This window comes from Tetrao urogallus (genome assembly GCF_951394365.1).
Source record: "Tetrao urogallus genome assembly, chromosome: 21".
Lineage (NCBI taxonomy): Eukaryota > Metazoa > Chordata > Aves > Galliformes > Phasianidae > Tetrao > Tetrao urogallus.
Window position 1 is genome coordinate 4,413,429 of NC_136834.1, and position 138,378 is coordinate 4,551,806.

Sequence of the window (138,378 nt, forward strand, 5' to 3'; positions counted from 1 at the left end):
GGCCCCCGGGGGAGGACTGTGTCTGATGCAGGGGAGGATCTGATCCCAAAGAACTCAGTGCTGGAGGAGAACGCTGCAGACCAGAGGGGAAAGTGCAAGGGACAGGGCAGCAAATGGTTTCCTCTTGCTCTGTCCCCTCTGTGCATTCCGTGGGTTAATCACCAGCCTCTCTGTCTCCACACACAGTCCCCTCTCAGCCTCTTCCTCACCTTTTTTTGCAGCTCCTGGCTTTGTACCTACTCTGCATGCAGTCTCCTGCCCGGTGTGGCTCAATGCAGCTTTATCTAGCATGCGGTAAACAATTTATTATTCATTCAAGAAAGGTGTAGATGTGGTATTTAGGACTTGGTCAGAGGGCAACGCTGGCTATAGGTGGACAGTTGTACTAGATAAGCTCAGAGATCTTTCCCACTTTAAAATTCCGTTTGGAATGAGGTGGTTCCATCCCGCTTCCCACCAGCATCATGAAACTCCATACAACTCCAGATGCATCTCATGGGCAACCATGACCCTCCCAAACCCCGCCAGCCAAACGCAGAGCACTTCACCCATCTCCTTGCAAACCCCATTGCCCCATCCCTGCTTCTCTCTGCCTAGCTACATCCTGCTTTTTTTAATCTCCCTAATTCTCCACGCTGCTCCGCGACGCATTAAAAGCCATCACTCGGGGCTGTGTCTGCTTAAAGCAAAACAAAGCACAGAAACATTGCTCCCAGCTAAAAGAAACATTCTTCCAATGTTATGTCACCATTCCTTTCCACCACATCTCACATTACCACCCCAAAAGGAGAGCGTGTTTCACCTGTGAGCAGCAGGTGGGTTTGCCTGATTCCCCATAGCAGCAATGGGGCAGAACGTCCATCAAGAGGTGGAGAATGAGCTCAAGTGGGAATGCAGAGCAGCTCCAAGGCTGAGGAATTGCAAGAGATTTGGGGATGCAAGGGCAGAGCAACCCTTGCAAGTTCTGCAGTGCCCAGGATGGAGGATGCCAGATGCAAGATACCTCCCTCTTGTTTAAGCTTCCTTTTCACAGCTTTATTTGCAAAGACACTTGAAGGGGCATCTTCAGCATGGACAGACCAGCCTTTCCCTTGAAATACTGTCAATTACTGTCACCTTGAGTTAATTAAAACAATCAGCCTGTGTTAGTGCAGCAAGGTCAGAGCCTGAGTAGCAGCCAGGTTTTTCTGAACCACCAGGAGGCTGTTTAACTGTTGCTACTTAATCATATCTTCCAGCAAGGAATTTTGTGCAATCTTCCCACGGGAGGCTGCTGTCAAATCTGACCCTGGAAGGGCAGGGGAGAGGGCAGATCCTCATCCCATCATGAAAACAATTGATGGTCAGCTGCTAACAGTTCAGGGCAGGGCAGGAGCACACTCCTTTCCATGGGAATCTGAGAGAAAGTCCTTCTCCACCTTGCCAAGCCTGGGTGCAGCTTGGAGCACTGAGTGATTCAACCTTGGTGAATCCTACTGATCCCATCCCACCCAGACCTTCCCACTCAACATGTCAAATCTGACCTAGATGGACGGAAAGATGCTAAGATTCTTATCATCCATATCAGCACTGAGATTCTCCTGCCCTTCCCTTGGCTGTGGTTGATGTTCCAAACTGCTCTGCTCCGACATCTGTCCTTTTTTTCCCTACAACAAACCCAAGTACATAAGAAGGTTTGTCTGCTTCACTCAGCTCCTGCTCACTGTGATGGGTGAGGACTGAGGTACCAGCCTGCTGCCTAAAGGAGGATGGCATGCTTCTACAGAGGAGCATCCTAACCTGCACCCTACAGCCACCTGCTGTGTGGGTGCCAGACAGAGATGATATTGAATAAAACTCAGGCACCAAAATTAACATACTTCTGCTAAGCCAATTTACATTCCTGGCTCTGGGCTTCTGGAGCCAAAATAAAAGGATTTTATTTATTTTTTTATTTTTTTATTTTTTTAAACAAAACGTACTTTGGATCCAGACTTGACTCCGTGGCTCCAGTTTGCCTAGCATCGCTCCCCAGAACGACATTCTGGCTCTCAGCATCGTGTCCCAGAAGTGTCCCCACTGGGCATTGCACAGTCTGTCACAAGAGCAGACTGGGAACAAGACAGCAGTTATGAGATCGTGATGAAAAATGATCCATTTGTTGCGTTGCCCAACTCTGTTCCCATCCTTGTCCTCCAGGGCTTCTTTGTAGACACTGATTTGCTTTTTACTTTTTTTTTTTTTTTTTTTTTAAATTACTTTTTTTCCCCCCTCCACTTTCCTGACGCACCCCATGGGATCCCTCCTGCACTGCACCCCTCCTTTAGCATCATTCTCAATGGCAGAGCACCCCAAACCCATTCCTTCCCCCTACCCATAGCAGCCTGGCAGCCCATTGCACCCAGTATAAAGCAGAGCTCCACAACCCAGCATCAGGTTACTCTGATACTGAACATTACCTTGATGTAACAATATCAAGTAACACATGACACCACCAATGTGTACTATAATACATGATATATCCATTCACCCACTTGTTTTGTCTCTTGCAGCAGTTTCAGGAAGGCACCACCTTTCTGTAATGCTATATTAACACTGAAGTTACTTAACAATGTAAATATTTCTCAGCGTTTAGACTTCTCACCGAGACCTGGCACGGCCCCCATTGGCCTCCGCAGCTTCTAACCCAAAGCAAAGGGTAAAGGCTGAGCTGAAATGAAGGCATGAGAGCGTAAAGGCTTCAACTTCACAAGCAGAAAAACGGCAGGAATGACCACAGGGCTGGAAGGGAATTACTTTTATGCTTGTGCTCTCTAGCATGGCTCCATGCAGCCCATGGAGGAAGCAGGAACTCCTGCTGCTCAGGCAGAGCTGACCACAGCCCCATGGGCAAGCACTGCTAGAAAGCTACTCTGGCACGTGGCTTGCTTCAGTTACAAGTACAGACAAGCAAAGGAGCTCTCCCAGCCTTTCATTATCAGCTTTCCCCTCCTGCCATACCAGACAGACATGAGAAGTGCCCAGCAGGAGAGATGCGGGCTCCTTACTGCCGCCTCACACCCCAGCACCCACCATCCAGAGCAGATGCAACATCTCAGCTCATGCCTTCGTCCTTACCAGTGCAGGAGAGGAGCTGTCAATCTCTGCAGGCTCACTGACACTTGTGCTAGCAAGTTCAAAGATCACAGCAGGTGCAATAATCCCCTGGGCTTTGAGCTGGTTGAATAATATTCGTGTTCAGACACAGTGATAAGAGAGGACTGAGAGCTTTCCAAAGAGCGACTTCCTGATGGAGACCTTTGCCATTCTCATGCAACACGCACTTACTATGCTGAGCAGCAAGGTGAAGGCCTCAGACATCAGCTTTTACAGATTCCTTCCCTAGCACAGCCCTTGCAGGCTGAGGCTCAGCCCCCAGCTGATAAGAGGTGGACATCAGGACACAATTCTTCCTCTCCCCCCCCACCCAGCCCTGTTATCAGATCCTGTCCATTGCGAGGGTTAAGCTAACAGCTTCCTCACACACAGCCCAGAGCACTGTTATCAGCCAAGATCCCTATTGCTCTCTAACACACCTTAAGGCTCCAGCTCCTATTTGCTTAAATTGAGGAGAAAAAAAAGAAGAATGTAACCCACTGAGCCTGGAGATGCAGCGCTGAGGTGTCTAGTGCCACTGTCCAACATCCTCACCCTCTTTTTGTGTCACTTTGCTTCACAGGAAAGAATAAATACATCAGCACAGCCCAACTCCATAAATATCAGGCTGCAGGGATGCTTTCCATGCAAATAATCAGCACTGCTTTGGGCTCCTGAATCCCACCAACATCTGATTCAACAGAGAAGAGCACCCCCAGAAGTATGAGGTTTGCTATCAAACAACGCACATCCTGTCCATCTTTCTTTCCCCCAGCTAAGCAACATTATATATTCTATTACAAAATGGGGTTTTCGTGTGCTGGATTTGGATGCCACACATACTTTTGCTTCTTTTCTTTGGATCTTTTTTTGTTAATTGATTTAAACGTTCCTTTTAACGCAGCAGAGAATTTAACCCCTTTCCCTCCCCAGGCACTCAGAAGCTCTGGCAAAGCAAAGTGGAAAATAAACTCTACCCCAGTCACTCTGCAGGTCTGCAGGGGGAGGAAATAAGGAACCCTGCACACCCCTCTGACTGCGTTAGTCAGACACCACAGCATTTTTCAAACAGTCTGTCATTAATCACAACAACACAAGGGAGTGAGAAAGAGATCAAAGAGGTAGGAGCCTGAAATTCCAGTTACAGATTCTCTGAATTAAGGTAACGACAAGGCTAGGAGCCAGCAATAAGCTATCCCAATCCAGCACTTCTGTATGGCCCCTGCTCTTAGTGGAACACTACTGGTGTAGCCCAGGTGAGGATCCATCCACACTGATTGATCCAAACCACAGAAAACAGCAAAGCAGGACTGGAATCTTCAGAGAGATGACATTTCCAGTAGCTCCTGCCTGTGGTTGAAACTGGAAATACCATCCTCTGAGGTCACCTTCGATGGAGGAGCACCTCTGGCAGCACAAAGGCAGCAAGAAAATGCAGGGGGGAAAAAAACACCCAGACAATGGAAGTTATCCAGATAGCACCCAGAAAGGCTTAGAACAGACATCCCACCACCACCGGGGGAGATTTTCAGCTGATTTTCATCAATCAAGTTTCAGGAAGGCTGATGACCCCTTCTCTGAGAAGAGGGAGCCGAGATCCTTCAGTGCCAATACCCAAGTCCTGAGATCCTCTAATTCCTTCAAAGCCACGTCCTTCTTGGCAGCAGGAAGAAACCAACGCTCTCACACTCTTTTAGCAGGAGATAACCAAGCTTATAATTGAGTTCTTCACAAAGATAACGTTCCTATTAGTGTACAAGGATACTAAGTGATACCCAAAGGGAACCAGGGTGAGCTCCAGCACTCATTAACCTTGTGTTAGCCCAGCAAATGAGGTGCTGGAGCCTACCAAAGACCCTCAATCATCTTCTCTCAGGGCTACCAAGAAACCCATAATATTATTTTAAATCAGACGGGCTTGCCACAGAGAAAATAAGAACACAATACCACTTCCAAGAGATAGAGGCCATCTGAGCAGTAACCAAGAGCTTTGCTGTCCAGGCAACAAACACACAAACAATAAAATGACCACTAACCTGCAGATGCAAACCCTCCATCCTATAGGACGTCAGATCTGAATGCCTGGTTTTCAACTACTGAGTCCTAGAAAACAGCAGGAAATTGGCTCTTCTGCACAAAATTTGGTGCACCTGAAGTCCTCAAGTCATGGCCTTTAGTCTGCATTGATACCAGCCTGGCTTAACCATTAGGAACAATTACTGAACCAGAATCAGCTGTGTAATTAGTGAGCTCTATTTTGACAATCACCACCCCCCTGGCTTTCTATGGAACCACAACAGAGGCTGTTACAGCTTTCTCTGTCACCCTAGTAACAAAGCTGAAGTACCTGGTGTTAATTTTAATACTTCAAATGGTATGAATAGCTGTATGGAGCTATTTTATTTTATTTTTGCTACCGTCATCCATTCAGAATGGCTTTCAAATTGCCTTTGAGCATTCCTCCAGCACTCGCCCCTAGGTGCAGGCTCTCTCTTTCTGTTGCTGATTTATAACCTGCACTTATTTATAACGGGAGTTTTATATGGCAAACGAATCGTTTTGCTCCAGCATTAATAGGCTTCCATTCAGGGGGAGTTTACATCTGCTGGGCCCTCTTCTACTGTGTGAGGAAAAGCAGGCAATCCATTGCTAATCCGACATAAATACCCCTGGAGTCAGTCTGGAGCGGAGCATCAAAATCATTTACAAAAGTGGAAATTTGAATAGAGCTTAAAACCTCATAACCTGTCAGCTCCCAGCCAGGGAAAATCATCACAGGCTGGGTCTCCTTGCTTTTATTTGTCTGCAGCAAGCAGAGCGGGGCTTTGCTCAGCTCCCCCCCCCCCCCATCCCAGCCTGCCCAAGGGCTGCTTTGTGTGAGTTAATCAGAGAGGTTGAATTCCTGCAGGTTCCAGGTGTGAAGGGCTGATGCAGCACAGTGCATCGGAGTGAATGCAGGAGCCATGAAAACAGCAGGGTTGGGGAGGGCAGCCAACACAAAAAGGAGCTAAAGAAGCCTGCTAGCAACCCTGCCTAACCTTCACCCTTAAGCCAAAGGCAGAGGCATGTCCCAGAAGCACGAGGCTGTGATATTTACCATAAAATCACTAAGATTGGAAAAGATCATCCAGTCCAACCATCCACCTACCCACTAAACCGCCTTGCTAAGTAACTTTAGCCTGAAGCTGGAAACTTTTAGCTAGACTCTGTTTAAAATAAGGAATTATGAGTGGAAATAATCACTTTTATAGACGTCAAAATTAGCAGTCGATGCTTCTCCTAAGATGGCTTGGTTTATTGTTCCGAAATATAAGTAAGCAAGCTTCTTCTCTGAGAGACTCTTCATGGGTCCCACACAAAGGCCAGGCTGAAGATGTCAACATCTCAGTGGCCATATTCATTACGTGACTTTTTAGAATTTAATTTGTCTCTCTCAGATTTCTCCCTGTGCCTGCCACAAACTGCCATTCCCATTGGGTGAGATTAGCTCACTTGGCCATTAAACCACAGTCTCAAGCGCACGGGTTTTATTTTGTTACAAACAACTTGCTCATACTGAACTCAGTCCCTTCTGAGTCGTCGTATTTTCTTGGACTATAAATTTTATGGCTACAAACAGAGGAGCACTGAAACCTCACTTCTCACATCATTAATCAATCTCCTCCGCCTCCAAACAGCACAAAAACCTTGCAGAGCATTGGTGTCACCCACAGCTCAGCCAGGAACCTTGTGCCCAGCTGAGTTCTGAGTTTGCTACACTTGCACCTGAACAGTGGAGGTCAGGCCCAGCTTATTCCTGGCTGTTTCAACCCATCCTGCCCATCGTGCTGCTGGAGGAACAGCCTCACGCTTGCACCGATGGCTGCATCTCCATGAGTCAAGAGAACTGCAGCCTATATGGAATCACAAAGGTTGGAAAAGGATCCCCATGTCCAACATCTACCCATCCCCACCATGCCCACTGGGCACCTCCCTCCATGCCTGGTAGCATCCAGAGCTAAAAACATTCTTAACAAGGCGATGTTTTCCAACTAATAAGGTTGAAAAAGACTTCTAATATCACAAAGTCCAACCATCAACTCATCAACCAGAGGCAGAACAGGTAGAAATAAAGACACAACAATTCATCTGCTATTGAGATCACAGGAATAAAACACAACAAACAGAAAAAAAAAAAAAAAAAAAAGTCGCAAATCCCAAAGCAAAATCTTACAATTTTTTTTTTTTTTTTTTTTTTTTAGTTCTACAACAAAATAAATATTTTACCTCTGATTTACCAACAGTGAGACTTGGTTCAAAAAACCCATAGGTAACGACATAAAACTGAATGTAACAACACCTGGAGATTCTGCTGCTGCAAGTCGTGCACAAAATAGCCCAATTTATTACAAATATTCACGCAGTAGAAGTACAGTATAGTAATACATACTGGGATACAGGCCATGTGCCCTGACTACACCTACCCCACCAAAACCCAACGTCAACAGCCAATCCTCGCTGGTAGGGTTTAATGATCTTCATGTGAGTTACACACTGTGAAGCCCCAACATTCACTGCTGGGGTGAACTGCTGGCTCATTTTTTCACGCCTTCTGCTGTCCCCAGCAGTCTTGGTTCTCATTTTATGAAGGTGTTGTAATGGATCATGGAAAAATTGAAACATCAAACAAGGTATATCTTCCATTCAAGAAAAGTATCTGGGCTCCACGTGGGGCCCCGCTGCCATCTATTTATGAAACTGCTGATCAGCCATTTCCTTAATTAAGTTGCATCATTACAAGGCCAAGTGTCTGTTGAAGGGAAAAACCCAATGAAATGACAACACCCACAACCAGCAAAACACATCAGACAGATCTACAAACGGATAAATGACACCTGAGAGGATGCTGTGTAAGTGATGCAGTCCAGAGCCAAATATATATCTTACTAAAACATAAGAACATAACTGAGGGAGTTCGTGCCAGAACTGGTGCCGTTGGCCTCACGTTTTCACAAAAATAAAACTGTGCAGGCAGCGAGGTATTTGGCTTCCTCAGTAAGAGCAGAGAAACATACTTAGATTTAGGGAACCACCGTTAAATGGTTCAACCCTTGGATTCCCATCTTTGAAAGCAGGCATTGCTTGAGAATTCGACACGCTGCTTGTCAAACGTATCTAAGTTTGAGTACGAGAGAGGGCCCTGCACCATTGACAACTGTGTGAAAAACAGTTTTGCTGACAAATTCTTGTCTCCTTCCTCCACAACACATGGAACGCAGTCACTACTTTACTTCCCCTCTCAATCCTTCATTTACAAACTTAAAACACCCCGCAGTCAGTCCCAAAGACATGCTGATTACAGGTGTAATCGTGTGAAATAAAGTTACAACAAATGCCAGATCTCAGTGTGCTGTTCGGTGCACATCTGGTGAAGCACATATTAAATATTACAGAGTCTGTTTCTGAGTTATAAAAGTGTATTTCTTTTTTTTATAAGGTGAATGAACTGGTGTGGACCTTGAGAAGCAGTAGCCTCTGAAAGAAAGCCTCTGAAAGCAAGCTGAAGAATCTGCAAAAGGAAAGGCTCTTTGCTTGTTTAAAAAGACGCCAGCAGTTACATGAAGCAGTCGTCAAGAGACAAAGTAAAGGCTTCTTCAGTCAAATATATGCTGTAAGGCTGTGATTCGTGTTCTTCCCTGCTGCAGTGCTGCAGACGATGCTACGCGCCCATTAACATGCCCATGAAATCGGATCCATTCTGAATGGTGATGGGAGCTCCAGCACTGTTGTCCACAAAGATGGAGGTGTACTGGCCAGCCTGCAGAGTGAGCAAGAAGGAAAGGAAAAGTCATAGAATCGTAAAGGTCAGAAAAGACTGCTGAGATCATCCAGTCCAACCCCAGCCCACCCCCGCCATGCCCACTGACCGTGTCCCTCAATGCCACCAATAGCCACCACTTCCCTGCCACCAATTCTCTACAGCCACCCTGGGGATGTCATTTAGCTTCAATTAACCTCATTGAGAAGGTTAATAACTTTCCCACCTCCTGGTGAGAATTCAGCCTTAGCAGTAAATAACTCCAGACCGACCATAAATGATTCCCAGCCTGCAGAGCCCTACCTGCAGCTGCAGCAAGCCATGCACGTAGACAGTGAAGATCTTGCTGTTACTTTCCAAACCAGCAATGACTTCCAAAGACCTAAACAGTAGCAAAAGAACAATAAACCTTGAGGCAATCACAACAACTGGCCATCGCAAGTAATTTATACTGTTGATATTCTGCAAAGAGCTCACTGTATGCACTCTGCCAATAACAGGGCATTTTCAAGGTATGAAAGGCCAATTCTGCCATAAAAATACATGCAGACAGCCTACACAAGAACGAACATACTCTGCAGCTGAAAGCTGTTTTGGGAGGTCATCTGGATCAGGCATCATATAAAATTAAAAATAAAAAACAAAGGTCTTCAAATTAAGCCTTGAGGTAGAGCTCCAGATCCCCCCCTCGGTCCCTTCTGTAGTACCAGTCCCTTTCTAGTGCCATGATGCCCAAATAGCCATCACGTTCCTCACAGCAGCAAGATGTAGGACAGCTGCTCCTCATGTCATCCTCAGTGAATGAAGAACCACTCCTTGTGCGGGACTCAGGATGGAAGGACGTGCCTGAGACAGTAACTCATCCATGCGAGCTGAGTTCCAAAGCAATGGGAAAGCACAGAGCTCCATGACTGGCTGGCTTTTCTGAAATCTACCTAGCCACTGCGAGCAGATCCAGTTGTTTTTCCAAGCCAACCAACCCCTTCCCTCCCTTTTTTTCCATGAAGGGGTGGAGACGAAACCTAGCAAGTGCAAACGTGCTGCTTCCATCCCCCTTGCAAGGAAATAATGTGCACAAAAGGTAAGGGCAATTTGGCCCAGAGAGAGCAAGCCACTTGGCACCACCTTGATTGAAGAGCTCAGTCTGTGTGTCATATCCTGCCAAAGCCTCACTTGGGTGGGAACTTCCCACCATTAATCTCTTCTACTCCAACTGTCTCTGTGCTTTTCAGTTTCCATTTCTCTCAGCCGAAAGCCCTCAAGGCTCTTTCAGCTCCCTAAAATGAATGACTGCATACGTAGACATCCCCAGGAAATTCCACAAGCATGGGTAGCAGCTCGGCTCATGCCAGCACAATGTCTGTCCAGACAGGTTCCCATCCCTCCACCCATCTTCCTTCCATCCCACCGACCAGTCGCACTCTCACCCACTGCAGAAGAGAAATGTCTTTCACAGAGCCAGTGCTCATCTCACTTTATAGACTCACAGAATGACAAAGGTTAGAAAAGATCTCTAAGATCCCCAAGCCCAACCCACCCCCACCATGCCCACTGCCCACGTCCCTCATTGCCACATCTCCACACTGAACACCTCTGGGGCTGGGGACCCCCCCCCACCTCCCTGGGCAGCTGTGCCAAAGCATCACTGCTCTTTCTGATCCATACAGGAGCTTCCTATTCATTAATTCTTGTGCCTGCATTTACCACAAAAAGGAAGCTTTCCCAGAATCACTGAGTGCCAACAGGCAGCCTGGATTGCAAGCTCAGACCAAGGTCCGTTCTTAACACGATCTGAAGGGCTTCTCACGAGTGCAAGACTGCAACCAGTCTGACACCGCTTCAACTAAGTGCTGCAACCATAAAAGACTGTTACAGAGCAGTCTACAAGGCTAAAGAGGTGCCAGTTGCTTCAGTCAACAAGCTCCTTTACTTCCCACCAGGTCAATGGGCACACAGCTAGCTATCCCAGTTACTAATGAGTACTCCAACACCAATCAAGTCTTTTCCACAGGCGAATGAAACCTAAGAGAGCTGGTATTTATTTTCTGAGGCTTCATGTCAAATTAATGCTCCCATTGAGGCTCTAAAACTGATAGGGCTGTGGAGGGTCAGCCCTATTTACTGCACTCCAAGTCACAGAGGAAAGGTGAGGCTGAAGCAGCCAGCCCAGCAGCAAATTTATAGTTTAGTTGGCTTCAAGCTGTACCATAAGTCATTTTACGGATATATTTTGGTGGTGCTGGTACAAGGGCTGCACTTGCAGAGCTGCAGGCAGGGCAGAGCAGATCCGCACAGCCCTATAAGGGCCATTTTCCCCAAACCCAGCCACAACCAGAGACAGTGGCCACTCAACCCAAGCAGCACTGCCCTCTGCTGGGTGCATTTCAGCCCAGCCCATGGGTTCTCAGCCTCCTCTCTCGAAGCAACACATGCCGAACTCATCCTGAGCAAGCTGACCTTCCAATACAGGGCATTTACGTGCTACAGCTGAAAGGATGATATGTTCTGTCAACACACACAGTATTTATTCATCTATTTAGAGTACTTGACACCATCCACTGAAACATTACAAATCAGGAGGGGAAAAAAAAGCACAAAGCCCAAGGGCCAGCTGGAATCCATCTATTCAGAAAAGTTCTATGCGTATTTATGGTTTAAAATTGCAGTCACTCACGTGTATCGGTGGCACAGAGATTCAATGCAGATCAACACTCGCACGTTATCTCTGGCCCGGAGCTGGACTTTGCTCTTCAACTCACTGTGATCTGTGGAAAGCAGTGAAATAAACACAACCATCCATAATACTTGCTGGCGTTTGGTTCAAAAGGCACAGCAATATTGTGGCTCCTTAGCAAATCCCAAACAATTTAGGAGATGGTACCAAAAGGAGAGCTCGCTGCAAAGGGCTGCCATCAGACGTTCTTCACATCAGACAGGACGAACCAGAGACCCAGAGGCCACCAGGTCCCCTTCCAGCACCTCTCAGTTTTTAGCACTCACCGATGTGGACGTTGGCTGAGAACTGGTAGATGCCAGACACGGGTGCTGTGAAACGTCCCGTTGCCAGGTTCAGCCCCGTCCCCCGGAGAAAAGCTCCTTTGGCCAAAGGCTGCAAAATAAGCAAAGCAGATCTTGAACAAGTCCCCGTGGGCCGCAGCGATTTCGTCTACCCATGAAAAAGGAGCATTTGACACGCATGAGAACAGGGCTCAAAAATTTGCCAGGCTGCTGCCATTTTTCCCCTGATTTTCCCTTCCAGATGAGCTGCCTCTCAGCACTGGATGCCCACCAAAGGCAAAACGATCAGTATGAGATCTGAAGGTACCTTTTTCTCACTGCCCAACTCTTCTAACTTAACGCAGCACAGTGGTTGGAATTAAACCTTTGAGGCTCCATCCAACCCAGCCATTCTACGACTCCAGGGACTTTGCCCAAAACTTAGGCCTTTAACAGCAGTTCTATTTGTATATCTCAGACCATGCTCACTGCATCTGTATGCTCTGCTGGTCCTGCTGTCTCCACTGAACCACACCACTCTCCATTATGAGTCATGAGATCCCTTCTAGTACTACCCAAAAACTCTTAGATGGGGCCAAGCAGCCCCCCCAAGCCTAAAAATCTGGAATCTCATACACAGTTTGTGCGATGCAAGTGCAGAGGAAACAATCATATGGGTCTCCAGAGGTCTTCAACACCATTTCATGTAGAAGTCAGACAGCTCTGATGCTATTAAGGACAACTGTTTGGATTCTTACAGATTCCACATTTAATTTCCAGCCTCAGATTCCACAGGATAGGCAAAAGCCTAGGGAAACAGCATGCAGATTCTCCTCTCGCAAGGGAGCAGTCTTAAGTCAAACTCACAGCAGATTATCCGACTTAGACTAAAATAAACTCCACAAGAAATGTTTATTGTTAGTTTTGGCCTGTCCAGTGTGAGTTCGGTTAGAGCTGGGGAGAAGCAGGAGGGGCTTCTATGGGCCAAGAAAGCACATTAGCCAGACTCTGCTTCCACCACAAGGGCATTCTGTGCAGTGTAAATGCAATCCCATGAATGCTGCCTGGAGGGATTTGCCCTGCATTGGCCCCGAGGAACAGAAGAACACAAAAAAGGAACTCATTTTCCCTCTGCATATACATAGACAATCTAACAGCTAACCTCACAGCAAAGACTACGTGATGAGATCGCTGCCATTCTTATGCTATCACTATGCTGTCATTTTTGGTAATGCTATGTTTGATTTACAGCAAGATCCAAGCCCCCTGTGTGCAAAACTGCATTGTTAATTCATTCCTTTCCTGTTACAGCTATTAGAGGAATCAGCAACCAAATTCCAAAACCACTGGATGGGCATGGAAGGCAATTGTAGGCACCAGTAAATTATCACTGATAAAACATTCCTGTTTCTTCACGCCTTCTGTGGCTTTGTTATTCTTCTGCTCATAGAAATAGACAGTGCAAAGGGCTGGTTCTGAGAAGGGAGAGGTTTCTCTGGGCAAAAATATTCCATTAAACTCCATGCCAATTAGAGTTCCCTGTTGTATATGCTGAGAAACTACTTGTGCACCAGTTATTTCAATAAGCAAACCCAAACAAAGTTACAAACTTTGTTACAAACCCAAACAAACAAGTTACATCCAGTCATGCTCTACAGACCAAGACCAGCTTCTCTTCCTCAGTCCATCTCTTTTCCCCATGTCTCTCTCATATACTCCACATCTTATTTCCTAGTTGAAGACAGGAACCACACACAAGGAACTGAGATGTGAGCTTAGCTTATCAGTGATAAAGGCTGTGAAAAGTAATGCACTGACTTTTGTTATTATGGTTAACCCAGCTGGTACAGCAACCACAGGTAGGTAGAGATGTGCAGGAAGGCTGTATCACTTTTAATTCCAAATGTGAAGGAAATAATGAGACTGAGGGGAAGAGAGGGATGAGAAAAGGGTGAGAAAAATGCCGTGCTATCTGAATAACCCAAGGTCAGAGCAACACAACACCCAAATGACAAAGAATAGGAGTGCAAAGAGCAGGACTGCTGGTCCCTCTCTCAGTGTTCGTTCCCACTTAACTCAGAATGCCTTGGGTAAGTTCCAAAGAGTTAGATTGAGTCTCTATCATCTCACTGGGAAGTATCACACCGTTGGCTTCTTCGCACTATTAAACCAACAGGGTGGAGGGAGGGGAATTCTCTCCTCTTGGACTGTCGAAAGACAGTGTTTTCATCTTTGCAGGAGCAACCACCGTCTCCCTCCCCGTTGAATTCCCCTATATCAGAACACAAGCTAAAACCAGATACTTCTTGTCCCAGAGCTGAAATGAAAGGCTGGCATCCAGAGCCCTGCCAGCCCTCCCACATCAGCTTCAGGGCCAGAAGCAATTAGAAAGGAGCTAGGCATACGATAACAAAGCATGGGAAGTGTCAGCCTACGCACTGATTGCTGAGATGTCTTTATTCACATTTTCCCTCCTAATTAATGAGGCAGCAGATCTCTCTAGCCCTGCCCACACTTCAAGTACAATCTTGCCTCTGTGCCAGCACCCACAGTGCTGTCAAACCAGGCTTCCACAAGAGTATTTGGGAAAGATCCAGGAAAGCACCCTGAGCAAAAACCTCTGCCTTCAGTCCTGCTGCTGTCCCAGCAGCAAAACCACTCCATAGGAAAGGATCTGCTGGACAGGATTCTTCAGAGATGAGGCAGTGCAGTGGGGAAGTAAGCTTACTTAGTACAAAGACAGGTTTTAGCTATTACTTTGACATTTGTTAGTCTTTTGTAAAACAATATGTAAAGAATTTTAGCACTGAGACTGAATCATGTGACAACAGGATGCCTCTTACTTCGGGCTCACATATCTATCACCAGTGACTGCTCTGTGCTTCTGACTCTCCTCTACGTCTGAAGGCTACTCTGGAGTAAAACAAGGTTTGCAATGAAAAAAAAACAAACAGATCCCTCAGATCAATGTCAGATGTGGACAAGTCTTTATCATTAACCAAAATAGAAGCTGACTGTTGTTTAGAGCTGCAGGACAGCCATCTCCTGCACAGACTGCTAGGACTTCAGTAGGAACTGTCATGAGATACAGCTGGGCTACAAGAGAAGAAGAAAGCCTTGAGTTTGTTTGCACTTAAAGCTAACTGTCCATCCTACTGCAGTTGAGCTTTAGGGCTGTAATCACCACATGAGATCCAACTTCTCAGTTACAAACAAGGCAATGCTAATGGTCGTGGCATCCAGTCTTCCCCTTTCAGGAAACACCTGGCAGCCCTGCAGACCAGCTCATCTACACACAGCGGCTGTTGTGTTGCACAGGTTCAGTCTGATATCTCTTCTCACCGACTGGAAGTTCTGAAGCTCAACCAGGGTCTTTTTATCTACGACAACTTGTCCTTTTAGCTTGCAGTGGAACGCCTCCTCTACACGTCGGTAGGGTGAAACTTCCTCCAAGGAGAGCAGGAGTGGAGGCAGCTGGCTGGGATGTGCTGAAATTGCCAAGGATGCCCGACGCTCAATGGCTTCTGAGGAGACAGAAAGTACAGGAAAAAGAAAAAAGGCTTCGTTTAAGAGCTTGGCCTATGAAGCCATCAGCTGCGTGGTCAGACTTGTCCACACTCAACTCTTCAAACTGAACTGAACCATAGAATCATCCAGGTTGGAAAAGACCTCTAAGATCCCCAAGTCCAACCCCAACCCAGCCCCATCGTTCCCACTGACCATGTCCCACAGTGCCACATCTGCACAGTTCTGTAACACCCCCATGGATGGGGACTTGACCACTTCCCTGGGCAAACTGAGCAGCGCTGAGGAAATATTTTCCCAAATTTCTGATCATTAGCTAGAGCTAAACATTTGCAAAACTAATTCTTTGTTTGCCACGGTGCTTACCAAAAGAAACAAATCACAAAAGCTCAAACCAAAAGTCTTTACCTTTTAATATCTCCTTAAACTCCTGCAGCAAGACTTCCCGGGTGACTTCAGCACCAGGTGCTCCTGGGGGACCCTGGGGACCAGGCGGCCCTGGAGGCCCAACAAGACCACGCTAAGGAAGGAACCAAAGGAAAACACAAAAATTAGCATCAGGCCATTGCATATGACCAGAGTTCTCCCAGCCATGAGCCAAGAAAGCTACACAGAGCTAGAAGCTGGTAATAGGAACACAAATCAGTGCTGTTTCCATGTGTATCATTCCCTTGGAGTTTCATCAGTGCATGAAAGCACTCCTGCTATCAGGCCATTGAAAGGTAAAAGGAAGGCATTAAAAACATATTCAGTATTTGACTCAGCAGGAGATGAAAAGTACACACAGATGAGCAGTAATTCATTAAATTGCAATAAATTATTTTTTTGGTTAGCATATCCTTGGTTAGTATATCCTTTAAGACATTTGCACTTCATCTAGTGGAAGAAAAATGCTAATTTTATTTCTACTGAGCAGAAAATAAAAGAGAAAGGCTCAGCCCAAGAAACAGCTGGTTCAAACCAAAGTGAGCACTGACAGCAGAGTTCACACACACTCATCTGACAAAGCATAGAGCACTTACCGCCTCAAGCTTCTCCAAAATACCATGGGAAAACTTAAAAGAGGAAAACAAAACCAAAAAAAAAAGGAAACACAGCACTCTGAGGAAGAGCAAAAGCTGGAGCACACAGAACACCTTGAGTAACAGCAGTGGGAAGGGAAGACACGGTTTGTTAGCTGATGGCAGTGCAGGGACCTACTAATTTCTTGTCTTTGCCTTTGCATTTCCTTTTAGAGGTGTTGCCATCATCTGGGCGGTGGACAAAGGAGATCCAGGTCCGCCGTGGGTCTGTGATACGAGGGTCTGGAGATTCGAGGATCTGGAGAGAAACGAGAGCAAACACAAATGCAATTGGGCCTAATTGGGTCTTTTGGCCAATTCAGGAACTCTGAGAATGGGAAGTATCCAGACCAGACAGATATCTGCCACCTAAGCAAACCTCTGATCCAAACATACTGCATTTGAGAGGACATCAGGTTCAGGGTCTACTGTAAAATTCCATTTTATCCCACTTCTGGAGCAAATAATTCCATCTGGATTCTCCATTACCGCGTCACTTTTTGTCATCGCTTACAGAAGCATCACAAACAATTTTGCAAAATTTAGGATAGAAACACCAAGGGAAGCTCGCTTTGAGGAGAAAAGACCACGATTTGTGTGATCTGCCTCCAAAAATCCATGCAGAGTAAGTAGTGTTGGAGTTAAATCTGAGCAGCCTGCTGGAGCTCCAGTGGGAGGATATACAGAATGCTGGTGCTTCAGAGCTGAGCCAGGAGAGCTCCCTCCCGGCTCTAGGCCAAGGCAAGGAGATTCCCATTCTGCCACATTGATTCCCAACCATTCTGCCATATTGATCATGCATTCCCCACTGTAATTAATCAGAGTTATGGTTAAACAGTCTCCCTCGCACGCTTAAATTTAGCGTGCATCTCAAGCAAGCAGAACGAGCTATTGATACCCATCTAGTTCATTATTTCTGCACCCAAATTAGTCCCCAACAGACTTTCTATGTTTGTAACAACATTTATAGCCAGCTGGTGATTGCACATTTTGTTAAGGGTACCAGCGAGTTCTTCCACCTGAATTATTTATCCTTTGCCATTTGCACTTACAGCACACATGGCTTTTTCAATTATTTTCCAAATTTCCATTTGAAATTAATGTTTGGGGTTTTTTTTTGTTTTGTTTTGTTTTCTTCCCAGTGCCTGGGACTGCTGGGTGTGTGGTAACACTGCAGTGCAGCTCACACAGGAGAAGGAAGCAGCTCATTAGTAACATCGCCCATCTCAGCCAGGATGCAGTGTACATTCCTACAGAGCCCTAACAGCCAGGAATGGAACAGCTGCCTTGCAAAGAGAAGGAAAATCAAATCAGTTCACTCATCCTAAAGGGCTGGCTCAGAAGCACAACCTTCAGAACAAAGCAAACCAGAGTTTTAGGAACAGAGATGCAGCTTCTGACAGCAGATGTCTATGGGTATATCCATATATCTCAGGTTTTCTCCAGGCTACAACCCAGGCACCAACCCCCTGCCTGCTGCAAATGGGGAAACGTGCCAGCTAGAAGGCAGCAGCCCTGAGCAGCCTCTGACCATCAGCTGTGAGGACAGACTGATGTCCTCAGCCTTGCTGAAGCTCCAGCCGTGAAGAAACAGCCCGAAGCAGACATCTTCTTTTGGAGGAAAAAAGAAAGGCAGAAAAAATAAAGGGAAAACATCTGAAATCTGTTTGGGGGGTGGGGGGAGAGGAGAAGAAAAATCAGGGGAAAAAAGAAGAAGGGGAAAAAAAAGAAGGGGGGAAAACGGAGGGGAGAAAGGGAAGAAATCAGCACACTGCCAGTGGCCCCCTAAATTGCAAACCCCTCCAGAAGACAGCCACGGCACTCCCCAGTTTCTCCTTCACAAGGATGACTGACAGTTAAAATCAATGTTCCATCCTTGTGGTATTATTATTTAATTACTACGGCATGCATGAGCAATCCCAGCAATAAGCATGCAAGCCTCTATTTTTCTTGGCAGCGGCCTACTGCAGCAGCCAGAGACCTCGCAGCCAACTCAGGTATCAGTCAGGGCTGGGAACAGCCCTGGAATCCCAGCAGAGGGAACCTGTCCCTCCTGGGCTGCTGTTTGCAGAGCAAAGCTTGCAGGAGTCCAGAGGAATTCTCCTGGTAATGCAGCGGAATCAGCTTAGCCCTTATCGCTTCAAGCAGCGCCTCTAAAAACAACTGAAGCGCTGCCAGCGATTTTTAATCAACTTTCAATCAGCCCTTTTAACATAGCTTTGGAATACAACAGCAGTGATCGTTTTGGAGCAATCGTGTGACCCAGCAGGAGCTCAGCAGCCTCACTTGTAACAGAAGAGCAGCTGAGCTTCACTGGGGCTGCGATGCACAGCCACAACCTGTGGTTCTTTCTGGCTCTGACTCCCAGGACAGCATGCACTGCCACAGCATGGAAGGCTGAACCTACAGCCCAGGAGTGGAGATCCTGAGAAATGTTTGACCTATGTCTGAACTTTCCTAAAATTCAGGGATGGTGGGATCCGGTCTGCATCTCTGCTGAAGACCAAAGTGAAATGGGCTGAAGTCATTTTTAGGATGAATAAAAGGAAACACTACGAGCAAGACGTACATCCATCCTTATGTCCATACATCCGAGAGCATCTCCAAGAGTTCTCAGGCACACCTCGGCATTTCTCAGGGTGGAAAAGGATGGAAAAGAAGCAAGGGAAGGTTGCAGCTCTGTGAGGACAGCACTCTTCCCATTGTAGTGAGTCAGAGGTGGTCTCCAAGGATATACACCCAACCATTCTGGCCTATGGTCTCCACACCTGAAGTCACTGGAAGTTTTGCTCGAAGAGTTGCCAATATATTTGCCCATCTGGGATGGAATTCCAGTTAGCAATTCTTTGCTAATTAAGCAGCTGCCAGAAATACAGTGACCTGACTTGGCATTTCAGTTGTGCTAATCCACAAATGTACAAGTTGTTACGTCCAATAGACACCAACAAGAGCATCGTCAGCTTCAATACGGAACGGTCAGCCAACGATTGCCTCCGCAAGTCTGTTTTATTTGGACCTGGTTAAAAGTGACAAATCCCACTTTTAAGCACGAAAAACCCCGTGTTGGCCACTGCTAAGTCACGGCTGTGCACACCCCTGGTTATTAATGAGATGTAAAACCAAGGTCCTCACCACTTGTGGTTTTCACAGATCTCCCAAGAACTTTCCAGAGAGCAGAAGCGTTAGGATTGATACCTCAACCAAATCCCAATTGGGATTGGGCTATCTACATTCCCACTGTGTTCTGTGATTAAAACAAAAGTTTCATCTTTATTTCTCTCAATGGCCATCTCACAAAGCTCCTCCTCTCCCCTTAAACACATCACGTTGAATGTAATGAATCCAATGGAGCAGCTCTTGGGAGCGTGTTGGAATTACTACAGGTGGTAGAGAACTCTTCCCTTTGCTTTGGAGTGCCTCAGAATGGTGCTTTCAGAGGAAATAATATCTTTGTCCACATAGTGGGTGACTAAGCTAAAAAACATCCCATCATCAGAAATCCCATTGAAGGTAAAACCCCGTTGACCTCAAATCATCCCTGTAATTTCATGGGGTTGGCTGCTTTGCACATCCCCAAGCATGGAGATCCAACAGCCTTTCTGTTCACCCTTTTCCAGAGTTCGATCGCTCTCACGGTAAAGATGGATATTTTTTCTTACATTTAAGTGGAATTTCTGTATTTCAGTTTGTACTCAATGGCTCTCCTCCTTCCAGTGAGCTCTCACTCCGTCTCCTTTATCCCCTCTACTCAGGCACGGATGCACTCAGCTCTGTTCACAGCCAGCACATTACCTGGATGCTCCTCCAGGCAACGCTTAGCCCAGCACCACAAACCAAACCCCAACTGTGAAAACTGTCCAGACAGCTCTGGGTGCTCCTGATAAAATCCTGTGACAGTTGGACACACACCAGGCAGCTTGCAAAAGGCTGCCTCTGTCCTCAGAGGGCACTTAATAACGCATAGTTTGGGCATGCAACTGAGCACTTTGACCTTGTGAAGGACCACTTTCAAAGCACACGAGATGGGTACCAAACAACGCAGCCTGATATCCCCCACTGGCCCAATATCCCCCAATGGGTGAGATCCATACCTGGGAAAGGGAAGACAAGCCTGGCAAGTGGCAGCTGTGCTCAGCCACTCCCAGCCAAGCTGTGATGATACAGCAGAAGAAAACCTCTGTATCCATCCATCACACTGCGCTCTCTGTCCATCTGTGCCAGAGAGAAAACTCTCCCGTGCTCTGCGAGCACATCACACTGACAGCTATGCAAAGATTCAAGCTGGATACATATATTTTCAACATTCTTATTATTTCCCCTTGAATTATCAGTTTATCAGAGAACTGAGATTCCTGCCTGCCTCCTTCAGCACAGGTCTCACCGCATGGCTCATGCACTGATGGCGTTCAAGAGAATTTTCTCAGCTCTGTGTTTGAAAAGAATTCCCAAGATAAACCTGTTCCCAAACTGCTTAATTAGAAGGAAAACAAATCTACCTTTTTAACAGCACGAATGAAAATCGCCACTCATCTAATATTTCACTTCTGCTCCTGCTCTGACAAACCTACCAGTTGGCCACAGAGCCTTCCAAGGTAAACACAGCCTTAATTTTTACAGTTCACAGCCCAGAAAAAAGAAGGTCTGTCTTTCCTGTTATGTAGCGCGGGGGAACAGGACAGTGCTGTTGTTCCTGTGCATCCCTTCACCAAGCAGAACTCACAGCAGCGCTGCCAGGGCTCAGGGACGCAGTCACCCACAACGTTCAGAAGCAATACTTGAGCTCTGGAGAGATTCCAAGCAGAAAACCACATTGCAGAAACGGGGAGTGTGTATCAAGCAGAGTTCACAGGCATTTACAGCAGAGATTTGGGTTAGTCCCGTCCTTACGAAACAAAACCTGCCCGCGCCAAGCTCTGCAGCTCTCACAGTGCCAAACCTTTGCCATGGATATTTTAAAGCACAGCATTTCAACACAGAAACTGCAGCTTCCAACCGATGTCTGTGTTAATGAACGCCCCTGAGTGGGTGCTGTGTTTCTTCCAGCAGTAACGTGTGACTCTGTCAGCATAAACCAGGACCGGTTCCTGCTTCTGCCATCAGAATATATTCTGCTTCTGGTCCAGTGTATTTCACCAGAAACAAAATTAATTCCAAAACAGGCTGGAATGTATTCGTGTCAGATAGATATCTGCCTCCTATGCAGAAGGAGAATGAAGCAGTTATAGAGAAAGTGGAAGAAAGCAATCGAATGTAAGCACCTTCAGAACACAGCACTTACACGAGCTGTCCCGACAAAGCCCTGCAACAGACAACAAAAACGAGCACTGCCTTCAGTACCCTAATGATCACTCCAAGTGCAGCAGCCAGCTTTTCTTACACGGAGGACCGTTCCCAGACTTGCCCAACCTTAACCAATTACTTTCACAATAGCACTGAATGGGACGTTTAGAATGCCAGACCAATTGTTCCAACGTGCCCCCTCCTCCCTGCCCCAATTTTTGACAGGTTGTTCTTCAATCGCTATAGTGACTGCCATCCCTAATGCCTGTGATCAAAGTCGTGTTCTAGAGGTCACCAGGGACGTTTTTGTACGAGCATAGGGTGGTCAGGGGCAGCGTGACAGGAGACACTCCCTCCCGTCTCAGTGTTGCAGCCTCCCATTCCACCCCACTCCTAACCCTAGGACCTGAACTCCCCTCCTACTCCCATGCATTCTGTGCAGACTTTCATCCTGAAGGATTCAGATGTCTCCGATTGACTCAGTGGAAACGGCATCCTGCAGCCTGGGCTGATCCCCCCAGCACTGAACTGCCACATCCTGCCCATCAGAAGCCACTGCCCCTCACGAAGCACACTCAGCATTACATTTCTCACTCGGGCACGAATCCTGAATCCCTTCCTGCCAGAGCCACAATCACCCCCAACACACACCAACGTGTTTCCCACCTGTAATTTTCAACCACGACTCCCCCCTGTGCAAAAGGGCAGTGCTGAGAAAGCTCAGGCATGCTCAGGTGTTGGAACTGCTAGGAAACAAATCATGCAAAGGGGAGCAAATTCTCTTTAAAAATCAAAGAGATTGGCAAGGCTGCTCCAGTGGAAGAGGAACCAGCATCACATTGCTGCCAAAATGAGTTCAACCAAGGACTGATAACATACCACCTACCTTGGGATGCCCATGCAGCTCTTCGCTGTTGGATAGGGTGGCATTGAAAGGCTCTGTGTACTGATTGGGCTCTTTCTTCATCTTTCTCTCTTTCTTTGCTGCCATGACTCTGAAGAGGCAGAACTGGTGGCAAAGCAAAGTGGCCACAAACACCCAGGTGCAGCCCTTCATTTTGCAAAGGGAGTGGCCAAGTCAGGAAGGGCACTCTCCGAGCACAAAAACCTTCACCACCAATAAGAGGAATAGACACAGACTTCTCTCTAGAAAAATAATAATAATAATAATAATAATAAACACAGAGGTTAGAACTATTAAAGACAGTCCTCTGGGCTATGCGGTGCCAAACGAGCAGCATGCATGGACGTGCTGGTTGCTGGAGAGAGCTGCGTTCAAGCAGGACACATGGAAACGGTACGGATAAACTTGTCTGAAAATCTGGCTTCACTCGAAGGCAGAGGTAAGTCCATTCAGGCTCCTGAAGCTTACATAAATACGAGGGGCCCTGGGAAGCCCTGCCACCCACCTTGCAGTGTTGCTCCCCCCTCTTGGCCCCCCCCCTCCACACACACACACACACACACACAATAAGTCTTCAGCCTCGATTAAAACGCACTTAGCTATGAAACCCAGAGAAGTCAGATTGCTCAGGGCAACGGTTGCTCAGGTCGGGGCTGCTGACACAAACTCATTAGGGGAGGCTGTTTGGTTGTTCCTCTTCAGGAGAAGATTTCACTTGCTGTCATTTAAGGCGCTGTGTTCATTGCAAAGCAGGCGTGAAGAGGTCCCATCCATCCTCACTCCAAGGACACCTCAGTGACAAGTCCTCATCCTGTCCTGGCAGGGAATTTGCCACTCAAGGTTGTTACGATCACCGCTCTTCTGCAGAGGCTGAGAGCATCCCTGCCAAGTGCTCAGCCTTCTAGGGACAAAGTCAGTTCCTCACAGATCATTCAGTCAAACCAGGGATAAATAAAGAAGCTGAGGGTGTACCTCGGTCCATGAGGAGCAGATAAAGTTTTTCCCAGGTTTAGCTTCTCTCTTCAGCTGGGTTTGTCTTCACTTTAATGAGATGATGAGCAGTGAGTCCTGATGGCAGCTTCAGGATGCAGAAACGTGTGCCTGGTGTCACACCCAGGAGGATTTCGGGTATCTCCAAGTGTTGATCACTGATGTTCCTCGCTGCTCCTTTCCCAGGCTGGAAACTGGCAAAGCCCTCCTCGGCTCTTGCTCTACCTCAGCAAATAAGCACTTCTTTCCTGAACGAGTTTCCATCAACTTGAAGGGGAAAAAAAAAAAAAAGAAAGAAAAAGGAGGAGGGATCACATTCTAATGAGCTGTCAAGCCTATTCTCTTCACATTCCTATTAGACTCACTGATAAGTGGAGCTGGCCTGTGTGCCAGGCAGATTCAAATCAGTGCCCACTCCCTGCTCCCTCCCCTCAGCCCTTCTCTGTTCCTCCCCTTCATTATCTCTGAGAAATCACCATTTTTCTGGGAAGCCTGGGGAGCTGCACATGGGTTTGTGGCAGTGCTCAAAAGCTGTGGCTTGGAATAGGCACTGAGCATCGCAGCATCAGATGCTCTGCCCTGTGCTGGGTGAGCTGCGCTCCACACACGTCCCCCCAAATCCCATGGGAGGATGGCTCAGTGAGGGCTTCCTGCTGTATCTACAGAACTGGGGGATGGGCATCTCATTAAAATGAACAGAAAACCAAAACCAAAACACATCTACAAACGTCTCATAAGGAAGGTATCTGGCCAAGCTGCTAAGCTTCACTAGTTGCTCGCCACTGAGAACAGCCTGATGCTCTCTGTAACACAAGGATGCACAAATTCATCTGAGCTTGTGTTTGTGTCATCCAAGAGCGACAAAATGCGATGTCAGGAAGCAGCAGGCTGGCTTTAAAACCTCCCTACCGTGCCTCCTGTCACCCAGGAGTACAGTAATCCAACAGTACAGCTCCTCGTTGGATTTTAAGAGCCTCCCATCAGCTCTTCTGCCTCAGAGAAACTGAGGCATCAGCAATCTGAGTGCAAAAACCAAGAACTCTTCAGAAGAAAGAGGGGAGGGAAATGAAGCTTGGGACAGAGTGAGAGCCAGAACGGGTGCTGGAGAGAAGCTAAATAGTTAACAGCATCTCACCCCTCCCCCAAGCAGCTCACATTCCATCAAAACTACGTGGCAGACTTTATTTGTTAATAATATTTAACTTTCTTTGGCGCCTTCTCATACTTAAGCCTCTTTTTTCAGGTTAGTTGTAGACAAGCCATGAATTTGTAAAAGTGCACTTGATGACACATTAATAGGACAATCTGTCATATCGCAGCTAAACAGCCTGACAGATCCACACACCACGGCAAGAAATGACATTCAGAGCAGGAATGGGGTAATCGCTTCTTGGTCTGCTGGTGCTGTCTGTCTGCAACGTCCCCATTCTCATCCCAACAGCTCAGTGCCAAGGCTGTAGGCTCAGATTTGGGACAGGAACAGGTCCTCAGTCCACTACAGCAAACTGCCCCCGTGGTTTTTTAGGGCTGCAACAAGTGTTGGTGCAGCCATTACCTCCCCTCCAACCTTATGTTCATTGCACTGTTTGTACAACTGCACACCTTGCTGTGCTCAGAGCCCAGCAGCAACAGTTCCAAAGCACCTGAGCTTTGCCAGTGCCTGAACACCTAGAAGGGTGTGCAACCTCTGCTTGCAAAAAATAATAGGAACGAGCTGCTTAAAAGTGCACCATTGAACTACTCCAATGACTGTTGCAAAGTACACTAACAGTTCTGTATGAGGGGGGAATTCAAGCAGGGAAAACAGTGTAAGGAGCCACACATCAAGCCAAGTGTCATCTGTAAATGCTGCATGAACTGTGCATAAAGCTGGAAACTGAAAAGTCAGACAAGACACTTGTGACTACACCCCTCCATCCCCACTTACACAATCTGCCTTTTACTCACAGTAATCCCACATTTCCTAATTATGACAATACCCAAAAGGCAAAAAGCTGGGATTTTCTGTGTTGTCCAGTGTAGACGTAAGGAATAACATCCAAGCCTTGGTGCGGAGATGAGGAGTTTTGAAGCCAACACAGAAAGCACATACCATTCACTGACACCCACAACTGCTCCAGAGGCAGATAATAACCTGGAGTAGATCCCTCAGGTGTGAATCTGAAGCTTCCCAGTGCCAACCTGCTATAAACTCCAGCTGAATGGGGCAACGTACAAGAGCTGTTAGAACAAACCTAAACGCAACAGCAAACACAAGAGCAGCTTCGGAATGAAAGCACGCGATCTCTGACTTGTTTCCTTCCCCAAAACACCGCAGCCGAGCTGCCTGCGCCGCGTTCCACAGCACCTCTTTGCTAAGATCCCTGCGTGCCTCCCACCACCACGTGCAGTCTCAGCCATCAGCTGCCTTTCGCCCAAAAGCAGATGGAATTACCACCCCACCTGGTGGCAAGCCCATAGAAACGACGAGTTACTACAACAGCGAAAAGGAACCAGGCTGCTGCTTCCCTTCTGGGCTTTTCAGAGTGTTCAAGGTGTGAAATAAGGCTGTTGTGCAAAGTGCTTTCCACTAATAAAAGGTTCCTAGTGAATCCCAACCTGTTTTTGCTTCCAGATTCCTTCCCAGGGATCCCTTTGTCAGAAACAGTCCCACAGAACATTTAAATTTTATCATGAATGTTTATTATGAACAAACAACTTTACAATGCAGCCGTTTCTACTCCTCAGTACATGCTTGAAGTGAGGTAATTCCTGTGACCTTGAAATTTCGGGGGGAGAAAAGACTACGCACAAATCCAGGATCGTTAAAAGTCATGAGATCTTTAAAGGCCATCGTTGAGATGTCTCACGATCCAAGTTGCAAAACTTCCTTACCGTCTTAGAGCCATCTATGAAATTGCAGCATGAAAGTGAAGGGGCAACCATTCGTTCCAATATCACACACTGAGGGACAGCTTTTATTACATCAAGTAATGCACTGCTTCAGGGCATGGTAACATTTTTGCACGGCAAAGAATGGTTTACTCCACCTACTGACTTTGGTAACAAAAAGATCAGATACTGCATCTTATTATAAATGCCTTAAAAAAAAAGAAAAACAACAAAATGACAAACTACACAAAAGGGAATAAGTCTTCTGTTACCAAAGGCAAGGAGCAAGGACACCTATGGACGTTTTGTAAAGCTAGAAGTGCAAGGATTCAATCAGATATTGCTCCTAGCTTTCAACAAATAGCACCCAAAACGACTGTCCAATCTCTCTGAATCCAGGATACTGAAGAGAAACTGCAAATGCAAAGTAAGGTTTGGGGTTTCTTTTGTTGTGTTTGTTTTAAATGAAGCCAATCCTCACAGAAGGTGCAGCATCTCCAGGGTTTAACAAGAGGCTGTTTTTTGTTTCCAGTTGTGGCACTTCTTAAAAACAAGGGACCCACCTGCAGATGCTCGTGCATAGCTCAGTGCCAACTGCTTGCTGATTTCTCCTAAGAGACATTTTATGATGTGCCATCTCCCAGTTTTACTCATTCTTTCACCTTGGCAAGGTACATTTCACAGGAGATGCCATCTAACCATACCCGAGGGCTCCTTGCCTTTGTCTTCAGTTACATGGACAAAAGATTTTCCATAAGATAAACACAGACAACCATTCACAAGCTTTTGTCTGCAGGCCACCTCAATGGTTAAAAACAAAAAGGCATTGTGAGAACACAAACACATCTGAATGATACGAAGAGAGGCAGAACAGCCTCAGTTAAAGGTCCATCTGCTTTGAGGAAGAAAATATAAACAAAAGTCACTGACAAGCCACCTGGAAAACCCCATCACTGCAAGGAAGACTCGACACCCCTCCTTCCTTCACAGTACCTCCACACTGACAGAACTGTTTCCAGATGCACATAAAATCGGTGTTTCTCCTTTCACAACAGCTGGTTATGCACATACAAGAGGCAAATTAGTTATAAATAAGATTTGGTAAAACCACAGAATCAAAAAAAAAAAATAATCTATAAATACATTTTAAAACCCAGCCTTCCCCACATCCCCTCCCTCCCTCATCTCAGATCTACTTGAAGATTTCTTTAGTGTAGAGCTGTCCTGCTAGCTTTGATAATTCCTACCTACTGCAGAGGATTGGTCACGTTTACTGAAGCTCTAAACTGCATGGCTCAAGGGTTTATCATTTAGTTTTGCTTACAAGACACCAAGGAGAAGCAGAGAGAGAATAAATCTGAAAGGGAAAATAAAACAGTTTAAAAAAAAAAAAAAAAAAAAAAAAGGATCTTAAGTACATGAGGTAACATTGATTGGGCTCTTCACAACAGCTAACAGACAAAGCAGCTGGAGGCGGAGCTTCTTACCCTGCTATCACCTTTTTTGTACCATTGACAGCAAGTGCACCCTCCCCAGAAGACAAGACATCACTGCCAATTCTAGAAGGCACAGTATGTTCGCCTCTGGAAAAGCATTTAGGTAAAAGTAAGCAGGAAAAAAAAAAAAAGCAGGATGAGTTGAAAAAGTCACTTCAGGCTTTCAAACTCGAGGCTTCACTGTTTTATTCACAATCCTGCAATCTCACCAACAAACAGTATTGCTATCAGCAGAAGAGGAATACAGACAAACTTGGAACTAGAAGCCAAAAGCTTCTAAAAACTTAGGGAAAAAAAAAAAAAAAAAAAAAAAATCAGTAGTTGGGGCTTTGTGGGTTTGTTTGCATTGCTCTGGGATTTTTTGGCCCATTCTCAAGTAAGCAAGCAGAGCTAATGCCAGGGGCTCACTTCCTTCGGCTTGTGGCATTTCAGGTTGATTCAGCTGACACTGAAGCAGCTCACCTGATACTCAGACAAGACTGACTTCACAAGGGTTGGGTTTACTTCAGTGTCTAAAACCCAGCAGTTCCAGAGATGTTCTCAATTGGTAATCAACTCTCCATTGGTCTGTGAACTTTTATTTTTCAACAGTGGCACCCTGTGATCACAACAAAGTATTACAGCTTTCAAAGGTAACACCTCCCCAAATGGAAATCCCTAAATGAACGAATCCAAAACAACACTGCCTAGCTGTGTTCCCACTAAAGAGCAATCCAGACACTTTTCTCAGGCTAACCATTCCTACAGGCTGACAACTGCACCCCCTGCAGCCCAAATAAAACCTCCAATTACACGGTGGCAATTGAGACAGCACATTAGACACACACAGTGTTATTCTCCCCACTCATCTAATCACTACTGACTAGATATGCAATGATGTTCATTCTATCATAAAAATGAAGACATCTATCTTCTGTAGCATCCACGTTCACATGAACCAAGTCCTCATGAAGCCAGCATTTCCTCCAATTGTGTACAGACTCTTCCCTAATGAAACTAAAACGATATGCACCACGTGTGAACCTTTAAAAACTGTTCAATGAAGTAAAAAGCTTTATTTGCTTCAGGTTTTCAAATCTCAAATAACAGATGGAGAAGTGCTATAAAAATCAAAGCACTAGAAATGTTGGTGTTTCATCAATAATGCTTTGACTTGACAACAGGATCTGCGAGCAGAACTTCGTTTAGTTTTCTGACTAACTGAACATACTCCACTTCCCAAACTCAAGACATGAGCCAACCAAGATTTCACCTGTCATTTGGTAACACAAAACGTTTATCCCAGTGTCAAAAGTCAGACGCCCAAAGAGTCCCACTCACTCAGCAACTACATCTAATTTGGTCTTGGATTTTATTCTCCTCATTCTTGCGCTATGCTTCTCAGTACATATTTGACTGTGTAGGCAAAGGCTGCAAAACCAACTATAACAAACAAGTTCGCCAGAGCTCCACCCAAGAGTCCATGGTTACGGTTGGCCTGCTGGAGGCCAGGGTGGTTGGCAGGTGCCAATGGAACGTGCCCGTTAAGAAGGGGGATTCCATTCTGACCGTAGTGTGCTTCCCCATCAGGGACAACATCTGGTAAAGGGAGGGATGGAGGTCTGCTGTTGAGCTCTTCTTGTGCTTTCTGTTTTTGTTTAATCTCCTGGAGGGGAAGAAGAAGAAGAAAAAGAAGAAAAAAAAAAAAAAAAAAAAGGGAAGCTGAAACTGAAAGCGGTGAAGCTTTTGTGTGTTTTGAACAGATTTCAGAACCTCAGTTCTTAAGGCCAGATACACAAAGCTTAGTCCTACTCCAACTCAGCAGAGTACACACAGCTGTAAAATGCTGGCATCACAGCCATGCCTGCTGCACGTGTAGCAGTCAAGGCTGTAACAACAATAGGAAATACTAACGGCTGTTTACGAGGGTGGATGGTGATAGGACAAGGGGGGGTGGTCTTAAATTGAGATAGGGGAGGTTTGGGTTGGATATTAGGGAAAGTTTTTCACCCAGAGGGCAGTGAGGCACTGGCACAGGTTGCCCAAGGAGGCTGTGGATGCCCCATCCCTGCAGGCATCCAAGGCCAGGCTGGATGTGGCTCTGGGCAGCCTGGGCTGCTGGTTGGAGACCTGCACACAGCAGGGGGTTGGAACTGGATGAGCATCGTGCTCCTTTTCAACCCAGGCCATTCTATGTTTCTAAGTGTTTTGATTCCCCTGACAGTGGATCTTTGTTTAACAGCAAAACGTTTGAATCCTGAAATTGAACTTTTTAATTCTTTCACACTGCAAAAGTGACTTTTAAAAGGCCTCTACGGTTGACAAAAGTAGATAGACCTTAGAGTCCTAAACAACTAGCTCATAGATCTACACAGAGAAGGTGAAAAGCTAAAGAAAACCAAGTTACTCCATGAATTGAATGCCCCTACCTCCACCACTTCAGGGAAGAGCTCACAGAAGACTTTATCTTTTAAATTGAATGCTAAGCTTTGTGCAGCAAGTTGTCGTTTCTGTGAAGGAAAGAAGAATTATGAGCACAGGAACAAAACAAATACAGCTCAAACACTGCACCTGGTTCCTTCCCACACAAATGGGAGAAACTAGTTAGATAGTTTATACCATTTGCAACTGCATACCCATCAATATTATCACTAGGCATTTCTAAGCTCCTGATCCTTCTTCTTATGGCCTTGGTGTGCTGCAGTGACATCCCTGCCACCACAAGCACCAAAAGTCCTAAGCATGCAGTTTAGCAAAACAGCATTTCAAATTTTACTTAGAAATCCTCCCTGTCCCCACGCTGCCTAAAACTGCTTGGATTCACCCTGCCATCACATGCAGTAGATAAGAAATCAAAACATCAGCTCTCACTGTTGTGTTAACCTAGAGGTCACATTCAGCAGTCCCCTAAACTGAAAGTAGCCCAAAAGGTACAAGGTGGAACTTACTGCAAACTCTGAAGTCTCTATGCTGCCCAAGGTGGGACCCTTTTCCACCATGAAACTAAGGAGGCCTGTCAGGATTGTTGAGACTGACCAAGCTGGATTCCACGTATCAGGGTGGAAATCAGTGATTGAAAGACATAACCTAAAAAGGTGAGACAAAAAGGCATTTTATTTTTGTTGTTAAAACCACTGCGTGCTTCACATATTGCAAAAGTGGTGCTTATTGCTTTAAGTGTTAGAAGAAAATCCTTACCTTGTATTACACTTAAACCTTCCATTAGGTGTAATCATATAAATACTAGGAGGTTTAAAAGGAAATTCTCTGGGGAATATTAGTTTCCCATGATAATAGCCACCTGCATTACACAAAGAGATGAATTACTTATTTTGCATTAAGATGAAGTCCTAAAGGTATTCAGATTGGGCTAAATAAAACCCTGTATTTGTTTCCCTCTCTTCCTCACACTACAGGGATGAAGCACATCATTTTGTGCCTCTGAAACAACCCACACCTGCAGCACATTCACTCTGGAGACAATTACATCTCTATTACAAACGCTCTTTTCTGTTTTCTAGCCTGCCATACATTCAAGGAACATCAGCCAAAGCATATTTAATACAACACCAATGCTTCAGAGTATCACAAACACAATTAATTGCAAATGGAGATCTCTGAAGAACCTGAACTTCAAAAGCATTTTGGGAAAGGCTCCAGAAGACACCCTGAACAACGAAGCACACAACATTAACACAGCTTTTTCTGGTCCTTGGATTCTCCAAGGAACTTCATAAAGACAATACAGCTCTCAGTTCAGTGAGAGATGCTCATGCAGCAAGGCATAAGCAAATCATCCTAACAAAAAAAACAACCCTAAGAGATGAAATATTAGGAAAATGAGGTTTTATGAAGTTATTTTGACTGTCCTAAAGCGAGTTCCCTAAGTTACTTAATAGAAAATGTAACAAATGTGGTTTCACTATCATACAAAGAGAAAGATTAACAGACAGTTGCACCCCTCACTACCATATCAATACCATAATTCCATACCAGTCAAACCACAATACCATACCAGTCACAGACTGCTTTGCAACTGCACTCACAGTTCTCAGGGCTATTTACCACAGCTGTGCTTTGCCCATTCAATCAGCCATGCAATTACAGAGACATGCCAACCAATGCCCACTTTTGCTTCGTGCCTTTACCTTCATAAGGAGTTGTTTCAGGTCCCCGGACAACATAGTGCCTAAGACAAAGGAGAAAACACAAACAGTGTGAGAGCCTTCACACCATCAGCCATCAACTTCTCTAGAAAGAAAGAAGACTAGCATCACTTCAAGAAGTTCCATATGCCACCTCCCAAAACCAAGGCTCCCCTACAATCCATAGGGGGTGAAGGAGTCAGACCTGATGACCAGGAAAGTCTTGTTCTCTCCACAAGTGCACAAACAGCTCGTTCTAAGTCTTACCATTCAAGGATATTAGATGGGAGGGGTTCTGCACAGATATAAGGCACTGGATCTTTCTTAATTCGAAGGTAGTCTTGTTTAAGTCTCTGTGTTGCTGTCGTTGGTGCTCTCTTATTACTGCTGCTGCTCATCTGGTTTTCAAAAGATATATACAAATACAATCTCAGCAGGTGTAGGGCTGTGATGCTTTCTTGAATACAGCTCCAACATCTACCAGACACAGCATCTTTTTAAAAAGTCACCATCACGTTTAAGAAGCAAGAATCACACGCAGTTTTAACCAACACACTCCCAAGAGAAGCTGTACATCACCCAAATGGGACAAAAACACCCCTTCCAGAATACTGCTGTGGATGTACGTGCACAGAATTGCTATCATGAAAATGAACTGCACTACAGAACCTATTTGAACTGTTAACAGCCATTCCTGGGCTTAGGCTGGGCACAAATCACAGCCATAATGTTTTAAAGGGCTTAGTCCTTTTCAATAATTCATTTCCCAAATTAGTTACAATATCCATGGTGCAAATCTGCCTGTGATTTAAATTCATTTACTCTTTTTACCACAAGCAAAAAAAAAAAATACAGTCATCGTATTACTGACTTCGGGGAGGAGGAATTTTAAGTTCAATCTGCTGCCTGCTTAGGGTTCAGTTAAGCTTATGAGATCTTCTGAGCCAGATTATTCCCTTCCAAAGGAAGAACTTCATCCAAAATGAGGCAATTTATTGTGTGAAGAATGGAAAATCCACGCTGTTTTCATGACAAAGAATGTATCAGCCCTTGCAATGCATCTACAGAGCAGACATCCATTAGCAAATGCTACTTAGCTCACCTTCCCTCACAGAAGCATAACAAGTTACTTAGCAACTCAGTTTCTTTCAGGGCTCTAGAAATTCAGGGGAAAAACTGGAAAGGTTTTATGAACTCTTTCTATAAAGATCTAAGATAATTTTTACTTGTGATAGCAGGGTTGGACACCAGAAAATGCCTTAAAGCTTTCTATTCAATTCAATACCCTCAGTGAAGTATATTTCTAGAGAATATTTATACCACTAACAACAACTACAAGAAAATCCTCCTCAAAATAAACACTCTTAACCTGGTTTTCCTTAAAAGTACTGCAAATCACTCCAATATACAGTATTGTTTCCTGAACGAAATGGCACTTTTTAAAATACATCTCTTTAAATACCCACCAAAAAAAATTCTACAGAAGTCAGCTTTGAATTTAAAGCCGAGATTAAATCACGCCTTTTAATTTAGAACAAAAAAGGGAGCTTTGTAACAGCGCCCTTCACCACAGTTAGCAAAAACAGACTGAAATCATCCAGACTAATGTACACCTATTGGGGTTCCTACACCCCTTAGAGCCTTATCCGAGAGATCCTTCGCATTTTAAACACCGAAGACAAACCAGAACGTTTACAGAAGCTACCACAGGACATCGATTTCCCCATCAATACAACACAGGCAGGGCGGACGAGGAACTAAACGAAGGCCTTTCGATCCCAGCAACCCAAGTACGGCACGGCAGCTCCCAGGAGAACGGACAAGAAGGCAAACGGCGACACGCAGGCCTGCCCTCAGCCCGGCTCCAGGTTCCTCGAGGCGGAAGATGGGAAGCCCCCGCTCCCCGAGCTCGCCCTGCAGGCCCCACTCACCTCTCCCTGCTAAAGCAAGCCCCTCCACCGCCGGGTCGCTCCACCGGCCCGCAGCCAGCGGCCAAGCAAGGGAAGCAGAAAGAGGAGGAGCGCCGAGAACGGACAGCGGGCCGGACTGAGCCGGGCAGGGCAGGGCCGAGACCCCAGCACCTCCCGCTGCGGCGCGACCGCTGCTTCCAACCAAGATGGCGGCCCGGCGAGGCGGAGCCGGCGCAGTGCTGCCGTCTGCTTCCGGAAATAGCACCTCCACTTCCGGCGTGCGTACTTCCTGGTCAGCTGACTTCCGGGTCAGCTGACTTCCGCTGTGCGCTCCGCAGTGGGCGCTTCTCCTGTGTGTCCGATGGAGGGCAGCAGGAGCTTGCGGACATATTGCAGCTTTTTGTTCTTACCGCTGCTGGAGCGGCGCAGCGCTGTCGGGTGATTTGTCAGCAGCCGGAAGGAAAAGCACTGTGCTTCTCATTTACGCTGTGTGAAATCTGCACCTGGACACATGGAGGGGTTCAGAGTTTGGGCTTCGTGCTGTTTGAGCAGCAGTGAATGTTGCTGAACTGTGTTTATTCTTGCCTTTTAAAAGTGTCTGTCTTCGTTCAGGGAAAAGCAAAACTTTTACAAGTCTTTCTCCTTCTTTTGATTTCACAAAAGAAATTTGAAAATCTGAACCCTATTAAAGGCAGGAAACTCTTTTCAATCTGAAGTGGTTTCACACTCCATCAGCTGCAGCTCCCCGTGTACACATGGGGGCTGTGATAGGAACTAAATCACTCAGGGTCGCTTTGGTTACGATACACTGATTGATCCCATTCCTCACCGTCTGAGTGTGCATTCAGACCTAGAGATATCCCTGACCGAGGTTCCTTCACAGATCCTTGTGTAAGAGTAGAGGATGTTAACACAAACTTCTTGGCCAGGTTCCGTTTGAGTAATTATATTCTGCCTTCCTGAATTCCCTGCTAATTTCAAGTGCGTGTGAGATGCCTCCCTTCCAGGCCTGCCTATGACCAATGAATACCATTTGTATCAAAACACCTTGCTGCCTTCCGTCTAAATGTGCTTCCATTTCATTGACAAGTGTTTCTTTCCCCAGCTGAGGGGTCCCATTGCTCTAACAAACACACTGGCATTTACTGAATGAAGTTGTCCTATACATTTCATCTAGAGGCAATTCCTCACTTAAAAATGAGTAACCTCCCTCTGCTGGATGTTTTGTCACCATAGCACATGTTTGCTTAACAGTGTTACAGAAGTACAGTGCATTGTTATCCAGTAGATTATGCCATTTTGAAGAAGCCAGACCCTTTTGATTTCCTAGGAAACTGCTCCCCATCATTTTGTTTTGATAGGGAACTGATAACTTGTTCCTAAACAACTTCAACCTGGATCATTATCTCAAGCTGCACATAAGGGCTGTGATGCTTCCCAAGTCTCACTGATTCGTCGTTGATCATGAAGCAATCATTCTGCTGCTTTGAAGCTCCGATTTTCTGCTCAAAGGAAGGCAAATATTATTTATCTGCCTTCAGTTGAATCATGTGTGCTTAATCATTTGGTGAGCGTCACCCATTTCGAGCTCTCTGGCTTAAAGGTTCTGCAGCAGCGCATGCCAAACATGAATCATAATCCGTGTTTTCCATAATCACTGCTGCTATGATAATGATCAATGTTGTTCATTTATAGGTCAGGTGAATATTTCCAGGCATCATACTTCTGTTGGGTTTTACTCCATTTTCTACAGACTAAATTGGAGGGGCAGCAGGCAATCGCTGGCCTCAGGTGACCCAAATAAAAGGACAGGCAATTTAGCCTGAGCACCACAGGTGGAATCCTCAATAAACCTGCTGAACCCAGAGCTTTTTTTTTTCTCTTCCTTTTTATTTCCTCTCCTGCCTGGTGAAGGACAGGATGACCTCCTTTGTGATGATTGACGTGAAGCTATTAGTACTTACAAATTAATTCCAGCCTGTTTCTGAGTCAGAAGGAGGAAAGGTCACTCCTCTTCCTGGTTTATTCCCCTGATACTAGATAACGAACTCCATCACCAGGATTCTGCTCCCATTCACCTTTCCATCCTGTGCTTCCCGAAGGATAATTGGCACACGGCTATCAGTGGCCATGAGTGGCCTAATGACATCACCAAGAGATGAGCTATGACATACCAGTTTCTCTTTGTTGTTCATCACTTTCACTCAGAGCCTTTCACTGCTTCCGCATTTGACATTTGTGTGATTGCCTTTTATATCCAAAGTGCAGCATGCCTGGTATTAGAATGTTATTAAGCTATTACTTTGCCAGATGGATGTATGCCTTCAGAAGCCATTATAAAGGCTGTGGTTTTGTTGCTGTTGAAATCCCATTAAAGAAAGGTAATCCTTACAGTTAATCATTCTTCACGGAGATCATTTGGAATTTCAAAGCACGTTTTTGCGTCTAAACATTTCTTTCTCCTTCCCTCTTTAAAATGACAATTTAGTCCTGCAGTCAGATTGAGGCTGAGTAGAGCAGCAATTTGTTTTCCTTCGGTGAGACACAAAATGAGCCTCACTGGATGGTCTGATTTGCTCATTTCTTTCAGCCAATATTCCTCTGCATGACCTACAGGTATTGCCCCCAGCACAGCTGAGCCTTTCAGTGATGAAGTGTTTCCTGCCCTATAGAGGTCACTAAGCAACACTTAGATGACTTCAGGATTTATGTCTGCCAGCACAGACCCTGAATAACTTGAAAAATAAATATATGTAAGAGATTATCAGAAATAAGACAGGAAGGCAGCATGATTTCCAACAGCATCCAGAATAACAGCACGGCATCCCATCTCTCAGTTTACACTGAATATTCATGACGTGTCCCAGAGAATCTTCCCTTGAGGGGTGCTGGGGGCGCATTCTGAAGTCTGTGACAGATTAAAGTGAGCCTGCTCTTGTTCATTACAACAGCAAGAAAATACAGTCTTACTCTATTTGTACTCCAATATTGTATTTAATGTGTAACAGACATATAGCAGATGGCATTCTTGAACAAAGAACAAAGCTAGCTGCAGGGGCAAAGCAGGGCATGGGAAGCAGAGATGTCTTGAATGGAGTTTCACAGGTAATTGTTGCTTTGACTATCAAGTCAAAGTCGATGTTCAGGCTGCTCATGTTTGCTGCCAAAACCTTCTGGAAGACTCCACTGAGAAGTGCCAGAGGTGGAGAGGAGAATCGGGGTGTTTTATGTTAAGACACTTCTCAAAATAAAGTAATAAAAAATGCATTACTTACATCATTGGCCTCACTGTGTCCTTGTGTGATGAGGGAATGAATGTGTTCTGTCAGGAGGAAGAGGGAATTTGAGGGGAAAAAAAACATTAAGTAAAGGAGAAAGCCTTTTCGGTGTACATTCACTTCTGTTCTTTATCTGTAGACCTCTGTGCTACAAATGGATCCAGAAGTGAAAATAATCTCTGGATCTTATCCTCTTATGCTGATGAAGTGGTAAGAAAGTCTGTTATGTTAAGCAGTGTGTGTTGCAAGGAGCTCGTTCTATGAGGCTGGAAGCTAAAGGCCCAAAGATGTGGGGTCTATTGCGTGGAGTTCCCATGGAAAATACCTGCAGGGTTGTTAAATGCATGAAGAATTCTGTTTGTCTAATGCAGGAGTAGTATGGACCGTGTTAAAGTATCAGATGAGATCTAGGAATATGTCTTAAAAACATGTTTAAATGCTACAGCATGACTACTACCCATCCTGTTGCAATTAACAAGCAGTATCAAAGCAACAGTCATCATCATGCTTACATGGCAGCTTACATCACCAAAGCTTTATACAAACACCAATTAACCCTCTCAATAATGCTGCCAAGTGTCATTACATCTGTTTCAGAGATGAAGCAACAGAGAGAGGCACAAAGATTTGCCCAGGATTGTACAGCAAGAGAAGAGAGAAGTTCAAGAGTTGAAGGCTTTCAGATTGGTGTTTCCTTGCAGAGCTGTGGCAGACTCTGCCCTTGTCTGTGGGTGGAACATCATCTTTGTGAACTTGTAGATGGAGCAAAAAAGGAAATCTTCACGTTGCATTTGTTTCTTGTTTTGGAAAACGTGCCACAAACAGAAAGCCTCCAGCATATGGGACTTTATCTTTGTATGTGAAAAGTTTGGAGATTTCTGCCTTTGGGTGGGTTTTATACAGTGCCAGTCCATCTCCTTTCGGTTACAGACCATTCCTGGTCTAACTTTCGGGGGCTGCTAAGGGACTTTTTATGGAGGATTTCCCTTAGAGCTGACCACACAGGTCAGACTAGGCATATTTGGGCAGTTACAGCAGACTATTCGTTCCACATTACTCATGGTTACGTGCGGGTTTTGGAAGCCACGTGGCAGCATTTCCACTCTTTAATTGGCTGATAAAGTTGTCCTGGACATGGAAAAAATGAAAAACATATGATTAAAGGCAAATCTGAGGGCTTACCATTTCAGTGCAGCGTTTGCTTTATGAATAAGCACACCCCAAACATCACAGCAAACAGACCCAGGGTGTGCAGGTAGTTATGGACCTCCCAGTATTCACGTCTGAAGAATAAAAAATAACTCATGTGCTATATTCACATTAGTTTAGCATTTTGTGTTGATTTTGACATCATTCTAAGAGTAGAACATGATCTATTTTTTAAAGCCAGGTTTTATCACAGAATCGTTAGGTTGGAAAATACTACTAAGATCCCCAGGTCCAACCCCAATCCATCCCACCCTGCCCAATGGCCACGGCCCTCAGTGCCACTTCTCCACCTTTCAGGTACACCTCCCAAGACTCCCCCACTTCCCTGAGCAGTGTTTCCATCCACAGTGTCTCCCAAGGATCAGCCTGAATTCAGAGAATTATTGCTACCCATGTAAAGGTTTTCACTGCTGTGCTGTGTGTACATTTACCATGATGGCACCAGCTCTATGGCATGGTTGGATTAGATGATCTTAGTGGTCTTTTCCAACCTCGAGGATTCCATGACATTGCAATAACTCTCAGGCACAGACAGATGTGCTCATTAGGAGGAGAAAAGCAACCTTCAGAGGCTGCGGGTGGAAAATATAGCATTGCAGCTGAATTTAACTGAAAAGCATCCAGCCACAGAGGTATGACAGCTGCCACAGCCATTTATGTAATAGCTAGTTTCAGTTACTGATTTGCTAATGACTGTTTTGCCCTTGCGCAGTTTGTTCCCGGTTTCTTCATTCCCCTCCTTCCTAGCTGCCATACTGTAGTGCCTCTTCCTCTTGTTGACATCCCTTCCGGCTCCCATAGGAAAGCCTGGAGGTGGTGGACTGAATAACCCCAGCGAACTGCTGGCCCACTCTGCCTTGCCATCTCTCTGCTGGGTACCAGAAGGAGCAGCAACCGCCGTGGGAGAAGAGAATAGAGGAGCCAGGGATACCATCTGCCACTTTCTCCAGGAGCTTGGCCAACTGCTTGGGGAGATTTGGCGTTCAAGCACGATGGAGATGTGAGATCTGTGATGCCAAGACGGCCGCATCGCACGTGTCCACAGAAGAGGTTCTTGCTGATGTTCTCCAACCTCTGTCCGTCCCGGCTGTGTTGGCAGTCCTACAGATCCTGCGTCTGAGCTGGAGGAGGGCAAAAAGCCCACTGGAAGAGGGACTTCTCCACTTTGTCAGCCTTTGAAATGGCCGAGTCTGAGCCGGTGGAGCACCTCTGAAGGCCTGTGACGGCAGAAGCACGGAGAGCAGAGAACAGGAAGAGAAAAAGGGGGAGGTGTTATCCCAAAGGGATGACAGGAGCACGACACACGTCTTGTTCAGGAAGGTGAGTGAGTGGAAATGAATGCTTGGTCATCCTGGAGCCAGCAGGATTTTGCTGCTGCAGCTGCATTTTGGCTGTAAGCGCCTCTGGTGGAGGCGTAATGAAAAGCGGGGGTTACCTGGGGCCTCTTCATAACCAGGGGTGTAATTAAGGAATATTTAAATGCCAGTGACTAGCAGAATGTGCACGTGCTCGTTGCTGTGAGTTCTGGGCTGTGTAGAGATGCTCCAGCTTCAGCCCAGCTGGGGATAAATCCAAACACTGGGGAGCTCAGTGCAGCTGTGAGCAGGTTTGGCAGCCTTGCGGTGCTCGGAGCTGCTTTGGCTAGCAGCAAGCCAGCGCAGGAAGCCAACTCAACGTTCCCCTGCTCCTGCAGGCAGTGCTCGTTGTGGTTTCTAGATACAGATCCCCTTAGCCACATCTCCCAGTGTCGCGTGGGTGCAACCATGGAGAGCAGAAAGCAGTTTTGTGCCCTGCTTTGAAGGAAGGCAAAGTGGGTCTGAGTAACAAGAGACAGAAAAGGCAGAGCCTGGCAGAGCCAGCTCGAGCCCATACAGCACAGCCAACCATGGCACGCAAGGAGAAATGCTGGGAGTTGCCTATTTCTGTACTCACCCACAGGAGTCTGTCTGCCTTTGAGTGGGAGGAGGAATAGACTGGCTTGTCCAGTGGCCATAAAGAAAGCCCTGTGAGGGAGTTCCCACCAAACAGGAGGAGGCAAATCACGCCAATGCCAGAGTGGGGAAAGCTGGGTTGGGATGCAGCATCCTCTGCATTGAGGGGTAGTGTGGGAAGATGGCTTGGGGAGTGCCTGGAGCAGTCCAGGAGAACCAGCTCCATCCACCCAGGACCAAGTGACGTGAGTAAAGCCTGATTTTCTAAGAGTCAAGATTAACATTAGACGTGTGAAGGCTGCTGGAGGAACAGGAACCTCTGGAAGATACAGGCATGGTCAGGACTAAGGATGGAAAGTAATGGGACAAGTGTGAGAGCGTGCAATAACATCAAACAAATGCAACAAGGAAGAAAGTTAATAACTGAAAGACAGTTGGTGCAGTTAGTGGGCAGCAAATTATGGTGTGATGTGCTGCAAGGAGAACTGCTAGGAGCAGGGGGTTGGGTTTCCTTCTTCAATTTGGGTTCCCCCAGATCAGCATACAGTTCAGTGTTGCATTCTATCATGGGTATCCTTGGGTGCCTAAGGGGCATCAATTCCTGGAATAACTGCCGTGTGCAATAGCTGCAGTCTCTGCTCTCTGCCTGCAGGAGGTTTTGTACCTTCTGTGTCACACTGAACTGGTGCTGATATGAGATATATGCATATACAAAGGTATACCAAGGTTTGTTCTGAGTGCTGAATCACTTTCATTCCTGTTTTCAGCAATCTATTGGGTGGAAGAGAATCGTCTTATCAACCACAGCAATGAAAGCCAGTGTAGAGTCCTTTTCTGCAGCACAAAAGGTCATTCTGTTATTTGCAGAATCTATAACACCAATCTGTAGCAAGCCAAAGAGTTTTCCTCCCTTCTCCTCCCAGCTCAGGACATGGGATGACAAATGAGCAAGGGCCAACAGAGATGGCATCTTGCTTGGGGGAAAGCACTGTCTGCATATCCAGTTCTTCTCCATTTCCCACAGGAAAATCTCCTGGCTGTCTGGCAACACATCAGAACAATGCTTTCTGAGCCAATCTCTGCACTGAGGCCCGCAGTCATAATGAAGCAACAGAATTTGCCGTGTGAGTGTTCATTGTGCAACAATTTCATTGTCAAGGCTTTATTGTTGTCATTTGCTATTGCACAATATCAAATGAAGAGAGAAAGAAGGGTGGGGGACAAATAAATGAACACGACAGAATCAGGTTTTCAGTGTTCTGAGGTTTCTAATGAGAATTTGACTGCTTTGCCCATTAGTGACAAGTGGCTCTGCTGTAGCTGTTGATTGAGGAGCCAAATGGATTTTATTTTTTAATTTAAAATTTCATAGAATCATGGAATCATCCAGGTTGGAGAAGATCTATCGTGTTGTAAGAAGGTTCTCGAGCAGTGTAACAAATGCAGGATGCCCTGGTTTAAATCATGATTGATAGCTCAGATTGAACCCATTCAAGCCCCACAATCTGATGAGCCAAATTGTTAATGGCTATGGGAAAATCCACTACAGATGAGCAATAGTTTTGGAGAAGCAGGAAGAAATCCACTGCTGTGTGTACCTTGCACTGACCAAGTAGTTGATCATTTCAGATTACAACAAAGTATGTAATTCCTGAAGCACACATGTGGAAACCTTAATGGCTTCAATTACCAGTGATCGTGCAAGTCATGGAAACCATGGAGAGAAGGCAGAAAGCTAATTCTGTGATAGGGAAGCTCAGAGCAGGAAGAAACTTCCAGGATCCGTGGCTAACTCACTAGGTATTTATGAAATACAGTTAAAAACCTGTTGAGGCCATTGAAAATAAAAAGGAACACCCCTTCCCCTCAGTCAAACCAATCTTAACCCAAGTGTAACCTTCATGTTAACTTGTTTGTCCAGTTCATTCACTTCCTATTATTCCTTGGATCATACTTTGAATAATTTCCATGATTTGTTTCTTAACAAGACCTGCCCCTTTTGATGTCATCAATTTGATCCATATAGGCTGGAGAGCTCTAGCCTATCTCCAGTAAGGACAGGCAGCCCCAAAGTGTGGCATCAAGATTTTCTTCTGTCCAGAGCTGAAGGCTGAGCTCAGTGCCTGCTCTGAACACTCAAAGTTTCTGCTAAGGTACAGTAGGGGTGGTTTGCAATTTGGTCTTTGTTGTTTTGCTGTGTCTCTGGATCTATGTACAACTGATTTGTAGCTCTAGGTCTATACACACATGCTTCAGTATTTGCCTGCATGATGTTTGTGCCCTTTCTCAGGTGTTTAACATGAGGGTGAAGTTGCTGTGATGATAGATGAGCGTACACCTGTTTGGGGACTGGAATTTGATGATCTTTGAGGTCCCTTCCAACCCAAGCCATGCTATGATTCTATGGTTCAATGATTCTATGATTCTATGGTTCTATGATTCTATGATTCTATGACTCTATGGTTCTATAACCTGCAGCCTCTCTCAAGCATCTATCGCCAACGAGATGGGCCACTGCTCACTGCTCTAAGTCTGTGATAAGTGAGTTAGGGACAGGCTGACCAGGGAGATGGATGAGAGAGGATTGCCTGTACCTGTGTTCTGAAAAGCTCCCTGCTATCCTGCGTTGCTCTACTGCCTCTTCCCATTTAGGTCTTGCAGTTTTCATTTCCAGCATTTAAGGAACTCATTCAACGTATGAGTTGAGCAACATTGCGTAAGGTGAGAGTTGAATGTAGCTTAGCATAAAATCTAACCAAAAATGTGTTATCTGGGGACTCATTTCCAGTTTGCCATGGATAATCCTTTTGACCAAAGCACTCAGTTGGAAACCTTCAGGCTGGCCAAGTGAATCCATAGCCAGTGCCTCAGAAAACTGTGGCTTTGTGTGGTCTGGAGGCTGGAACTCGGTGATTCTTGAGGTGCCTTCCAACCCAAGTCATCCAATGATTCTATGATTTATGTATGTTTAACTATTTCAGGACAATATTTCTTGTAGAGAAAGTGGAACTGCTCATCTCCTACTTCAGGTCTTTTTCACGTCACGCTTTCTATTTAATATATATTCCACTCTATTTGGACTTGCTGTACTTGTTGCAAATTAACTATTTTAAGAAAAAATATTAAAAAAGCATTTGTCATGTTTAATTATAGAAGTAAATAGGAGCTGCAGGGGGCCTTGAGTTAATTTTGTACTGCTGTTAAATGATACCTCAAAACACAAACGTGGATGTGCTATGGTCTTTGAGGAAAATAGGCAGCACCAGGCTGGGTTTCCTTGTCAGATAAAGTAGTTAATTGTCATAAAGTTGATCCAACATACGGCTTTGTGGAGCACTATGCACTCTTTAAGAATGATTCTTCATGAATGATGTGAAAAGGTACAATGAAAAAACTGTCTTAACAGCTTGCAATTCCTTAAGATCTATCAAGTTTATACTTAAGATACTCTTGAAGCATTCTGATCCTTTGAGATAAAGCCACGTTTCAGCATAGGGAGGTTGAGCTGAGGGGGAAGGCACTGGAGGACAGTTCATGGGGCAGCTGAACTGAGGTACTCTCCCTGGTTGTTCACTTGAACAATGCTTTAGTCGTTTGTGCACTCATTTCTTGGCTTCAAACACTGTTACTGTGTTATACTTGGAGTTAAGGTTGGAGTGAGGTGTTGCACTCAGCAAATTTCTCCTAATAGCGTAATAGTCACGGTGATTCACAGAGAGCTGTCATGTTGGAAACTCAGATATTGCAGGACTTGATGGCATATTTCCACTTACTGAACGTGACAGCTGATACTGAAACGTAGGAAGATGCCATCAGTCCATGCTGACTAAAGCACGAGCATAAATAATGTTCACGTTTCCATCAGCACAATTCAGGGGTAATTTAGAGCAGCAGAGCAGCCTGTTTCGTTACCATGACGAAGGAGAGGTGGATTCTGACTTCCAGTTTTGCCACCCTTGGACGATGCTCAATCTCGGTTCTTCCTTTTCGCTTCAGTAAAATAAACATTCATCAAAAGATTTGTAGGTGCTTGGAGGAAACCATTTATGTAAAAGATACGTGGTAGAATTTCTAATAGCAGCGATTCATGTAACTGTGGTCTCCAGAACCAACCCAAGGGCATTTCATTTTAAATAGGGCCTGCAGTGCTTAATCCACCTCCCAGTTTGGCTCATCCCCTCTGTGGTTTCAACTGAGGTGGTGGAATTCTCCACTTCTTTCCCCAAATTCCTAATTATGTCCCCCTGTATTTGTATGCCCGTGGTGCATTTCAGAGATGGCAGATGTGAATCTTCTGTTCTGCAGAACACGAGACCATGAGAAAGTTCAGAACCCAGTTTGTCCCTTCCATACACACTGAAGTTGGTCTCACTCGTTGATTCCCTGGCACAAGATTGGAGCCCTGCTGCTGGTTAACAGACTTTTCAGGTTTCCCAGCCCAGTGGGTTCCACCTGTAATTTGCTCACGTTAATGAACTAGTTAATGAACAGTATCGATAGACGGTGGTACAACGCTTCAGAACTAAGTGTTGGTCCTTGGGTGTTCTTAGAAAGAAGGAAGCTGCACACCCCTTGGGCTGCAGACTTCTCAGCAGCGTGAGGCTTAGTCACATTGACTTTGCATATCCACACTAACAGAGATGTCATAGGGTGAGTGATACAAACACCTGAAGTCACTCAGGCAGTGGCACGCAGAACATTCGGTTTCTTTTCTGCTCTCTGCTGTCCAAACTTTGGGTTTTTGGTGTTTTTTTTTTCCCCTTTTTGTTGAACAGAAGCAGACTTAAAGGATGGAGCAGGGAGCTGCAAGAGAGGAGGAAGAGAGAAAAGAAGGCTTGATAGAGTTCTATGATTCCTTCAAGGACATGTTTGAGTTCTTCTGTAAGAACACCACCATCCACGGCACCATCCGCCTCGTGTGCTCCAGCAGCAATAAGATGAAGACAGCTTTCTGGACGCTGCTCTTTCTTGCCAGTTTTGGCATGCTGTACTGGCAATTTGCACTCATGTTCAGCCAATACTGGGCCTACCCCGTTGTCCTGACCATGTCGATGCATTCGGAGGCCAAGATGTTTCCAGCAATTACCATCTGCAATCTGGATCCATACAGGTAACCCGAGCTTCCCCTCGGCTGCAGCCCTGTCCCTTGCTGCAAGGACCCAGAGATGGTCACAGCAGACTGAATCTGGAGAAGGTTGAAGGTTGATGTTTTGGGTGGGCAGTAGGAAGAGCTCATGAGATGGAGAAGGACTGTTGTTCGAAGCCAGGTTGGATGGGGCCCTGGGCAGCCTGATCTGCTGGTTGGCAGCCCTGCCCATGGCAGGGGGCTGAAGCTCAATGATCCCCCTCTAACTTAAGCCATTCTGGGATTCGATTCTACCATTCTATTTACAAACTGGTTTTCAGACCAGATCTTGTTTGTAATTGTGCAACAGTTTATCTCATGCACTGGTTCAGGATCGGAACTCTGCCTTGCTGCCTGCTTTGAGTGCTCCCTGATTTTGTGCTCTGATAAAAACAGCCTGTCCCCAAAACACACAGCTACTGCATGCATTTGTCCACAGCTCAAGCACAGCGCACTGGAGTGATGCATGCTAAGATTCTGCCTGCTCGTTTGTTCAGACAAATGGCTTTAAGGAAGCAATAAAACTTCCATTGAAGCCTGTGTGACTGTGCTCGCCAAACACAGCTCACACAGTTGTGGTGACTTATCAAGGGGTTTTAAATTACATGGTGAGGGAATTATGTAATTTCCTCAAAATAATTATATAATTGGCTGTCAGGAAGGCCTGCTTGTGCAGCTGGTTTGCCTAAGAGACACGTGGATATTCACGACGAGCCGATATCTCTTGCCCTTACAGATTTGATCTGGTTAGCGAGCACTTGGTTCAGTTGGATCGCATGGCAGAGAAATCTGTTAGTGTTCTGTATGGCATCAACACGTCTGCCAGCTTATTCCATGTCAACGAGAAGAGCGTCCACATGAGAGACTTGCCAAGCACAGGCAATCACAACAGATCCAGCTTCAAACTGAGCCCAAACTTCTCTCTACTGAGAACAACTGAGTTCAATAATAGGACAGGAAAGAGACAGTCTCTTGTGGGCTTCAGACTGGTAAGTGTGGGTCCTTTTGGGGATGCGAACCTGTCCCCATGGAGCTAGGGCCCCACCTGAGCAAGGAAAGAATCATAGCATCATAGGATCATGGCAGTGCTGAATGCCTTCCTCTCTTCTTCTCTCTCAGTGCAATGCCACAGGTGGGAATTGCTTCTACAAGACCTATTCATCTGGGATGGATGCAATCCTTGAGTGGTACAGGTTTCACTACATGAACATCATGTCCCAGCAGCCAGTTATAATCAACATTTCTGATCACGAGGAGAAGATAGAAGACATGGTCTACTCCTGTCAGTACGATGGGGAGCCCTGCAGGCCCAGGTACTCTGCTGCCTCAGATACTAATGAAGATCTCAGCAGAACTCAAGGGCTTGGGAGTCTGAAACTGAGCCTCCATCTGACATACTGCAAAGCTGACCGGAATCTCTCTTTGTTTCAGTGACTATGTTCACTTTCACCACCCAGTCTTTGGAAGCTGCTATACTTTTAACAGCAAAGGAACAGACTCCTTCTGGACAGCAACAAAACCAGGAATTCCTTATGGTATGTTATTTGGCAAAGGGTGGGAAGAAGACGTGCAATAGTTACCTGACCATCCCCCAGGTGTCTAAGGAACACCAGTGCCTCTTCTGTGAGCTAGGAGAGCAGTTCCATCAGTGCTGAGAATTCAAGACACGATGACATTCCTATTTTGACCCCAAATAAGTTGTGTTAAGCTTCCCTCTTCTTTGTCTTGCAGGACTTTCCCTTATCCTGAGAGCAGAGCAGAAGGATCACATCCCACTCCTGTCTACAGTAGCAGGTGTGAAAGTGATGATACACAACCACAACCAGACACCATTCCTCGAGCATGAAGGCTTTGACATCCGACCAGGCATTGCCACCACCATTGGCATCCAGCAGGTTGGCTGCTGGCTTGAGAGCTGTCTCTTCCTTCTGATGTCCTTTACGTGGTGCTCCATCCAGACAAGTTTAGATGACAATGGCTAGGGCCATCAATTAAAGCTGCTAATCACTCAGGCCTTTCTTCTGTGTCCACAGGACAAGGTGAATCGCCTGGGTGGCAATTATGGGAAATGCACAACAGACGGCAGTGATGTGAAAGTTAAACTCCTCTACAACTCCTACACCCTGCAGGTATTGTCATTGTGACTGGCCAAGGTCCCCATGTATTCAGCAAACAATTCATACCTTACTCTCCAGAGAGCTTTTACTAAAGATCTGAGCAGTGGAGAATTGACGGTTTGTCCGTTCTTTTGTGCCTTATATTTTCCAGGCTTGTCTGCATTCCTGCTTTCAGCACATAATGGTTCAAAAATGTGGCTGTGGGTATTACTACTACCCACTGCCTCCTGGGGCTGAGTACTGCAACTACAACAAGCAGCCTGCGTGGGGTAAGGGAAAACATGCTGTCCTGTCCCCCTCAGCAGGGAGCACCTTCCCAGAACAGACACTGGCTATATATGTGCCTCCTTTGATTGCTGCCCTTCTGCTTTGTGCTTCAGCCTGTTTGCTCACACCACCGAATCCATCCAGACTGGCAGATGTCTGTCTGTCTGCGTGTTTGCACTGATATCAAGTTGGAGCATGAGAAATTGTGATGCTATCAAGCATCACCATGTTCTTAAGGCAGGATCTGTCTGAGGGGATGCTGTGTGTCTGGGCTGATGAAGATTGGGCAGAGGTCTGGGGAGTGTTCCATTTGCTCACTTTCCATTCCCTGAGTGCGTTTCTCTTCCACCAGGGCACTGCTTTTACCAGCTGTACAGCAGGCTCAGGAATCACCACCTGAATTGCTTTGACCAGTGTCCCAAGCCTTGCAGGTAGGTCATGGAAGTAGGGCATGATCAATGCCAGCTTTCAAAATGGAAGGAGATGCTTTGAAAGCAAAGTATCATAGAATCATGGAGTGGCTCGAGTTGGAAAGAACCCTTGAAGGTCATCTAGTCCAACTCCCCTGCAGTGAGCAGGGATGTGTCTTGTTTCTGGACACTATGCCCAGAGTCACAGTGATTGCAGTCTCCATTTTTGTCCTAACAGGGAGTCGCTGTACAAGGTGTCTGCTGGGACAGCCAAATGGCCATCGGAGAAGTCTCAGGTAGTCCACACAGCCAACTGTGGGGTTTACAGGTGGAATTGTATCCATGTAGCTATGGGAACACTGAAAATAAAAACAAAGACTAAGGCAACAGCAATGAAAGAGGCAAATAAAGCAAATTGGTCCCAAACCTGAGCACAGGGGAAGGACTCCATAGCTGAGATGCCAGACTGAGATTCTGGAGAGGCACATTCTGTTCCAGCTCTAATCCAAACCTCCTTGTGACCCAAAACAATGCAAGCCACTGCCTGAGCTCCCACCTACAAAATGGCATTAATAACTTTCTGCTTCCAGCGGGTGCTGTGGTGCAGTAACTCACATGTCACTGTGTCTGAGGTCCTGCAATGGAAGCTCTGTGAGTCAAGAGATGGCCTTTATAAAATATTAAACGTAATGAAACCCAAAGTCAGGGTTGTCACTAACATGCATGTATGTGCTGCAGGACTGGATCCGCCAAGCTCTCAGGCATCAGAATGGATATAATTCTACGAGCAACAGGTTAGTTACCAAGAAAAAATACAGCTCTTGAACTATGGATTGACTTTGTCTTTGTAGAACTTGTAAATGTTGCACTAGGAATGGAGGGCAAGAGAAAAATATACACGGTCACGCAAAAAACACCCCATCTTTCCTCAGCACGCTGTAAGATGGGCACTTCTGCAGCCCTTTTCTGACTTAATTTTCCAAGCTCGTATTAAATGCACTCAGGAGGAAAACTTGAGTGAATGGGGGGCCCTGCTGCTGAGCAATCAGAGTGTGAAATCGAGAGAAGAAGGCCAGCAGAGCCTTCCTTGAGGTGTAGGACATGTGGGCACCTTCCTGACTGCTCCTTTTCTCCAATGCAGGAAGGACATTGCCAAGGTGACCATCTACTACAAGCAGCTGAACTACCAGTCTCTGAATGAGTCTCCTTTGCTCTCGGTAAGGTTGCTGTAGATGAGCTCTCATTAATTACAGAGTGCTGTGTGTGGTCAGAGGGAGGGCTGTCCCCCAGTGTGGGCTGGAATTATTCTTCCTTAGGGATTGGCTTCTAAATGCCATAGTTTACACAGACACACACAATTAGTTCCCAGATGACGAACAGATAACTGACCTGCTGGTAGTGTGCAATGATTTTGTGCTTGGTAAACATAGTGCTTTGATTTGTTCCACAGGATAATCTGCTTCTGTCCAGCATGGGAAGCCAATGGAGTCTGTGGTTTGGATCCTCGGTGCTGTCTGTAGTTGAAATGTTAGAGCTGCTCATAGATACATTGGTGTTGTCTCTCCTCTTCTGCTACCAAAGGTTCAGATCAAAGACACTAAAGGTAGCTCGTGCCCCCTCCATCCCTAGTGTGAGCCTGACCCTAGAAAGCTACCGTGTTGTGCAGGAGGCTGGAAAAGGCTCTGCTTCAGGAGTGCCTATGGCCACAGCCAGCAGCAGTGACCCACATCCTGCCCAGCTCTCCAGCAAGGCAGTACCAGAGCTCTGCCCAGACGTGGTGTTGAATGGCTTCAGGTACATGAAGGACAGCTGTCTGGAAGGAGAACGAAGTCTCTAAGAACGTGTGTGCGGCACAGAGCCATCAGAAGGGCTGCATCCTGAGCACAGGAATCACGCTGTGTCCCTCTGCTCCTAATGAACATCCTGGGAGGTGAGCACCGTGTGCAGTCCTCCTGACCTCCTAAAAGCCCATTCACGGCTTTTAACTTTTAAACCCTTGCAAGGAAACCACCCTGTGGTGTCGGACAGGCCCATCTGCATTTCATATACACTTGAGAGAAAAGTCAGCCTACTGTTGACGGGGGGACGTCCAACAGGGGCAAAGGAGTGCACGATCCCCATTGTCAGGGATGGCAATTTGCCGTAGGCTGCTCCGATCACAGCTCTGTCCTTTGCTTACCACCACTGCACATAGAGGACCACGCACAGAATGCTTCAGCCTGGATTATTTCAAGTGGGACTCGCTGTCTCAGAGGAGAGGAATGGGAAGAAATAGGGCTGATCAATTGTTTCTGCCACAGAAGAAGAGTCTGAGCTACCGAGATTAAAACAGCGCTGCGTTTTTAGTGCAGCCCATTTGTAGGGGTGTTTTAATGTTAATATTTGACAGTAACTTACGTGTACATAAAATAACATATTTATTTTTGATGACAGTGTCGGCGTAGGTTTTACTCCGTTACAATTGTTATGACTTTCTGCAGAAGAATTGTGAAGAAAGCGCTGAGCTTTGTTTTCTAACTTATTTTTGTAATAATAAAACGCTCTGAGCGCAGACCGTGGCTGCAAATTGAGTTTGATTTTGTTTTGCTTCAACCCTGTATTTGGGTTTATTACCATAGAGTCACTTGGAAGGGAAACAAATGCTTCCTTCTGTTTTTGGGGGCTCTGGAAAAGTCAGTTTGGGGATGAGGGAGAACAGGGCACGGGATTGCGTTGGCTGGACGTCAGCCTTGGAGCAAGAGGGATGTGGCAACAACGCAGGGCAGGGATCTGTCAGCTCGAGCTGTGCACGTGCAGTCGCAGAACAAGCGGTGTTGCAAGGCAGAAAGGAGCTGCACACGCTGCGTGAGTGGGAAGGAAGGGTGATGAGCCACAAGGCCAGCGCAGCCAAGGCTGTGGGGTTCAAGATGGCAGGCAAATCTGCTTCCCATCTGCTTAGGCTGCCTTTCATAGAATCAAACAGTGGTTTGGAGGTAGCAGAAGCAAGAGCAGCAGCCTCCAGCCCGCAGGCAGCTTGGAGCAACCTTCTCAGAGGGCGTGGGCCAGATTAGCAGCTGCCTCTGTATGACAGAACATTCCCATCGTCTGCTGCAGTTGAGCAATAATCAGCCGTGCAGATTCTTCGTTAGGGTCATACCTTGGTGCTGTGATGTCACCCCTGGGCTGCCTGCTGAAGGCAAAGGGTTCGGCCGCCGCTCTGGGACAAAACCTCCCTCAGTGCAGGAAAGGTTTCAGAATTACGCTGTAATTCCAGAGATAATTAGGCGCCCGCATCCCCTCTGTGCTGTACGTTCACTGCTCGGTGTTCCGGGACAACTTCTGCTGCAGACTGAGCTCATTTTCACCTGAAGATGAACCCACGTAGCCACCGGGGAAGAGATAAGGGAAAGATCCCAGGTATTCAGCCGCAGAGGTGCAGCTGCCTCGAGGCTCCCACGGATACCCTGAGCCCTTTACTTGTCCTGGGAAGCAACTGAGAGGGCAGACCCACAGCTGAGAGCTGCACGGCTGTGGGCACTCAGCATGAGTGCTTAATGGCACTGTGATATGGGGTGATGGAAGATATGCCTGCAGGATGCTGAGAGTTCCCGTGGAGCACAGGGGCTCCTTGCACAGGGCAGCCATCAGCAGAGAGCTTGTAACAGAGCATAATAGATCAGGGAGCTCTGAAAGGATATGAACTGAGGGGTGATGTGAGCCCGTCACCTCTATCCCATCCTGGAATCACCGTATCATGAGACAGTGGCACAGAAACCCAACAGAAAGGCACTGCAGGGTCCTAGGAGGCCACAAGGGCACTCTGGGAAGCATTTGGGGCATCCCGAAGCACACTGATGAGCTCTGGGAGCCAACTAGGATGCCCTAGAGCACACTGAGTGGTCCTTGGGGGCTTCTAGGGATCCCCAGGGCACACTGGAAAGCACTGGGAAGTCACTGGGGTGCCCTAGAGTACAATGGGGGGTGATGGAATGCCTCAAGGCCATTCTGGGAAGCCTCTGGGGCATCTTAGATCACACTGAGGAGCTCAGGGAGCGCTCTAGGGTGCTCCGTGGTACAGTGCGGGCATCCTGGGAGGGCTCGTGGGCGCCCAAGGGAGAGCAGACAAGCTCTGAGCGTACGTTGCTGTCCCCAAGACTTCATGGGCAGGCTGCGAGGATCACTGAAAGCTTTTAGGGCGTCCAAGGGCAACCTGGAGTCTAAAGGTCCGTGCGGGCGTGACCTCGGGTGCTCCCGCGCCTTCTGCTGCCCCCTGCTGGACGCCTTGCGGTACTACAGGCGCGGCCACACTGCGGTGCCACGGAGAGCCGTGCCGCAAAGCATGCTGGGAGCTCCCCCGCCGCCGGATTTCCTGGCGGCCATGTTGGGTGTGGCGGTTTGTTAGTTCCGAGTGGCTACGTTGAGTGTGGGGATCTGTTGTTTTGTAGCGGCCATGTTGGGCGTGGCTACCCCTTACTTCCGGGCGGCCATGTTGGGTGCGGCGTTATCCAGTTGAGTCAGCCATGGTGGTGAATGGAGAGAGAAGTTCGGTTTTTCAGGCTTTTTTTTTTTAGGGTTTGAAATTCTTACTCTTTTTTTTTTTAGGATTTAAGGCTTTGGGCTTTTCACACTGAGGAGCTCTGGGAGCAGAGTGAGGAGCCCTGAGGGTACAGTGGTTCATGTAGCATTTGCTTCACTGCCAACAAATCAAAGCTGTGGGTTGCAGGAAAAGTAAAACAGGTTAAAAGGGGACAGATGGCGTTTCAGATCCAGTTAATGCAGGCAACAAGGCAAGAAAACCCAGGTGAATAAATAAAGCCAGAGAAAGAGGAGGGGAGGAGTTCATCTAGGTTTTTATTAACAGTGTTTCAAGAGACAGAAGAAGAAAAAGGAGGAAAAAAAGGCAGACATCACAGCAACAGCTTTAAAATGGTACAAAGATAATAACATACAGAATATCTGGTTCCATAGTTACAGTCGGTACAGGCTGTGTGGAAGAAGAGGGGGGGGGGGGGATTAAAAAACGTGGTCCAAAGTGTCACTGGCAGCAGGCAGGTGAGGGGTTAACAAGTGATGTGTATTTACAGCAGGCGCCAGCCCTGGAGTGAAGGCTTTAGGCTCAGAAGGAGATTTGGCCACCAAGAGGCCAGCTGAGCTCGCCTGCCTTCCTCCAGGATGGGGAATCCACACCAACGCTCGTGTGCTCCTACCCCACCTCCACCCCTTGCTTGCTCTCCATAACCATTCTGTCTCCCCACTAATGCTGGCTGTACAGCTCCCAAAGGCTGCATCTCAGCCCAGCTCCCTTCCAAGGCAGAGGAACCCGCAGGCAGACTGCGATACGAATCATCATCCTATGGAAGCAGCACTCTATAGTTTGGAATCTCAAAACAAAGCGTTCTTACAACCTCCCACTCTCCTTTCTCCTGCTCGGTCCCTCCTTCCCCACCTCTTCTCCACCTAACAGCACCAAATGCTCTCTCTCTCACACACACACACACACACACACAGACGTTTGCCATCAGCAATCCTGTGGTTTAAATATCACATCGAAGCCGTTCATTCTGGTTTGTCTTTGGTTGAAAGCAATAATGCTCGGGCAGTGAGCGGGAGGTGGGACGAAGGCAGCCCAGCAGCTGATAGCTGCGTTAGGCCACTGGACAGCCACATGTCAGTGCATCACTTTAGGAGGTCCTGTTGTACTTTTGCATAATAAGAGCCCCTCGGGGCCATGCTGAGCTGTCACTGATCTGTTTTACGCTGATGGCAGTCTCAGCTTGCCAAATCTTTTTTTGCCTTTAAGAACATCAGTTCTTCCTGTTCCGTGTTTTGCCTTGAGACTGCTCGAAGGAACTGCATATTGCAGAGACCGTGATATCAAAAACACCTGAGGCAACCCCAGATGACACATGGATCACAAGGGGGATCATCTCAACTTGCCAGCAACTTGAAGTTGTCCCACGTGGAATGGGTGATATGCCAGACCCCTCAAATTGAAACCTAGGTTATGCTTCCGGACACCTGGTCCCAGGGTTTGGGTCAACTCAAAAGCTGGTACAGGTATCTAAATATTCAAAAACACAGGAGATGACAGAATCTGCAGGTTTCAGTCCATCTGTGTTTGGAGAACGCCTGGCATGTTGCTTTCTAGACAAAGGCAAAGCTTCTCATGTTAAGCGTGGGTGCAAATCACTGTCACAGAGATACTGAACGCACTCTTCGAGATTAAAGGAAGAACGAGAAGAGTCGTTTTTTGGCATGAAATATTTCAAACGTGATTGTACAACACCAATACAGCTGTACTTGAACTGAAAGAAGATGAGTGTTCATGTCTAACCTTCCCTTGAGCCTGGCTGGCCGCTCGTTTTGCTGAAAACAAACTTGTTTTGTACAACTTTCCCACTCCATGCATCTAGGCACACGCACGCACACACACACCCCAAGCCAAGAAAGCAAATAAACACAGAAAACATTGAGAAGTGCCTCCTTAACATTATTTTCCTGGAGAACCTTTTTTGTTTGTTTGTTTTAGAAACCGCAGGACGTACTGAAGTGTTTGGTTATATTACAAACTAGAGGCATCGAATGCCTCACCATCTGTGTAATGAAAATAGAAGAGAAAGGGGGGTTGGGGAGAAAGGAAAATGGTAGGGAAAATAGGCAGGATTTGAAAAATATTCCCTAACACTGCTACAAAAAAAATCCTGACGTTAAATACAGACAAACTGTATTGAATAAAAATTGCACTAGTCCTCTGGGCACATCAATAATAAATTAAATACTTAACAATTTCACTGATTAAAAAAAAGACAGCACAAAACCCATAACAAAAGAACATAAAACCCCCCCAATACTGTATGTAGGAAAAGTGCACAAAGTCGCTTTATACATTGAATCTAAATAAAGTACCAATACATGTTAAATAAATTGTCTTGCAAGACACTGCTTTTTGCATCAGTATTTACATATGCTTTAACTTCATGTACTTCAGCAGTGAGTCTGAGCTTCATTGGACCTACCTGTACATGATTTCTGTCTTGTTCTTATGAGTCACTAATGCTGACTGTGAAATAAAATGACCCAAAAATGGAAGCCACATCTCCGGTCCTCATCGGCTTACAGAAAGGTCAGTCCTATTTCTAACTTCTCATAAAAAGCTGGAAAACCGACTGGGGTGCTGTTAAGTTGTTGTGCATGTGAGTAACGTTGCTAGATGATAACCGTGCTGAAATTCACCTACAGAGCAGGACCACGGTGGTGGCGAAATGCGGATTCTGCTTTTACCATCTCTGAAGTACCCTGAAAGATGCCAGCTTTGATGCAGCGTGGTCTCCTTCTTCAAGAAAAAGAGCACAACTTGGGGAGACCACTTCAGCTCTAACATCTAAACTGATGCAGATCAGCATAAGATGGGATCGAAGAGGATTAATTAGAGGTCTTTCAATTCCTAACCCCAGCAGCAGAGGCAGTTTTTGGCTGCACGCTGGTTCCTGTCCTGCTCTGAGCATTGAAGTGCTGGTTGGGCACAGTCTTGCTGAAGGCTGGCTGCAAAACCAGCAGGCTCAGCTCACAAGAAGGATGTCCAATGGGGACCAAATCCAGCAGCAGTGAGCTGAGTACAAAGCACTCGGAACAGGTGGAGCGATGGAAGCGGATGGGGCTAAGCTCATGAATTGTGTTATTTAGGGAAGGAAGAAAAGCCCTGGGGCCAGATTCCCCCTTACTACCATTCTGCAGCAGGCTCAGTGTGTTCACTAGGTTCAGGTTCACGACACAGCTGGGGCTGTGGCACTGGGCATCTCCCAGCTCTAAAGGGAACGGGAATGAGAAAACCCCAAGATGGATTTCAAGCCACAGATTGCACAGACAGAAAACTGTGCCCTGTCTGAAGCAGAACGTGGGACAGCACCTTCCTAAGGAAGCAGGGACTCTCCCTGGAACTGAGGAGACGGCTGCCAGAGCCTGAGCTTCTTGATTTTTCCACCTTCAGACAAATGGGTGGAGTTGAGGTGCAGCTGGTTCAGTCTCTGAGGGCACCATCTCAAGTGGAGAGCTGGTTGTTCTCCTGAGGACAGACCAATGCCCTTAGAAATAAACCTGGAAGGACTGAACCCACCAAGGGCCGCAGCAAGACAGCAGCCAGTTTGCAAAGAAAGGAAAGAAGTCAAAGATATCGGATGAAAAATAGTGTGATTGTGTATCACTGCGGATGTAATGCAGGAGGATGGGGAACTCTGCCTGGTATTTTGCGTTCCTCATGAGATCCAGACCCCCTCAGGATCCCAAAAGTATCTGTAAGGCACTATGGCCCAACACCTAGCAGCCTAGGTGCCCAGGCAGGCTAAATATCAACTGTGGGTTGCCACCACGAGTCCTGAAACACACTGATGTCTACAGCAGTTTGAGGGCATGCTGAAGTGGCTCTTACAGGAGCACTTGGCTTACAGGAGCACGTCTCAGCTTGGCATCCAAATTCCCAGCCAGAGGACAATCTATCAGTGGTACACGTGTTCTGTATGTCCATTGGAGACAGCACCTCTGCGCAGCTAATGCAGAACGATCCCCAGAACACAGACCATAAACATTAGCAACAAAGTGCTCCGAGTCAAAACACATTCCCACTCCAGCAAAGAATAACACCAGAAAGGAAAGAAACCAGAAGAAGATTGTGCTGGCCACTGGATCTGGGAAACTCCAAAGTCCCTGGGCCAGCTGCTGAGATGCCCTACTCACATGCTTCAGCATGCGGGGTGAGCACAGAGGGATACACATGCAGGTAGAAGTCTCCTTCACAGAGATACAAAGTCAGAAATCCGGTGACTAGGAAACAAACCAAACCAAATGGCATCGTGCAGACAGCCGTTTTGGCACTGGGAGTTGGACTTGGCTTTTCTTCCCTGACACAAAAGCCCATCGCCAGCGACAAGCTTCTCCCAGCCTCAAAAGATTAGCATCGCTGCTTCCTACCACTGTGCAGACTGCATCTTGCTCCAGGAAGCAGGTGAGCTATGGCTTTGACCAGCTAACCACCAAGGCCAATAAAAGGGGAGCGTGGCTAGTAATAGTCCTGAGAGCAAGTAAGGTGGGCAGCCATCGCTCTCAATTCTACCCCTTCTCTTTTGCCTTCTGGAGCGAAGAATTTACCCCAAGAAACACCACGTTCCCAACTTAAGAGGTCACGTCTGAGTTTTCTAAACTGGTCCCAGCAGCTCGCAGATGCTGCAGACTCCCAGGAGAAAGCAGGCTGCTGGGCACACTGCCAGGAGAGGGCTCCCCATCAGAATCCCTTCCAAACAAATGGTTCAGACAAGAATTCAGCGCACGGTGACTGCACTGAAGGAGAGACACGACGGGTTTGTCTGACCGTATTGGTGGGCTTCTCCTGGTGATAGAGGGTTTCCTTTTCTTCTTTCCCTTTTTTTTTTTTTGTTTTGTTTTGTGTTTTTTTTTTTCTTTATTTAACGCTAAACTCATCTCCCATACTTTTCACACACTCAAATCCACACGTCATGGTCTGTGGTTATGCCCCAAGAGTCTCCTACACAAAATCAACCATCCAGTAGTCAAGTATGAGAACTTCACACTAAGAGGAAAGACCCCATTCCTTCCTGCGTGCATTTCAACCCATATGCTCAGGCATCAAAAACAGACCAATCTGCTAGAAACACCAGTATACCAAGGATGGGGCTCTTGGGGCTTCCAAAAATCCAGCCCCATTTCAAGACAGCAAAGGGGGAGGTGGGGAAGTTGTCACTAACACTCATCTATATTAAGGCTGATGAACTCCTGTATACACTTCTTGTACTGGAGCTCAGTGGGGCTGTTGCTGGGATATTGACCTGGCTGTCCAAAGGGGCCCTCTGCTTCTCGCATTTCCTCATTCATTCGAGCCAGACGCAGCCTAGAGTGAAACAGGGAAAGCAAAGGGAGAAATGTTTAGTTACTTCTTCCTCCTGGTTATCTACAAGCAGCATTTCCACCTACAGGGAAGGTCCAGGCTGCACTTACAAGGTAACAATGTCTGCGTTGGCTGCCTGGACTGCAATACTGAGCGGGTCCTGCCCGTCACTGTCCACTGCATGCTGGTTTGCCCCTCGCTTGAGGAACAAGCAGACCTGGCTGCACAAGAGAAAGGAAAGACCATCAACAGAAATCCCACCTTCACAGGGCAGATTGCCTTCTTAACCACCGTTTGGGATGAAGATCCACCCAAAGCCCAGCTCTTTTGCCCACCCCAGGGTGATGGAGCAAATCAGAGCAGCGTGCAAAGGACTCACCCAGTATGTCCCATATACGTGGCGTGATGCAAGGGAGCCCGGCCTCTGCTATCTTTTTGGTTAACATCTGCCCCATTCTGCAGCAGGAATTCACAGGCTATCAAGGAGCCCTGGCAAGGTAAAGGGGAATTTCTCAATAAATCCTGCCAGCAGTATTGAGAGGATGCACAAGCCATACACCATACTGTATGTTGTCAGCGACCTCCAAACTGGAGCCAAGACCTCCCATTCCCAACCACAGCCTCCCGACCACGAGCACAACGTACCCCCATCACAGCTTGAACCAGAGGAGTTTTGTTTTCATCTTCATCATTCACCCAGTTGACCTCAGCACCGTGTGCCAGGGCTTCTGCCATGAGCGGCAGGTTTCGGGCCTGTGCTGCCTTGTAGATCAACAAGCCAGGATGCAGCTCCCTCAGGTCCTCCAGATCCGATGCCTCCTGTTCAATCTCTGCTTCTCCACTTGACTCCTCTGACACCTCACACTCTGAGGGGCAGGAAAGAGACAGAAAGACGTGACCCAAAAGCCTGGAGTTTCCAATTTGTACGTTTTCTGCAGGTCTTGGCACCAAATAATCATAACCATCCCATCTTCCCAGCTGTTCCCTACCCTACTTCCATCACCAGCCTGTTTGTGACACCCACCTTCCTCTGTCACGCTGTCCACCACAGAGCCAAACACCAGGATATCAGTGCTGCCATCTGTGCTTCCTCCAAGTCCGCTGTCACTGCTCAGACCTGCAGGGCCAACAGAAGAAAAGCCAAGGCCATTTTAATACCCGGGCATTCCAGCACCAGTCAAAGCTGAGACCACAAGGGAAAAGGGCTGTGCAGAGCATCACAAACACATTGCACCAGGTACTGCTGGCAAGGGAGAGGGAGACTTCTACCCCATTTAGCCCCACTCAGTAAAACTGCCCAAGGAAAAACTGCAAAGCCTTATGGTGTCCATGTCCCCACGTTGCCGTTCATGCAGGGATGCTCCAACACTGCCATGGCACTCTGGACTGTCGAGGACAGCACTTGCTGCAATCCATGAGGGACGCTGTGACGTAGACTGGAGCAGAGCAGCAGCAGAGACAACTTTGCAGCAGGTTGCACAGTGTCATAAGTAAATAAAGACACCCCTTTGCCTTCGCTGTTTATAACATCAGTTTCACTCTGTGCTTTCTCCAGAGCTTTTCAGTTGTTACTGAGGCATTTGCCAATTCGTTGCTCTTGATTACTGACCACGACTGGGCCAAATAATGCCAGTAGAGTGCATCTCAAACCAATCTCTTAAGGCATTGACCATTAGCTCTTTCACCCTTCTGTCTCCTCATGGAGCTTCACGCCTTCCCTGCTTGACTGGTAAAAGCTACAAGGCAGCTGATTCCACACAATAAGTGGTGTCACAAAGAGAAGAAGCAACTTGTCCAAGGACATGCAGTGTGTCAGTGGATGAGCAACTCTGTACCTTCTTGAACTCAGATTCAAAAGCAGTCAAGAGGATGAATGAAGGGAAGGAAGAATCAACGAGGAAACTGCCTCTGCAGAACAGGGATGGGGCATCATCTTTGCCCTGCTCCTTAGAAATGCTGGCTGGGTTCTGTGTCCTGCTCCATTTAGCGTGCCAGTGACTGTCAGGGTTCAGGGCATCTATCTTTTATTCATCCCAGAACTCAAGATGTGAAGTGCCCACGATTTACATTTACCTACACTCAAATCACTGTGATTAGAAAGAAAAACAAGCCAGGCAAAATGTTTCAAAAACATGAGTTGAGCAGTCACAGCAAAGAGTAAGAAGCCTGCAAGAACTGAAGAGCCTTGAAAACCAAAGCAGAACAACAAACCTCAACCTCAGGGCTGCCCAGAGAAACCTTCAAAGCAGCTAGATCTAAGGTACTAAATCAAGAAGGCTGTCTAAATAAATGCTACTGAAATTACAGCTCACAAGTAATACCTGCACAGCCAAGGCAGATAACAAAGACAGCACAGAAGCTAACAGACCTACATGCAGACTTCCCACTGCAGTTGCTCGGTGCTGTTGCACTTGTGCCATACTGACCACCACCACTGCTGAGCTTCATTCAGTGCTCCATAGGAGCTAAAGATTAGGACAGTGATGTCCACTAACTGATCCAGACGAGAATTGCATCAACTGTGAGGACAAAGGTCAGTGGGTTTCTTTCTCCGGTAGTGACATCGCCTATGGAAGATACAGGCTCACACCAATTTCTGCGGTGCTTGCACAGTCTTGATTCTGGCATCCAGATCCACAAAAGATGGATCCATTCACTGGAATGGACTGCCCAGGGAGGTGGTGGAGTCACCGAGCCTGGGGGTGTTCAAGGAAAGACTGGATGTTGCGTTGAGGGACATGGTTTAGTGGGAGCTATTGGGAATAGGTGAACGGTTGGACTGGATGATCTCTTGGGTCTTTTCCAACCTTGGTGATTCTATGATTCTATGATTCTATGAAAAGAATCTGAACTGAGCACTTGAGACCCTTCTCAGTTTCAGCAATTGGGAAAGCAAGTCTCTGAAAGCCATCGCACAGCATCTCACTCTGAAGCTAGGCACTCCAACAGCTGTCTGCCAGTGCAGCCAGGACCAAGACACGTCCCAGTGATGCTCAGCCACCAGCCTGACTGGCATCATTCAGAAGAAAGCTGGCTCAAATGTAGTAAAGCCTGACACCCGGAGCACGGATGGGCTCCAGTTGTTTGGTTGCAAGAAAACACATAACTGCCTCTGCTGCTTGGTTTGGAACAAGTAAAATTTGGGTGTCTCTTTTGCTGCTAGCTGCCAGAGCGTCACCTTACCTCCGTCCAGGAGGAACGGCATACCGCTCCCACCGGGACCAATGCCACTGCCACTCCATGGGCCACCTGTTAGCGGATGCTGCATAGAGATGTGGCTGGCACCTAGAGGAAGGTGGACGGAATATGAGGGGAGTTTGTCACAAACACAAAAAGAAAAATTGTCCGCAGTAAGACTTGCTTTTAAAAAAACAACACACACAAAAAAAAAACCACACCACGGGAAAAATAAAAATAAAAATTAAAAGCCAAAACTAAAACCAGAAAAAAAGTTGATGGAATGCATAGCCTGGAAGTCAAAACGTGGGGGAAAAAAAACCCCACCTACCAGAATGCGAACACCAAGGACTGATTGGATGGGATATTAAAATTATAAGTGCAATAAAAAGAGCAACGGGTTGGAGTTGTTAGAAGTAATTCCCCATCACTCTTCTCATATATTTACCCAGGATGTTTGTGATTTGGCCAGCTGAATGCCTCTCCAGTGAGGCCAATACCTTGCCTTAAGTCTGGTGCAATGCACATGCCTTAGAAGAGTTGGGAGGTAAAGCTTGCCAGAAGCAGGGCTACCTTCTTTCTTTCTTTGTACTTACTGCGTGGGCCAGAGCCAGCACCAGTGTCAAAGTAGGAGAAGAGAGAGTCCAGTTCATCAGGGCAAAAGAGGGAATCTCGACGGAACTTCCTCTCCAGCGTGGCTGCTGTTTGAGAGAGATTTGGGAACGAGCAGTTAACAACATGCAGATGAATGATGCAAGAGTTCTACAGCCACAATTAAACACGCTGAGCTGTGCGTCTCATGCTCTTGGTGCCATAACTGTACCCACACACACCACCAAAACACAAGGAGCAGACCACACTGCACAGCAAGTCATTCCAAAGCACTGAGAGCAGCCAGAGCCCTTCTCCAGCAGGGAGGTTCCCACCTGATGACAACATGGCTGGTGATGCGTTGCCCGCTTCGTGGCGGTACTTCCTCCGAGCTGTGGGTGCTTTTGTGGTGCTGTTGTTCCTCTGGCACTTCTTCACACACCAACGTCGAGGTTTCCGCTCGTTCTCTGCCAGAGCCTCTCCACTTGGTAGCTTCTTCAGGAATTTCTTCTCCACGTATTTCACCTTGATCCAGGCTTCCTTGTCCTGCCTAGGAGAAGAACAGCATCAAACCCTGCACAGGGTCACACCGCTCCCCTACAGCAAACAGCTACAAGTAGATGAGGCTGCTCTGGCTCAGCTCCTCAACCCTGCTTTGAGCCCTAAAAACCACTGAGGCCTGAATGAAAAAGGCAGAGATGCTCCAACCTAAAAACATTTCAAAGCAAAAGCGAGGAGTGCTGAGAGTGGAAGGGGCTGACCCAGACCACATCATGTCTTCAGTGAGAGTTTGGGCCCTCACCAAATGCCAGCCCCGCTGTCTGGCTTCCCAGATTGCTCAGAGTAGAGCTGAGTGTCAGTGGGGTTGTATAACTTTCCCCAAAGCTGGTAGGAGCAGTACATGCACTCAAACTCACCTGGAGCTCCCTGCTGTTGGTTTCTTAAGTCCCAGTTCTTCACATTGTGCCTCATAGATCTGATTCATGGTGCTGTTCCCCAGCTCGCACATCAGCTGCAATACAACCAGGAGAGAATGAAGTACTCAGGTGAGGAGTTACTCCTGCTACCAGGCACGACTGCCCTCCCTGCCCAGCATTTTCCACATTTTGGTGTTAAAAGCCAACACTCACTTTCAGTAACTCTGGCTCCCAGGAGTCCAGGGTGAGAGATCGGACTTTGGAGCAGTGGACACCTAGACTCCTTCAAAAGGAAGAAAACTGAAATGGTTACAACACCTCAAAAACAGAAATGATTGTAGAAGCTATTGTAGAAATGCTTAAGTGATATAAATCAACCCTGTTACATTATTCACATTAAAAGCTGTTCTTCTGTACTATTTATCTTTGAATCCTTCCATTCCACTTCCCTTGTCTTTACATCCCTAGTAAGGATTCCTTACTTGAGGTGAACATCACCAGTGTTTGATGGCTCATTAGTGTGTGCTGTTGATTGGTGATGCAGCAGTTCAGTTTGCTGGCAGAGGCAATGCTCAGAAGTGCAGTTATATATGGGTGGAATATGGATAAAACAAGTCCATAAACAACAAGTGCTAAATACCATCACTGCAGCCAAAATATTACTATTCAGGCTGTTTCCTGGTGTCCTTTGTTCTGGGTTACTCTGCAGCTACTATAAGTGAACCAGCACTGCAGACACACAGATGTTCCCACACACAGATGCTGCAGCAAGCAGCTACTTTTGCATCTGTACAAACATTATACACTATACACTCATCACTCAATCTCCACCTTCTTCTAGGAGCTTGCAATCTAAGCATCTCGCTGGCAACACGCTTAGAATACCTGTGGATACCAGAGCACTCAATGCATAGCAGAATGCCCAGGTTGATGCTGGCCCACCGGGGATCTGGCTGACCACAGTCACAGCACTGGTCGTTCCCAGGGATGCTCTGCACTCTTTGCAAGATGGTCTCCCCTTTCACATTGCGGTCCCGTGAGTCGGTAGCAGAATCAATGCTGCTAGTTGATGGGGAAGCAGTTCGGTCCAGTCTCTGCAAGGTACAAAAAGGGACTTAGGATTTGCAAAGCACTGTGGAAGGACCAACATCAGACCTTTGCATTGCAGAGGCACTCACAGGAAGCAATACCTGAAGAGGAATGAGCTACTGCTAGTCCAGTAAAAGGGTAAAGTCTCATTACTTTCTGTTACTGCCACAGGACTGTGCTTCACCCCTCCCAACTCTGGGAGTGCAGCTGCAGGCACACCTTTCCCTCGCATGCAGTTCATTATCACTGTTGCCTTTGAATTAGCAAAGCCACCAGCAAAAAGGGTATTTCCAAATGGTCTACTCAGCCACACCAAACACATCACAGCTCAGAAGCCCACTGCCAAGGCTCTGAGATCCCACTAGGGATCTTCCTTGCACCCTCACTCACTTCAATATAGTAGCTGTCAGGACTCTCCCGGTATGCAGAAGCAATGCTGGCTTGAACAGCCTGAATCCAGGCCTGACGCAGCTTCTCCGAGTCAGCCTGCAGCATGCAGCTCCTGGGAGGGAAAGCAGAGAGTAGGAAAGAATGTAAGGAGAGGATGCAAGTCTTGGTCAAAACTGTCCCACTTTGTCCTCACGTAGCCTTTTCAATGGAGGTGGCACCTTGATTTGACAGGCATGGGACAGAAATGAATGCAGCTATTTTGGAAAGACGACTGCTGCCAGTTTCACAGTCTGTATGGACGTTAGGTCTGCACAGCCTAGATACCAGCTTATGCTGATAACTGATGAACTTCATGGAGACTCTGAAAGACAGGCAGAGCTATCTGCCAGTCATCACTGAACAGATCAGGGCAGCATCTGTGCTCAAATCAAATTTGTAGCATTTCTATATACAGCCTACCAACCACGAGGATGACACAGGGAAGCCTCCAAACTTACTTGGTAGGTGAGACAACCTCAAAGCAGAACCTCCTCTCTATGTCTTCACATGGCTTGACAGTACAGAGCCGCAGGTCTTCCACCACCACCGTGAGGACATCCTGAAAGAGTGAGAACAGGTGGCTCCGTCAGCTCTCTGAATCTGTCATAATCAGCTTCTCAGAAACCTCCTCCCCAAACTCTGCTGGTTACCACATGCTAGGTCAAGAAAAAAAAAAGAAAAGAGCCAGCCCATCACAGGATAACTCTAGAGCAATAGGAGGGGGCTGTATAGGACCTAACAGTGGGACAACAAACACATGATACAGCTTACTAACATCACTAACTTCCTCTGTTGAATATGAGTATTTAGATCCCCACAAACACCATTTGCTGCTGCTTAGTTCTCAGCACCACCTAACCCTGAAGCACAACAGTGCCCACAACCTCTGACCCTATCCGACCCTCCTCATCACGGTGCAGAAATCCCCAGCAAAGCAGGACATCAGGTTGGCCAATCTGCCCAGTGTCACCTGGGAAGCCTCACTGACCTTTAGTTTTTTCTGGTACACCAGCTGGCTGTTCTGTATGGAGAACCACCTCCTGGGGGAAGACAGACAGACAGAGGTCAGAACAAGTGAACAGCAGACCTCAGAGAAGCTGAAAACAAGTGTCAAACTCACGCTTCTCCAATGCCCTCGTCGGAGAATAAATAACCAAAGGATTTACAGCCTTAGGAAATGACTGTTGGCATTGAGATACTGTGAAAGCAACTGTCTGAGATACATTGACGTGTACGAAGGAGGAAGGAAGGGAAGAAATGAGTTGGGCAGTTCATATTGCTACCTAGGATTTCTGGAGCAGAAGTCTGTGTGCACACTGGCCCCCGTGCAGGTAGAAGTCAGTGGGACACACTGCACTGGTTAGGGCTGGATGGACCTACACAGCAGGTAACCTGGTGTTTACTGGGAAGGTTGGATTGCTTGCACGTGCCACAGGCAGCGTGCCTCCTGCCTCTCCAAGCTGTCATAGGGAAAGCCAGAAATTCTTTGATATAATGAAGAAACTTCCAAGTGGCAAAAAGAAAAAAATATATATATATTGGAAAAGCCTGCTAACTGGCAGTGCTACAACCAGCGTTGGAAAAAATAATACAAACAGGTTGCACACATTGTTGTTCATACAGAACAAGCTACCTACCAGGCTGAGCTCTCAGTAGCCACTACAACCAACAGGATGCCAAACAGAAAGCCAAAGCTCCTGTTTGCTGTGGCTAGAGTAAGGACATGTGCGTGGGAAGGGGATCTGCCTTCTTAGGGGACCACCAGCTGCCAGCTTCCCATTAAGATACAAGTGACAGAAGGTCCAAATGATGCTGATATTAGAGGTAATTCCCTGGTGTCTTAATCTGCAATGCTAAATCCAGCCCTCCCAAGATGCTTCCTCAGTCCAAGATACAGCCTAAGATTTAGCAACCTGATCATCTTTCTGGAAGAAAGCACGGAAATATCCGAGCATAAATAGTCAGAGGCTTGCAGCAGGCTGGCAATTGAGCATGTATCACACTTGTTTTGCAAAGGAACTCGGTTCCCTGGGAAAATGAGATGAGACAGGGCTCTCTTTCCTTCGTCACTGCTGAAAGATTAAAGAGCGAGATAAAAGACATCAGTAATAAAGGATCTGACATGTCTGTGAAGAAATGGAAAGCGCAGGTAACTGGAGGCCATCCCACCTACGTGGGAACCCCTCTTGCTGAGCTCATCTGGTTCTGCATCTCCGATCTGCTGTGACAGCCACAGTCTGTGCTCAGTGAGCTCTGCTGCTGTCAGGTTTCTCTCTCTCAGGTTCTGGTTTCCACTCCTGCTCCTTGCAGCTGCCTTCTCCTGCTCTGCCACCCCAAGGAATCCATTGCTGTCTGGTGTTGGCTCCTAGCCTGAACCAAACAGGGGATTTTGCTGCTTCTACTGCCTGAACCCCACTCACGAGGGGGAGGCACCACCAGTGAGTGGCAGGGTGACAGTAAGAGGGTGATGAGTAGGTAGGTGACAGGAGCTGGGAGCTGCTGAAATGCCAGCAGATATGGCTGAGGGTGGGTGGGACTGAAGAGACTGAGATGACTGCAGGGAGGAGAGCAAGCGTGTGACTGGGATGCAGGAGGACACGGGGGTGGGGGAACAGCTGGGATTTGGGGGATTGGGAAAACTTAGAGCCTTTGACACAAGCTTTACTTCAGACATCAGGACAATCAGAAGGTCTCAGAGGTCTGTGTTCCCTCCAAGATAAAGTGTCCTACAGAGTGCCCCTTAAATTCTCGAGGTACAGGTCTCAGCACAAACCTGCCATGCTTTGGCATGACCTTCTCCTCTGCACAGATGTGTGGTGTGCAGTGAAAGCACACATGTCTAGGGACAGGGGCCATGCTTATGAAACATCAAGCAGGAACTTCTAAAAGGCTGATAAGACTGCAGCTACAATACGTTCCAGGTGAGCACTGAAATCCAACAACTGATGCACTGGGATGTAGCTGCTGCAGTAGTTTCTGGTTCCTTCAAATGCAAACTTAGTGCTTAAATGTCAGAGGATGAGACAGCCTGAGGGGTAAAAACGCTCTGAAAACATTCCAATCCAATTTAGCAGCACTGGAGCAAGCTTCAGGAAGGATTCACTGACCCAACCAATTCCAAGATGCAGTAATTTCAGATCTTCTCTCCATGCAAACGCAGGCAATTTCTGTGCATCCTACAGACCGTTCACTGAATCACTTAGTGTTTATTTATTCCAAAGTCTAATGACAGCATATTTCAACCCTGCTGTGGCATACAGAGTGTATCCCATAGCCAAGTGCAGGATCTGATAATATTACATCATTTCCCTGTTAAGCGACAGGAGGAAACGTGGGTCAGAAAAGCATTGATCTCTTGCATTACAAACTAATTGAAAGGGTTTGAATGCTCCTGCACAACCATCAATGAAACCCATTAACAATCTCAAGGGAAGCTAAACACACAAATATCAAGCAAGGCTAGAACATGAAACCTCTGCTTCCACTTTCCCAAGGTCTCTGGCAGCTCCTGACTGGTGCAGGCGCCATATGAGACCAGCATTCCTGGTGATCTATCAGCTGAAATATTTATAAGCAATTAAGAGCAGGGTCAGTGCTCAGACAGCCACCTCTCAGCTCCCAGCAGTAGTGCTAATAGTTCCACTCCTGCCTATTCCCCCTCCCACAACAGACAGGTAAAATACTCGTGGCTCTTTAAAAGCAAGCACGTCTCGCTGCATTACATATTCCTCTTAATTGCTATTAATTTACAACTTTCCTATGGCATTAGCTGTGTTCGGAGTCTTGGCCCTGATATCAAATGAAATATGAGGTATTACTCACCGATTCCATGTTTTGAAAGCATTGCTGGCTCTCTTGAAGAGGTAGCCTTCCATCACCACTCCATTTGGGGCATCGACATTAAACTCCACCTTTGAGTCATCATAGGAGAAGTCCTGCACATGGAAAGAGACTGAGGCTCTAACACGGCTGCATTCCCCAGATGGAGATGAGCCTGTTGAAAGCATAAAGAAAGAAACCTATGCCAAGATTGTGAGGTTCAGGCAGAGCTCTCTCTCACAGCGCGCTCCTTTGCTGTAGTGGGCTGCAGCCATGAATAGCAGCCAGGAACAATCCTCATTGCAGCAAGCTTATCCATCCCTATTGGTGGAGAATGTGCTATATATGCTGCGTTTCCCACTCTGGTAGCTGATAAGGAGAAAGGCAGGTAGCTCATTATTGTGAGAATTCAAAGTTGCCAATATCTGGGGCAGTCTGCAGTGTGAAGCATAGGGACGGAGGTGCTTTTCATTGGCAAAACATAGCAGCAGTGCTGACTCTCCTGCAAAGGGCCAGGAACAAGAGCAAAGCCCATCTGTGCACGAGGAAAACAGGCATGAAGCTTTCCAGAGGGGAAGCAAGACTTATCAATTCCATTTTCATTACCTATCATCATCCCCCATCTCCAATTTGCACTCACATGATTCTCTATGCTATGCTACCCATCAGAGCTAATTTGTCAGGTTTGGCACTGATTCACCAGATAGATCTCATGGATTCTGACAGCTGCTGAGCAAGACACAGAGCAGAGAGGAATAGCAGCTGCTCCTGCAGAACATGGGATTCTTCTCCCTGGGCTACATCTGCCTCCTTGTCCAGAGAATCTAGGTCAGGAAACCTAAACAACTTCCCCCAACCTGGGAAACTGAGGCACATCTCTCCTACGTGCGCTCCATCCACACCTCCCTCTTGAGAGGGAATGTTTTCCCCTGCACACCCTGGTCCAGAGACCTGGCAGCACGGTGCAAAGCAGCCCCATTAACCTCAGTGCCTTCCCCAGCTCAGCACACGAAGGCCTTCGCGATGCTGCGTTGCCAGGCAACGTGCACTTCACTCTCATTATGATGAGTTATTTTCACGTTCAGAGATGCCAGCTTGCCTGGGAGGTGTCACAATCAGAAGAATACTGATACAGAAGGAGGAGATATAATGGGACAGGACTGAGTCATCCCTTGGAAAAACAGCATGATGCCCAATTATGCACTAGAAACTCTGCTGTAAGGCACACAATTAAAGGAGGTCTGCTCAGCCCCAAATTTTCTTGCCATAAAGGAGTAAATCCCATTGGGGGGGGGGGGGGGGGGGTCTCTTCTGCTGATGTTCTTTGTGTACATATTGCAAACAAAGGCTAGAGGAAATTTTCCTCTCTATATCATAGAATGGCCTGGACTGAAAAGGAGCACAATGCTCATCCAGTTCCAACCCCCTGCTGTGTGCAGGATCACCAACCAGCAGCCCAGGCTGCCCAGAGCCACATCCAGCCTGGCCTTGAATGCTTGCAGGGATGGGGCATCCACAGCCCCTAACTTGTAACCATCGAATGTGTGATTTTCATAGAGCTGCTCCCAAGTAAGAGCAGCTTCTATCAATGTGATGAGAATCTGCTCTATTCTATAAACCACACAAATGTCCAAAGATCTGTTGGGAAGCACTCAGTATAAGGTAAAACCCTTCCAAGGGCACCTTACAAATGACATTTTGTGGAACGGGTACAAAATAGAGGGGAGGATCTGAATTTAATCATGTGATTTCAATTGTCCTCATCTAATCACAGGGTAGGAGGGTAAGGAGGATGTACTGCTGATGAGAGCAGGAGGAACAGATGGGCCACGTGCGTCAGAGTAAATCCACTGGAAGTCAGGGGAGTGGAGCCAGGTGTGCCTTTAACTTATATTTCTGCCTGTGTAATTCCAGAGCAATGCCACTGTTGTCAACAGAGCTACTGGAGGACAGGATATGCCCAGCAGACCCTAAGCTGGATTTGTAAAGCAGGATGAAACCAGGGGAGAGCTGAGGGGTAAGGAGCTATCAGCCTCTTATCCTAGGCACCTTCCAGTCTGATCCTCAGGGGGCAGCTTGCTCCATTCCATCACACCCTGCTGGGAAATGCATCAGATCATTGCTGTAACACCACACTGAAGGACAGCCCAAATGCAGAAGGGAGGGGAAAAAAATAATCCCGAGTTTATCCCCTGATTGATGTCATTTCTCCTTTTCAAAGGCTGAAAAGAAAAGGCACAGAAATGGCTCATGGAGCCAGAAGGTAAAATCGTGGCTGGACTCAGGATGGTTTCAGGCATCCACCATTCAGACAGCTCAACCCTAACTGTCAGAGTTCCATCCAGCACATCAGAGCGAGCTTCAACTACAGGCTCCAATGACACATTCCTAGGCAGACACTTATACAGAGAGCTTTCTTACACAACCACTGAAAAGAGGAGTCACCAGAACATCTATTGATACCTCACATGCACGCATTTGGAATCCAGCTGGGAGCCAGCTTAGAAAGCTAAGATCATCCTCCCAGTGGTGTTGAAACAGCATGGTGGTGTGGCCATAGCTGAACACAGCCAGATGTGACAATGAATCCCCTTAACAGAGGGAGAGCTGCCATTAAATGGCCCAAAGTCTGTTTTATTCATTGACACAAAAAGATTTTAATCCTGTTAGTTCTGGGAAATAAGGCAGAGTCCTGGCTGAACTGATGCCAAGCACATCAGAAAGCCTGTTAGCCCTTCTTGCAAGGCACAAGCACAGCAGGGGCTGCCTGGCTGCAGGTGGAACGAAGGAATAGGAACTTTTCCCCATTACACAACACCTAGAGCAGCTTGCTTCCACTTTAAAAGACCTGACGAAGCAGAGTGAGAGCACACAGGTATGCTTTCCCTTGGGCCCTCTTTCCCATTTCCTGCTATGCATTTGGCTTTAATGCATGATTGTCATAGACAGCTTTTTCCCTGTTTCTTCCCATCATTGCTATGTATTGCTCTGTCTGCTCTGAATGACTCGGGACTGATTTATTAAGTCTGCATTGAGGACCTCACTGTCTCTGCAACATGAAAAATAGAAGCTCAGCACAGAAAAGCCATCCTAGATTGAGATCTGAATGGCTTCAGCTGCAACTGCAATGCGATCACAATTACAGACAGCAGGGACACACTGGATCACACCTTGGTAAAAGAAACCCACTGTCTTCCAAAATAAGCAGCCAGGTCTCTGCCATCATCTGCTTCCCTTTTATTTCAGCCACTTTCAATGAATCACACCGGCTCCAACATCCCCTCCCCATCCCCTCAGCCTGAGCTTACAAACAAAGCTGCTTGGGAACAGATATGCTAGAAGCCACGCTGGTTTCCATGGGAGCACACCGACTGCTGCTGAAACAGCAATGAAATAAATCCCAAGAGTCACATCCAGAGGGACGTGAAAAAGGACATTACTGGAGACACTCAAACCAGGAAAAGGTAAGCAAAAAACCCAACACATGCAAGCACAAGAAGACCAGGGAAAGAAAACAGCACTGTTTCAAGGCTGCCTCTCAGCCCTCTCCACTACCAACTCTCCCATCCTTAGCGGGGATGCATAGGGATGCTGGTGCTGCAGACCCAGCCAAGCTCTTCCGCTTTCTCCCATGAGACCAGCATTTCATGCATGGGAAATGGCTGAAATTCAACACACCTCCAGCATCACAGATTTAATGTGAAGAGTGAAGATGTCCCCCATCTCCCTGGATGCTTTTGGCAGGGGAGTGTTTTCTAAGTAAACAGCCCTGCCTACGAGCTGCTCCCTGAGATAGGAAGGTCTTGTTTCTGCCCACTTCGTGGTATCTTATATGGTATCAATTGAAATAAAATAACAGCACGTGACAAATGCTTTCCCTCATAGAAAATAAAGGCTTTATCCAAAAGTGCCCCTTATTTTTTTGTTAAGTAAGAAAGGACGCTCGCTATTTAACAACTACATTACGTACACCCATGCACAGAACAGAACTTCTGAGCTAAATGAGAAGCTGTGGGACTGCTCAGCTCTGATTCCAAGGATAGCAGAACTGAGAGGAATATTCACAGCCCCTAAGGATGCACACACCCCCTTCTACACAAAACTGGTGCATGCACATTCTGTTCTCTTCTGGTGCCCAAATATATTTCGAGCCTTTCTCTATCTGGCTATTTTTACCTTGTATATATACTGTGTACGACCCAAGGCATCCTCCAAAGCAGATGGAATTTGGAGACCTCCCCCATGTATATCCCCATTCTGCACAGTCAGTTTTCACTCATTACAGCCAAACCCCATCTACAGTCTTTTTGTTTCTTGAATTTCCTCTCACCAAACAACCCCCCCCTGCTCTGCAGCTTGCCAGCAAATGATGCTTAGAGATCTGTACCGTGTCCTAGCCTTTTCCATGCCACAGACAGAACTAAGCATATTCATTCCCCTGCAGTAATAAAGCTGTACTTAGGTCGTATCACACAGCCCTATAGGCACACCCCTTGCACCCCCCAGGGAAAAGCGCCCCCTGAACTTTCTCCCCAAGTTAAACCAAAGCTGCAGGAGTCTCCTTACCAGGAGGTATTCAAGCCTGCTGAAAATCTTCATGATGCCAGCTGTAAGGGAGGCTCTGCAGGGAGCAGCTGCGTCCTCTCTCCGTTCGCTCTCTTAGAGCAGCATCTCTGCTAAGCACCGTGGGCTGGCAGGAAAGGAGGGATTTCTTTTTCAGCCCCTTCTCCTTTACCCCTCCTACTCCTTTTTGGGAAGCAGTAAGCTCTGCCGTTGGCTCCCGTCAAAGCAAGGGGCACCAGGCGGAGGAAGCCTGCTGGCCTCTGGGGACCACCTGCCTGCCGCCTCCCCGTGCCTCCCATTCACAGTCAATCAGCTTAGAGCAAGGGCTAATTACCATACAGCTGTCAGGGAGGCACAGAAGGGAGCGGGAGAAGCCAAGCAGCACAGAGCAAGGTTGACAGAAAGATGCTCACCGAATGTCCCCTGACCTTAACAGCCTCATTTGCTCTCGGCAGGGTCTGCTTCCCCCAGCTCCAGGAGCAGGGCCACCCTACGGCCAGCAATCCCACCCCTGTTCCCAGGGCAGCCACCGAAATCTGGGTGGTGAAGCACCATATGGCCCCTGGTTTGTTATCTACCAGCTGGGCTAAATGAGGCAGAGAGCTCTGCTTTGGCACTCCTTCCCCTCCCAGGCAAACCAGCAACAGAAGCACAATTGCTTCCTCCTTTTCTCTGGACCAGGGAATTGGCACAAGCCTAAAAGGAGCTTCTGTGCAGTATCATATTCTTCTACTTCCACAGACTGGCCTGCCAGTTTTGCTGAAGTGTTGTAATTCCACCCCATTTCCCATCGGAAGAGTTTCCTAGGCTTCCGTTCCAGCTGTGAGCCCCAAATTTTCCTCCTTCAGTGGTCCTACACAAGCCCCTGTGCTTTTGTGCATCCGCCTGAAACAAGTGAGCCCACGTGCAGATTCATTCCATGTGTGGTTTCAGAGTGTTTTTATTTCAACGCTTAAGAGATAGGGGAAGCAACAAGATTCTCTCCCCAGCTTTTGCACAAATTTCTCTTTTAAGGCAGCCTTTCCACTCCTGCATCCCAAGCACACAAAAGAAGCATCCCCAGCCTTCCCATTAAAACTCATTCTCCCGTGGTACAAAGAGGAAACTTGTATTTATGGTAGCCTATAAAGACAGATCCATCCCTTCCTCTTGCTGATTTTATTGGCACCCTTTTAGCATACGTGAGCATTATTTTCATATGGTGAGGCTGCAAATGGAGCTGTAAGGGTTTAGAACTGGGAAAGCAGAGAGGGCAGCAGTTAAGATGACAGTTGGAAATGATAGCTGCTCTGGGAATCTACACAAAAGGGGACAGATGCTCATGCAGGAAAATTGGGCAAGGGGAGGCAAAAGCAAAGGCACCTGAATTCCAGTATCAAAACAAATAGTCGAGATTCATGCTGAGTTTCTTTCCTACCAAAATTATTTTAATTAGAACAGTGAAAGAAAATGACTGCTTTCTTAGCTTGGCTCTAAGGCTGCCCTCGCACAGCTGCCTAAAGATAACTCAGTGCAAAAGGCTCTGCCTTCAGAACTGCACAGCCCTCCCATCCCCAGGAACGCTCCAAAAAGCATTATTCACACTAGATTCCCTCCCTTCCTGCTGTACCTATCATGCTGCTCAGAAAGACAACGAGGAGAAAAGATGCTTCTCCCACTCCTCCCTAGTAAAGTACAACCAAGTCTCCACATTTTTGCAGAGAGCAGAGGATACCCCTGGGTTTGGCAGGGCTGAGCATGAAGGCACGCATTCAGACACGTGCTGTGCTCTCTGTGGAGGTGGTGAGATGCTCACCAGATGTGGAGTGCCATGTTCCTCTGCTGTGGGAGCAAATCAGAGCAGCCAAAAAGCAGCCCATCACACTGCCAGGCAGGAAGGTTTAAACTCTACATTGCAGCAGGGATGTTCAGTTCCCTTGCAAGCTCATGCACACGGGGAGCCACAACTCCATGCATATGCACCCTAGTGAAAAATAAGTGCTTGTTCTCCTTCTCAGAGCCTGACCCCTGCTTTATTCCCTGCTAGTCCATTCAAAGCCACGCAGTATAAAGAGATTAAACTGAAATGCATTGCACCAGAGAGACCTTCTGCAGTCCCCTGAATGAAGTCATCTCTCCAGCAGCGTCCCCAGGGGGATGATGAAGAGTTCACAGATGGGTTTTCCCCTCCCTCAGAACACTTAACCACAGGGAGCACACACACAGGATGATTCACAGGGGATGTCTGTCATTAGCTTTCAAATCCAGTTATGTTTCCATTTCATGGCTTATGACATTTTTGAGAGAGCATTAGAAGGAAAATAAAGGGCACTCCGTTTTGTCCTGTTGCAAACTATTGATCCACAAAGTGCCTGCCAGATACAGATTCCTGAACGATTCCTTCTCAGGGCTTGGTTCACAAACATTTCTCAGGGCTCTCTGAAATTCCCTAATACTGTGCATGGAGACGTTCTGTAATCACAGGAAAAGAAGAGAGCAGGGGGAGCTCCTATGTTTGGTCAACTCTTACATTCCAGAGTGCCCAAAATACAGGAGTACAACTTGCATAACACCTATGGCATGCCTTCCTGTAGCAGCCAGCAAAACCAAAAGGCTGGACAACAGCCCTAGTGATGGGCAGCTCCAAAGCTTGGATCTAATGTCCAGAAACAAGTCAGGTTTGAATTCATACTGCTAGTTATCTACAGACAGCCTTATTCTTTCTCCATTGTTACACTCCAATCTACTTGAGCTCCTATTCTACTATTAAGAGAACTGAAAACAGCTTTGAGGAGAATTAAACGAAACTCATTTGAAACTGGGCTTTAAAATTTCATCTCCTGTGTTTATGTTATAGCATTAAACCCGCTGCAAAGTTTCTTTGTTTTGCTTTCAATGAAGGATTTTGTAAATATCCAGAGCAGCAAAGTGCTAATTCAGAGAAATAGAGATGCTGACAGAAGAAAATGTGGTACTCACCTGCAGGAGGGTCTGCAGGAACATGTCAGTAACCCATGAAAGAGAAGGAAAATGAAAAAAAAATCAGTTATTTTCTACAAGGATTTTAGATTGTTGGCCAAATGAATGGTCTGGAAAATCAGAGCCTACATTAACCAAAGCTGCATCCCTACTGAAGGCTCATACTTGCTTCATAATAAACCCTAGTAGCTCCCTAATCATGGTGGTTCTTCCCAATTACAGCAGGTGGGAGCACACAGAGCGAGTTACCATGGCTCATGTCTATGGGTACCAAAAAAAGTGCATTCATGAATTCTTTTGCTGGGTGATTTAATAAAGATTCTGGCCGTCTGGGCTGGGCATTCAGACACGTTGCTACAGTGCTTCCTAACCACAGGGCACAGGGCTTTGATGGGGAACTGAACTGGACACACATGAACAGAGAAGTGTCAGAAGGGATGTGCTGGCACTGCAGTAGCTGGCATTCACAGGTCTTGCCAGACAATGCTTGCACACATCAAGCTGCAGCCCCCAGAACTCACCCTCTGCTGTATCATTGCATGCTTATGCTCCATCTCTCTCTTCTCCACTGCGGAATCAATCACCAGCTGGTCCAGCTAAAGTTGGGGAGAACACAAAGGAGAATTATGAGCTTATGAGTCTATCTCTACAATGCTGCCCTACGGCTCTACCAAGCCTTCCCAAAACTGTAAGCCCTCACAAGAGGAGAAAAGGGCCCCAGACTGCGTTTGGTTGGGCACTGGAAGTTACAGTGGCTCCTGGCTGCTACCCAACTGCACAGCAGAGTGCATCCATCAAGCAGCTCAGATGCTCTGTCCACTCCATGATTACCAACAGCTGAATGGGAACAAGGACATCCTTTCAGGACAGAAGGGTGTAAACGGGCAGATTGAATCAGATTCTCTATCCCTCACCTCTGTGGCAAGCTTCTTCATGTAGGGATCCAGCTCATGGAGAAGACTGTAGCCCTGCTGGAAGAAGGTGTACTGGGCGTGCATGAAGGACAGCATCTGGGGAGAGAAATAAAAGCAAGGTTGGAAGAGGACAGCATGAGGAGTTCTTAACCCTGACTTCCCACAGAGAACATCCCCTCAAGGCACAGCTCTAACACTTTCCTTTCCCAAACCAACTTATTCACTACGTGCCTCTCCCTCTTCTCTTCTTTCTTCCTCTCACAAATCCTTACACACTGCCAGGTAACCCCTGTCTTGAGCACAAAGCACTGAGAGCAGCATCCTTCACCCCTCAGAGCACCCTCTGGGTCAGGGCTGTGAAGTACTGCTCTGGGCCTTCAATCTCCCCTCTCGTTAGCATACCTGCAGCCCCCGAGCAGTCCCAGACAGACAGAATCTCCAGGGCAGACCGAGGAGTTGGTATGCTGACCCATGCAACCTGAAATGGAGAGGGCTGCCTTTCATTGAGTCACTGAGAGCAGCCAGAGAAAACACAGAGCCCTTACCGCATCCAGTATCTCAAACTTCTTCTTGGCCTGCAGGACATTGATCTGTGAAGGGATCAAGATAAGACTCTCAGCATCAGCAGCATTAGGCAGTCCAATATGGGGATTTAAAATGGAACAACTTGTTGCAGTGCCCCTAGCAGCAAAACAGAGACTATTCAAGGACAGTACTAGAAAGCCAGCTTCTGAAAAGCAAGCTCTGGTAAGTTCCAGATGAAATAAAAAGGATGATAGCACAGAAGTTTTCTGATCTATCGATTGAGATCTCTGCCAGATGCATGTTTGTACATAAGCTGACAACAAATAGTGACTCCGGAGTCTCATTTGGCATCACATGAAGGATGTGTTTAATCCATCAGGTCACTGGGGTGATTTCCCTTTGCAGGCTGAGAGGAACCGGCGCAGCATCACAGGCTTTTTAATAAGCATAGTGGAGCCTGTCATGAAATTGTACTGCAGTGGGCCTATGTTCTCAGTGTACAGACCCTTTGCATGCTTTTTTCAGGGAAAAGTGCCTGGCTGACAGCCCCAGAGATCCCTGCAGCCCCTCCACACTGAAGCAGCAGTGGTTCAGGATGATCTGGGCCATGGCCAATGCTCTTGGGCTCCTGGGGTGTGGAAGAAGAGGCCTGCTTCATGAAAGGAAAAACATCCTCAAGGTTTAAAAACAAGAGATAAATAAATGTGAAAGGCTGAGAACTCACCTACTTCAGCACCATTTCAAAACTGAAAAAGAAATAGCTGGTAGCTGCATAGCACCTTGCCCACAGACCCCCCCCCACAAGCGATGCTGGTAAGCTTAAAGTGCTGCAATTAGCACTGAAAAACACTGTCAGCTGTAGCAGAAGGTTTCTATGGGGTTTCAGCTGTGTCACAAACTATGCTCCCGTGACAGACAGTCAATTCTAGTGTTAATAACTCACTTACAAATGCAGTATCAGTTTGCTCGAAAGCATTAGGCTTGCAGTAAGTTCATTTTTGCTGTGAGCCAAGCCATTCCTTTTCCCACATATTTGAGCTGGGATTTGTGGCCAGCAATCTTGCTGCAATTTGGGTAATTAATTAAAAGAAATTGCCCCTCAGTTGTGCGGCCACTCAGGTTCAGGAAAAAGAACTTGACACAAATATACAAGAATACAATTAAAACTCTCTTCAGTACATCCTTAATTAAACACCAAAGAATGCCTGGGCAGCTTTGTATCTATGCTCTTCAGAACTAACAGATTTAGATTGGTACCTTGCAGTAGGCCAACAGGGAAATTTCCCCAGGTTTGGATCAGCACATTAAAGAAACTCTTCATCAGTGGGAGAAATGGCATTTGACAGAGTTTACCAGAGTGTGACCTGAACAGCAAACGCTTTCAATCATCCTAGATGCAAAGACTTGTAGTCCTAGAGGAGTGAAGACATGCATGATTTATACAGCAAGAGGAAAGCATTGCTTTTCCAGCTGCAAGCCACAGCATGTGACATCAGGGACCAACCCATGGTCAGACAGAGCATGTTGGCAGATGGTCCCCGTTTGGTGCTGCAGGAGTGACAGTGGAGCCACACGTGGATCAGTAAACACAGTTTGCTTCCTATGCCCACTGCCCAGAAGGACAGACCTGATGTGAAGCCTATGGGTGACTCAAAGAAAAATCCTTCATCGTTCTGGGTGCAGCAAATGAGTGCCCCTGCGTGAAATCTGCCACTGGGAAGAGAAATTCCATCTAAGGAAGCTTTTAATTTCTTACTGAAAAGGGATTGAGATTTTCCTTCTTATTTTTGCTGTAACATTTTTAGGAAGGAGAACATATATGCACGTAGTCGTGTCAGAGCCATGCAACGACAAATATATGTCAAAACAATGACAGTGGCTGAAGGCTTGGGGAAGAGTCTCTCTTCTAGCACTCATACCCTCATTCTGTGGCTATTTCAAGCAGACAGCCTTTCACAGAAATAGGCTGGATTATGGGTTATGACAAAAGGCAGCTCAAAGAATCCTGGAACCTACTGCAAAGTGATGGCACAGCTACGCCAGGAACTGGAGCAAACCTTGCTGCTTTCACACACCCTCACACACCAATTCCAAGGATGCCCTGAGGACAAAGGGCAAAACATTCCACGAATTGGCAAGCCAAAACACTTCTGAACCCCATTTCTTCTCACCCATCAATCTCTAGGGCAGATTTAGCAACCTGCCTGTGATGCTTCGTTCTGGGAGATGCAGCCATAGCAGGGGGAGCAGACACCAACCTGCAACACGTAGTCGAGGGCCAGATGCCGAAAACATTTTCTGGTTATGGTCAGGGTTCCTGTTGCCTCCTCCACTTCATGGGGTTTGTGCCGAGGCGCCTGGGCGTTCTTCACCAGTGAAATCTCCATGTCTTCTCTCACCTTGTCAAACTGTTTCTTGGTTTCCTTGAATTTCCGGACATCACTGAAACCCAAAGAAGTCGAGATGGTGGGAATCATTGTTACACCACAGGCAGAATATTGCTGATAACAGCCGAGCAGGGGGGGATGGAACCAGGTGCACGACGATCACTCAGATCTTGCTCCAGATGTCCCTGGCATCCTAACCCACTCCACAAAGTGTCACTGTGTCCAGCTGGACTGGCTCCAGACAAGCATTAGATTGGCTGCAGAGAAACTTGGCAAGGAAAGATGCCGGATCTTACACAGTGCCTTCAAAGCCTTAAGGAAATCCTCCCAGGACAGCATCCAAAAAGCCAAGCAAGCCCACATCCAGCCCTACGTACAGCCCACACCTGCCCTCAGAAGAAGCAGTGAGCAGAAAATGTCAGGTCCTGCCTGTAAAAACACATGCCTCCTCTTTCACTCTGTGACAAAGAACAAAACCAGCTGCTTTTCCAATTCATACAGGGCATTCTATCAGAGCAGCCAGGCCATCCAGCTGATTCTGTCCCATCTGATTCAATTCCAGGCATTTTTCCCCTTGTATACTTGGCACATTGATTTTTAATGGGAAATACCTGATTCACAATACCGACTTCCTATGCTTTATTTGTGCCTCATGAATCGTGAATGATGGTGAACAGATGCAGAGCTCACCTCTACTTTCTACCCATGGGACTTCTACTTACCTCAATGACAAATTGTTATAATAACTTAACAAAGCAGTTGAAAACTGCCAGTAAATAAGTAGCACCCACATATTCTTTGCCCTAGAGCAGATGAAGGTATGGCAACAGCCAGTGACAGCTGAATTCAGCCCCGTGGCAAACTATTTGAAACTGCATGCACTGATGTATGGATCAGCCTCTGGCCAGCTTAACCTACAGCTCCCTCACCTGTGTCTATTCCCAGTAGGAAGGAGCAGGAGTTTGGAGGCATGAGATGCTGCTGGGGAATTCTCAGCTCACCCTCCTAAACCAGGCTGCAGCAGGATGACTGAAGCCATAGCTAATAAAAGCCTCCTACTCAGCAAGGTTTGCAGCCCAGCAATGTGCTGAGGCACTCACAGAGTGTCTGGCTACTGACAGCACAATCAGGGCAAGCTGGCTTCTTCCATGTTTATCACCCAGCAGAGAACTTCAGGGCCTAAACGTGCAGAAAGCAGGCTAGGGGGTGAATACTGCCCTAATATATATGAATCACCATGCAAGGAAATAGTTTACATTTGTTCTTTATTCCCATCCTCAAAATGGTCCCAGGTGTAGGAATGACGTCCCCAGTCAAGGGCAGGAGCAATGCAAAGATCCACCCAACAGGGCCTGCACGTGCAGAGGCTGAGCAAGGTGAACGTGGAAAGCAAATTGCAAAGATGCTAAAAGGATGACAGAGCCAAAGTGAAGGTGAAATTCCCTTTCCCGCTGCCAGCTTTAAGGAGATTAAATCTCAACTCATCAGAGAAATGATTATAGAGAAAGTGGGGGTAGGGTGAGTGCCAGGCAGGAGGCTGGGGAATGTGGGGGGGGGGGGGGTCAGCTGGGGCCCCCTACACCAAACCACACAGCTGCTGAGGGATTCAGTCACCGGTTCCCATGGCAACCAGCTCATGCTTAACTGGAGGCCTGGGATGCCTCTGACCTACATTCAGCCAATTTGGGATCCCACACTGCACGTGGTACCTGCCCCGGGGAAAAGATGCTCTTGGAGGACGCTGTTAACGCAGAGATAGCAGAGAGAGATTGCTGAGACTTCGTCACAGCTACAGACTGTCCCCATCCAACTGGCTTCCTGGGCCACTTCAGCCCTGGGTGACTGAGCACACCATGCAGGGAGCCAAGAATACACTCATTTGGATGGGTCTTGAAGCGATGGGGCGTGGAAGTTCTTCCCTTCTGCAAGCATGCATCAGTTGACAGCCAGCATGCAGTGGTTTACATCAAGGAAATTCTAAATTTAACATAACACCAATGTGGAGCTGGCCCTGGCCTGCACAGGTCTGAGCACTAGAATGTGTTTGACTTTCAGACTCAGTGTGAGGGGAAGGAAGCAGAGATGGAGATTAAATCTCAACTCCATCACCCCACAACAAAGCATACCCTATAGCTCCATCACCCCACAACGAGCCAAGCCCACAATTCCATGCCTCCCATCTCCCCACAATGGCTCCATCACCCCAAAACACTCAATACCCCACAGCTCCATCCTCATGGAACGCCCCACAGCTCTGCAGAGGAAATCTGACTTTGAGATGCTGCTCTGATCTGGAATTATGCCTTGTGTCCAGCAGCAGCCATCACAAACAGATCCTTTATTCTGCCTTCAGGGTCTCTTCTGCCCCAAGCAGAGCCTTCAGTAGGTTGCAGTGCTATTTCCAGTGGAAGTTGAAGAAGCTGGAAACCAAACTGGTAAGACAAATACTCACTCTTTCACAAAATTGTGCAGCTGCTGCCGAACAGACCTCTGAGCCTGGTCAAACAGGATCTGAAAGAAAAGAAAAAGAATACCAAATATTTGGTATTTTGCAAATATTTGGTTTGCAACATGGAAGCATTTAGGAGTGAGCAAACAGATGCCATCTAGGACTTTAGCATTACTCCAGGGCTCGGTCATGCCCACTGCTCAACTGTTATGCAATGGATAATGACTTTTTTTGCCCTCTGGCTGCAGTAGTCCCTTACAAGTGCACAGTTCCTGTTCTGCAGCTCTCCAAGCATGCGAGACCTGAGCCACCAACCTACTTTCTTAAAAGAGCAACCATCTCTATAGTCAATTTTGAACCATTTCTCTCCAGAGCCTCAAATTGCTCATTCTGCCAGAGGAGGGCACTGTCACCTCAACACCACAGTGTCCTGGGAAGTAGACAGGAGCATCGTCTGAAGGTCCATCAGACCCACATGCTGATGAACAGAGGTCCAAGAAAGGTGGTATCAAGAGTTAGCTCCTACAGATCTTTCAAACATTACACTCCTGTCTGTTTCTCACAAAAAATATGGGGCCATTTCTTTACACCCTCTGCTCATCTCATCCCCAGCCCTTCCCACCTTCCCTTAAGAGATGGTACAAAGGAGCCTGCTCAGCTCCCTGCCATCCATCCCTCTCTGTTCCAGACGGGGCTTGGGATGCACAGGATCTTGGATAATTGGGACCAGATGGGGAGAGGCTCCCAGACCACACAGCTGCTGCAGCAAGGAGGGCACCTCATCCCAGGGTTACACAGAGAAGCCTTTGGTCAGGGAGCAGCTAGCAAGAGTAGCCCATGAGCAATGGACAAGGACCACGTCTCATTCCGGGAGCTCAAGACCCAGGCACTGGCCCAAGCCTTAATGAAGCCCTGAAACATCAGTGCTGGAGTCTGGCATCACTGCAGCTGTTTGGCACGTGTAGCCTTGCCTCGTTTGCTCCAACTTCACATCGTGTCCCGGGCAGCCAGTTGAATGTAGATCACACAACAGTAATTGGGCCTTTCCTCCTAAAGGAGGAACAGCATTTCCCAATCCAGCATTTGGCCTTGCTTTCTCTCCTTAAATGACCACAGCCCTTTCAGCAGAGGCTGTCTGAGCCACAGAATGAGTTTGCTCTTTTTCCTTTCTCTTTGAGGCAAGCTTAAGATTCCCAGTGGGAGGTTTTAAAGCAGGTTCTCTTGAAACCCCACCCGTCACTGGGCTTGTTGTGTGGATAAGAGCAGTCTGGGAATTCAAAGGGGCATCACTATGTTCTCAGCCCCAGACCCAATGCTCTCCATCCCTCTTTATGCACTGGAGCATGGGCCATGTTCTCAGTCTGAGCTGTGTCCACAACACTGTGATCTTGGCAGGCATTGCTCAGACCTGATACGACATGCACTCTGAGGTGTCACAAGCTTCAGCCTTCCCATGCGCCATAGCAATCTGCTAGCAAAAACACTCAGGTCCATTCCTGACATTTCTTTCCATGGCCAACAGCTTCACAGATATACAGACATCGTTAACATCTCCCATTAGGAGACAAATCACATTCTTGCTGCTACCCTAATGTACTGCTCCACTAGCAGCAGCGTTGGCTGCAGAGCCCCACATTCATTACATGCATTGCTGCAGCCAAGGACGAAGCAAGAAACCTGTCAGGAGTAGCTGAGCATAAACAGCCGTGAACGGCCTGTAAATATGAGCAAATGCAAAGCAAGAGGGAAAGAAAGAAACCCCCAGACCACCCAGTTTTGCATTTTTAACCAATGTAAATTATTCACTGCTCTTGGCATCCATTTGCCCTTCCAGAAAGCACTCCTAGAACTATTTGTCTGCAATTTTTCACATGGAGCAGCTTCCCTAAATGCTGTCTGTGCATTGGCGATGCTTCCCTCTACCCAAGATACCACGGTAGGGATATACAGATGGCAAGAAAGCCTTCTGGCATCCACCTGCACCTCCATCTGGAAAGCTTCCATCACTGGTTTCCACTGGAGTGATAGGTTCAGGGAGAGGAGGATATGAGCCTGTGGTGCAGATGAGCATTTTAAAGTAGAGCATACATTTAAATACATCTGATACATCTGTATCAGAACAGGAGAGCTATACATACAAGGAGAAAAAGACACGTACAACCATACACCGTTCTGCTCATGGTCCTCTTCCCTGCTCCTATTACTCACACCACAAGGCCCACACCACAGCCATGGTGATTGAGCTCCATCCCACCTTCCCACGGTGCAAGCTTTGGGCAGGGGCTGACAGGGGTGGTGAGAGGACACCAGGTAACAAATATGCTTCTCCTGCCAGCAGCATCTCTGCTCAGAAACACTGATATCCACATTACTCTTTATTTCCTCTTACATTTTGCCAGGTAAGATCAATACAGCATACCCAAGTAGGTCCCACCTAATTTTCAATGCATAATAAATGGAGTTTAAAGACCCAGAATTTCAACTACAAAATCATTCTTTGGCTTATTCTCTTTTCCCAGACATACTTGGAACAAATCATTTGGGATAAGATTTTCCAGACCAAATATCACCCCACCCTCTCTCAGCTTCCACCAAGACATGGGAAGTCCAGCCTGTGACTCACACACATCTGTGTTGAGGAGGGTCAGCATGAAGGAGAGGAGTTAACACAGCTTTTATTCCCATCTGGTTGGGCTGTGTGGTTTGGCCCTGCCTCTCTTAAGCGATGGCACAGCAGATAAATGCCACCCATAAACAGAGTTCCATCTGCAGTGCCTCTGGAATGCAAGCCAACACTACTTTGATTACAGCTTTGGGATGTCAACCAATCACTTCAGTTCGTGGGATGCTTGTTCCTGCCCCTCACATGTTATCGAAGCTGCTTCTCTCTTCCTGGAAAATAAAAGCAGATTTCTTAAGATATTGTAGAAATGCCCCCAAATCTGTCTTTCTGAAACCTGGCATCCAGCACTGCCATCAAACTTCAAACAGTAGCATCTCATCCAAGTCTAATGTAATGCCATTGCAGTAGGACACGATGGCAGCAACTGTGCCACCAGGAGATGAGAAAACATCCCTTGTCAGCTGGTAATTGGGTATCCTAAACTGATGCACCTCACTGGAGTAGCTGGGTGCACCTGGACCTTCCCCAGTGCTGGCAGAACATGCAGGGGGTGCACCCAGCCCTGGGGACAGCAGGCAGCTTGGAAGCACTCTGCTCTCATCCTTCCCTGAACTCCACCACTGTCCTCCACCCATGACATCTGCCATCTGCCCCACTGACTCATAGCAGCTTGGGTGGCTTTTCTTCTTGTCAGCAGGAAACGCTTCCTGGCTCACTCAGCACAGCCAAACCTCCCCTGCAAGCTGCTCCAGCTCCTGCTAGAGGATCCTTAGCAGAGCTGCAGTGACCTGTGGCAGGCAGGGAAGGCTTGGTGGAGCTCACAGTGATGCCTGGAGGCACAATGGTGAGGGCAACGTTCACGACCTGGAAAATACCTGGTGCTGCTGACTGTTCTCTAAGGGGGCTCAGACAGAGCAACCTTATCTCTGCAGCACTTTCACCCTCATCCTCTTGCTTTCCTTATCTTTCTGATTAGAGAGAGAGAAGGAACCGCATGGGAAAGAGCATAAGAAAGTGCAGATAAGGATGTCAGGAAGCAAACGTGTAGGCAGACTGGCAGATAAATTAAAGGGAGACTTTGTAGCTGGGAGCTGCTTGGGGATTTTCTCTATTTTGATTATTGATTGCTTTTATGGGTTGATCATTGTTGATTGTTTTCTCCTAATGTCTTTCCCACATAAAATTTTTTCTTTACCAGCTCTAGCAGCCCTGGATAGCTAGCCCACAGCCCCTTCCCCACACACAGACCCCATGTCCTACACTGTTAATACAGCAGTGGGCCATGTAAGTACAGCTAGTCAGATTCTCGCGTGCCTTTGGGATTAATACTGCTATGGAATGTGAAATATCAACACAAAGTGCTTTCAGATATTTCTGTGAGGTCTTGAAATGGCCCAAGATGGTTCATGGAACAAAACTGCTTTTGTGAATGAAAATGTCACCGGGACTGTCCCTTTCAGAGGGCTCTTTCCACGTTTGCTCTTGGCACTGATTCCTTCAGTAAATCCTTCTCACTGGTTCTGGTGACTCAAGCCTTTCCCCTGGGTTTGGGTTGCTGTTAGGAATTCCCTGGGTCAAGCTACGAAATCCAGAGAACATGCCCCCCCTTCTCCACAGGCTGCAGAGGGCTGCCTTGAGTACAAAGGACAAAAAAGAGAAGAAACCAATGGCATGAGTGGAAAACCCAAGCTCCTGAAATTGCAAGGAATTCTTCCAGTGTAAATATCCAGGTGACCCTCAGGAAGGAAACGTGCCCCCAAGAGGAAGGCAGAGCAATACCCAGAGAGAGCTGCCAGAGTTCCTTCCTGACCCCAAGTGCTTTCATCCCAAGCATGAGAGTAGGAAATCTTCCCATCTCTCCAGCTCACAGCTCCCTGCACCATGTAATAATGCCTATAAACACTCCAGTGCCATCCAACTTCACAGCTGATTTCACCTCCTCATGCAGTGGAAAGAAGAGCAGGCAGCACAGCAGTGAATTCCAACCTAACCTGAAGTTCTGGGAGCAAAAAGGTCCACTTGAAGTCTATGGTTTATCAGGATTATTTTTTTTTGGCAGTGGGGTGAAAACAAAATCATGAGTTTCTGCACTGCTGTAATTCCAAGCACCACTGCCTTGGCCTTATAGTATATGTCCAGTGGCAAATAATTATAAGCTAACCTTCTGGACCTGGTAGGCAACTTTGTGCTGCTTTACCTACAGGGATACCTTGTAATACTTAATTACATTCATAATGCATTGCATAAAAAGAGAGAAAAGTCATTTTCTCGTGTGCTGTCTGGCAGATTGCTGGTGCCTTTCAACTTGTTTTGTGCTTTGGGGAGGTTGAGAAGAAGGAAGGAAGGAGGTGAGCAAAAAACAAACAGGTTCTGGAGCTGATGGCAAGCATCTGTCTGTAGGCAAGCAAGGAGCTTTCCCAGTGCAGAGGAGCTTGGCAAGCACAGTCAAAATTTATTGACTGCAGTGTGGTATGCAGTGAGGAGGAGGGCTCCCAGGGCAGACCTCAGCCCCTCCAGCAAAATTCCAGCTCATGCCACTCAGCTCATGAGAAAGGAAATGAATGGTTCCCATTGGCGAGCTGTGCAGGAAAGCTGCTGCAAGGGTCTGGCATCCCTGTCTGCCACCCACTGCACAAACATCTCATGGAGGAGGCTGTGAACTGCTCCCCCATGAGTGCTGCAGGGAGCTTTCTAACTCCTGTGCATGCTTTGACAAGGAGGAAGGCAGCAGCCCAAGTGCAGGTGGCTAAGTGAACAAAAAGGCACAGAGAGCAGACTTGGCTCCTCAACTAAATTCACTTTTCTGTCATCTGTCTCCCAAAGGATGCTGTGATGATTTTTTGCTCTTGGCACATTAAGACAAAGGTGGTAATGCTCTGGAGCTCAGTGTGTTCATCTGCTAGAGTTTTACTCTTGGATTCTGCTGAACTAGAAGCTGGATATCTCCTGGCCGAGTGCTCCAGCAATAAAGTTATAGAACAAGCTTTTTCAACCAACTTTTTGGGATATTTTCCCTTCTTTTTAACTTGCTCCAGTTGTACATACTGTCCTGGCCGAAAGCCTAGATTGAGCACTGACAACTGCTTCATAGCTGAGCTCCTCAGACATGGATGAGCCAAGATACACATCCACACACACGCAAGCACACACACAAAGGAGATGGCAGAAGGCACTAAAAATAACTCCACTAATTGAACAGCCTTCGTCTGGCAGCGCAGAAGATGCAGCAGTCAATCCAAAGCCATTTCCTGGAGAGGGACTGACATTGCTGTGCAGCCAGGGGAGAAGGATGCTCTCCACAGGCCAGGGGCAGAGAGGATTTCAGCATGCTTTCCCTTATGCTTGCAGCTGCTGATAGCCCCTGCGTCACTTTCAGTGGGAACTCACCCCTGTGGACAAGGGTGGGGTGCATGGGAAGAGTTACACCGCCTCAGCTGGGAATTTGGCAGCCCTGGGAAGGGTCCTTCTGCTTATTAGTTGGCTGAGGCAAGAGCAATCCCAGAAGTGCCACTTTTGGCAGAGAGCAAGGATCCAGGGGAAGCTGCACAGCTGGCGTGGGGAGCCTACAGCCAGCAGCCAGCAGTGCAGCTGTGATCCCTGGGAACGGAGGAGTAACTCCTGGGGCTCACGTCCTCCTTGGCCACGTTGTCAGAGGGAAATTCAGCAGCATCAGAGAATCAGGATTTGATGTTCTCTCCGTGGACAAGAGCACACCTTTTTGCTGATGCTCATACTGGTTAACTCAATCTCTCCCCACCACCAGTGCCACTGTTTGTTCCCGAATACTGATGATTCCAGCAGAGCTGGAAAACCTCTTTTCCCTGTCATCTTTCACCAAACCACTCTCCTGCCTGCTTCCTGAAGTAATCACACAGATTTGATGCAGCTTCTTCTCCAGCTGTACACAGTTCACTTGTGTCCCAAATGCAAACATCATGCCTAATGCACTGCGACAGGGCCAGCGTGGTACAAAAGTGGGTCAATCCAGTGCTGACACCCCGAAGCTTCCTCCACTTTTAAAGCATTTGTGCTTTAAACTTCAACTGACTTCAAAATGGTGGTTCTGGCGTGGAGCCACCATGGATGAAGCACCTTCCTCTTCTACAAGATTTACAGATGCTGTGGCTGATGTTTGGCACTTACCATGTGATAGTTGATCATTTCCTGCAGACTGTCCCCAAATTTGTCGAGGCACTCCTGCAAAAGAAGGGAAAAGAAAAAAGAAAATTAGCAGTGAATAGAAGCAGCTGCCCTACATCCCCAGGGGCTCAAGGGTCTAAGAGGGACTCTTGTTAAGTCACTGAAGGGCCACTTGGCAAGAAGATGTTCAACAAACATCTGGCATGGAAGTCACAGGCTCCCCATCCTTTCCAGGTTAGTGCTGGAATCTCCATGCCAGCTGTTTCTTCTGCAGGCTGCTTACCCGTGCTTCCTAAATAACTGATGCTCACTGACCTAGATTGCAGTAACCTTGCCAGCACTGTGGCTTCTTAAAAGTGCAGTTCCCCCTGCAAACGATGAATCTGGCTGTGATCTTTCAACACTGCATTAACGGACAGTCTCCATATTCCTCCAAATAGAAAATCTCAGACTAAAGAGATATTTAAGCAGTAAAAAAGGACTTGGACATACAGTCCATGCACAGCATCAGGAAGCCTGCCACTCCCCAGCTCTCATCCACTTTGCAGGATGACTTACCGAAATCATTTCATCTTTCTTGCACTGTTGTGACAAATCCCTGACTCCGCTGACAAAGTGCTTGTTTGTGGTGATGTAGGCTTTGCCTGCTTCAATCATCCCGCTGCATAGCTTCACCAGCTGCACAAGGAAAGAGAAGATAGGCAGCTGATCACATTGAGCTGAAATGCAACTGGGCTGGTTTTAATGTGCATCATCATCACAGCACAAGACCTTCAGGACAGGATGCTAAATGAACAACCATAGCTGCACCGGGCAGATTCAGGGATGCACACCTCACTTCTCAGAGCATGTCACGCTGTCAGCACTTATCCCTTAGGATGAATAACTGCAGGCTCACCCCTGGGGACAGATGAACCAGGGCAGCCCATCTTCTCCTGTGAGTTTCCACTGTTCATCAGATGCTTAGGCATCAGGTCTGCACGTTCCTCACGTGCATGTTAAAACATGCCATCCCCATCAGCAGCTCTGTTGGAACTCCAGGGGAGCTCCCTGGATCCTGCAGCTTCCTAACTTGGGAACAGGTTTGCTGCAGCATGGACATACATCTTCAGAGAGCCCTTATTGACTTCTGATAACTTAACAGCTGCTGGGAACATTGCCAGACTTCCCATCCATAGCAAACTGCCTTCATGTACCTGGAATTGGCTGTGAAGACAGCAACATCCTGGCCCTAAGTACGTCTCCTTTCACCCAAGGCCCCTCGTAAAAAGCTCGAGTGAAACAACACAAATCCACAAACCAAAGACCCGAGAGATCTGCAACATTAATGGATGATCACAGAGTTTTTTGTTGTTTTTTTTTAATTTCAACAATCACTGGTTTACGCTTTTTAACAAAGCGCAACACTTCAGCTGCTGACAATGAACAAGGCTTGAAACTGAAGTTTTCCATTCTCAAAATCCAGGAGCTTTTTAGGGATATTGATCTTACTAATGATAAATGGCTTTACAAATCTACCCACCTGCCAGCCTCACCTACAGGTGATGGGGAGCTCTCAAGTCTGGCTTGCTGTCAGAGCCCCCCCAAAGCAGTGTGCACTGATCTGTGCTCTGTTTGTGCAGCCGTTGGCTCTGGGGTCAGTGCTGAGCCACGTTCTGTGCACATGTATTACAGAACAGCCTCACTTGCCTCTGTCTGCAGTATTGTAAGAATATAGCAATATATAAACACACATGCAGTCACACACAATGTATCTGTGTATACACTGTACGCACAGTCCTCACTCTTTCACACTCACCTCCTCCCCTGTCCACACAATCTAGCAGAGCAGCACTGGGAGCCAGCAGAGAAGGAGAGCAAATAGATGCAACTCCTGTCACATCTGGAGCCCAGATGGACACAAGGGTTTGGACAGATCCTCTGGAAAGGAAACTCAGCTTATTCTGCAACGTGGCGGTTTCTAGCAAACATTCCTGTGTGCAAACATTTGTGGCCAAGGCTGTCTCACTAGTAGCTGAAGGCCACTCAGCACAAGCACACTTTGAAACTGCATTTCCTACTTCTTGAAAAACATCAGAGAGCTCAGACACCATCGGTAGGAAGCGTGTCTGTGACAGCTGGAGGAAAACCTGGGGTCACACTGCACAACCAGGATATCACCGTAATTGCTGCCAATAGAACAAGATTGCTTACATCTGTTGCTTTACTGCAGTCCTCACCCAAAGGAGCTCAAATCACTTTGCAACAAAGCACTGAACAGCTCTTGCACTTGCAGCCTCCCCTGCTTGCCCTGCTGGTTCCTTGCACACCAAGCTGCCTAACTTTAGGAGCACTGAAGCAGCAGTGCTTCAGTCAGAGCAAGCTGTGCCCCAGGCTTCATCTTCAGCACCCCAAGGCTTGTCCATAGAGGAAGACAGACAATCTCAATCCCTCTGCAGCTTTCACCAGTGAGACTAGTTAGCTTCTGCAGGTGTCCATTTCTAGCAGCTTCAACACTAAACAGGTTTTGTAGGACACAGGTTTGCCTAGAGCTGACTTCAGCAAAGCCATTTTTCCATCAGACATTGGGTTTTTCTTCCTTGCTTGCTTTGCCAGCAGCTCTTCTGGCTCCTCCTCTTCTCTGTTCTCATTGAGAAACAACTTGGCCGATGCCTCAGACTTCAGGAGGAGTGGGGGTGGAGGAGGCGCCTTCGAGCATAAAGCTTCTGACTCAGACCCAAGCCACCTCAGCACTCCCACACTGCTGTCCCTCCATCCTTCACAAAGCTTCAGAGGCAATGAACACCCCTTGCCCACCTCCCCACAGCATCCAGCAGGGCAGTGAGAGAGCTCCTCATGTCACAGGTGGTAGAGAGGGGAAAAGGACAGCACTGCAATACCTCACCACAGCAAGAAGGCAGTCCTCAGAGATCCAGGAGCAGACAAGAAGACCACCGTGCAGCGTTATGAGCCCCAAGTCCTCTTGTCCCAACAATTTTGGACATTGCAAAGGAGCCCTGACAGGTGCCTGTCAGTAGAGGGAGACATGGTCCTATAGACAAGCCCAGTGCATTATTATACATCAGCTGACTGACAGCCTGTGATGGGCCCTGGTTTTACAGGAGGCTGGTAGGCCATATTCCTCAGCAGGAAGCCATCAGTCCCTCTTCCAACCAACATGCTAAGCTGCTCCATCTTACCTTGTCAAGCTTTGCCTCTATCTCCACCACATCTGTTTCCACTTCATCGATGGTTGCCCTGAAATGAGAACATTGAAGCCATAATTAATTGGCTGCTTACGATGATTGAAAAGTCACAGAAAAGATCAGAGAGATTACAGTATGTGTGCTGTTGGGGGACGGGAAGGAAGGATTCATACTTCTCCCCACGTAAGCCCAAGTCTTACCTTTAGGAATCCCACCTGATCAGGAATGAATTCCACGGGGCAGGCAAAAGGGATGGAGATTATGCTATCCTCCATCAGTGTCGTGGAGGCATTCAGCTGTACTGTGACAGTCACACAGAGCAAACTCTTGCTCTGACCCTGCAGGCTTTGCTAACGGGTGGCACCTCAGCCATCCACTCACAAACTGCGTGCTTCCCCACCACCAAAACTGACTTCCTAAGCTGTAATTGTGCCTGAAGAGCAGCCATACAATGAGCAACGTCCTCCGAGCCTCAGGAATGACACTCAAGCAGAAACACATCTCGGTCCTTCTGTCACTGAAAACCTTAATTCTCCCCCACACGTGGCCCTTTGGTTGCATACAGACAAATCTGCTCTGCAATTAATGGATCTGTTTTCTCTCCACGTCAGCAGACAGATGTGACAGTAAGAGGCCAGTGGGATCCAGCTGCAAAGGTCACCAGGCCTCCCTCACAAAGTGAAATAGCAACATGACATCAGCCATTTGCAAGAGGCATTCCCAGGCCGAACCATGAATGACCTTTTTCAAGGCCAGCATCCAGCAGCACACATTGCAAACTTGAGAGCCTCCTCCTGCAGAGCTGCTCGCTGCTATCCTCTGCTTGCACAGCTCATCCTTTAACCACACACCTGGAAATGTGGTAAGCCTCACACCATCCCTATGCACTGAGGATATACAAGCTAAATTCCACTGCAAACAGCTTCTTACATCTGCGGGCTCGTAATTTAAAATGTTGGTTCCTGGAATATTACGCTTGGGCTTTAAAAATAATCCAGCGCTGAACATTTGCCAGGTGAAAGAACAGTAGGGGAGAGATGTGATTTAGAGCCACGGGAATCAATATTCCTATCACAGCAGAAGGGAAAGATGCTCACAGACCAAAGGGAATGGCAGAAGTTCCGAAGGAACCATTTCAGCACGTAGGAATTCTATGCCTCCAAGCTCTGACCTGACTCAAGGGTTCCTGCAGTGTGAAGATGTACTGCTTAGGTGCTGTAGCTAGGGACCTTCTGAAGACCCACTGGGCTTCTGCTTTCCTGCCTGCTCCCACAAACCATCCCAGCTCCTCCCTGAGCAGCTCTCCAGAACCCAGGCAGCAATCTGAGCTCACCCTCCATCAGTAGGACTGCAGACCAAGCCCTGGTGATTCATTATGCAAGTGCAGCCTCCCTTGTGCCCTCTTTGAAAACACAGCCAAAAAAGAAGCTTCTTCCTCTCTAATAATGCAGCAGTGCTTGAGCTTTATTGCAGCACATACGGTTGCCTTTAGGAATGGCAGCCTGGCTGTGCCAGGGGCAAAGCTTTTGAAAGAAATGGAATAATTAAAGAGCTGCTTTCAGGCCGTTTTTCCCCCCCCCCCTCTTTCAGCTATTTTTGTTCTCTGGGTTTGGAAGTCGTGTGCCTTCATGCATCGCCCTCTTACTGCCAGATTCAATTTTTCCACTTGGTTTCTTCTTGCTTCTTATAGCTGGACATAATAACCAGCTAAAAAAAAAGAGAGAGAGAGAGACAGTATTTCTGGGGCTGCTTTTCTTTCCAGGAAAGCAACAGCAGCCGTTGCTTAATCTGCCGACATCAGCTAGAAGCTAATATAGCAAGGCAGTCTAGCAGTGTGTTTCCTGCCAGAAGGTGGAGAGAGCATCTATAATTTACTCCCCTTTTTTATCGTGCCCTAAGAAAAGGAGTTGATATATTTGGACTCTCTGTGGAGGAGGAAGACATTTTGGGTCTGGAATCCACTAAGGTATGAATGCAATTGGCCACGGCTGGGGCAGCGTGAAACCTGAGCTTTACATTTGCTACGCAGACTTGATATGAAGGGTCCCAAGCATTTGATTTCAAGGATGTTGTCTCAGGGACCTTTCCAGTTTCAGGACCCTGCCAGAACTCAGATACATCACAGGAAGCCAGGGTGAGCCTTCAGCCACCCTTGCCAGAGAACGAAGACCTTGGAGAGATGCACCATGAAGCAGGAAGGTGCAGTGCAGCCATGCAATCAACCCAGATATTCTGTAAGTGCAGGACAAAAGGACCTCATCCTCTGCCAAGTGCCCAATTTCTACCCCACAGTGTCTTTTCCTTTATGCCTGGTCTCCTTGGCAAGGGACCCTTCTTTGTGCAGCTCTGCCCTTTGCTCCTTGGGAAGCCATGTAAGTGCTTGCACACAAACTCACCCCAGTCCCTCTGCAGGAGCAAGTGCACCAGTGCCAGAAAACCTCATTATGATCTGTGTTGCTCCAATGCACTGCAAACAAGCTGGCAAGGAGCTAAAGCAGTGATAGCTGAAATCTTTCTGGGCAGGCCAATGCTCCAAGGAAAAAGCCCTGAGCAAGCCACAGTTCCAGCTTCTTGAACACCTCATTTCCCATCCTTCAAGGTTACAATATCCAAAAATCCACCCTTGGACTTACGGAACTCAGAATGTCCTTATCCTGCTTACAGATATGGTGCCAGAGTCCACTAGACACTCTTTCCTAGAGAAATAGTAGGTTTCAACTGGGCTCAATTCTCTGCCAATATCATTTCCGAACTCAAATTCTCCCACTTCCACCAGTGTGCCACAGATAAAAGGCTTTCCAGTTACACAAGCAAACTGACAACCTGCAATAACTCCATGGGGATGAGTAATGCCACCTCAGCATCCTCCTTCGCTGCTCCATCCCAAAGGACCACAGAAGCAAGAGAAAGCAGCACAGCAAGAGGCACTGCAGCTGCAGTGTGCACACAGGGATGGTACATCCTAAATGCTCACAGCTGGAGGCATCTGGCTAGGAAACCAAGGGATTCTAACAGAGGGAATTGAATCCCTTCACCTATACCCCAAAAAAGCAACATCCCCATTTCTGGGCAGCTAAAAGCCATGCTGTCATCTCCTGGCTGGGTGCCCTTTGTGCTTCCTGATGCTGTGTTCTTCCTGCTAATGCTTTTCCAGGCCCTGGGCTATTTCCATCATGAGGGAAGAGAAAGCAAGCCACAGCCTCATCTGCTAGATGTTCTGCACAAAGCAGAGCCCTTCCAACCAGAGCAATGAGGCTCAGGCTTCCTTCATCAGAAGAAATTCCCCACAGTCCTGAGGGGTCTGCAGTGGGAATTTTAATTTGTGCTTTAAGAAGCCATTCAGAAGCACGATTTGCGTGGGACAAAAATCTTCTCAGAAGCATTCTTACATCCCATGTGGAAAGGAGCAATAAACCTATACTGCTAGCAGATAATAGGGTCTGCAGCAAGAACACATCTGCCCATGCCCTGCAGCAGCCTGGTTCTGCCCTCTCTCAGCAGACAGCCCAAGCCCAAGCCAAGCACAGCATCCAAACACTGCTAAGATGTAATCAGAGTAGAGTCAAGGATAAAGGTGGAGGGGAAATGACATCCCAAACAAAGCTGCCACGGGCAAACCACCTTTTGAGATAGATCACCATTAGTCACCATTTGCTCCTGACTGCTGAGCAATAGGTTTACAAACGGGACAAACAGTGACCGGAGCATCCGTGGTTACCAGCTGCCACAAAAGGCATCTCTTGACTTCCCCATTCCTAAACTGATCAACATTTGGCTCACAGTGATACCGTGAGCAGCCCGTGATTAATTCATGTTTGGAAACCTCGGGGGGTTTCCCAGGTGATAAGCTGACTACAGCAATGAACAGCCGTGTATTAGATGAATAAACTTTGTGATTAAACAATAGCACGTTAATAATGAGCTTAGGCATGAAGTGATCAACACACGTTTCTCAGAGCAGCCTGGCTGCATTTTTCACATTTCTTTTCTCTATGGGGGGGATGATGGGTTTGGTTTTCTCGGCCTTCTTTGTTACCTTTGACGCAAACACACGCGTGCTTTAAGGAAGACAAGTGCAGTAGAAATCCAATACCAAACAGAGTATTAAAAAGCAATAAAACGACTTAAACACTCTCGGTTACCTCTGGCAATGATGTGAAGAACAGCTCCAAAAGGACATAAAGCGTAATTCCAAATTATTAGCTGCTATAACAGCAACACTTCCACTTGCGGCTCTCAGAGCTTCTCACAAAGCTGACATCATTACATCCCCTTCTTCCCCTTGGGAGCTGCCTTTGTTTTTCCTCACTTTTCCAGCAGGGAAACCGAGGCACAAAGGGGGAAAAAAAGTGGTGCCTGCTGCACTGAATCTGATTGCTGTGCTGAGCGGCCAAGAATGGCTCAGTAATTCCTAGGAACCCACCTTGCACCAGGAATAGCTGCATGCGTGTGTGTGCGATGCAGAGGGGACTCAATAGTGAGAAAATAGCTCATACAGCTCCAAATTAGGCTGTTGCAGGCCCTGCACTACATGCCACTGCAGTGATGTTCAACGTGAGCTTTCCAAGGGTCAGGACTGCAAATGGGAACTCCCAGTACAATTCCTGATGGCCATAGCATTGATGGGAGGAAGCTTTCCCTGACTCTGTGTCCCATTATCATGGGATAAATGCATCTTTCCCTCCTCTGCAGCAGTGTTTGGAGGATTCATTACACAGCAGTGCCAAAACGTTCAGAGCCAGGAGCTGGAGGTGTGCAAAGCACAGTTGTTATTATTTATTAAATCTGACCCGGGCTCTGCTTGAGATGGAGTGAAATTGGTACTTGCCTTGATGAGACGAGCCCTGCCTGAACACAGGCTGGCACAGACACAAACTGCTTCTCATTCGACTCCTTCCAGAACCATCAGCAGCCTGACAAGGTCAGCAGCAGCTGCCAAACCTCCTTCCAGAGGAGCACAGAGTTCTCTAGAATTTCAAACAAGCAGCGGGTGTGCCTCCAAGGAAAGGGGCCTGCAGGGGGAGGTGGGATTTCACATCTCCCTCCATGTCTTTGTCTTCTGCAAGATGCTTTATTTTTAGAGGTTAAAACTGAGATGAGGTAAAAGCCCAAGCACTTATTATTAGTGGCACTCTTTGGACTGATATATATATATACATATATATATATATATTATTTTTTTTTTGCAAGAGGAGAAAGTGCTGCATTCATTCCATGGTGAAATTCCACTGTGGGTAACCCTACAGCAAGTATATTAGTCTCACCTCCTTTTGTTGGCTGTAAGATGCAGAAAAAAAGAAAAAGAAGGAACCTGACACAGACAGGCAGCAGAACTAGCCAAGCTCTAAAGCCAAGCTATTATTAGGCTCTTTGAATACCCATCCAAAACCTTCTGTGCCCTCTGGTCTTTACTGTTCTTCAAAAAATTAAGCATACTTTGCATCTCTCCGTCAGTGTGAGCAGGCAGCACCATGGCAACAGCTCCATGGTGACAATATCCCTGACAACCAGGTCCTGCAACTGCCACTGCTTCCAGTTCTGAATGCCACGATTCGCCTGGCTTTGTGGAAACAGCCTGGAACCAGTTGTGAGATGGAAACAGCCAATGGTTCCTGAGGATAATGAGCAGGGCACACAGGATACAGGGAGATGTGAGCACTGAAACTGGGCAGTGTCGTTATATATCAACTCAGCAACCCACCTCAACTGGAGCATGGGCTGGGAAGGGGTGAGTCTGGGTGAGATGCTTCCTCTGGGTGAGATGGTCCCATCTCAAATTGGACACCTGCTAGAACATTCATCCTAGACCTGGGGAGAGCAATGGTGGGGAGAAGAGTGGAGGGAGGTGAAGCCCAGCAGGAGCCAGGTGGAACAAGCAGGAAATCTTCCCTGCCCCCTAAATCCTGTTGCTGTCAGCTAAGCGTGGTCACAGTTACATGAGCACTACCAGACAAAGGACTCTGCCCTCCCTCAATTACACACACAGCAGTGGGATGCCTGGAGCCATACAGCACTAATTTGGGATTAAGTTGCACCTGAGGCTGTAGAGGTTTGGTGGTTGATGGCCTGGCTAGAGAGCGCTGCTGCCATCTGCTTCTCCTTTGCTCTTTCCCTATTAGCTCTCCACACAAACCCTCCACCCCAGGTACCACATGCTGGCCAGGCACAGCCCCACTGTGCTGTTCATTGAAAAATTAGCAGCCACCACGGCTTTCAAGCTCTGCTGCATAACAATTTCTAATCAAACCAGCCTTTCTCGTTGCATTTCCATCAATCTTGTGCATGCCAGTACTCAGCCTTTGCTCTGCTGTACCTCCATTCAAAACACCTGGTTCTCCACATGGCTGCAGCACATGGACAGCATCATCTCTCACTGCTCCCTTTTTCCTCCAAGAGAGGAACCAGCTCAGAACCAACTCAGCAGATATTGAGCCCATTGGCCCCTATAGTCTATTATTATCATACAATCATAGAAAAGACCTCTATGATCAAGTCCAAGCCCAACCCACCCCCACCATGTCCCTCAGTGCCACACAATTCTTGAACACCTCCAGGGATGCTGCCCCACCACCTCCCTGGGCAGCCTGTGCCAGGGCATCACCACTTCTTTCAGAAAAGAAATCCTTCATCATATCCAACTGGAACCATTGGCACAGCTGTGTTCAGTAGCAGGATGAAGGCACTGCGTATCCCATCTTCTTTACTCCCAGGAGTGTTTCTGGTTTTATTGATACTGGTTTGGACCAGGAGAAAGCAACCTTAGGGAGATGCCCTTCCACTAGCCTCAGAGCCAGCTGCTACCTGCCCTCACCCACCCTTACCAAGTTTCTGAGTGGATTCGTTTGCTTCCCTGAGGGCTTCAGATAGTGTGAGCAGTGCACCTTGCACAGTGCAGCTCCTTGGTCCCCTTGTTTTTTACCTCTGTGCCTCACAGTGAGCTCGCTGCCCTCTGTGTGCAGTGGGGAGGGAGTTCCTGCAGTCCCCTCTGGCTGCAGCACTCACACAAAGGACAAGTCCATGTTTATCTGGTTCTTTGGTGCGTGCATCACCACGGCCCTTTACAGCTCAGCAGAGAAGGCTTCCTGCAGCTGGAGTTACATGCCTTGGAATATCGTAATTCAAGGGTGGGTCTGAAGAGAAGAGGCTGGGGAGAGTGCTGTCTGACTGGGAGCAGGAGCATGGGAGCTGGTGCTCCTGGGTCGTATCCTTACCCCTGGCAATGACTCAGCCCTCCCATCAGAAATTGCTCATGCTCGCTCCCTGCCTTGGCTTCCCCATCTGTAAAATGGAGCTGCTTTCACAAAGCTGCACTGCAAACTCGACTTCATGACAACTGCAACACATTCAAATATCTTCAGATCAAAGATACTGTGAACAGATTACTGGTAATACTTGCCAGAGATTTATTAGCACACTCCCAGTGATGACAAGTCAATAGCCTTCCCAAGCGTAAGTGCTCGACACAGTGCAAACACTGACCTAGATTTTGAGTAATTATGCTGGAAACAGGCACATGTGATGCTTCTGCTCTCTGGCTTTCAAGTCAGCAGCATTCAGATAAGTAGAGAGCATATAGCTACCTTTGGTTTCAGAGCTGCCCCTTTCCTTTTCCCACTCTCACAGTGTTCTCTTACATATGAACCCCTTGGGTCCTTACACAGACATACTGAGCCTTGGTCATCCTGATATCAGTGTGACACGTGCAGACCTCCAAGACAGGGCAGGGACTAACGTAAAAGGAATGGAAAGGTCAAAAAGATGGAAGCAACTCCCTCCAGACTAACTAACTAATTAAAGGCTATGCAGAAATTAATTCCTATTTTATCTTATCGTGGTTTTAGTTCTTAAAAACCTTTTTTCTTTGCTTAAAAGCCAAGAGCTGCCCTTCAGAGCAGGAATCGTGGCTTGAGGGAATCACAGCAAGTGTCAGGAAGGTGAGATGCAGTGCCTGGACTCACTGCCTGTGAATATAGGAGCCTCTCAGATATGCTTGTCCCTGTTCCCCAGCTCCTGAGAAACTAGAGTTCACAGTTCTTGCCTGCTCTACAAAGGAGTCAAAAGACTGAGCTGATGCCAGGGAGGAACTCAGAGATGCTCTGATGGGACACCTTCAGTCCAGTACCAACAAGAAACAGTAAAACTTAAAGGGTCTTGTCTACATTCATCCCATCCAGCACTGCGAGCTGGGAAAGAAGCGTGGCAACTGGAAGAACAGCACTGAACAGAGATGGATGGAGACAGAGAAAGCTGCCATTAGGTGGAGGTGTCTCTAATGACTCACTTCTGCAGTCCTGGTTTGCTGCATAGCAAGCATCCTCAACCCAGCCACATGGTGCTAGGACCTACCAAAGTAAGTGTGTGTGTGCACAAACCGCCCACCGACCTGCAGGCTGCTTTGCCTTGGCTGAATGCTGCAACATGAATCAACAGAAGCAATGCTATTTACCAAAAGCACCACCTGGCCAGGATCCTTGGCAGAGCATCACGACACAGAGAAAGCTGGCATTTGACGGTTCAGCTCCCACCACACACTGCTCCACAGCAGGGCAGCAAAGGCTGAGCAGCCTCTACTCAGCCACGTGGAGAGGAAAGCAGGGAGAATGAACAACATACGTGCTTACAAAGCAAGACAGTAAACAGCATCAGGCAGGAGCTCAGGAGCCCTACTGCTCTGAGCCCTGGTGGCAATCTCCATACAGCAAGAAAGCTACCAAGCTGCATTAACATCAACGCCTAAGCTGACAAAGGCTCAGGGGAAAGGGCCCTAGGCCAGCTAAGATTTAAAGGCCATGCATATGCAGAGACCTCAAGCAGATATGTGATTTTAAAACTCACTCCCACAAAATTCAATAGGATTTCATGAATATGCCTAGTGCTCAGAATATCCTTTACCTAACCTGCTAAGTTGGAACAGTTTGCTGAACAGGAATCAGAATGAAGAAATATCTTGGTTAAACCAGTTGCACTGGTATGGCCAGTAGGATGAACGAGATTCAGAGATAAGCCAGCAAGGAGCAAACTAGGGAATTAATGCAAAGAGCAGCTATGCTTGAACCCCTGGATGCCTTGCTGTCCCAAACACGTGTGATGAAAGACCTGGAGTGCCTCTTGTTAAGCCAGGTATGTGCAGTATGCACAGTTTTTGTAGGCTGGCTCCATCTGCATTGCTTAGCAAAGAGCACTTGGTGCAGGGCACAGGAGGTGTGCACATCAACAAACCAAAGCCCAACAGAAACACCAGGCACTAAGCAAGTGTCTCCATCACAGCTGAGCATCCCAGGCCTGGACAAAGTGAGGAAAAGGGTTGTTTTCCAGGTCACAGTAGGTCAGGCTGCAGGTTGACAAGCTCCTCTAAATAGAAATATGTTTACTATGCTTTTATACAAACGAAAAGAGGAAAGCCAGGCAGGAAACTAAAGGCAAAGTATTTTGGAGGACTGCATCACACTGCATCTCTTTCATTCCAGGCACTGCCTAATGCAAGGACACCACACATGTCCTTGTCTGTGGAAATGCACTGCTCTGTGACGATCCCATCTCTTTGAATCCCATGCAATCACACAATACCAGAAACTACAACTTCACAAATATTAAACATCACAAATTAATGCTCAACTCCCAACCCTCAGCAACCTAATGAAATGAGTGCTGTGGCACAGAAGTGAATTTAGCCCATGAGACAAGTGATCAATTAGACCATTAAAATGAAGGCTGTGTACCTCGTCACCAACCTATGCGACATCCATAACATAAGGCCACAGAAAAAAACTTTCTGATGTCTGGGATGGCAGGCAGACTCAGGGACGACCAGTCATTGGAATTCCATAGAAAAACTGTTTTGGGGGGAAAAAAAAAAAGAAAAAAAGAAAAAAAGCACCACTGGCAGATGTGAGGTGGATGCTGCTATGCTGCATGAGCTCCTGCCTGGAACCAGAAGTGGCTGGACTGCAGATGTGCGCAAGATTTTGTTTAGTCTACCATGGTTATTGCTGCAGAGCAATCTTTCACCCCCAAATAACCACTCTCCCTCACACATGCACAGCTGCATGCACACACACGCAATCTGGCAGGAGATGCTGAGCTCTGTGTGCTTGAAACTTGGAAAATGACAGTGAGGGTAGGTTAGCCAGGGGGAGGACAAGAGAAGAGGACAGGAGTGAAGGGCTTTGGGCTTCTCGTGGGTGGAATCCCAGCTGATGGGAACCTCTGCTGTTTTCAGGCATGTGCACCCTGTCCTGGCTCAGGCCTCGCTCCCTGCTCCTCTCCTGCTCCATGCCATAAGCTGGTTGTGCACCTGGCCTTGCTCTGAAGCCTCCTTGTCCTTCAGCAGCCTCTGAAGCGCCAACTGAGAGAGAAAGAGGGACTGTGGCAGGAAAGCCGCTCAGACAAATGCCAACTTTGGCAACTGCCAATGGCAGGTGTCCCTTCAGTGCAGTGGCAGTGACGGATATCCCCCCGAATGCCCACGCACACTCCAGCCCTTGTTCCAGCAGTGCAGAGCAGAGGAGCACACAGGGCCCATTCTGCAGGCACGGCACCATCCTGCACTGCCTGACAGTGCATCCCCAACCCACCCGAGGCTGCGGAGACAAGGAGACAAGGCCTCCTCTTATGGCCTCTGCCACAGCAGCCCTGCTGTGTGCCCCGCACCGGAGCTGCTTCCCAGGGCTGGCTGTCCCCAACTCTCCCCGCTCGGCTAGCTGTCCCCATCCCATGTCCGCTCATGATCAGCTTTCTGGGAGCCCTCAAGGTGCTGAAGGCATTCCGGTGGTGCCTCAGAAGGGCTGAACCGCTTGTAGCTCCGCTGCCCCAACCTTCCCGTGGGTGGAGAAGTGCTGTGCTGCTGGAGAACTGATGAAAGCCGCTAGCAGAAACATTATCATCAAAATTGATGGCAAAATAAAGTGGGAATTCACAGATTCGCAGCCTGCCAGCAGCAGGGCTGGTTGGGACCATCTGGCCTGACTTGCATCACCGAGCCAGTAGCTCTCAGGCAGTCACGCCAAGAGCAGCTCGAGCTCACTGACATCTCACACGAACGGCCGCCACGTGGGGTGGGAGCGGGGCAGAGCTGAGCATCCTCAGCCTCAAAGCACACAGTGCTGATCCCGTCCATGGATTCCACCTCGGCAACACCTGCTGCTGCCAAACTGTTTCTGTACCTCCAGAGGGAAGGAGCTGCTTTGAGCCTGAGGATGTTGTTCTTCAGAACACCACTAACCTGGGAAAAAACACCCATGAGTTTCTGGCAGCCCCTGAATCTCCATCTTGGCTCCAGAAGGAGCAGCGTCCCGTTGTCTAAGGCAGAGGGAGATCTACCACTTTCACTGGATAATCCCTTAATTAGTGCAGCCTCCAAAATAATCCTACTGAGCGGTTTGCACACACAGCGCAGGTTAAAACAAGCTGTGCCACGGATCCCAGGGCAATGGGCAGTATGTCATTCTTAGGTGCCTTTGTATTAGTTGATTAGCTTCCTTTTACATCTGCTAAAGCAGGTTGTGCCCCAGCCCCCCATCTTTGCACAGCACTAATGGGCCTTTGCTCAATACATTATAGCACGCTGGATTTAAAGGCCAGTAAAGCCTTTGGACTAATTTGTAAGTCCACACATGCCATTAAAAGCTACATGAAAGCCTCTCTTCCAGAACAGCCCCCAGCCTCCACAAGAAGCTACCAAGAAGCAGAAGCACACTTATCTCTGTGGCACTGTGATCTCACCAGTGCCATGCTTTGCTGGAAAACATGGCCAGGCAGCATCATCACAACCCCCAGCATCTTCCATCCTGGTGCTCAGAACGATCAGATTAGCTCAATCTCCCCATAACTGCAACAGCCTCTGCACGAACACAGTGCACGGCCGGCAGGCTCGAGGTGCTTGCTGGGTGTCTTCCAAGCTGGCACCTAAGAGCAGCTTTCAGCCAGCAGGCTTTGCAAGGCAAATAATTTCTACGCTAGCAGCTCAGCCCTCCTTCTCCAGGTCAAAGTGCAGCAGAGATTAAGAAATTTGCTTGGCCTCTCCTGGTAGAACAGGAAGAGATGTTGTTACTGATGCATGAAGACAGATAAGAAAACAACTGTGCTTCTTATCCAGTGTTCTGGAGGCTTGGGAATACACACACAGTCCCAAGGCAACAATAACTGAACCCTCACCATCTCCAGAGAAGTCGATCACAGGGATGAGCTGGAGGTACTCCATGCACAGGGATGAGCTGGAGGTACTCCATGCAATTAAAGCCCTGCAGATCACAAACTCTTCCACGAAATGAAATCTTTTACGTGGCTCAGTGTGAACTCTTAGGTCCAAAAAGTAGAAATCTGTCCTTTGTGTTACAATAACAGTTATTTTTTCTTCCTTCCCCTTCTCGGCACATACATATTTACACACGCACTGCCCTTTTAACTGCAAATACTGAACAGTTCTCAGAGGACAATGTCTGGAAAGGTTTCCTCCCAGTGCCAGAAGAAACAAATGTCTTAAACAAGAGATATTGCCTGGGGGTGTGGGGTTGCTTTTGGACTGGGTTCTGAATATCTTTTCTCTCCCCTCCTCCCACTCTCTTTTTCTTCCCTGATTCACAAGGAAATCACAAAGCAAACTCAGGACTGAATGAGACTTGTTTTTGTGAATGTTCTGCCTCTCTTTTTGGACATTCACTTCCACCCCCACCAGCCTAAACGCTCTCATTTGTACAAGCCCAAAACATACATTCAGCACATTTCCACAACCAACATCTGGCCTGGTGTTTAATTACCACTGCAGAAACCCCTGGGAGTTACACCGATATACCAGCGCAGATTTTAGCATGTTCTCCTTTGGTCCAACGCTGTTTAATTTGGTTTAACTTCTCACATTCTTCAAACACGCTGACCTTCGTGTCAGACAGACTGACATGACCAAAAGCTGAAGGTCATTTGGTGCAGCCAGGAGCATCCCTTCCACCTCTACAGATACATGTCTGAAAGGACAACCGGTGAGATACGATGCTCTGCACCATGCTGGCAGAAGGTTTTACTCTCCTTCAGTGCAAAATCCTCCACATCTAGCTAGCTTTGACATCCCTATCTGGCAAAGAACCGTAGGAAGAACTCTGTTAGCCCTTATTTACATGATCTGGATCATTCGGAGATGTTCTAAGCTGCAAAAAGGCTGCAGAACCTTCAGAAAAGCACTGGACATCACTGATGTGCTAACAGCTGCTTCCTTTCCCTGGGACACAGGTTCTCCTGCTCAGAGCTGCACAGGAGAGATCACACATCGAAGGACAGCACGGTCAGACTGCTTTATGCCATCAACAGGGCCAAGAGTTAACACAGCACACCGCAAGCTGCAGTGGCACAGCCTTGGATCAATTTTTTCAGCCCTTTTTGCTTCTGAAATAAAAAACTGGAGGAAAAAAAACGGCAGAAACTCCTGCAGAGCTGCACTCCCAGCTCCTCACACGGCCCCAAAGAAAGTCCAGCTCTGCCCTGTGTGTTGGCAGGGCTCTGCAGACTAACTTGTCGCACAAATGGGGCTAATGACTGATTCCTGTAATAAGAGCTGGCAAGCACAAGAAAGATTTCACACCCTTCCTCCCATGAATGGGGAAGAAGCATTCAATTAGGAGCACTGCCTATTCCTTAATCATTTCCTTTGTGTTTGCGGTTATTAATATCTTTACATGACTCGTCAAGCCAAGGGCTACGTTTTTTCTGCACTCGTTTTGGCTACTAGTTAATGCTTACAAAATACACACAGATGACACACCCACTGAACAGTGAGGCAAGAAAAGGATGCTGATGTTGGCATTGCTGTAGCAACTGCACTCCTCATGCAGACTGAGACCCCCATGAACCTGAAATTATACAGTCTTACCGAAAGAGACCATCGCAGCTCCAGGGAGTTTAAGCAGATAGGAAAATAGCAAGGGAAGGAAAGTGAGGCATGGGAGGAGTAATGTGACCCAATGAAGTTCAACACAAAAGCCAAAAACAGAATTGATCCTCCTAATCTCTCACAGTCTGCACTGCCTGCCGGAGAAATATACCTCAAACCTCTGTTTAAAAATGAAAGATAATCAACAAAAGCAAGTTGGAAGTCGTATGCATTGCCACCAGACTGGAATTTGGGAAGAAAGCCAGATGTTCTCAAGCCTGGTATGTAATGGACCCAACAATAAGCACGTACACACAGCGTGGTGAAGTGGTTCAGGCAATGCTGGGAAGAAACCCATTCCCCTGTCCACATTGTGCTTAGTACATCTGGATTTTGGTCTTTAAGAAAGAATATAAGACGACATGAGAAAAGATGGGAAGAACTGCCAGTCCCACCTGTAGCACTAACCAGCCATCACAGGCATCCAGTAGTGATGGTTAGCCAACCATCTGCCAGGTCAAGGATGCTGTTCCAACAGCCACGGCGATTTGGCACCATTCAGAGCTGTACTTTGCATGGAGAATGGCAGCGAGGGAAGAGTTTGTGGCCTGTGATAGCAGGAAGGCTGTGTTCAAAGTCCCTGACCCATAGACAGCTTGTGGAGCAGCCTAACAAGATCACCATTTGGAAGTGTTCCACACACCAGCCCAAAAGGCAGGGAGAACACAACAGGTCTGACAGATGGGGAGGCACAATGGGGGGAATGTAGGGTTCTGTGGCCAGAAACAGGCCAAGGAGATGGAGTTCACATGGGGAGGAGTGCCTGGCTTTCATTTGAGGCTGAGTCAAGGCCAAGCCACAGCCCTGGATTCTCAATCACTGAGATCACACTAGCCTAACTTGGAAAACAACAGAGAGAAACCTCCTGAAACCTGGTGACTGTGACACACCAACCAACCAACCAACTCCATTCAGCCTTCATCCCAGCTCTGAACCTATAACCAGGCAGTTTGCATCCCAGCCCACCACATCCCAACTCAGCCCATCTCCCAGCTCACACTCCAAGAGGGCTTCGTTTTCACCCCAGACACTGGGATGATCCAAATGCACTACAAAAACACCACATGTTCCTAGAGGATAGGCAGTAATAACACTCAGTATCCTTGTTTCTGTGTTCTTTATCTTTGCATTTCTAAGGCTCCCTTTGTGCGGTGAGCAGTTTATTCTCAGATCTGCTGCAGAAGGGAAGGTTCACATTGCTTGCTTGCCAACTCTTAACTGAGGCCTTTGCTCCATTCTGTGGAGGGTTTCTGCGCGTTCAGACTATCTAAAATAAAAATCATCTGGAGTGAGAAATAGATGGCTGCTCTTTGTGTTTGATAGCATAGACCTGGGTCTGTGCTCTTGCTCAGTGGGGACAATGGCTTTTTTCAAACATTGCAATGATTCCAGCCAGCTCTGTGCACTCCCAGTGTCCAAACAAGGCAGCCAGCCCCTACCCCATCACAGGAGCTCTGCTCCTCCTGGAAGCTTTGTCGTCAGTCTGCAAACCTCCACAAAACCCGAGAGCTGTTGCTGCTAATCTCTGTTTCCCTTTCTGCTCAGAAGTGACAAAGCAAAACGCTGCTTCTGCCTCACATTCCTCCGAGCCCACAGGAAACCATAAATCAGAAGGAAAGCATAACATCCAGAAAGAACTTGCAAAAGGACAAACACCAGGATGGGCTGTGGGGCTGGGGAAGGGGAGAGGGGAACCTGTCAAAGCAGCCATAAAGTGAGCATTAACCCACAGCTCCACCTGGCTGGGAGAGGTCTTGTTCCAATGAGACTGGGGGGAAATTTTGGGTCATGGCACCTAAATCCCTTCTTTCAGGGAATACACACACACACATACATCTATATTCTTCATTTCTTTCCAACCCTTCCCTCGCCTCTTCTGGAATCAAATAACAATAATTTAAAAAACAACATTTTCGCAGGAGAGGGTTAAACCAAATGTCACCCTGTGCAGCTCTCAGCTGGTTGGGAGTTTGGACAACACAGGAAGCTGTGGTTGGTTCATTTTAGCTTTGCAGGGAGACTGCCACAGCTCTGCATCCTCAGTGCCATCAAGCTGGTCTGCAGCCAGGTCATGGGAAGTGAATGGCATGGAAGGTGTCCCTGGCTCTGTGATAGGACCTGCTCTGCTTTCTTCCCACCAGCCCTTGGTTGTGGATCAGGCTGAAGCATCTCTTAGCAGGAGGATCTGCTTCATTTAAAGGTGACTCGTGGTTCTGGTCATAATGGCCGAGATTTCCTCTGGCCCAGATAAATCTATTTATAGTAAGTGTGATGCTAATTCTGTGCTCCAGTCTGATCTACTTCTGCTCGCTGGAGCAGCAATGCTTTCTGCTACCTGTTCTTTTTAACTGTTTCCTCACAGCCATTCTGCTCTCAGATCCCCGGCCCCTGCTGTACACAAGACCATTCCCTTTTGGTGCACCGTAGAGCAGCTGTATGCACAACATGAGCCCTGCAGATCCTCTCCCTGGGGACGCTGCTGGCTCAGACTGAGATCTAAGCTGGGTCTTGGAGAAGTGAGGGAAAAAAAAGATGAAAACACCTTATACAAGCCACTCATTTAAGCCACGACTTGAACCGAATTGCTTTTATAACCTTATCTGAGGTTCATGCAATGTTTTGTAAATAGCAATTCATTTTCTGCCGCTCGTGTGAACTAAGGAGCGTAGAGGGGATTTTGCTCATCATTAAACCTCGTGTCTTTGGGATAAACAGCACCAATTGCTTAATGGAGAAAATGGAGCTGTTTTCAGTGGCTCGAGTCTCCTATTTTTGTTCCAGGATAATGGAATAAGCTGTATTTCTAATCTTGACTAAAATCTCTCTGCAGATGGCAATGAGCATGATGCGGATGTGAAAGGTCATGCCAATGCTTTTTGCTCCTGGAAGCAGGAGAGAGTTTTCTGCAGTAAAAAACAGAGGTGAGGAAGCAGAAGCTCTGCTGATGTAAGTAAAACCCAAACGATGATGAGATGCAGGGTCCTCGTGTCCCTCCTTCATTCTCATTTGGTTTTGCTTTTTTTCCAAAGGCTTCACTGAAAAAAATACTTTTCTTTTTTGAGCCCATCGTCTGCTCATACACTTGAACTTGTCATCAGAGCTATTAGCTTGGGCTCCTTTCCTGCTGAAGGACTACAAGCAGCCAGCCAGCTCAGCTCCATGCTCCTCCGAGTCCTGACAGGCAGTGCAGGGAGGGACTGCAGGATGGGGTTTGGGTATCAGCACTTTGCACAGAGCACACTCACACAGCCAGCACGTGCCTTCAGCTCCCTGCTCTGCAGGTGAAAGCAGGAGGTCTCAGCAGGGTTCCTGAGTCCTACAAGGACCTCCAAGCAGATAAAGTACATCGAGACGTGAAAACCACACGGCTCAGTTCTCTTTTCACTGGTGTGTGAACTGAAATCAGTGTCTGGGTGCTGGGGGATGTGGGAGCAGCAGTTCCCATCAGAGCCAGACGGGAAGCTCAGACAGCGACAGTTCCCTGCAAGCTCTGTGCAGTCCTGCACTTGAAAACCATGCAGTCTCAACGTCCCAAATTCCTGATTTTGCTTCCTGCTGAACATAAATCTTACTCCCAAATAAACACAGCAGAGAGTCAGAGCTGAGCCCTCACTTAACTTGTACAGTCTTCCATGTAGTTTTCTGGTAACATCACATTTAAACAATACTAAGCTGTGATCCTTCATGCATTGCTATGTTTGGTGCAACTATAGCAGAGAATGGCTTCATTCTAGGGTGGAAAATGGGGTGACTTGATGCAGTGTGGCTCTCCATGAACTTGGGCAGGCTGTAAAGGACCTGAGGATGACACATTTAGTCCCACTAGTATAAACAGTTGTTCCCATTAACATGATTTGCTCATGCTGAATAGGCATCGTAAACTGCCTTTCAATCTGTGCCTTCATTTATTAAAAAAAAAAGGGAGAAATTGTACCTTAATTAGTTCACAGGACGGTTATTCAGTGGTGTGGATCTGTTTAATCAGGATGTTACCGAATGGCAGCGTGTCATTACCCAACACAAAGCACTGAATCCAATCGCTGACATGCTAACGTGCAAGCAAAATGATGACTGCCTTGTTCTACAGCAGTTCTGTTGCCAACCTTCTGTTGCTGAAGCCCTCTCTGGATTTACATTTATGCAAGATGTTTCTGTGGTATTTGGTGCTCTGTTTGGTTAGGTGTGGAAACACAAACCCTAGAAGAGCTTCCAGTGTGTCTTCTCATGGGCAAAGAGGTTCAGTGCCCGAACACAGCCAAGCTCCAGTTTAGGTAATAGTGCTCATAGTGTTTTGCACATTTTGCTCTTCACAGCTACAGAAATATGCCATTCTTTGTCTGAAACATGCTAAATGTCAGTTTATGGCTGCTCTCCCTCAGCAGAGTGGCTGGAGGTGTATGTTTAGACAGTTTTGAAGCAAGATGAATACAACTTCACGCTTTGGTTGCGTGGTGCTCTGCTGACTCCAAATTAGTACATTAATGTTTAGCAAAAACTGACAACTCTCTTCAAGAGATATGGCTTCTATGCACTATGCTATATTTACACAATTACAGACCTCTTCTAGTATTCTCAGTTATGTTCAAATGATATAAAGGCCTGTTAAAAAGCAGTGAGGTATTTGAGTTTACTGAACAGTCTTCCATTCAGCGAATTCTCCCTCTCTGCTCTCTGGCAGCTACAGTCTGAGCTCCTCTAGAATCAAGGCACTAAGCGACACGATCTGGCTGGACCTGCTCTGAGAAGGGCACTAGATTGGGTGACCTCCAGAGGTCTCTTCCAACCTAAATTACTCTAGGATTTAATGGCTTAAAGATGAAATCTTCCCTTAGCTCCTTTAATGCACTCCTTATGTAATGTATCTCATAATATGTTTCCCCCTCAGCTTCTCTTTTGTAACCCACAGCCAAATGTTCAAGGAGACAGCACCCCCAGCATCTGGAGCATCTGGATGCTCACTGTCTGACCCCAGGCCTGCAGTCGAGAATGGATGCACAAGGCAGAGGAAATGCCACGCAGGCAGCAGTTTACTTTCCACCACTCACCATTACAGCCTGGGGGGAGAAAATCCTGACAGACATCACAGCAAACTGTTTTCTATTGCTGCCCATGGTTCAGTTCATCAGAAGTCATTTCAGTGATGGGTTCTCCACGTGGAATGTTCCGCAGAGCAGCCATGTGCACCATGTGCACTGGTGCTGATGAATTAGCAAAGCAACTAACGATGACATGTTCAGGAGGAGAGAACATCTGGCTGCCATGGCAGCTCAATAACTTAATTACTGCACACTTCCATCCCAAACCTGTGTAGGTTACAAAGGAGGCTACGCATCAAAACAGGTAAGCATGTTCCTCTCACTCTCTTGTAACAACAAACCAAAAAATGACTTCCAGCTCAGACCCAGCAGACTCTATTGCACAACTTGCCAACTTTCATTTCCAAGCAAGGCATCCAAACTACATTAAACTCTCACTACAACATTCTGTTCATTGTCAAAGGAGCTGAGCACTCCTTGGCCAGTTTCCACCACGCATGACAGGTGCAAACCCCAAGGACGATGAGGACTGCAAAGCTGTGTGTAAGAGGTGGCCAAGTAGAGGAACAGTGCTTCTTCAGTGGCCACTCCAAACCCACCCTGCAGCATCCTCCCTCATTCTTAGCTGTTGAAGAGTCCTCCACATGCATGAATGTAAGGAGAAATACCCCAGCCACAGCAGAATCTGGAGATGGAAACTGCTCTGTGGCAGCTACCAGATGGGCTTTGTTTTGAAGCTTTGTTATTCTTGCTCATCAGAGCAAGCACTATTCACGCTGATAGCTAATAATTTGTATTGTCAAACTGAATGGATCCTTTACCTTCCTTTCTGATCTGAGTACTTGTTTTGCAGAAGATGACACAGCTGCCAGACTCAATTAAATGGATTAAGGTTTTGCAGCAGCAAAATGGAACATACAAAGCAATGACCACATACAGGAATATTCTTTCCTCAGCTGAAAAAAGACACGTTATGTGGGCATGCCTCTACTTAGACAGCGTGTTAGCTTTCTTTCAAAAGCAAAATGGATTTATCAATAAACCAGTATCAAACAATTCTTTCTTCCCCCTAAGTGAACCCAGCAGCATCCATTTACCAACAGGGCTGGAGGAGATTCAGAAGGCTTTGTTGAGACTTCCCCTCGTCCACAGTTCAGCTCAAACCACTCTCCTCCAGCAGGCATCTTTCAGCACTGAAAACTCCTTGTTTCTTCCCCCCCTCCTCCCCTCCCTGGGCCTTGGCTCCGAATGGAGCTTCCCAACCTCTCTGCTCCTTTTGTCTTTCATCTGAAAGGCTTTTCCTGTGCTGCTGCCTGCCAAACGCAGCGAGGTCTTGCCCTCTGGCTGCAGCAGTGCTGGAAGTGCTGACCGACTGGGGCAGCACAGGAGAGCCCTCACCCTTCGCTGCACCCCGAAAGATTTGCCAGATGTCTCTTGATAGCACGACTTTTAGCAGCCACAGATCGCTTATCTGCTCTCTGTTGCCCCATATGATGGACAATCACATGTCCAGCACACTTCAGCTAGTAAATTATCCTTGTAGAAAGAATCTTGCTGTGCTGGTCATCCCTAATATTGTCTTGGGCCATGCTCTGGAGATGAGATGGTGGGCCTTGGGTCAAGGAGGAAATTCCCAAGCCCACACAAAAAGCCAAAACGCTGGGGGTGGAGGGAATTACTGGGCAGGAAATAGGAACCAGTGCTGCCTAGAGCAAAAATTAATAGGTTCTCTGTGCTGGCTGATGTGGTCCAAGCAAGGGGGAACAAAGTTGGCATTGTAGTACCCAAGCCTCAGCAGCAGAAAAAGAATTGAAGCACTAAGTCAAGGGTCAGAACAACAGCGCGCAACCCTGAGGGACTCCCACGCATGCATCCTCCATCCCTTCCCACTGTGGTTAAACCAGCTGGAAACCTCAAGCTCTTCTTGATTTCTTGGCATCTTGCACACCTCATCCTACAGAGTTCAGAAGTGCAGGTAAAAGAGAAGCATCGAGCACAGTAATTATGGGGAGAGGTCAGGCACCTTTGCAGATAACTCCTATTTCCACTGTACCAAACAGGAACTGCTATTTTACTGTCACTTCTGCGGTTTATGTTTGAAATCTTCTTTCAGCTCTATCATGGGATGCTCTGCTTTCTGCACTGAATCCACCTCCATATGTCCTGACTGCACTGGTGCCTCTAACCCAGGCTGCAGTATTAAACCAGAAATGACTCTAGTAAACACAAGTAAAGAAAGACTAAGGATGAGCCCAGAGACAATAGCAGTTTGAATTCTGAGAGAAGTCACTTCCCATCCATCAGCATATAGGATCTATCAGCATGGAGCTACGCAGTCCTGTCAACCAGCCTGCCGTTGGCCCATAGTTTCCTGCGTTATCTCCAAGTTCAGATGAGTCAGAGACTTCCATGACTCCAAACTCCTTAACTCCATCCAGCTGAACCTCTTTCATTTTGCTCATAGAGCACTGAAGGCAGCAGCCTTCCTAAATGCCAGCTTGCTGCCTCCTCATCCTTCAGCTCTCAGGTAGCTGCTTCCCTGCAAATGCAAGTGCCCCATCTGAAGGGCAAGCCTGCAAGCAGGGAAAGCAGGGAAGGGTGTGGGAAGAGGAGTGGGACAGGAAAGGGGAAGGGGCCTCCTGCTATGTCAGCGCTATCTTTGTGGCCATTTCCTACATCCTGGGGCGAGGTTTACAGGGTGGGGACAAATTCAGCCTTCCTGCCAAAAACTGGGTTTAGCAGAGAGGACAAAGGGGTGATATTCCGGGAAGAAAGCAAGCTGTGGGAAAAAGCATTGTTTCACTGATGCTGGAATGGAGCAAGAACAACTGCCAGGCTCAAACTGCCTTGTTCTCCAAGTAGTTACTGAGACTCCAGCATCACCACAGCACCGTGAATGCAGTGGGATCATGGCGATGTTAAGCTGGTATTCTTCTCATGTGTATGAGCAAAAAACAGCCTCAGGTCAAGCCACAAGTCCACCTACTTGCACAACATAACCTTGCTTTGTCTTGGGAGAACTGATACATCTCCTTCAGCTGCTCCCTGTGCTCATGGAGATCATTATTACAGCAGCTATATATATCTGTAAGTGCCCCCATGCTGTATACTGCATTGTCAGCCCGACACGGGGAGATTCAGCAGACAGAGCCACATGTCAGTCTGCTGTGTTAAATAAAGACTGGCACAGCTGCTCGGATGCTGAGAAAGGACTACAAGTTATGTATTTGTATTTGTGTGCATCTGAATGCATGTGTGTGTAGGTCATACATTTTATTCCCATAAGCTATCTTCTTTCCTCATCAAAAGACAGATGTATCCAGCCCCTGGAAGAACTGCATGTGCACATATACATTCACACACGTGTTCACGCATGCTGTTTCTATTAATAAACAGTATGGAAACCATTAAGCCTCGCTACAGTGTGATGAAGCAGACTGGGTATGCAGGGGAGGGATTATCTCACTCTCTGATATTATATAATCTGTTTAGGCTGTGCCACTTTCTGCTTATTTAAGGAATGAATGAGCACTTCACTCTGTGATGTGCCACCCATGAGTTCTGACATCACTGCTTTAATCCACTGTAATGAATCTACTGCTTCCCTTTTGAGCCATTCCCTACCACACGGCCCATGCTATATCCAGTCTATTTCCACTCCCAGTCACTGTCTGTGTGTGTTATTCCCCAGAAATAAGTGATGCTTAACTCAATCAGAGCAACAGAATGCTCTCTGCCCCCTGAAGAGACCTCACATACAAGCAAAGTGAACAGCTTTGCAGATAACAAAAGCAAGACAAGAATGCAGTACGTGTGTGGGCACGCTGCTGTAAATGGATCTTACTGAGGCTGGCTGGCCTTGTGTCCAGTGGGTTGACATGAGCTGTTGAGAACACACACAACCTTTCCATTGCTTCTTTCCTGGTTCTTTCTCCCTTCCTATAAATCAAGCTCTGTGCTGAATTCCTTTCTTTGCAAAAGGAGACAGCAACGTGCAAAAACAACAAAATCCCTCGATGCGCTGTTTTAAAACAAACCTTCACCAGTAAACTTAAACATGTATCCCACTGAGTAAAAAGACCAGAACGTTTTGCCACGAGGCTTGAGTAGGGCCATTACCTGTGGCCTTATTTTCTCCTCTGGGAGGAGCGGCTCAGAGCAGCAATGAGCAGCAATGAGCTCCTGCAGCAACACGTGCTGCTTACTCACTGCTTCTGTGACCTGTGCTGCTGCTGTCTCACCTGGTTTGTCAGGGCAGATGCATGCACGCCCAGGCTCTGTGCATACACATGGGATGAGTGGCAGAGCCAGTTGCTCCACCATCCAGCACCTCCCTTGCAGCCATTGCAAAAATAGGTTTGGGGTTATCTGTTCCAGGCAGCTTTCAGGTTCAGAAACAAACAGGAAGACTCTTTGCACAGGAATAACTATCCAGGAACCCAGCTCTGCTCTCTGTCCTCTGGGGTAGGGATGCAATGCATCTCCTAGAAGGTACACACAGCTCCCAGGACCTCCAACCCCTTGGCCTGGGACACCAAGCTCCCTGGAGCTCCAACACACAGAGGGTGCTGTAGCTCCAGTTCCATGCCTTCCTTCCAGGATCTTAACAGGGCAGGCTCAACAATGCCTCAGAGAAGAGGAAGAAACAATTAGAAAGCTCCTGGCAGGCACAAACCCCAACTTTCTGTGCTGGCCAGGATGCCTGCTCCTCCCTCTCCAAATCTGCAATTGCTGGTCAAAGAGGAAGCAAATTCTGCTCGTTTCCTCTTCCTTTCCACACAGGAAATGTCTGCACTGCATTGTGTTAGCACAGAGCTGAATCTGCCTTCTCTTTTACCTTCCTTTTTACTTCCCTCCACCCCCACATTTAAAGCAAGCTTTACAGAAGACAAGCAGCACATTTGTTAAGGGTGGAGTTGTGTGTGTAGCAAACACTTGGGAAACAGCAGCCAGGAATCACTGTTAGTGTCTGAAATCAGAATACAGACCTGATCACCTGACAGTGGTGAACTGCAAGCTAGCAAGCACTCTTGGCTCCAAGGAAACATGAAGACTGTCCCCAAAATTCAGACAAACAAGGACTGGAAGTCTGTTTTTAGAGCTCTTTTCTTTATCCTGAATAACCAGAGCTACAAAACGAGCAGTTGCTTGCTTTTTGCAGCAAAGCCAGTGCTTAGGAAGCCAGAAAACCTCACAGTTGCACTGGCTTTCCTGCTGCAAAAAATTAATACTTTAGCTGAAGTTTCAGTGTTATGAAGGCAAGTTTTAAAGAGACAGGGCAGTTAGGAGGCTCAGAGTTGAGGCTTTATGGGGATGGCCATTTCAGCAAGTTTGTCTTGACAAGAGATGAGAAACAGTAGAGATGTTGCATAGAATATGCACCCCCACAAATCAGAAGACACTGGTTAAGTGAAGAAACAGATTTGCAAGATACCCCAGCATGGATATCACTAACTGAAGAGTTGCAGAAGAATTTACAGTGCCTTGATCAGTGCATGAGCAGATAAGACAGTGTTTTATTCCTTATCCAGCGATGATAGCTCAGAGCTGCAGTGCCCTACTGACAGTGCAACTTTTGCACTGGGCTGATGGTGGCCATGACCCTGGTGACACAGATAATGTGCTCCCTTGGCCCAGCAGCAGTCCTTCGAGGACCAGGACTGGGATCCAAGTACAACACATGGAACCAGGACAAGCAGCAGAGCACCATTAGTAAGGCATGTGGCAGAGCCCAAAGCAAATGGCTGACTCTTCCACAGAGCATTTCAATAGCGCAGAAAAGCCAGCATCAGCATCTCTCTGGGTCTAATTATCCTCTTCTACCACAGGCTTATTGCTCTTTTGTGTTTTCTCCTTTTAGCAAGCTCCGTCAACTAACTTGCAACCCTCTTACATTCCTTGTTACAGCTACAACTAGCAACTTGCAAAACCCTGATCTAGGCTTTCTCAGTGGCTTCTGGCCTTCCCAAAAGGACAAGGCCTAGGGTTTCTTGTGGTTGCCCTCTGGAAGGCTCTGAGGAAGCACAGTCCAGAGCTCACCTCCTGCTAAATCGTTAAGACTGAAGAGCTCTTTCCTTACACTTATCTCAAGGCAACCAGGATTGTGAGGGAGAGGGAAGCATGTCAGAAGCCTATCCACGCCTGCAGAGGTGACTTCCATCTCCATGGAGGCATGTACATTCCAGCAAGCAAAGGACATGGAGAGGAGCAGCTGCTGAACTCCCATACTGATCTGTCAGACAACCAGAAACACTTCAGTTTGCAAATGTTTCTTACAAGGTACATGCAGTTACACAACGAAGCATGCTACAAGAACATTATTACGGTAACAAAGTCAATTGGCCAAATTATGAAACAACAAAATTACCCCTGTCAGTGTGCTACATCATGGAACTGAAGAGCTTTCTCTCACAAGCAGCCTGAGAGATCGCATATCTGAGTTTAATACCATCCACTGCTAAATCACAGCTTCTGCATCTGGCCAGTTTTGTCTTGGCAACCACAACAAACAGTCCCTTACTGACTTGGAACATGGAGATGGCTTTGTGGGGCTTTAGCTTCAGATCCCCGGCTCTTCGGGACACTCTGCTCATGCAGTTCACAGTTCAAAATTCCTCAGGAAACCACTTGCCAAAAAATTTGGCATCAAATCCCACCATCAGTGCCAAGCCAGAGATCTCAGTTGAGTTCTCATCCAGGCAGTCTCTAATACCAGGGGATTTTCCTTGACTTCCATTGAAGAAATACCTTCAGACGTGCCCATGGTAACACAAGCTGGACTGCAGCTTTTCCTAAGCATTTAGAATCATAGAATCATATTTCAGGATTCCCGTGGCACCTTTGATGACAGGGAAACGCAATTAAAGGAATGCTCATTCCATATGCTTCTGTGTTACCACCCACAGAGCAAAAAAGCCTGCACCACACGAGGGTCCTGCTATGATCTGCTGCGAGCCTGACACAAGAGCAGCTGAAATGCAGCACAGAAAACCTCTTTGGGTGGTGCTGTCATAGCCACGGCCTTGGCATGGCACAAGCACATTTGGTGACAAAATCACATGTGGGACAAGCCACTTGGGGATGGACCCTACCATAAAACATGCCCAAGTCCAACCTGCCTGATCTGGCTCTGCGTTAGCCTTGGGCTCACTTCAGAATGATGCAGAGTAGGTGAGGCTGTGAGCCAGGAGAGGAAAGGAAGCCTCAGTGCATGTGTGAAGCACCTGAGAAAGGTACAGATATCTTGGAACTGGATGGACAGGATGGATTGCTGCAGCATGGAGAGCATCTCACAGCTGGGGTGAGAGGAAGAAACTCACTGTGACATCTCTGCTTTGACTCCTCCTTTGCATACCTCGGCCCCTGTGACTTTGGAAGCGCAGTGATAAAGAGATGAGAAGTAGAATAAATAAAGGCAGGAATTATGATTGATACAGATAGCATCGCGCTGCTTTTGTGATAACATCTTCTCACTCGTGCAACTAAACCAGCAAGTGATGGTAATGGTACTCATTAGGCATTGATTCAAAGAGAAGCTCTCTGTGTGGGCATATCTTCCCGCAACCACCATCAGTAGCAAGGATCTTGCTTACATAAGAAGCCTTGTGTAAGCTTCAAATCAATGCATATGCTCTTTTTGTTAAATGGATTTAGTCAAACAAATGAAGAGTTTTGCTTTTGCCATTCTGGGTATAATTTACTTTTGCTTTCAAGTAACTTCAGCTAATAAGTTTGGCTTACATCAGGCTGCATGGCAGCGGTGTGCAGAGCCGGGTGACAATAGCCAAAAGTCACACGAGGCACTGAAGATCTTTCTCTCTAACACATGCTCAAGCAGCACGGACTCATCTGAAGTTGTTATGCACGCTTTGAACTTGTCCGATTCAATCTGTTACCAGACTTAGCAAGATCAGTTGGAGTTGAGTGTTTTTATTCCTTCCCATTCTGTTTGAAACACTTTACTGTTGAGGGAGAAAACACTTCCTGAACGTCCTTGTCTTTTCACGTCCTTTTCCTCTGGCAGATGACAACTGCTTTATTGCATCTCTCTTGGAGCTGCAGTTCCATGCCTGAGTTTCCCTGGCCATGAGAGCTACAAGCATCAGAGGTGGCTCAGCCTGCTGGGAACCCTGAGCTCACAGCCTGATTAACGAGGTTAGTTAAGAGCAACAGCAGTGCTAGTTAAGGAAATAACCGCTTACTTCCCTCCCTCGTGGGATTTACCACAGAGGCATTTGGGGTTTTCTATGGCTCACAAAGTTCTGCAACCAGCCCCAGCAACTTGTTCCTCCTCTGCCCTCGTCCTCCTGATTGCTCCTCACACCCAGGATAGTTGATGATGTCCCCATCTGTCCCTTGGTGCCAAGTGCACCTGGATCTCTGAGTAGGACCAGCAGAAATGTGTTCCTTGATTTCCCAGGCTGCTGCTGGCCCAACAGGAGGCTCCCATGGCAGGCAGGGAGATGAAAGCCACAACATCCACTGGGGTTGCATTCAAATGTGCTAAAACTGGTCTTACAAGGTAATTAGCATTTGTTTACTGAGGCAGAAGATACGTGTCTCTACAAGATGCCCAACAGAAATAAGGTTTATCTGCCAGTCAAGAGATCTGAACGTATTTAAGTAACGAAAATCAAAAGGAGGGGAAAAAGGGTCAGCAACTGTGCCCTATGAAATAGGAAGCAATGATGGATTGACTGCATATTGAGTATTGATTCGGGGTGCTTTGGCATGTAATTGGATTTGATTGCTCAAGTAGACTAGTTTGGTTGCCTTATTATGGGATGCCTGATACAGCGTGCCTTCATGCAATTGGTTTTGGTTTTTCTCCCTCTGTATATCAGACAGAAAACGACTTGATTCTCTCCAGGGCTCACCGTTGAACTTATGACACAGCATTCAGTTTTGGTTTCACCACAACCCTGCAGATGTCAGTACTTTGTCACAAATTCCCCTCACATTAATACATATCGGCCCTCCTGAATCATCCAGGCTCACTTCTCTCACCCAATCTCTTGCTCTAGACTGCGTCTAGCCATTGGGGAAATAGTTCATAATTCCCTGCTTAAATAACTGGCTTTTGATAAAGGTCCAACACAGTACTCTGAGGGCTGTTTTGTTTTTACAGATGGAGCAGACAGAGCAGAATGATGCTGCCTGCATACTAAGAAACTTGGCCCTGAGCCCACGCACACCAAAGGCAAAATAAATAAATAAACATCTCCATCAATCTTGACGTCACCGAGGGAAAAAGGGTCAGTGCCATGTGGAAGGAGACATCTGGACAGTGAGGTCACTGCTCTGGACGGATGCCACCAAGCAGTTCACATGCTCGGCAGCACCACAGGATAAAATGACAGTTAAAAAAAAAAAGAAAAAAAAAAAAGAATAAATTCTAATTGATACTGAGTGAGCAGAGGTTTAAGGACGGAGGTTCGTACCTTCTGCACGCCTGCCTGCATATCTAACTTTTCCTGATAAAAAACTCCTGTGATTCCAGGCACGCAAACAGGAGCAGCCCATCGTCTCACGGGGTGCTGCCCATGCCAAGCCAGAAACAGCCCCAAAACAAGTAAGAGCAGGATCTCACCGTGCAATTACAGCTGCAAGGTGTGGAGGAGGACCCTCCCCACAGTCCTGGGGATCCCCAGACCTGGGCTGCAGCACCCACAGGGTGCACTTGCCTGGAGTTTTTATGTTACCTGCAGCCGTACGCAGCCACATGAATGCATACACAGCATGACAACCGTTCAGAGCAGCCACAACAGCAGACCTCTGCAGCCTTTTGTACCAAGCTTCTATTCTGAGAAAATCTTTCCAAACACACGTGGGGGAAAATGCAAAGTATCCCATTTAATAAACAAAAACGTTTGAGGAGCAATGAGAAATGCCTGCTGGGATGGAGAGCCCCTTGGTAACCGTCCCCCTGCACGTATTTCCAACCAACTTGCTCCTGCAGGCTATTGTCTGCTTCCTTCTGTCCCCATCCAAGCACAGTGTGAATGCAGCAGGCGATCGCCAGCTGTGGAAGCTCCAATCTTTCCATTCGAGCACCAGGACATCCCACAGCACCCAGACACCCAGCCGTGGTGCTGCAGGCACAACGAGCATCCGCACCGCGCTCAGGGACTCCTCACCAGCCCCGAGCAGCGCTCACAGGCCCGATTTCAACAGCAGCACAGCCACGACGGAGTCTTTGTTATCAGAGCTCGGATTCCTTCAAGACTGCTAAATAAAAAAAGAATCCACCCTCCGAGAGACGGCGATGCCAGCGAGTGGAAAACGCCGTGTTTCTGAGCACGGGCTTCGGGAGCGGTGGCAGCACATCCAGCAGCTCCGGGAGACGATGCCGGTTCCCCCGCGCTATGGAGCGGGTTGGGATGAGCCTTGAGCCGAACGTCCCGAGCGGGCTGCCGGCACCGCATCCCCACCGCACGGGGCCGGTAGCTGCTTCCCACCTCTCCCCCCTATCCACGCAGCCCTTCCGCTTGTTATTATTATTATTACTATTATTGTCATCAGAGCGAGGGTCTCGGCGCTTACCGGAACCGGGGCGAATCCTTGATGCACTCCTCAAACTCCACCGTCATCCTCGCGGTTCGGAGCTCAGCGGAGGAAGCGCAGCGCCCGGCGGCGGCGCAGCGAGGCGCGGCACGGCACGGCACGGCGCTGCGCCCGCCCCCACCACCGCCCGGCGGGCAGGGCAGGGCAGGGACCGGCTGGAGGCACGGGGCGGGGAGCTCAACTGCAGATGCTCCCAGTTATTATAGAATGAGAGTGCCCCCGGTTTTCCCGCACAAGGCTTTGAGACCTCACTGAGCCTTTTAGTTAGTCGACGGGAGCTTGATAAAGCACCCGGGTGCCTGGTTTGATAGAGATAGGCAATGGCTTTAAACTGAAAGAGGAAAGATTGAGGTTGGATGTTAGGAAGAAATTGTTTACTGAGAGAGCAGTGAGGCCCTGGCACTGCTGCCCAGAGCGGCGTAGTGCCTCATCTCTGGTGATGCCCAAGCCCAGGCTGGATGGAGTCCATCCAGCATCCGGCCCACAGCAGGGGTTGGGATTGTGGGCTTTAAGGCCCCTTCCAACCCCAGCCATCCTGTGATTCTATGATTCAGATCCTGAGCATCCCCTCAGGTCTCTGCATTAATTCAGCCACTGGAAGCACAGCCCAACCTTCGGGTTGCCACGGGGTTGTGGCCACAGCTGAGAAAAAAAAAAGAAATCAACCTGTAGAGGAGGCACGCAGCAATTCCCTGCCATTAGTGTCAAAAGGATTGGCATCAATCCTGTTACTGCTTAATCTAGTTTTTAATTTTCCGTACACAGTGGATTTGCTGCTGCCATCAGCCATGCAGTAAATCTGCAGTAACTCCACCGAAGCCAATGTAATCACTCAAGGAAGGACATCTGGGCCTGCAGGACCATGGGAACAGATCACATTTGCTACCGGATACAGCAGTGTGATGTGGCACAGATAAATGAGACTAATTACAGCGAGCTTCGTTTGGATCCTCCACCCATCACTCACCACAGGCAGAACTGCACAGACCACACCAATCGCTGAATTTAAGACTGAGAAGTGCCCTGATGTAAATCTCTACCCAAATGCATTCTGTTTAACAAGCACCTGAACTAAACCCACAGCTCACAGCAACACCAGGGTCAGGGGTGCCTCAATGTCACAGCATATCAAGGCATCACTTCAGCCACGGACAGATCCAGGACAAACCCAGGGGGAGGAAGATGCTCCATGCCACGTCCACACTGACTGCTGCTATGATCTGCCTCCGGGCCAGGCTCTGGCTCTGTCTGAGGACTCAGCCCTGCTCCATTTGCAACCTTTCAGTACCTAAAGGGAGCCTATAAGCAGAAGAGTCAACTCTTTGAAAGGGTAGATAACAGCAGGACAAGGGGAAATGGTTTTAAGCTGAGGGAGGGAAGATTTAGGTTGGACATCAGGGGGAAATTCTTTGCTATGAGAGTGGCAAGGTGCTGGAACAGCTGCCTACAGGAGCTGTGGATGCCCCGTCCACCCCTGGAGGTGTTCAAGGCCAGGTTGGATGGGGCCCTGGGCAGCCTGGGCTGGTGTGAAATGTGGAGGTTGGTGGCCCTGCGTGTGGCAGGGGGTTTGCAGAGGGCAGGGGTTCCAACCCTGGGCATTCTCTCATTCTGTGATTCATTTGTCCGCTGTGCTTTAGAAGGATGGTGTGCATGTAGCAGCCTGACACGACTGAACATTAAAATGGTAGAGGGTTCTGAGGGACACGGAAGGCTCAGCTCAGCCCATCAGTGCAGAATGGGCAAGGTGACCTCTGCTGGCTTCTGTTCCACCTGCTTCCATCAAATCAACGCGTTTCCCTTTGCTCCTCCAGCACCGACGACGACACGGGGGTGTTGCAGCAGGGACTGCGAGTCGCCTTCCCTTCCAAAGCTGAAATCCACGGAGCTCGGATTCGGCTGCGGCAGCCCCGCGCCTCCGGCCCTTCACGCACGGCGCAGCCATGGCCGCGCAGCGGAAGCGGGCGGTGCTGGGAGGGCCGCTGAGGGGAAGCCGGCCCCGCTCCGCCTCCGAGCCCGTAGCGCAGCAAAGATGGTTTCTCCCCAAACCCGATACTTAGTGTTCTTTCAGTACTGGGGCACTAAATATAGGTAGGTGCGGTTAGAGGTCGGCCCTGCGCTGTTAGGTCCGGGGGAGGTTGCATGGAGGAAATAGGTAAAAATGGGTGTGTGTGAGGGTTTGGGGTAGGGACAGGTCGTGTGCTGTGCTTTGTGGTGTTGGGTAGGACAGGAAGCACGGAAATTGGGTAAAAGGCAGGAAAGAACAGAGAGAAGGGCAGGCTGGTAGACAGCAGCACAGTGTGGTGGTGTTATTTGCTGCATTGGCTCTCTGGGTTCTGAGCAGCTCAGATGCATTGCTGGAGACAGAGCCAAGCTGCTCCATTGCACTGCTTTCCCCAGGCTTAAGCATCCCACATAGGTGGCTGTACTCGTTTACGTGACAAAGAGACTGTGGGAGAACTTGTGCAGCCCCAATATGCCTACGGACATGAGGGTTCTGCAGAATAACACCGTCACACGCCAAAAGCCACGCTTATTTTTCAGGGTACGGTTTGTTTCCTTGTGGGCTCCGGCCTCAGTTATTCAGCGTGGTTGCAAGTGGGCCAAAGCTTGGCCTCAGGACATCCCTCAGCACTTCTGAACTGTTTGTGAACGGCTGTGACTCCCGGAGCAGGGAAAGAAGCTCAGCACTAATTGGGTCTTTGCAGCTTTCACATCCACGTGCCCACAATAAAGGATCCTGCAAACGGCATTTCAGATGGGGCTTGAAACTGCTTTACCTGCATACTCTCATCCAGGGCAAATTGCTTCATCTTCCCAGCCCACCAGCCTCCATCTGAAGGGCTGGGACACAGAGTAGCATTTAAATGATGATTTTTGTTTCTTGCGGCTGTTTTCTTGTCTGTTCTCCCAGTGCCACATCCCTGTGAGTTGTATGAAAAGGTCGCTCAGCAGCAAGCAGTTCAATGATTGCCCCCAAGTAACTTCTGGTGGGTTCTCTGTCAAGACATTGGGTGGAAAATGCAGTCTTGATACATCTCAGTAACTGCTGTATCTGCTTTCCTCTGCAGTGGGGTCATGCAAACCTCAGCTAAGCAGTCAGGGGTTGGAGTCCAGAATTATTTGGAGGTACGTTTTTGCTAATCATATTGACATTAAAATGAAACTTCTGTGCTCACGCTGTTTTAGCTATGGATATTCTAGAGAGCAAATATTATTTTTACACTGATTGTTTGGAACATGACTATTCAGCAGCGTACAAATGCCTTACTGAATGTCTGAGTGCTTTAGGAATGGTGCTGGTAGGCAGGTAGAAGAATTGGGCTGAGATATCCCACCCAAAAGCTCTGAGCATGGCCAAGGCATTTCCAGTCATGCCTGTGTTGGCTGAGTGAGGATGAGTATCCTTGCTTTGTCTGCAGCCTGCAGAAGGAAAGTGCAATGAATTACGGCTTGAAGAGGAGTTTTCAGGATGTATTTGTATGGCTTCTTGCCTGAGACCATTGTGGAGAAAGTGTATAAATATTGTGCAAATCATGAAAGAAGAGCCCCAAAGGACTTTCTATCTCATTTATCTAAAATGCTCTGAACCATCCAGTGTCTCAGCCTCAGGCGCCGGACTTTGGGTGAGCCCAGCAGTTGTTTTGCATTATCCAAGTAACTTTGTTTTAAGAAGGGAATGGGTAGGATGGGTGATTAAAGGGAAAGAAAGGAAAAAAAAGAGACAAAGAGAAGGAAAAAGATAAACTTGCTCGGTGTTGTCTTTTCACAGTATCAGCATTTCGCTGGCCAGTTCTGGGATATGTGCTTTGCTTTCATGTGGTGGTATTGATGCTGGGCACTGCTGAGCAGGGCTGCAGCTATTAGAACCACATGGGATGTCTTAAAGCAAATTTAATAGGAAACTTCTGGGGCCTGTAGGAATTTATCTTCCTTCCTCCATTTCTGCGCAGCTTCATAACACTCATTTCCAAAGCCAGGAAGGCAAGTGAAGGGAAGAGCAAGATTAAATCTGTAATGAGATCCTTGTTCCGTTCTCCCTATGTTCAGACATCTGTTTTGTTTGCAGTTACAGGCAAGCAAATAACCTGCGAAGTGTAGACTTCATGTATCAACAGCTGGTGGCCTTAGAAGTGTAATGAGCTGCTTTGGGAGCAGGACATGCAGCTCTCTAGGTGAGAAGGTAGAGCTGTGGCTGAGCAGGAAGCCTGCCTGCAGCCGTTTGTCACCACATCTATCATAGAGGACACAAATGGTTCTGTAGTTCTCAGTTCTCTGTATAGCAGAGTCTTGGAACTGCATGGAAGAAATAGAAACTTGTGTTCTCTCTGTAACAAATGCAGGTATTTGAAGGAGCTTTTTAATTTGTATTTGATGGGGATGAGCTTTGCAGACAAAACTTTTCCTTCTTGGAGACAATCTGTCTTGAAATACTTGGAAGCCCAGCTTGCTAGTGATGAGTCCAAGCCAGAATTCCAGACCTTGCTTTCCCAAATTGGGATGTTTGAGACTGCTGACTTGGCTCCTTCCAACGAGGAGAAACTTGTATGTGCTGTAGGACTCTGCACTCTAGTTTGAATTCTTACAAATGTCCCTCCTGAAAATGAGAATCCTGTGTAGCACCTTTTGCTGAAGTGAATAGCTCTTATTTGTGCTACCAGGCACCAAATGCAAGGCCTGGTAGGATCTACAGAATTAAGTTCCATTTCATATTTGGTTTGAACCACCTCCTGAGCGTGCTGTTTCTCACTGTGCTAGATAACTCTGTCTAAAACTAATCTTCCTGCATGAAGCTCTGTAGCTTTGTGCTAAATCCAGGTATTATTCCTCACGAAAGAAAAAGAGGGAGAAGGAGAAGACAGACAAACTCTGTGCTACGCAAAACAGCTTTGGTACAGCTTCTTTCTTCCAGAAAAGAAAAAACAGTAATGCTACAATCAGAAAGATTAATGCAGCGGAAGAGCGATACAGGAGCATAATAGCAAAGGAACCGACACGAATGGAATGGTATTACAAAAGAAAAGGACTCACCCATCTATGAAGACCTAGGCCTGCAGGGAAAACTCCACAAGGGAGGGATCTCCAACCAGAGATCCTTCCCCTATGGCAGTCAGCCCTTAAATGAAGCTTAGGTGAGGTGCAGCCAGGCTCCAGCCCTTCTGATCACACCGTTGAATTGCCTTCACCTGTGCTCCCAGGGCTGACCCGGTCCTTTCTTCAGGTGCTCTATCAGTGATTCAGGCCATGACTCAACAGTCCCCATACAAGGAACAAAGGGAAAATTGACCCAGAGAACTGTTAACTTCATCACCTGTTTGGATAATCATTCTCGCAGCCTGGGAGGTTGCTTTAGAAACCCTCTTTTCCAGCAGAAGCTGCTTTCTCATCTTTTTCTTCCTTGTTTTCTCTACGGCTTTTCTCTCTTTCTCTGGGAAGGAGTTAGATTCTTAATTAGTTTCAGTTGACATAATGCCCACTGAGTCAGCAAGGTTGCAACCAGAAGCTCCTGCATTATTATTTATTAGAACACAGCACTTTGCAAATTGTGCACCATCTCCAGCAGTGTGCAATGCAAACCCTTGTGTCTGTGCATCTGATGCCATTGGAGGTGTCTTCCAATGACAGCACCAATAAGCAATCCAGCTGCTGTGGAAGAGCAATAGACACCTTTCCAAAATAACTCCTACTGCACATTTCTCTCTTGAACGTATCCACCTACAATTGACTTGACAGGTTCCTTCTGTAGCTCCCAGCTGCTCTGCAGGGGTCTTTTGTGGCTGAGCATCTTGAGCATTCTTTATTTAGACTTCAGGGAGATACGTGGATGAATTTTTGCTTCCCAGACATAGCCGGTGTGCACTGACAGGCCTGTTCTTCATCTTGCCTCTCCAACATTTGTACAGAGGGAAAAGAGAACAGGGCTGTGAGTAATAGGAGAAACCTGGAGCGTGGATTCATATCGCTCTGGCACACAACAGTGGAAATTTCAGTGGGATTCAAAATATGGAAGCGTTTAGTGAACAAAACCTGTTAGCAGCACAGACCTACTAAATGCAAGTAATGCTTTCCTCTGCTTTACTGGTAGGGAGAGTATTAGAAGCATAGAGAAACACCCAGGGATTCTGGTTGCTGCTCCAGAAATATGGTTGTCTGGAACAACTGTGACTCTAGAAGTAAAGACATCATGAAAATGAGTGAGATCTGTCTCAGTGAGGCACCTCCAGCACGTGTTGAGTCAAGGATCCGGTGTTTGTAACCTGCCAAGCAGAATGCTGGCATGCTGTGTGGCCTAAAGAAGGAAGCAGAGAGCTGTGAACTTTGAGGACATAAGAGAACACAGCTCCTGGATTCCTTTATCTCCTCCTTTTAGCTGAGCACCCATGGGTAAATTGCTTAACTAACTGTCCCAGTTGTCCCCCATTGGAATCCATAGATGACAGCCAACGGTGTAAGGGTCAGAATTAACAGCAGTAAAGCCTTGGGAGCTCCTTGGATGAAAGGCCTGCTTCTTGTAGGGGCTCTTTTTTTCCCCTTCCTTCCTCTGAAAGGGCAGGTTGCCATTCAAGCAATTACTAAATGTAAATAATGCATCTTTTTTGCAGATCAGCGTGGGTTGTATTAATGGATTAGAGCATATAGGAACCAGTGGAGGAAGGTAACAGATGTCTATAGGCTCAAAGGCCATCTGGATGGTGCAGAGATGGGACATATGCATAGGTGAAGGGGTCATTAGTGAATTGCCTGTGAAGAAGTTCAGCAGTTCAGAAATTCTCTCTGCAAGGAGATTAATTAGGGTAGGCTTTAAATGGAATATTTAATTTAAATATTTAAATGGAGGCAGCAGTTGGTAGTGGACTCTATTATCAGCTGCATGCCTGCTGGGCTGGGGGGGAGAGCCCCCAGATGAAGCTTTCAGCATTCACAGGCTGAGGTTTGTTGTTGATGGTGATTACATTTCTCCTTGCATACCCAGCACAAATATCTCTCCAGAGAGCTGTGCCTGGGAGGTAAGCGTGCTGCAGAAAGGCAGCTGTGAAAATACAGCTTTGGTGGACCTGTCATTTGCTCCTTTACTTCTGTGGATTCAGTGGCTTGAGCAGGGAAGCAATCAGGTTTGCCTTGGAGCCTTCGACCCTCTCTTCCTCTCCAGTCTGCTCTCCAAAACAGCTTAACCCTTTTGGCAGACAAGAAACCCCAACTTTTCAGTGTTCCTATTCTCCAGCTTTGTTCAGAGGTGGGGTGTGAAATAGAATGCAGTGTGGGGATCCGCAGGAGTGCAGTATCCAAACTTCTCCAGCTTCTCCATAGCGAGAAAGGATGATGTTCTCTCCTCCCCTCTCTCCCTCTGTTCCACTCAGCTGTGCTCACACTGGCTGATTTGTGCCTGGCAAAAGGCTGGGGAAAGAGAGGAGGCTGCAAAATACAAATATACATTTGCAGATTTTTTTTTCTTAAAACACAGCTTCTGCTTAAAGACGAAGCGTCGAGGCACGAGACATGGTCTGCTGCATAAAACTTACTTAATTTCTGTCCGCTTCTCTCTGCTTAAGGGTGATAAATAAAGATTTTTGTTGTTAATTGTAACCATATGTGAAGTCCAAATAGAAGGATTAGGAAGGGGAGAAGTCTAGGGTCATTTCTGTTCTGTTTCCTAAGCCTTCCCCTGCAGCTCAGTTACATTTTTTCTTGCCTTTCTGTGCTTTATAATGATATGCTTCTGAGAGCCCAGAATCCTGTCTGCTCAAGTTGTAGGAATCTGGAAGGCATTTGTGAGTCAGCAATTCAAGCTTTATTGACTCTTGGTACCAAATTGAAATGTAATAAAGACCACTACTGGGTTCACCACTCGGGAGGGAAGATGAGAGAGAGAGAGAAGGAAGTTTCCAGTCATTCAGCTGGTTTCCTGCTTTTTTTTTCTCCTTCAGTTGTTCAGATATACTTCATTCATACACCATAAAAAATCACATTGAGGGCCTGTCCTCACAAAGACAAAAACTGTATGTTGCAGGTGCAGTAACCTACTTCTAAACCCTACTGTACAGAAGACCTACTGTGGTTTTAACATTGCTTTAGTAAGTTACTAGAACCCCAAGCAGAGTTTGCCTTTGCCCCTTACCAGAGTTCATCCTGGCTTTGCTAAATGTGGACTGATCTGAGACCCTTATATATGTAGCATCTAATTATCTCTGTTAACATCCCTCTCCCTCCCTGTGATTATTTACACCTGCTGGGATGGCTCAGCATCAGCTCCTCCAATGCTGTGTCTTATTAGAGCTGTGCCTTGGTTCTCTGAGCTGTTTCTCAGTGGGACCAATGAATGCATTACATCAGTGCTGTGCTACTTCTCATCTGGTCCCCCGACTCCTCCTCTGTTCTGAGCAACTGATGGAAGCACGTTGCCCTCTGTAGCCCTGCTCCTGTTGTGGATGGGAAAAAAATTCTGCCAGCAGCAATAAGCTGCTGTATTTGACATCATTTTGGCCTGCAATGGAACAAAAGGCTGCAGCCTGAGCTCCATCAGGCCTCGTAGCTGTAAAGTCACTCTGACATCCCTGTGTGCTGTTTCTGTCTGAGTTCTGGAGCTAAGAGCATGCACTGTGCTGCTGTTACCTGCTTCTGATGCAGCTTGAATGCAGTTCTTGGCGGTCAGATGCAGGGGTTGTGTCTGGATTTAAATTAAGGATTCTCTGTTCTCTTTACTTCTGCCCAATAAAGCAAAGGACAGGGAGGCAAATATTTGTCACTTTGTTTTATGTATGTTTTATATATTTTATACATGTTTCATATGTATGTTTTAAGCTGACGTGGCACATTGGATGTTCCCTTTAAAATGATTCTGGGACAGAAGGTGAGAAGCCAAATAGTACTAGCAGAAGTCAACAGCCCACCTGCATCCATCTCTTCAGCTCACAGTAAAACTCCCTATTACTTCTCAGGAAACAGCAAGGAGGCACGATGTATTGAGCAAGGAGGAGGGCATTGTTTCCTAGAGAGCTCTGAGTTTCCTGTTCATGGTTCTGTCTCATGTTGGATTGCAGAAGGCAGCACAGAACCTAAAACCCGTTGTTCCCATCAAGTTCCACATCTCCAGCCGGACGGACAGCGGTGTCCACGCGCTCTGCAACTCTGCTCACTTTGACATCCAGAGGGCACCAGGGAAGCCAGCTTTTCAAGAGAGAATGCTAGTTGGTTGTCTGAATCACCACTTGAAGCCCGAGCCAATCCGGTGAGTTGGTGGCAAGTCAAAATCCTTTATTTTCTTCTTGTTTGAGAAAGGGGAAAGATGTAGCAACGCTCTCCCCTCTTCACCCATGAAATAAAATGGCTGCTAGTGTTAGCAGAGTCCACTCTTCCCTTCCCAGCTACACCAAGGCTACCTCATGTTGTGATTCAGAGAAGTTGCATCAAGAGCTCCAGTTCAATCTTGCTGTCACAAAATCGGATTGATTTTGCTCAGTGTGGTTGATAAACAGTCCTTTTTGTCCTATACAGTTGTAAATGTAGTCATGTGAATGACTAGAGAGAGCTGCTCTCTACTCTTTCTCGTGTTACTTTGTCTCTGTATGAACTAAAAGCAGTTGAAGGCGCAGACTGTCCGTGTCTGTGCAGCATCTGTTGCACTCAGACGTGGCTCTCTGGGCAGCACCCTAACGAGCAGTGTGCCAGGGCACCTCAGTGTGTTGTACAAGAAGATGGCTGATTTGTAGGAGGTGTTGGGATGAGCAACAGAAGTTGGATGCAAGAGGCCAATTGGTGATTATTCAGAGGACCCAATTGCTCTCTTTCATGTTACTGCAGTCTGGTGGCACGAGCGTAAAGGAAGATTATGGAGGCAAATTCCCCATGCCAGAGGAAGAACCCAGGACAAAAAAGCAAATCCCTCCCCACCCAATGAAGGGATTTTTGTAAGAATAGCAGCCTGGCTATGCAGCACCCTCCCCCTTCCCACTTTGCCCAGTCTGCTTTATTTTCTAATCTCCTCTTTGTGAAACAGGGCCTGACCCAAATGCCGACGCAGCAAGGCCTGGGATTTGAGGGCTGACATCATGCCTGAATCTGCCCTTCGTTTTGCAAGGGAGGACTCCAATTCTCCATGGCCTGGGGAACAGTGAACCCAGCTCTAGACCTGCAGGAACCCAAACAGTTTGGTGGCTGAGGAGGGAGATCTGAATGGTGACGTTTCTTTTTCTCCCTGGAGGTCCTTTGTGCAGGTCCCAGATGCTGTGTAAAGTGAAGAGAGACTGTGAGTTGGCTGAAGCTGTGCCCTGTGCTGTTGAGGGTGCTCACTGGCCTTAGCTGCATGCCTGACCACAGTCCTCATCATTAGACACTCTGAGTTTACCAGGATGCAGTCAGCTCTACTTCTCCCTCTTCCCTTAATCTGAACCCTTTGCAAAAGGGCTCAGCTGCTTTCCATTAAGGAGCTTGGTGACAGGCATGAGTCTAAATGGATCAGCAGCCAACCCCTCCCTCTCTAAATGTTACTTTGCCAAGAATTCTCTCCTAATGCTGGATAGAAAACCCAGCACTTTCATGTGGTTGCAAGCAGGGGGTGATGGAGAGAGATATCTTTGTGAGAACTCGTTGTTGATAGAGCTTGAAAAGGAGACCAGATTCCAAACTGGCTGGCTGTATCATTAGCAATAATGATCTTCTTTGTAGCTTTGCTGCATGATGGGTCTCTTCTAGGAAATGATCTGTCTTTTACATTTGCAAAGCGTTTTTGAAAGGCTCTTGTCTGCAAAGATCAGAGTGTATTCTGCAGATGGGTAACTTGAGGAGGACGTTGCTATCATGTAAGTAGGGATAGAGTGGTAAAGTAGATTCTTGCCTTCTATTTCTGGTTTCAGTTTGGTAAGTACTCCATGTCTGGGTGGCAACAAGGCAGATCTGGGATTCATCCCACCTCCTGCTAATTGGTTTCCACCAATTTGGTGAAGGTTACACTGCCAAAAAGCTGAAGAATGCTCTCAGTCTTTATTTACCAGCAGCCTTGTAAAAAAGGAGACGTTAACAAGGCTTGAAATGTAGTATGTTTGAAGAACTGGTGGAATAAGAGACTCCCAGCTAGAAAGAGCCCAAGATAGCAATTGCATCTACCAGAAGAGGCAAGAAAGGCTGTCTGCAGTGAAGAATCATCTGAGTATGAATGGGCTTTTCTGAAAGAATTGTTCTATGGGAGTTTATAATAGGAATGGTTATTTAATAAAAATCACTTAAGCGTTAACAGAAGCTCAAGGGAGATGAAATGCTTGTGGAGATGTGTAGACAGAGGAAAATAAATGGAATACTTAATTATATTACTGTGTTTAGAAGACGCTGGAGGTCCTGGGTTCAAACTCCATTGCAGGCCTGGAGGATGTAGTTTGCATTTCTGATGGGAGTTCATAGCAGTGAAGCAGCCTTCTGGCTTGTTATTGCAAATCTTTGCAGAGGCTGTGGCTCAGCTTTGATTTCTTCTTCTGTGGTCTGAGCCTTTGCAGTGAAGAGGTGTGAGCCAGAGGTGCTTAGGCTGACAAAACTCCCTGCAGCACCAACCTTTTAAAAGTAAATAAATAGCTTTCTCTATTATTCGGTCCCAAACGGTATCAAATTTTTTGGCTGCTTTGCATCCTTTCTCCTCCATTTACAAAGCTCCAAAACCAGAGGGGCACGTGACAGAAGGAAAACTACTTTCTGATGAGAGGCATCCTCTAAAGCAGTGTCTGCAGCGAGAGAATACCTCTGAGACAGCGCCTCTTTGCTGGATGCTCCCAGCAGGATGATGACAAACCACAACTCTGGGCTATGGGAAAATAAAATCCAGCAAAAACTGCCACCTTCAAATCAGCTGTAGTGCTCTGGGGATGTGCAGAAATACAGGAAAGCTCTGCTTTCTCCCTTGCCTGAGAGAAGTTTGTTTCCCCTCTTGCAACCTCCTGTCTACTAAGCCATCCCTCACTTAGGGACACCAGGCATTTCTTCCCAGTTGCTTTTATAGAAGGCAGTAGGAGCCTTCAGCAGCCTTGCAAGCTGCTTCTTGAGTTAACTGCCCAGTGCCAATGGAAAATGAATGGGCATAGCCATTCCCTACAGCCATCATCTGCATGTGTGAAATGAGGGGATACCTGTCCTGCTGTATCCAGACAGAAGCAGTCTAGGTGGGATGCTCCTTTATTTTCATTGCCGTGGCAAAATCTTGGAGGTTGTGGGGGGAGGTGGTAGGGAAGTGACCTACTTTCAACTATTTCCATCTGCTACAATGAACTGCGTGGCTGCCTTTAGGAGTGAGCACAGAGTGCTGTGTTGGGTATGCAGGTATCTGTCATGGGGAGGTCCTTCATGCTCTTATCTGGGGCCATGGCTCTGCAAGAGGGCTTGGGCTTATTCTTGTGTGGTTTTCAGTGCAAAGTCCTGTCTGTCTACACACAGAGAGTGATGGCAGCCCTTCTTGTGGATGCAGCAAGGCTAAGGTGAAACAGATAGGAAGCCTTAGAAATGTCTGATTGTATTCTAGTATTTGCAGGTGGGTGCTTGTTCAAGAAAGTGATTCATGAGTATCAGGAAAAATAAGGCGGCCCAGGCTATGAGACCTCTCTTACAGGCTCATTAAATCTGCTGGGTTTCTTCCCTCTTCTTACCAGTTTATCTATTAGAACTGGATCAATTACCAGAAAAAGTGGAGCCACAGACCTGCCTTTGTGACGAGTCTGACCAGCAAAACAGGAAGGTGGCTGTTTTCTGTTGCTTAATATAGGTGACACAAAAGCTGAAGAAAAAAAAAAAAATCACCATGAAAATAGTGCACTGAAAGCCTTTCTTGATGGTTGTTGTGGTTGGGACATCTGGTTTTATCATCCACATTGCATCTCTTCCACCTCAGTTGATGCTGTCCTGCGGACTTGAGGGCTCTGGGTACGGCCAGCATGCCTTTGAAAGCAAGCACAAACACACTCTGTCCTTTGAGTCAGTGTTTCACAGCTGCATGAGGGCAGTTGTGGGCCAAGAGAACAGTCTGGAAGAGCTCATCAACTTGGGAATGATGCTGCAATAGCTAGTTTCTTGTTGGCGAGCCTAGAGCAGGGACAGAGTATTTGTGTGCCTGTCAAATTCCACGGAGAAAGTCCCTTTATGGCTGTATATTCAGTTAGATCTCTGAAAAAATGTTACCTTGGCCATCAGCATGTCTGGGTAAGAGGCACTGGAAAGGAAAATTTTTCTTACAGGGCTCAAAGGAGACCAGCCCTCTCCTTTTGGTTTTCCTGCTAAAGAAGGTAGCGGATGAAAAAATCCAAAGGGAATTTCTACAGCTGCTTTGGTAAAAGGAGGAATAATGGCTATTTTCTCCATTTTCCTAGCATAATAGGGATCCCACAAAAGAACTGGTAAGAGTTTTTGTGAAAAACACATTTGACATTTGCAGCAGCCACTGGAAAGTGGGTCATGAGCTAGCACAGCATAATGTTCTCCATATGTGAGATACATTTCATCCTGAGGATCTCAGGAAACCTCAAACATTGTCTTGCTTGTTTGTTTTTGCAAAACTTTCCCTCAAGTGATTCACATTTGTACATGCACATGAATATTTCAAACGTGTATGTACACGTGTGCCTTTGCACCCAGCTGCCTGTGGGAATAATGCAGGCTCCTTAATGGTGCCATCCCTGAGAGCAGGAACCAGAACACAGCATACAGCTGAAGAGAAAACCAATGGCAGCCAAAGTTGATCATTGGCTGGAAGGTTGGGTCAGGATGCTGAGAGTTCCAACAGTGAGATTGCTAGGAAGTGCGTGGGTTTAGAACACAGCGTGAGTAAAGAATCCGTTGCATGTTTTCATTCCACCTGTATGGAGACCAGCAAAAGTTTTTGAACTAGTTCATGGCATTCCTGTCTCTCTCACTCTCTTCTGTCATAACAGCATCTTGAGTGCCTATCGAGTGACCAACAGTTTCCATGCACGTTTCTCTGCGCTGTCAAGAACCTACATTTATCGGCTGCTGATGGGCTGCACCCACCATTCTGAAATACCAGTGTTTGAGAGGGACCTGTGCTGGGCTCCCACTGGAGGGTGAGTGTCTTTCATACGCCTCTGGGCACCTCTGCAAGGACTTGGTACTTGGAAGGGGTGCAGAGGGGTAATTTCCACAAGTGAAACCAGATTCCCACATCGTATTGGAGATACTGAATGATGGAGCTGCACTGAATTACATTCAGTGAGGCCTGAGACAGTTCTTCTGAATTGTACAGTCAGCTGTAGATGTTGTTAACATGCTGAAGTACTCAATGGCTCTGGGCCACATCCATGAACAACTCTGTGTGCCCTGCATGGAAGCAGTTTCCTCAGATAACCTTGCCAATTCATATAGCAAACCCATTCTGACAGCTGGCTGAAGGGACAACGCTCTCAAACGATGCAGGCAGAAATGCATCACGTGGCAGATGTCACAGCTTCAGGTGTGACCATACAAAGAAGGCAGTCAACAACGAAGGCTGGCAATTCTTTTCTTTTTCTCATCCTGTTTCTGGTGACGGCTGCATGAAATCCTTGCTCTCATTCCCTGACTGAATGCTTTTATGTTTGAATAATAAGTGAGAGCCAATGACTGAGCAACCCTACAGTAACTAACTGGTGTATCTGCATTCACATGTATTCTTAAAAACACTTAAGACATGATTAACAGTGGGCAAGAAAATAAAAAACAGACCCCAGGAGAAAATTAGTTATTGCCCTTTAGACAAGGTTGTGCTGAGATAAATATACATTCAAGAACACTGGAGTTTTTCACATTATAGAAAAAACAAGCTTGGAAAACCATCATGATGTTTGATATTTTCTTACCTGGCAACACCTTTTTGGGTTTACAAGGTACTGCAAAGGATTTTGTTCCTCTTTTCCTCCACTCTAGCCATAAGGCCATTTTGAATTCAACCATATTAAGCAGAACAGCAGGATAAAGCTTTGTGAAAAAATGCGTGCCTGCCAACCCCTCACCTGGCCTGGGGCTTTGAGCACCTTCAGACCTCAGGTCATTTGGCATCTTGGTTTGTGCTCCTGCAGGAAAAACTCCACCGTCCACAATGCTGCCACGTTCTATCTGCATGCTCAGATTAGGCCTCTCATCAGTTAATTGGAATTGGACCCACATAACACATTCAGTGTTATGCTCCTAATGCTCCTTTCCTTTTCAGCTACCTCGACGTGCCTGCCATGCAGGATGCAGCACAGTTCCTGCTGGGAACACACGACTTCAGCACTTTCCGTTCACTGAACTCTGAAACCCCATTTCGGTCTCCAGTCAAAACCATCCTACAGGCAGACATCCAACCCTCTTCTGGTTTCCTATCCCACCACTATGAATACAGGTGAGAGCCTGGATACTCAGCTGAGGAGCTGCCCTGATCAGCTACTGCTTGCTTGGTCAGAAAAGCTGCTTTCCAGTGCTGTGCTGACAATTGACCTCCTCTCACTGCATTGCCTTCACAGTCTCAGCAGGGTTCTGCCCAGTAACAATTTGGGCAGGATATTTCTTTCCTTCTCCCAACGACCTCAGGGAGAAAGATGAGCAAGGCTGAGGGCGAAGAAGCTGGCCCAGTTGTCAGTGCAGTAAGGCAGGATGTCAGAAACCTGGCACAGCAGTTCCTGTGTGATGCTGAAGATCAGCACTGCCAGGGGATGGGATTTTTATTTTCGGTCCTGCCTCTGTCTTAGCTTTGCCTAGAGGCTGCAAACAGGAGGAAAAATAACTCACCCAACACCTAGGGCACTGCTGTAGCTACGCATATCCTCTCAGTTCACACCAGTAACTCCTGCTGCCTTCCTGGGGGATGCTGATGAAAGAAAATTCAATATTCCTCAGTCAAGACATAAACAAAAGATTGCTGTGTGTCAGGTTCTTTCAGGGCCAGATCTTGCAAGTATTGAAATGAAGTGGCTGGATGTATTGTCTCTCTTTAGCAGAAACTGAAGGGGTTTTTTTTTCCCCTCAGAAAGATCACATGTATTTACCATCTGAACATGGCCCCTGCTCTCATGCTGGATTCTTTCAGAGAAACATGGCTGTTGTGTTCCAGCTTGAAAGCAGACATTGCTATTGCCTGTCCCCAAACCCCGTTTTCCTTGTTTCCAAATAATAGAAAACCTTTTTCTTTGTAGTTTCCTCCAGCAGTCCTCCATTAGGTTTGAATATTTACTGAGCAGTCTGCAACAGTAAGGGCCATGCTTCAAGCTTCAGCTGAGCCTCGTTGCAGTTTACAAATAGCCTGCTCTTTCTTTTCCCTCCTTGTCCTAGGATGGTGTGTTTTGCCAGCAATAGCGTAGGATAAAAGCCAGAAGGGAACTGCAAAAACAGAGAGAGATCTGTATGCTCTGAGTAGCCCTGGTCTTTCAGTTCCTCTCAGTCTCCCTATTCAGGGTCAGGAGGAAAAAGGCATTTTGTGTGATCCATGGTTTCTTTGCACAGTATTGGTGCTGTGAATACACAGCTGCATCACAAAGAGCCACCTAGTTGGGTATGGCATAATCACTGAAGCTCTGTGCTGTGCAAGTACAAGGACATGGGCAGTGAGTGCCAGATGGGTCGCTTCCTTCCTGCTTATTTGCAGCTGAAACACTGCCTGCATTGGAAAAGGAGGGCTGGAAGGGAAGCTGGGTGCTGTTACCTGGCTGCATTCCTGCTGTCTGTTCTTGGGCTGCCACTGCTGGTTGGAGAGCTTGGCCACCACACAAGTAAGTTCAGTGCTTTGCCACTGAGCAAGCCTGAAAATAAGCATTAAGTCTCATCAAGATCACCTGTGAGTGCATGCAGGTCATGTTATCTTCAAAATCCAGACCTACTGTG

General features: G+C 47.3%; 5 protein-coding genes across 5 annotated transcripts in view; 2 read left to right on the forward strand and 3 right to left on the reverse strand.

Moving 5' to 3' along the window:
* Positions 1 to 8,812: 8,812 nt before the first annotated feature.
* C1QTNF12 (C1q and TNF related 12) lies at positions 8,813 to 22,831 on the reverse strand (the record flags this gene model as incomplete). Its single annotated transcript, XM_079545452.1, has 8 exons — positions 8,813 to 8,911; positions 9,215 to 9,293; positions 11,586 to 11,676; positions 11,912 to 12,020; positions 15,251 to 15,432; positions 15,842 to 15,953; positions 16,634 to 16,753; positions 22,661 to 22,831. The coding sequence occupies 8 exons, from the start codon at positions 22,829 to 22,831 to the stop codon at positions 8,813 to 8,815; spliced, it is 963 nt and encodes a 320-aa protein (XP_079401578.1).
* A 6,564-nt stretch (positions 22,832 to 29,395) lies between these two features.
* On the reverse strand, positions 29,396 to 32,557 carry UBE2J2 (ubiquitin conjugating enzyme E2 J2; the record flags this gene model as incomplete). Its single annotated transcript, XM_079545579.1, has 6 exons — positions 29,396 to 29,680; positions 30,444 to 30,524; positions 30,963 to 31,101; positions 31,213 to 31,315; positions 32,163 to 32,203; positions 32,427 to 32,557. 6 exons carry the CDS (start codon positions 32,555 to 32,557, stop codon positions 29,396 to 29,398), a joined length of 780 nt encoding a protein of 259 aa, XP_079401705.1.
* A 12,720-nt stretch (positions 32,558 to 45,277) lies between these two features.
* SCNN1D (sodium channel epithelial 1 subunit delta) lies at positions 45,278 to 50,243 on the forward strand (the record flags this gene model as incomplete). Its single annotated transcript, XM_079545557.1, has 12 exons — positions 45,278 to 45,597; positions 46,349 to 46,601; positions 46,732 to 46,925; positions 47,044 to 47,147; positions 47,344 to 47,507; positions 47,646 to 47,741; positions 47,881 to 47,998; positions 48,349 to 48,427; positions 48,645 to 48,702; positions 49,145 to 49,200; positions 49,548 to 49,623; positions 49,857 to 50,243. 12 exons carry the CDS (start codon positions 45,278 to 45,280, stop codon positions 50,241 to 50,243), a joined length of 1,905 nt encoding a protein of 634 aa, XP_079401683.1.
* Positions 50,244 to 58,135: 7,892 nt separating this feature from the next.
* ACAP3 (ArfGAP with coiled-coil, ankyrin repeat and PH domains 3) lies at positions 58,136 to 121,589 on the reverse strand (the record flags this gene model as incomplete). The annotated part of the gene is made up of 25 exons (XM_079545447.1): positions 58,136 to 58,283; positions 58,391 to 58,501; positions 58,660 to 58,769; positions 58,926 to 59,146; positions 59,305 to 59,397; positions 61,464 to 61,565; positions 62,054 to 62,158; positions 62,384 to 62,598; positions 62,966 to 63,060; positions 63,179 to 63,248; positions 63,851 to 64,059; positions 64,445 to 64,556; positions 64,942 to 65,042; positions 65,472 to 65,523; positions 68,306 to 68,418; positions 75,824 to 75,835; positions 76,345 to 76,419; positions 76,738 to 76,833; positions 77,283 to 77,327; positions 79,521 to 79,704; positions 82,102 to 82,160; positions 88,865 to 88,918; positions 89,420 to 89,539; positions 92,041 to 92,098; positions 121,543 to 121,589. 25 exons carry the CDS (start codon positions 121,587 to 121,589, stop codon positions 58,136 to 58,138), a joined length of 2,607 nt encoding a protein of 868 aa, XP_079401573.1.
* A 2,003-nt stretch (positions 121,590 to 123,592) lies between these two features.
* PUSL1 (pseudouridine synthase like 1) overlaps positions 123,593 to 138,378 on the forward strand; it is a gene marked incomplete at both ends in the record, with an annotated part of 22,232 nt that continues 7,446 nt past the window's right edge. Inside the window, 5 exons of the mRNA XM_079545560.1 lie at positions 123,593 to 123,651; positions 124,632 to 124,689; positions 130,599 to 130,786; positions 135,459 to 135,608; positions 136,730 to 136,903. Coding sequence (XP_079401686.1) covers positions 123,593 to 123,651; positions 124,632 to 124,689; positions 130,599 to 130,786; positions 135,459 to 135,608; positions 136,730 to 136,903 — 629 coding nt within the window. The remainder of the gene's footprint in view (positions 123,652 to 124,631; positions 124,690 to 130,598; positions 130,787 to 135,458; positions 135,609 to 136,729; positions 136,904 to 138,378) is intronic.